At 47.4% G+C, this 143,203-nt stretch overlaps 8 protein-coding genes across 11 annotated transcripts in view; 2 read left to right on the top strand and 6 right to left on the bottom strand.

The window, feature by feature from the left end:
* Window positions 1-218: 218 nt before the first annotated feature.
* NGB (neuroglobin) lies at window positions 219-10,949 on the bottom strand. The gene is made up of 4 exons (XM_089660594.1): window positions 10,815-10,949; window positions 3,122-3,233; window positions 2,684-2,803; window positions 219-1,171 (listed from the first exon to the last, which is right to left on the bottom strand). The coding sequence occupies exons 1-4, from the start codon at window positions 10,916-10,918 to the stop codon at window positions 1,025-1,027; spliced, it is 483 nt and encodes a 160-aa protein (XP_089516720.1). The 5' UTR covers window positions 10,919-10,949; the 3' UTR covers window positions 219-1,024.
* A 20,449-nt stretch (window positions 10,950-31,398) lies between these two features.
* On the bottom strand, window positions 31,399-72,428 carry POMT2 (protein O-mannosyltransferase 2). The gene is made up of 21 exons (XM_089660587.1): window positions 72,239-72,428; window positions 66,186-66,270; window positions 66,007-66,111; window positions 62,594-62,702; window positions 62,242-62,350; window positions 58,024-58,183; window positions 56,460-56,566; window positions 56,253-56,335; window positions 53,433-53,542; window positions 53,289-53,355; window positions 53,148-53,208; window positions 42,238-42,316; window positions 41,996-42,141; window positions 39,102-39,193; window positions 37,058-37,134; window positions 36,486-36,557; window positions 36,311-36,370; window positions 34,782-34,887; window positions 34,322-34,462; window positions 31,763-31,874; window positions 31,399-31,529 (listed from the first exon to the last, which is right to left on the bottom strand). The coding sequence occupies exons 1-21, from the start codon at window positions 72,379-72,381 to the stop codon at window positions 31,424-31,426; spliced, it is 2,130 nt and encodes a 709-aa protein (XP_089516713.1). The 5' UTR covers window positions 72,382-72,428; the 3' UTR covers window positions 31,399-31,423.
* Window positions 72,429-72,482: 54 nt separating this feature from the next.
* On the top strand, window positions 72,483-82,770 carry GSTZ1 (glutathione S-transferase zeta 1). 4 transcript variants are annotated; one of them, XM_089660590.1, is made up of 9 exons: window positions 72,483-72,574; window positions 74,527-74,578; window positions 75,663-75,730; window positions 75,888-75,968; window positions 80,397-80,522; window positions 80,600-80,675; window positions 80,804-80,856; window positions 82,015-82,064; window positions 82,464-82,770. In XM_089660590.1, the coding sequence occupies exons 1-9, from the start codon at window positions 72,557-72,559 to the stop codon at window positions 82,588-82,590; spliced, it is 651 nt and encodes a 216-aa protein (XP_089516716.1). In that variant the 5' UTR covers window positions 72,483-72,556; the 3' UTR covers window positions 82,591-82,770. The 4 variants fall into 4 exon arrangements, with proteins under 4 accessions (XP_089516716.1, XP_089516718.1, XP_089516715.1 ...); XM_089660589.1 differs by lacking the exon at window positions 72,483-72,574 and adding an exon at window positions 73,429-73,520; XM_089660592.1 differs by lacking the exon at window positions 74,527-74,578 and having other exon boundaries at window positions 72,553-72,574.
* Window positions 82,549-93,953, bottom strand: LOC149437824 (uncharacterized). The gene is made up of 12 exons (XM_089660597.1): window positions 93,646-93,953; window positions 91,457-91,630; window positions 90,003-90,108; window positions 88,347-88,475; window positions 87,901-88,114; window positions 86,469-86,591; window positions 86,179-86,363; window positions 85,885-86,081; window positions 84,466-84,593; window positions 84,359-84,419; window positions 84,092-84,189; window positions 82,549-83,680 (listed from the first exon to the last, which is right to left on the bottom strand). Exons 1-12 carry the CDS (start codon window positions 93,705-93,707, stop codon window positions 83,463-83,465), a joined length of 1,695 nt encoding a protein of 564 aa, XP_089516723.1. The 5' UTR covers window positions 93,708-93,953; the 3' UTR covers window positions 82,549-83,462.
* A 6,390-nt stretch (window positions 93,954-100,343) lies between these two features.
* Window positions 100,344-114,061, bottom strand: TMED8 (transmembrane p24 trafficking protein family member 8). The gene is made up of 6 exons (XM_089660595.1): window positions 113,905-114,061; window positions 110,745-110,826; window positions 104,119-104,224; window positions 103,256-103,394; window positions 102,883-103,179; window positions 100,344-101,364 (listed from the first exon to the last, which is right to left on the bottom strand). Exons 1-6 carry the CDS (start codon window positions 114,020-114,022, stop codon window positions 101,147-101,149), a joined length of 960 nt encoding a protein of 319 aa, XP_089516721.1. The 5' UTR covers window positions 114,023-114,061; the 3' UTR covers window positions 100,344-101,146.
* A 68-nt stretch (window positions 114,062-114,129) lies between these two features.
* Window positions 114,130-121,933, top strand: SAMD15 (sterile alpha motif domain containing 15). The gene is made up of 3 exons (XM_089660596.1): window positions 114,130-114,369; window positions 119,064-119,162; window positions 119,278-121,933. The coding sequence occupies exons 1-3, from the start codon at window positions 114,283-114,285 to the stop codon at window positions 119,449-119,451; spliced, it is 360 nt and encodes a 119-aa protein (XP_089516722.1). The 5' UTR covers window positions 114,130-114,282; the 3' UTR covers window positions 119,452-121,933.
* NOXRED1 (NADP dependent oxidoreductase domain containing 1) lies at window positions 121,920-132,654 on the bottom strand. Its single transcript, XM_089660588.1, has 7 exons — window positions 132,200-132,654; window positions 129,435-129,609; window positions 126,565-126,710; window positions 126,296-126,476; window positions 126,039-126,199; window positions 124,455-124,668; window positions 121,920-124,269 (listed from the first exon to the last, which is right to left on the bottom strand). The coding sequence occupies exons 2-7, from the start codon at window positions 129,587-129,589 to the stop codon at window positions 124,149-124,151; spliced, it is 978 nt and encodes a 325-aa protein (XP_089516714.1). The 5' UTR covers window positions 129,590-129,609; window positions 132,200-132,654; the 3' UTR covers window positions 121,920-124,148.
* Window positions 132,655-137,636: 4,982 nt separating this feature from the next.
* Window positions 137,637-143,203, bottom strand: part of VIPAS39 (VPS33B interacting protein, apical-basolateral polarity regulator, spe-39 homolog) — a 28,386-nt gene continuing 22,819 nt past the window's right edge. The window contains exons 17-20 of the mRNA XM_089660598.1: window positions 142,200-142,286; window positions 142,014-142,103; window positions 139,295-139,399; window positions 137,637-137,737 (exon numbers count right to left, since the gene is read on the bottom strand). Of these exons, the coding sequence (XP_089516724.1) occupies window positions 137,717-137,737; window positions 139,295-139,399; window positions 142,014-142,103; window positions 142,200-142,286 (303 nt within the window). The 3' untranslated portion in view covers window positions 137,637-137,716. The remainder of the gene's footprint in view (window positions 137,738-139,294; window positions 139,400-142,013; window positions 142,104-142,199; window positions 142,287-143,203) is intronic.

Genomic DNA, 143,203 nt, shown 5'->3' on the forward strand with positions numbered 1-143,203 from the left:
ACCTTTTCCGATATCCCCTATCAAGCCCTATACCCTCCGCCGCCATTTCAACACACTACGTGCCCCTTCAATGTTCCCTGACAAACCTCATTCCCCCACCAGCATTACGTTGTAGGCCTTGTGCCCCTTTACATGTTCCCCAACAACGCATGCCCCCTTCTGTGTTCCCCAACACACCCCCTCCCTCCTGTATCCCCCCCCAATAAACCACACAGCCATCACTTCTTCCAGTTTAATGATCAATAAACTGCATGTCAGCCACAGACAAACTTTAGGAGTCGACTGTCGGGGGGGCCCACATCAGCCAATCACATTTCAGACACTCCTCTCCTGCTGCTTGTACAAGGGGGGTGATTAATAAAGAGCCACAGTCTTTGCTGTCTGGTGCATTTCTGATCTCTCCACCAATACCCTTCCAGTTTATCACTTCCACCTTCTGCTGGTAAAACTAACAGACTGTGTCAGCATAAAATGTTAAAATTTCAAAATAATTAAAATGGCAAAAAATCTGTAAAAAAAAAAAAAAAAAAAAAAAAAAAAAAAAAGATTTTTGTTCCTGTACTGAAAATCTGGAAATTAGAAGAGAAAGTCTCAGAAAAGCAGCGGATATCTGATTGGATGCTGTAGGTGGCCCTGACTTGTGATTGGGCCCCCCGCACCCTCCTGAGTCCAGTGAACATGTGGTTTCTTCCTGGCAGATTCTGCACATTCGTCGGTGAATATGGAGCTGATCTCGTCCCCAGTGTTGGCACATAACGAGCACCCACCGTGTCAGACGTGTGGCAGCATTAAGTCCAGCTTACAGTGATGTAGTGTGAACAGACCGCTATATAGAAACTGTACAATGACACACAACACAGTACGGACACACAACGTGGCACAGACACATAACGAGGAGAACACATAGGCCGCAGCGCTGTACACACAGTGCTGCCTCCACTACAGGCTCCACAAACAATGAGAATCCCAGCCCAGCACCCACGGATCTCCACTGAGGTCTTGTCCTTCACCCCGTGCACACTTCTCATTCACCCTGCTGTTCTCTGTACCAGCCGCGGCTCATGGAACCCACCACTACAGCGTACAGCTGACTCCATGCTTCTCGGGTCTCTGGTGTGAACAATTCTCCCAAACCAGATTCCAGAGCGAAGAGCAGTGACTCGCCCACCGTCTGTAGAAAAAAAGACCTCTTAGAAGTTCTGCTATCAAACAGGCATTACACCAGTCGCTGTAGAGGATCTCAGCTGAAATCAACTGGACTGCGAGAAAAGTGTTACAGAGCTACTTCACCCGGAATTATTATTTCAGTGTTTGGTGGAAGGCACCTGTTGATCACTTCCACGTCTCAAGACACCTATGGTGAGATCTCTGTCTTTGGGAGATCCCATTCACAGAAGTTCTCCATTTGACATCTTTGCACTCACTTTACCACTCTGTCCACACCCCCTGGGGTGACCTCTTTGACCCCACCCTCCTAAGTTGACCCCCTCTGACTGGTCCTGCCTGGAGTAACCTTTCTGACCACCATCCTTGCCTGCAGTGACCTCTCAGACCACTGCCCCCACATGACCTGACCACCGACCCTACCTAGATAGACCTATACGACTACCAGCCCCAATCAGGGTGACCTCTCTGACCACCCTCCTTATCTGAGGTTACTCCTTTAACCAACAGCCATGCCTGGGGTGAACTCTGACCACTATTCCTGTCTGGGATTACTTCTCTAACCTCTGTATCTGGGGCAACCTTCTCTGACCACCGTCCCTTCTTGGGGTAACCCATTTGATCAACAACCCCATCTGGGGTGACTTCCCTGACCATGCCTCCCACAGAGTGACCTCGCTGACTATCTGTCCCATCCCTCTAATCACACCTCCGTAGGGCTCTTTACCAATAGTTTATTATATACTAAATTTAAAGTTTTTGGCATTTTAACATGAAGACATTTGCTGGAAACCAAATGGCAGTGTGCATTTTGGATTGTCAGCTCTTGAGAACAGGAAGACTTGGTACCTGATGGGACCACTAGGAAGCACCACCTGACCACTCTTCACACACCTGAGGGTGACCCTTTTGACCACTCTTTGGGGGGTGGCCCCTCTGACTGCCAGAAGTTAAGCTGACCCTTCTGACCACCACCCCCAAATGCAGTGACCTTTCTGACCAACACCCCCAAATGCAGTGACCTCTCTGACAACCGGGTCTGCCTAGAGTGACTCATCTGACTACCAGCCCTACCTGGAGTAGTGACCTCTCTGAGCACTATCCAACCCTAGGATGACCTCTCCGAGTACTGTCTCTCCCTGGGGTGACCCCTTTGACCAACAGCTCCACCTGGGTTGACCTATGACCACCAGTCCTGTCAGAGTTGACCTTTCTAAACACTGTCTTTCCCTGAATTGACCTCTGACGACTGCCCCTCTTTGGGATGACCACTTTGATCAACAGCCCCAGCTGCGGTGAACTCTGAGCACGATTCCCTCAGGATGCCCTCTCTGACTATCTGCCCCATCCATCTATTTCCACTTCTCTGGGAGGCCTTTAGAAATATCTCACTGTACATTTAAAATTTTCGGCATGTTATCATGAAAAGATATTTGCTGGAAAATAATGGTGGTATGCGTTGTGGATTGTCAGCTCTTGAGCAGAAAGTCTTGTTACCTGATGAGCAAACATTTCCCACCTTGAATGATTCTAGCTTAACGCCGGTAGCTCGATGTTTGCGTCCCAGGCCGGTCAGATATTCGTCCAGAGATGACAATGAGTCCAGGCTGGTGGCCGCAGCTTCGATAACAGTCATAACCTTAAAAAAGACAGCACGGCTGCAATAAAATATACCAGCACTAGCATGTATCTGGCATGGAAACATTAGGGGAAAGGGGTGACCTATTGAAACCAACCATCAATCTTACAATGATGAAGGGACAAACCTACTAGCTGCAGCAGGGGCTCCCAGGGGCACCCTCCAGTGGAGGGTGGTGGAGATGCTCAGTAACCTATGGTCCTTATTAGACTGACCAGAAGAAATCTGAACCTTTTTATGTGAATGGTGAGATATCAGTCTATGGTCACATCTCAGATATCTGCCTTGAAGAATTAGACCAAGGAGACAGTTACTCACTTTGCGGATGTGTTCACTGAACTCGCTGGAGCTTAGACATTCCTGGACGGTAGAGAAATGAGCAGAATTGTACTGGAAAAGGAAGACTAAGTCCGGCTCTAACTCGAACAACCTGCAAGAGAGCCAGAGATCATCAGATACAAGAACATTTCCAACACTTGAGAGAATATCGTAATATGGTGCAACAATCCCTGACCATTCCCTGGACGGAGAGAACTCTGCTGACACTTCATCCTGATCTGGAATCCTACCGCCCTTTTATATGGAGCATGGGCAGACAGAAATATCAGTGTCAGCTCCATATGTATTATCACTTCTACACAGAGAATTAATTCTTACTGAAATACAGAAACAGAGTGCAAGAAAAAAAAAAAAATAATAATCAAGAAATAAAAATCTATTACACGGACATATCACAATATCCCCAATAATGACGGAAAGGAACTATCACTCAGAACTGAACCTTTACTTGGGTTCACCCAAAGTGGCCACTCAATAGCACTAGTGGACATGACGTCTACAACAGTCTCTAAAGAGGGGGGGGCAATATCCACGGTATACAGTCCCCATCTCCTCCAGTGTAATCAACGTGGCTGAGTGGAGGCCACAACTATGACAGAGGATGAGATCAAAGAGAAGATTAATGGGCGTCTATGGAATTATGGAGAATGAATCCTCCAAGTAAACAAATAATGTTTACCCCAGAAAGGTTCTCATGCCTATATAAAAAAAAACTAAATAATTTGTGTGGTGTCTCAAAGGTCCGATTGCTTCCTTTTTCTATGAGGTCTGCATACCTTTCATATCCCTGGCCTTAGTGCTGGTAATGGGTGTTGAGTGACACCAGGATGGAGTCTTTTCTTCATCGGTTTCATCAGACAAAAAAAAAAAAAAAAAAAAAGAAGAGGACATCAGGATGAGAATTCCCAAAGTTTGATAGGAGCCATCAATGAGATCAGAATTCCCATTCCGAGTCTGACAGTTACCAGAGCCATCATCAGATTCAGAATTCCTGATGTTCATTGAACCCATTACCAGGATCAAAATTTGTCTCGAGTCTGGTCACCATTGGAGCCACCATCAGGATCAAAATTTCTGTCCCGAGTCTGGCCACCGTCAATATTATAACTTCTGTCCCGAGTCTGGCCACCATCAATATTATAACTTCTGTCCCGAGTCTGGCCACCATCAATATTATAACTTCTGTCCCGAGTCTGGTCACCATAGGAACCAATACCAAGATCAGAATTCTTGACCTGGATCTGGGCAACAATGGAGCCATTGCCAAGACCAGAATTCCTGTCCTGAGTCTGGTCACCATTGAAAACATTGCCAAGATCAAAATTCCTGGCCAGAGTCTGGCCACCATGGGAGCCATCGCAGGGATCAGAATTCCTCTCGAGTCTAGCGACCAGGCTGGATCAGAATACCTGAGCTGAGCCTGGCCACTACCAGAGTAATTCATAGGGATCAGAATTCCCAGCTTGAACCCCTCAATGTGAACAATGGATCTCCTCTGCCATATCCACCTCTTGGCAGCACACAAAGGACCCCAGCCAGGAGCAGACTGACCATTTGGAAACCCGGGCACTGCCCGAGGGCCCGGGGTCAGTAGGGGGCCCCATGAGATGCCCCTGGTACCTTTTTCATAGGCTTTTTTGAGTTTGGGCAAGAACACAGGGGCCCCATGATCCTCTATTGCCCGGGGGCTCCATGAGTTGTCAGTCCGCCCCTGACCCCAGCGTTTGCATGATGTTTTGAAGGTTTTCCAGTAAAGCTGTATTAAACCCTATAGAAAACCTCTTATATTGAAGTTTACCAATTCTTAGATGTGATGGCTGCATTCATTTCTTATTTTAGGCTTTCGTTCCTTTATTTTCAGCTGGTGATCTAGCCAGTAAGTCTGTTGTTTTTCAACAGAACAAGCTCTCCTGTAAATGTAGTAGTTAGAGTGTTTAGACAATCCATTTATAACTGACAGGAGTGCATACAACGATTAGCTTTTATTCATGCAAACCTTTATCCCACAACAAAAAAAACCTTGTTGTAATTGCTTGTTTAACTTCAGTATGAACTAGAGTTTGGCTTCAGTTTGTTAGAGTATTTTAGTGGCGGTGGTATGGGCATGCGGGGGGTGTGCACTGTTCCTGTGTGATACCCGGGGAGGCCTGGGCACACAGGGGCTTGGATAGCAGGGGGATCAGAGCGGCACGCCGGGAGGACAATTACCGAATGATGCCCTGTGTCTGTCTCTCCCTTCAGCTGCAGAAAGCTGGTTTCTTCCCTTCTCCCTCCCGCTGGCTTTCAGCTGCTGGAGGGAGACATAGACACAGTGTATTGTTCTGCAATAATCCCCCTCCCTGTGCTGCCCACATCTGACTGCCCCCAGTGTGCCCGGGCCCCTTGTCCCCCCGCAGCGCTGCCAGCTTTCCTCTCCTGCCGGCTGCTGTGGGTACACAGGCCGATGGAGAGTGGGGGAAGGGGCCTGTAAATATGTAATTTACCAGCCCCTTCCTTTTCTGAATTGGACACAGTGAGCGATCAGTACCAATCACTCCTGTGCCCATTGATAACTGAGCATAGTAAACTCTGTTTACTATGTTTCAGTTTATGAATGAACAGCAGCCTCTGTCTCCTGTTCATTCATCTTCAGTGCAGCTGAGGCTACAGAGAAAGGAACTGAAGAATCTGTGTCCTCAATTCCTTTCCCTACCTCATAGGTGACATGTCAGGGGTCTGTTTAGACCCCTATTTCATCCAAGCCCCCTCCCCCTCAACAGTATTGTTAATACATTGTTTTGTACAAAATCATTTTAAAAATGTAAAAAATAACTTTTAAACTTAGGAAAAAAATAGAAAAATAATTAATAATGATTTCTAATGGCAGCCTTCCTGTAGGAAGTGATATCCGACCATGATGGTGTCCCACCGTCTGTGACAGCACATGGATCAATAGGCTAGCACCAATCACATCATTTTACAGGGGCCAGTTTGGGAGGGGGGATTTAAATCTGTATTTCAATCTGTTAGTACATCTAAACATTCCTTCCCCCTGGACTGACAATCCTGCTGTCCAAAGGTGCCCCCTGTGCTCCTTTATACAGAGCAGGGGCGCTCTAATACAGGAGGTGTGTTATTGGCCAAAATCACCAGGTGAAAACAGAAGGGAATAAAAGCTTAAAGAAAACTAATGCAGCCATCACATTGAATAATTGTTACGCTGCAATATATTACATTTTTGGTTTTGGGTTTTATACTGCTCTAATGACTTTGGCTAATTTATATTCAGCATTTTAGCAATGAACATGCAAATCAAAATAATATTGAAACCCCTAGTAACCTCTGGAGGGACCCAAGAGTTCCATGGAACCCTGGTTGAGAATGTCCGATTTAGACATCTGCAGCTTTAAAACTTCCTACTCCTACAAAAACCATATTCTGGACACATCGCCCGACGTCAGCAAAAGAATCTGACAAAGCCTAGGTCAACAGAAGGACGGGCAGGACCCATGGGGCCCATGAACAGCACAGAGCCCACCATGTCTATAAAACCTGTCCTGTCCCCTAAACATGGCTGATTAGAGAAGGGGACACTTGGCCCCCAGGAACTCTGGGGGCCCCAGCATGTCCTCTTTCCAAAAATTGTACTTGAGGACTTCCAGTTCCCCCTCTGAAGGATAATGCACAGAACAGTGTTTAATTCATTGGAACGTTGAGGTGTAGACTTCATCAATATTAGGATTCCATATTCGTTTCCTTAGGCCCCTTTCACACGGGCGTTCCACTTTTTATTCAACAGTTCAGTCACGTTTTTTCCAAGAAAAAAACAAATCAGTTCACATCAGTTTTTTATCACTTTCATATTTATCGTCTGTTTACATCCATTTTTCTTCCGTTTACATTCATTTTTTTTTTTAACAGAAGAAAAATAGGGTTTTCTTCCGGTCAAAAAAAAACGGATGTAAACAGATGATCATTCACTTACATCCATTAGTCCATAGAAATACATGTGGGTCCGTTTTTCACCCATAAATGGACAGATGAAAAATGGACATATGGAACAGCCGTGTGAAAGGGGCCTTAGAAGTCAAGAGAACCCAGGGCCGTGGATAAGGGGGTACCACCAGTCCTCCTGTACGGGGGGCCCAGGCAGCTGGGTGAATTGGATGTGGGCAGTGAAGGTGATCAGCACAGCATGGGGGGAGCATTACTGGAACTGATCCCCTGTATGGCTCTTTCTGCAGCATCTGAAAGCTGACTTCTTCTCCTCTCTCTCCCGTTGATTTTCAACTGCTGCAGAGAAAGCGATAGAGGGGATCGGTTCCAGTAATTGCCGCCCACCCTCCCTGTGCACATCTGATTCACCCAGCTACCTGGGCCCCCACAGTGCCGGCTTCCCTCCTCTCCTTCCCACCGACAGCTGCAAGCACACAATAAGATCCTTCAGGAAGGAGGGGGAAGAGTCCGATAAATATGTCACATTAACCAGCCCCTTCCTTCCCTGAATGAACCCAATGAGTGATCGGTACCGATCACTCACTGTATTCATTCATGACTGAAGCATAGTAAAAAGTGTTTTTGTTTTTTTTAAGGGGGCCCTGTCAAGTTGGCTGTATGGAGCCCTATGGTTTCTAACAGCAGCCTTCAGAGAACCTCCAGAACAAATGTAAACATCAGACATCTTCCTGAAACTTTTACTTCCCCATTATTTATTTGTTGAATGTACAAAGTGTCCTGTGTGCCGGTGTGGGCTCTCTGTCGGTCGGTGTTCACTAGAAATCACAAACCTTTCCCGAAGCCAGCCCTCAGTCTGTCTGCATAGGGAATGTTCTCTCTTCTTCCTTGCTGGGCAGTTTTGGATCAGAAATATTCTAAGGTCATCTTCACAATATGCAGTTATCAGATGATCAGTTTCATAAAGTGGCCACGTTTGTCCGCTATACAGACTGGGGAAGATTTACTAAGACTGGAGCACACGGTATCTGGAGCAGCTGTGCATAGAAACCAATCAGCATCCAGGTTTCATTGCCAAAGCTTAATTGAACAAGTTGAAGTTAGAATCTGATTGGCTCCCATGTACAGCTGCACCGGATTCTGTGTGCACCGGTTTTAGTAAATCTCTCCCACAATGTTGACTTTTCACCAAGAAAATCAACAAAGGATCTGACCAAGAGAGGTCAAACATTTCCATACAACTGGGTATCAGGTGAAAGATAAAAAACACACGTGACTCTATACAGTGTCTGTACGCCCCCATGCTTGGCCTGGGCCTGCACCCCCCCATGCTTGGCCAGGGCCTGCACCCCCCCCATGCTCGGCCAGGGCCTGCACCCCCCCCATGCTCGGCCAGGGCCTGCACCCCCCCCATGCTCGGCCAGGGCCTGCACCCCCCCCATGCTCGGCCAGGGCCTGCACCCCCCCAAACCCATCACTACACCGTGGTATAGGTCACACTGCGCAGCTGCTCACGGCACACGAGTCCGGAGGGCCCTTTATGTTCCTATTACAGAGATAGGCATCCTGTTCCTAGCAGATACTGAACTGCAGGTTGTTCCACTTGTCTGCTGGGACTTGTAGTTCACATCACATGGAGCTGTTCTGGGAACCCCCTATGTATCCTTAATGCAATCACAGTACATCTCGAGTCTATAAATTCCCCATGACAAGACAGAGCTGATGTGTCTCTGTATCCCAGCATGCCCCACCAAAGTATCTTCCGTCCTTGTATTACTACAAATCCCAGCATGCCCCACCAAAGTATCTTCCGTCCTTGTATTACTACAAATCCCAGCATGCCCCACCAAAGTATCTTCCGTCCTTGTATTACTACAAATCCCAGCATGCCCCACCAAAGTATCTTCCGTCCTTGTATTACTACAAATCCCAGCATGCCCCACTGAAGCATCTTCCATCCTTGTATCACTACAAATCCCAGCATGCCCCACCAAAGTATCCTCCATCCTTGTATTACTACAAATTCCAGCATGCCCCACTGAAGCATCTTCCATCCTTGTATTACTACAAATACCAGCATGCCCCACCAAAGTATCTTCCGTCCTATCACTACAAATCCCAGCATGCCCCACCAAAGTATCCTCCGTCCTATCACTACAAATCCCAGCATGCCCCACCAAAGTATCTTCTGTCCTTGTATTACTACAAATCCCAGCATGCATCGTGTATCTTGTGTCTCAGTAATACTACAAGTCTCAGCATCCTCCAGTAGCATCTTAACCATATCTACATACCCACCATATCTCAGCAGCTGTCTCTCCAAACCCTGTAGAACTACAATGTCCAGCATTCCCTGCTACTCCCCCCACACTGTAGGAGTAAAACCTCCAGCACTCAGCAATCATCACATAACACTGCAAAAAATATACTTCTCCATGCGGTCTTCCCTGGTATCTGTAGATTTCTATGCCTCCCTCTGATTGGCCAGTGATATCTGGACCACACGCAGCACAGCTCAACTTCTCCCTTGCACCAGGTGACACCGTGCGAGCCTCCTGACACCGGTCATCCCTGGTGGCTCTTGCTGGTCCCACTTTGATGCACTAGGTGAAATGAAGGAGCTCTGCACCTCCTGAATTGTAAGTCATTTAAAGTGCCATCAGCAGCATGGTGGGAACTGTGCGGAGCCTCCGACCACACAAGGAGTACACGCAGATGAAGGATTCTGCCAACAGGAAATCCCTCGCTGTGTCCGTTCATTGAAGTGTGCAAACATCATTTGGATTATGAGGTGCAGAACTCCCGGATTCAGGTGCAGAGCCTCGTCACTGTCCTGGGATACAGGAGCTGTGGAGGTCAGGTCAAGGAATCCTCACATCTGGGGCGTGCCAATGCTATGCCCACAGACTATGAATCCTTAATAACCCCCCCCCACACCAGAAAAGTGTGTCAGTATATACCCTACAGCCACACTAAACTATAGCCCCTGGGTTCCTGCCCTCCCCCCCTCCTAAAATGCCCGATGTGAGCCTTACCCTACAATAAAGTGTTCAGCCTCACCTTACAGTCCAGTCCTATACCACAATACACAGGTTCAGCCTCCCTGTATAGTACATAGCCCGGGTCCAGCCCCCTCCTATGGTACAGTGCCCAGGTCCAGTCCAGCCCTATACCACAATACACAGGTTCAGCCCCCCCATATAGTACATAGCCTGGGTCCAGCCCCCTCCTATGGTACAGTGCCCAGGTCCAGTCCAGTCCTATACCACAATACACAGGTTCAGCCCCCGCCCCCCCCGTATAGTACATAGCCTGGGTCCAGCCCCCTCCTATGGTACAGTGCCCAGGTCCAGCCCTATACCACAATACAAAGGTTCAGCCCCCCCTGTATAGTACATAGCCCGGGTCCAGCCCCCTCCTATGGTACAGTGCCCAGGTCCAGTCCTATACCACAATACACAGGTTCAGCCCCCCCGTACAGTACATAGCCCAGGTCCAGCCCCCTCCTATGGTACAGTGCCCAGGTCCAGTCCTATACCACAATACACAGGTTCAGCCCCCCCGTACAGTACATAGCCCAGGTCCAGCCCCCTCCTATGGTACAGTGCCCAGGTCCAGTCCTATACCACAATACACAGGTTCAGCCCCCCCGTATAGTACATAGCCTGGGTCCAGCCCCCTTCTATGGTACAGTGCCCAGTGCTTGCCAACCTCCCTTTCAGCCCAATGCCAGGCTCACCTGGTGAACAGCACGGTGCCATGGTGTAACTGGTCCTGGCTAACTATCTGCCAGCTGTCCCGGATCAGCACTTTTTGGGGTTCTGTAAGCATCTCTTTCTCCATGTTCCTCGGCTCGATGCCTCCCCTCTCTACAGTCCGCTGGGGTGGTTGATTAGTGGGCAGAGCCCGGCTTTATTGATGCCACAGGACGGGCAGCATGGCACAGTAGGAGATCTCTCAGTTCTGTAGATCAGCTTCATTCACTCATCTCGGTTTGGTGTGAGGGACTCTCAGCTCTTCCAGCATTTAAAGCCTCTCTGACCCCTCCCCCCACATCCAGCGTTCTGCTTAAAGACACAGCATCTTCTATACACTCCGTGGATCTGTATTCCCAGATGTTACCGACTCCGCTGGAAGGAAAAACAACATCATCGACCCATCACATCTCCGTGTTACATTCCAGTACACAGTGTGGGCCACTCATATCTACAGTTATTACTATAATGCTGCTCCCCTACCTCCAACACAGCCCCCCCAACCCCTTCATTTCCCCGTCATACCTCCAACACAGCCCCCCCCCTTCCTTTCCCCATCATACCTCCAACACAGCCCCCCCAACGCCTTAATTTCCCCGTCATACCTCCAACACAGCCCCCCCCTTCTTACCTCCAACACAGCCCCCCCTTCCTTTCCCCATACCTCCAACACAGCCCCCCCAACCCCTTAATTTCCCCGTCATACCTCCAACACAGCCTCCCCCTTCCTTTCCCCATCATACCTCCAACACAGCCCCCCCAACCCCTTCATTTCCCCGTCATACCTCCAACACAGCCCCCCCCCTTCATACCTCCAACACAGCCCCCCAACCCCTTAATTTCCCCGTCATACCTCCAACACAGCCTCCCCCTTCCTTTCCCCATCATACCTCCAACACAGCCCCCCCAACCCCTTCATTTCCCCGTCATACCTCCAACACAGCCCCCCCCCTTCATGCCTCCAACACAGCCCCCCAACCCCTTAATTTCCCGGTCACACCTCCAACACAGCTCCCCCCTTCATACCTCCAACACAGCCCCCCCTTCCTTTCCCCATCATACCTCCAACACCCCCCCCCCCTTCATTTCCCCATACCTCCAACGTAGCCCCCCCCTTCCTTTCCCCATCATACCCCCCCTTTCCAGACCATACATCCAACACAGCCCCCCCCCCTTTCCCCACCATACCTTCAACACAGCCCCCCCCTTTCCTCATCATACCTCCAACACAGCCCCCCAACTTTCCCCACCATACCTCCAACACAGCCCCCCCTTCCTTTACCATGATATCTACAACACAGCTCCCCCAATTTGTCCCCACCATACCTCCCCTCCAACATAGCCCCCCCCTTTCACCATCAAAACTGCCCCCCCCCTTCCTTCCCCCATCATACCTCCAATACAGCCCCCTCCTTTCTCCATCATACATCCAACATAGCTTCCTGCCGCCCTTTCCCCACCATACCTCCAACACAGTTAACTTACCCACAGCCACCATACCTCCAACACATTAGCCCCCCCATCACATCTGCCACAAAGCAGCCCCCCACCCATTGTACCCTCAACACAGCTCCACCCTTAATTACTTCAACACAGCCTCCTCATCCCCCTTCACTGTACATACAAAATGCCCCCCCCCCTTCAACCATACCACCAACTCAGCTGCCCAGGGCTGCTGTTAGAAATCACAGTGCCACATACAGCCAACCTGGCAAGGCCCATCCCCCAAAAACACAGTTTACTATGCTTCAGTTATGAATGAACACAGTGAGTGATCAGTACTGATCACTCATTGTGTTCATTCAGGAAAGGAAGGGGCTTATATATGTGACATATTTACCGGACCCTTCTCCCACACACCATCCTGAAGGATCCTATTGTGTGCTTGCAGTTGTTGGAGAGAAGGAGAGGAGGGTAGCTGGCAACATAGTGAGGGCCACACTGGGGGTCCGGGGGAGCACGGAGAAGCATATCATGCACAGGGAGGGTGATGGGTGCCACAGAGATTGGTTCCAGTAATTGCTCTTCCACCCCCACCCCGCACGTGCACCGTGCCAATCACCCTCCCTGCCCACATTCTATTTACCCAATTGCCTGAGCCCCATACAGGAGGACTGGTGGTACCATCTTATCCATGGCCCTGCAGCTGCCCTCCATTCCCCACCTCACCTCCAATACAGCCACCAGCACAGCTCCCTCCCACACTGTTCCTCCAACACAGCCACCCACCTACAGCATAGCACAAACCCACTCCCCTCTCCCTGGCCACTGGTCACAGCCATCCATTCCCCACACCCCCAACTATGTGCCTCCACAAAAACCGCCTATAAAACCCCCTTCCCTACACCATACCCCCAACACAACCACCATACCTCAAACATAGTGACCTCTAATAGTGAAAACATGCAGATACCTATAACTGTCACTGCCCAACTGCCATACCTCCTACACAGCAGCTTCCTCAAATGCCATACCTCCAGTGCCATACCTCCTACACAGCAGCTTCGTCAACTGCCATACCTCCAGTGCCATACCTCCAACACAGCGGCTTCCTCAACTGCCATACCTCCAACACAGCAGCTTCCTCAACTGCCATACCTCCAATGCCATACCTCCTACACAGCAGCTTCCTCAACTGCAATACCTCCAGTGCCATACCTCCTACACAGCAGCTTCCTCAACTGCAATACCTCCAGTGCCATACCTCCTACACAGCAGCTTCCTGAACTGCAATACCTCCAGTGCCATACCTCCAACACAGCGGCTTCCTCAACTGCCATACCTCCAACATAGCAGCTTCCTCAACTGTCATACCTCCAATACCATACCTCCAACATAGCAGCTTCCTCGATTGTCATACCTCCAATACCATACCTCCAACACAGCAGCCCATCTCCCCCCATTATCATACCTGTACCACAGCCACACATCATGATACTCGACCCTACCACTGCCATATCTTCTATGCCCCCCAATACTGTAACTCATTACCAAACTCTTCAACAGCCTTTACACAGTTTTAAGTTCTTTCAGATGCTACAGAAGAGTAATTATATGGCCTTGTTTTCTGCTCTCTTCTGGATCGGAAATTCGAAATTTCAAGTGATATGGTCTTCAATGGATTTACAGACGTGTCAGAATCTGGGCTGCGGACGTCCATCACCCAGTACAACGTGCCTGGGAGCCTCAACCTGCATTATCTCTGGTGAAATCCAGAGTATGCAGAGGAATGCACAACAGTCATGAGACATATAGAGGAACATATGATAGCCATGTAACATACAAAGAAACATGCGACTCCTGTGTTACATGCAGAGGAACATGAGACAGCTGTGTAATCTACAGAGAAAAATGTGACTTCCATGTAACATGCAGAGGAACATGTGACCCGCGAGCCACATCTGTGATTATCCAATTATCTCTTGGGGGACCAGGAAGGACATTTTTTCCCCCACTGAAGTATATTGGATCATGCTTTACTGGGGTTTTGTTTCGCCTTCCTCTGGATCAACTGTGGGTATAGGGTTGTGTATATAAGATTGTATACATTTTTGTTTCCTTCTATTGGTTGAACTGGTTGGACTTGTCTTTGCAGCTCTCTTGTAACATGCAGAAGAATATGAGACAATTGTGTGACATGCAGAGAAACATGCCACTCCCGTGTAAGGAGAGACCATGTATGTTGTATCTATGCAGACATAGAGATTTCCCAGCAGCCCCTGTGCCCAGGGTATAAAAATAGCCGCACACATATTATAATAAGCAGATTGTCACTAAATAATTGGTGGCGTTTCCGCGCGTTGCGGCTGATGAAGGGACAATTTATACTAATTAGCGGAGAGCACTGGCGAGTAATTGTCGGTGACAGAGATTAATGGGCACTCCACAGACACTGATCCCCCATAACCTGGGCTGCAATTCACAGGGACAAGCTGCAATATGGTACACAAATCTGTCCAGTCACAATAGACATACCAGAAGATGGTACAGAATAGACATTCTGAGTGAAAACATGTACTGAATTACAGCCTAGGCAGGCCACACCTGCAAGACCTCTCCTGGTTGGTAATTCCTAAAAGGAACTCCACACGGGTCCCTCGTCTCTTTCTCCATCTTGCTTTACAGATTTAATTGATTACCCAACACTCGTCACCAAAAAAGCTATATGACACATTTCCATCACACAAGTTACACTTGAATAAAAGAAGAAAATTTCCACCTCATCTAGCTGATCTTCCAACTGGAAACTCCACCTGCTGGAAGAAACAAACAACACACAAGTTGAGGGCTTGGAGGGCGTCACACACAGTTAAAGCTTTCCTCCATCTTCGTCTAATTCACGGGTGTCAAACTGGCGGCCATCCAGCTGTTGCCAAACTACAGGTCCTATGAGGCAGTGCAAGATTGCCAGTTACAAGCATGACTCCCAAAGGCAGAGGCATGATGGGACTTGTAGTTTTTCAACAGCTGGAGGGCTGGCAGTTTGACATCCCTGCTCTAAGGTAAATACTAGAGCCTGGGATTCTCAGAACTGCTTAGAAGCACAATTCTAGAGCAACAACTGCTCTATACCTGTCCCGCTGCTTTCACCAGATGCCCCTCCATGTGATGCACATTATAAATACATGACTGAGCCCCACCTCCAGCAATCTTGCCTGTTCCATTGTTTTCATGGTGGTCCCCTATTATTGCAATGGGGAATTTGGCAAAGTCAAATCTATCAAAAACTTTTTGTCCTGTAGATTCCCCACCCCCCCGTCACCTATAATACTAAAGAACCTTATGCCCCAAGTTGACATCTGATAAGGTCTGCACATCCATCTGGTTATTAAAACATGTACAACGTGGGAACAGAAGATTAGGTGATGGCTTTACAGGTCTGGGAAACTAGTAGAGTGCAAGCTTGAATAGTGGTCTGCTTGAGCCACTGAGAAATGGTGGAAAGAAAAGCTGGTTCACCTTTACAGAGACCTGAGCTACATCTAGGCAATGGATAAAAATCTCAGATGAACTGGAGCCAGACAGAGGGATAGAGGAACGATGTCCTGGTTGAGGTGAAAGGCTGTAAACTACCTTACTTAGGCGGAAAGTTCTGGGTCTCAACAACACCTTGTCTTTGGGCATACCAAAAAGGGTTTCTTGCAATAAAATGCCACCTGCTCAGACAATTACCTTGCAGAGGTGATGGCTACCAGAAACACCACCTTCTGGGCAGGATTAAACAAGGGACTATACAGTATCTAATAAGCGTAAATGGTATTTTTTGAAGCACCTAGATAATCAGATTTAAATCCCATAGAGTCACAGGGAGACATACATGGGAGGCTCTTTAAACAGAGGTCTTAATTAGTGAATGAGAGGCTGTCTCTGAAACATGATAGCCAGAGCAGAAACCTGGCCCTTAATGGTGCTTTGAGCCAAATGCTGGTCCAAACCCAGGTGTTGAAAGAGCCAATGGAGTGTCCACCAGGAATCTCATCAGGCCCAAGTATCACATCTGTCTGAGCCAGTCCTGAACAAGGAGGACCACCCAAAGGCCTTCCATCTTGATACTGTGAAGCAGATGATACAGAAGTTACATAGGAGGAAAGGCATAGTGTTGATGAATGCCACTTCTGTGGTGTTTGAATGAATCCAGAGCAGATGACCATCCAAGAACTCCAAGATCCAGAACTCCTCCCCAGCTTGACAGGTTGGCAACTATTGTGAAGATCTTCCATAAGACAGAAAAAAGGACCTGACCAACTCCAGAGCCAGATTCCTGAGCTACCCAGCCAGGGACACCCTGGTCTTCAGTGACAGACGAAGGCCAAGCACTGGACTGTCCTGTGCCATTATGACTGAATTCTGTCTTGTAGGGGTCTGAAATGGAAATGGAAATATGGGACTGCCTTGAAGGAAGCTACCATCAACCCCAGAACTCTCATGTAGAAGCAATGAGTTAGGCGGCTCTGGGACTGAAGAGTTCAGGATCTGAGATTTGCAGTTTCTCCTGGGAAAGAAAAACTCTGACTTGAACTCTAAGATTAGACACTCCAAGCCATAAGTCAGTTCCAGTAATGATAGTTGAAGGTTTAGGATCAAGCCAAACACCTGCAAAGTCTGGAAAGTCGGGACTATGTTGTCTGCCAAAACCTGTGCTTACTGTTCTACTGGAGTTTTTATAGATAACCTATGATGGGGATTGCCCTGGAAGTTAGCACTGGAGCCAGGACCTTCTTGGTGAATACCAAGGTGCAAAAGAACGGCAAGGCCACAACTGCAACTGCAGTGTGTCCACAGCAAAGCAAAGTAAATGCAGAGCCACTGGAAAATGGGGACATGCAGGTACATGTTGTTGACATCCACAAAAGTCAGAAAGCCTCCCTTTTGACAAACCTGGTGGATGCCATGCAAAATTTCTAAAGGCCGAGTGAAGAAATGTAGGGTCTTGAGAGTGAATATGGGTCAAATGGCCCCTTTAGGTTTAGGAATGGAACAGATTGGTTAGAGCCCCTGGAATTGTTTCACCACAGGGACGTGGGGCAATTACACCCTGCTCCAGAAAACTCAGAGCAGCATGGAGATCTGCAAATCTATCTGGTGATGCAGACAGGTTAGAAGTAATAAACTGGGGATGGGATGGGGAGCAAAATTCTAGCTTGTAGCCCCTGGAACCCATCCCTAGCACCCAAGCATCCAAGATGCTGGTTGCCCAAGTGCCCACAAACACTAAGAGACATTCCCCCACTTTGACAGGTGAGGGCACCCCCTCATGCTGAAGATTTCTCTGAATATTTGAAAGTTTGGGTTTGTTGGCAATCCACGGTTTGCAAGCTAAGTGAGAGCTTGACCTTGATTTGACTTTGGAAGCTGAGGCCTGACAGTTAATAAAAAGGACACTACTTGGCCTTCAACAAAGAGTAAGTCTTCCCAGACTAAGACTTAGACTTCTTTGCTAGGAAAGATGGGTACTCTTACCCCTGGTAACATACTCGATGAGGGTTTTCCTTGGCAGCTCTAAAGAGACGTTATCCTTCAAATGCAATGTGAGCACTTTTTGCATGCAGGTTCCACATGCAAGCACTTCAGCCATAAAGGTCCTTTTTATGTTTACAGACAAGAGGCCCATGTGGGAGAGAATATGGGAGACCTCCAGCAAACCCATCTACATTGTAGTTAGTGCTGTGGACATGGGCTGTAGATGCTCTATCATCAAGGGATCAACTACCATAGTAATTAGATTCCTTATAATGTCACTGGCAAGACAGGTTACAGAGCAGGGCCCATCAGAAAGAACAGAACTCTGGAAAGGGCCTGCTGACATTTGTTGATGTAGTTCTCAAGACTGGTCCAGATCCATCCTTCACAGGGATGGTTAAAGCTTTCTTAAGACAGAATACAACCGTATCCACAGAGGGGGCAGTCCACTTTGTGCCAAAATCCACCCTAAATGGGCACTAGGCTGCTATACAATGGACAAACAACTTGTTGGGATTCTTCCAGTCTCCATAAAAGAATCCTGAAAAGAGTGGGTTCACTAGGAAGGTCTTAATGGTCCTGGAAGCCCTAAAGAAGCTAAGACTGGAGACAGTATCAGTAGAAGCTGCAGGCTAATCCACAGGTTTTAAAGGCCAAGTTCACCTATAGGAATATGTTACATGTTACACCCGTAGTTACTAGGGACCCACTTCCCAGCCCCAGAGCCACCACTCCCCTGTGACATTGTGCAGGAGTTCTCCTCTCCCGCAGCTGCTGTCACATTTAAAACCAGTGTCATTTATTCACAGATATCTGTGAATGAACTACAAGTCCCATCAATCACTGCAGCAAAGAGACTTGTAGTTCTAAATGGACTACAAGTGTGGTAATCAATGCATTTGTATTCCATTGACACTTCCTCCAGCTTTCTAACTGAAAGCCCATACAAAGGGCAGGGAAGTGTCTGCAAGAGACTGGCACTGTACCTATGATCCACTGATCACGAGTGCAATGCTCAGCAGGCTCCTGTATAAACAAAACCAAAAAAAATTAAAAATTGATGGAAGCCAGAATTTAAATGGTGTCCCACATTCCTAGTAATGCAGTAGCTCCTAGCACTCAGGACCCGCATGGCCTACTCACAGAAGGAGTCTTCAGAGACAAGGTCACACCTGGGTCTGTGGCACAGCTCTGGACCTGAAGAGCACTCCAAGGCCAACCTAGTCAATACACTCTGGTCTGGAAAGTGCCACAATGCAGAGCCCAGTGCCTGAAGGTCACTTTCCAATGCTAGCCCTGCAAAGTACAGTACAGAGGGGTCTGGGTAAGGTATACCCAAGTCAAGCTGAAGAAAGGCTGATCCAGATACCTGCATATAGAGACCAGCACAGCAGAAATGTAGCAGGGATCTTAATTGATGAAAAACTTAAAGAAAACAACTAGAAAAAATAATGTACTCAGCTGAAAAGGCATCCTTATAGGGCACTAGCGAATAAAAAGAAGCATGATGGGAGTAGGAGGGATTATACTGGGCTGGCCCATAATTTGGTGGCTTGCTAGAGTCCAATGCTTCTGTATACAAATGGAGAAACAGAAAAAGGACGCACCGACCTAGTGCATTATCGTTTAAAATAATTTATTGAAGAAACAAAATAGGTATCATACTCACAATGGACATAATAACACAGGCATGTCAAACTGAACAAGATGTATGAGGTTGGCTCTGAGAAAGAGTTTGTGTCCTCGAAACGCGTTAGAAGGTTGGTCATCCAGGGTTCCATCGTATGGACTCAGATGTTGTTTGGATCATACATCTTGTTCAGTTTGACATGCCTGTGTTATTATGTCCATTGTGAGTATGATACCTATTTTGTTTCTTCAATAAATTATTTTAAACGATAATGCACTAGGTCTGTGCGCCCTTTTTCTGTTTCTCCATTTGTATCCAGTGAATTTGGGCCATCCCGGTCTGTTGAGGGCAGCTAGCAGTGCATATTCCAGGAAATTCCAGAACATTCCTATTGGGTCTACTGAGTCCTTTCCTAGCGCAGGAGTAAAGTGTTTGTTGTGTTGGATTTTCCAATGCTTCTGTAGGCGGCAGTATAATCTGACAGCCTGAATTTCTGTATCCCTCAATGAACAAGAAAGAAATTGGCTGGGATAATAATGGGAGAACTGTACGTTTAATGCTAGAACGGGCTTGCAGGTGATGTGGGTATTTTGGCTCCATAGTTGGAATGAAGCACTCCCAACCACAAGAGGAATTGTTACCCTAATCATCTGTCCAGGTCAATTTTACAGGATATGTTGTTAAAATTGATGGGCTAGAGGGGACCCAGTGCTGGTGCCACTGTGCAGAATCTTCATTACTGTACAGGATGATCTCACATTGGTGTCATTATATAGGAAAATCTGTAGAGAACATACAGGTACATCTCAATAAATTAGAATATCATCAAAACGTTAATTTATTTCAGTAATTCAATTCAAAAAGTGAAACTCATATATAGATTCAGTATACACAGGGTGATATACACTGCTCAAAATAATCAAAGGAACACTTTTTAATCAGAGTCTAGCATCAAGTCAATGAAACTCCTGGGATATTGATCTGGTCAGGTAAGTAGCAGAGGGGGTTGTTAATCAGTTTCAGCTGCTTTGGTGTTAATGAAATTTACAACAGGTGCACTAGATGGGCAACAATGAGGCGACCCCTAAAACAGGAATGGTTTTGCAGGTGGGGGCCACTGACATTTTTTTCTCTACTCATCTTTTCTGACTGTTTTTCACTAGTGTTGCATTTGGCTAGGGTAAGTGTCACTACTGGTAGCATGAGGTGATACCTGGACCTTACAGACAGGCAGTCCAACTCCTCCAGGATGTCACATCAATACGTGCCATTGCCCAAAGGTTTGCTGTGTCTCCCAGCACAGTCTCAAGAGCATGGAGGAGATTCCAGGAGACAGGCAGTTACTCTAGGAGAGCTGGACAGGGCCAAAGAAGGTCCTTAACCCATCAGCAGGACCCGTATCTGCTCCTTTGTACAAGGAGGAACAGGATGAGCACTGTCAGAGCCCTACAAAATGACCTCCGGCAGGCCACTGGTGTGAATATGTCTCCAACCAAACAATCAGAAACAAACTTCATGAGGGTGGCCTGAGGGCCCAATGTCCTCTAGTGGGCCCTGTGCTCACTGTCTGGCACCATAGAACTCGATTGGTTTTGTCATTGAACACCAGAATTGGCAGGTCCACCACTGGCGCCCTGTGCTTTTCACAGATGAGAGCAGGTTCACCCTGAGCACATGTGACAGACATGAAAGGGTCTGGAGAAGCCGTGGAGAACATTATGCTGCTTTTAACATCGTTCAGCATAACCATTTTGGTGGTGGGTCAATGATGGTCTGGGGAGGCATATCCATGGAGGGACGCACAGACCTCTACAGGCTAGACAATGGCACCCTGACTGCCATTAGGTATCGGAATGAAATCCTTGGACCCATTGTCAGACCCTACGCTGGTGCAGTGGGTCCTGGGTTCCTCCTGGTGCACAACAATGCCCGGCCTCATATGGTGAGAGTATGCTGGCAATTCCCGGAGGATGAAGGAATTGATACAATTGAATGGCCCCCACACTCGCCTGACCTAAATCCAATAGAACATCTCTGGGATGTCATGTTTCAGTCAATCCGATGCCACCAGGTTGCACCTCAGACTGTCCAGGATCTCAGTGATGCCCTGGTCCAATGAGGAAATACCCCAGAATCCATCGTCTCATTAGGAGCATGCCCCGACATTGTCAGGCATTCATACAAGCATGTGGGGAGCCAGACAAACTATTAGATATCCAGCATATTTTTCCCCATTTAGATCTGATGTATTTTCAAAGTGTTCCTTTAATTATTTTGAGCAGTGTATTTGAAGCATATCTTTCTTTTAATTTTGATGATTATGGCTTACAGCTAGCGAAAACCCAAAATTCAGTATCTTAGTAAATTAGAATATTGTGAAAAAGTTCAATATTGTAGACTCATGGGGGTTTATTTACTAAAGCTGGAGAGTCCAAAATCAGACTCCCTTCTGCATAGAAACCAATCAGCTTCCAGGTTTCATTGCCAAAGCTTCATTGAACAAGCTGAGGTTAGAAGCTGATTGGTTTCTATGCAGAAGGGAGTCTGATTTTGGACTCTCCAGCTTTAGTAAATAAACCCCCATGGCGTCACACTCTAATCAGCTAAATAACTCAAAACACCTGTAAAGGTTCCTGAACCTTAAAATGGTCTCTCAGTCTGCTTCAGTAGGTTACACAACCATGATGGAGACAGCTGACTTGACAGTTGTCCAGAAGACAGTCATTGACACCCTCCACAAGGAGGGTAAGTCACAAAAGGTCATTGCTAAAGAAGCTGGCTGTTCAGAGTGCTGTATCCAAGCATATTAATGGAAAGTTGAGTGGAAGGAAAAAGTGTGGTAGAAAAAAAGTACACAAGCAACAGGGATAACCGCAGCCTTGAAAGGAGTGTGAAGCAAATACCATTCAAGAATTTGGGGGAGATTCACAAGAATTGGACTATGGCTGGTGCTTCAAGAACCACCACAGACATATCCAGGACATGGGCTACAACTGTCACATTCCTTAATCTCCTTGCATGAGGTCCGGTGTGAAGTTTCCACAGTCAGTGATGATTTGGGGAGCCATGTCATCTGCTGGTGTTGGTCCACTGTGTTTTATCAAGTCCACAGTCAGCGCAGCCCTCTACCAGGAAATTCTTGAGTACTTCATGCTTCCCTCTGCTGACCAGCTTTATGGAGATGTTGATTTCATTTTCCAGCAGGACTTGGCACCTGCCCACACTGCCAAAAGTACCAATACCTGGTATCACTGTGCTTGATTGGCCAGCAAACTCGCCTGACCTAAACCCCATAGAGAATCTGTGGGGTATTGTCAAGTGGAAGACGAGAGATGCCAGACCAACAATGTAGAAGAGCTGAAGGCCGCTATCAAAGCAACCTGGGGTCCATAACACCTCAGCAGTGCCACAGGCTGATCGCCTCCATGCTACGCCACATTGATACAGTAATTCATGCCAAAGGAGCCCCGAGCAAGTATTGAGTGCATGCTATACTGTACATGGACATACTTTTCAGTAAGCCAACAGTTCTATATTACAAATCCTATTTTTATTGGTCTTGTGTAATCTAAATTTCTGAGATACTGAATTTTGGGTTTTCACTAGCTGTAAGCCATAATCATCAAAAATAAAAAAATAATGCCTGAAATATATCACTCTGTGTGTAATGAATCTATATAATATATGAGTTTCACTTTTTGAATTGAATTACTGCAATAAATTAACTTTTTGATGATATTCTAATTTATTGAGATGATGCACCTGTACTGCGCCTTATTCTTCATGGAGAGAGAACTCAACAATTTACCCTGAAATGAGGAAACAACGTGGCTGGCAAACACTTTATATTTTATTAATTACCTTGCCTTGAGATGGTGTCACAGCTGTCTCCTGATGTGTGGTGTGGGAAAGTGATGGTGGCTCCCTCTGTGTAATGTGGCCCCTCCTGGAGCGAGTGTCACATCCAGCTCCCGATCTGCAATGGTAGGAGATGATGTCGACTCCCTCTAATGTGGCCCCTCCTGGAGCTGGTGTCACATCCAGCTCCCGATCTGCCACGGCAGAAGATGATGGCGGATCCCTCTGTCTAATGTGGCCCCTCTTGGAGCCAGTGTCACATCCAGCTCCCGATCTGCTAGGGTAGGAGATGATGACGAATCCCTCTGTGTAATGTGGCCCCTTCAAGAGCCAGTGTTACATCCAGCTCCCGATCTGCCAAGGTAGGTGGCGATGACAGATCCCTCTGTGTAATGCAGACATAGTATGTACCAAAGAACGCCGCAAAGAATACAACAGGACACTCTGCAGAAAACATTTTATTAGAAATCTCTGTGGAGTCGCCGTGTTACCAACAAATACAAAAACAACTTTGACATACCATTTAGTGGTTTTTTTTTTTAGAGAGTTGGGAATATTTCACTGGTCAGTAAGGCAGATTTGTTAAGTATCAATGACGGATCTTCAGCAATATCTGAAGTTTGTGGAGATCAGGAAGAAAGAACCAATGCCACATCACTGCCTTCCTCCCCATACCCATTCCCATGAGAACCAATCATCTCACTGGATAGTGATTGGTGGAAGGACAATAGCACCCATCAGGGATAGATGGAAATAGAAAGACTGCTCAGTAGTGATTGGAGGAAGGACAGGATTGCTCAGAGGTGACTGATGGAAGGCCAAGACTGCTCAATGCTGATTGGTGGAATGGCAAAATTGCTCAGAGGAGGCTGGTGGAAGCACAAGAGTGCTCAGTGGTGTCTGGTGGATGGAGAAGACCTCTCAGAGGCCATTGGTGTTCAGAATAAGACTGCTCAATAATGACTCGTGGAAGGTCAAGACTGCTCAGCAATGATTCGTGGAAGGTCAAGACTGCTCAGCAATGATTCGTGGAAGGTCAAGACTGCTCAGCAATGATTCGTGGAAGGACAAGACTGCTCAGCAATGATTCGTGGAAGGACAAGATCGCTCAGAGGTGACTGAGAGGACAACCTTGCTGAGAGTCAATTGGTGGGAGGACAAGACCACTCAGAGTTGATGGATGAAAGGACAAGACAGCTCAGAGATGGTAGGTGGAAGGAGAAATAGTCAACTTGATTCTAGCCGAGTACAGTCAGTGTTGAGGTGACAGCAGTATAAACATTGATTAAATTACAGAGACTGGTGGAAAAAAATGATGCAAATAAAACCCAGCCTGCTTCTCAGGAAAAAAAAAAAAAAACCTTTCTGCAATCCCATTTATTTGAATCCATCCAATCCATATCTGTGTACAGTTAGATTCCTCACCTCAGCCAAATTATGATCTGCCCATTATTTTTTATGGTAGATTTTATCCGTTTGTTTTTTTTTTTGTGTAAACACAACTACAAAAGGTACAAAGCATTAAATGTATCATGATCTGCCCCTCTAGACTGTAGTCAGAATTAATTTGTCATATATAATATTTACACTATAGTACAGGTAACGCGTGTGGCCAGTGTCCGCGAGAAATGCCTTTTCGTGGCATACCTGCATGCTTCCCGAATGTGGCTATCAAGGGGTTAAAGGCGTTAGGTACAATTACCGGCAGAGCATCCTGCCTGCTGTAATTAGCCCTCTTCAGCTAGCGGAAGGCAGGCGGCTCTGGTCCCTTCTAATCTATTTCTCTTTTCCCGTCCTGGGCTCATTCCCATGGCAACCCCATCTAGTGACCACGGGCGGCTGGGAGGAGGGGGGCCCCCAGGCTAGAGAAAAGCCCTGTGTGCATGTCGTTACATGAAAGGGTTAATGCACAGAGGCCAGCATGGAGCCTGAGAACATGGCAATGCTGGGAGAGACGGTGCATGATATGTTTGATCTATATTTATGGAGCCACAGAACCTACCATCAGCTGTGAATGCCATATCCACCGCACTCCATATCCATATCCACCGCACTCCATATCCACCGCACTCCATATCCACCGCACTCCATATCCACCGCACTCCATATCCACCGCACTCCATATCCACCGCACTCCATATCCACCGCACTCCATATCCACCGCACTCCATATCCACCGCACTCTGCTGCCCTATGCCCGCTATGGGCTAAAACCATTCAGTAAAGATACGTTAGCAGTAAAAGGCCTTACAATGCCATCTGACTGTACAAAACTGAAAATCAATAAAACTACATTTGTAAAAGAAAAATTGATCTCCAGTAAAGAGCAGGCCAATCACAGCGCACTTCCTAGATATCCGGGAAAACCGCCGCTCCCAAGTCCATGGTCTGCCCGTGTCTGTGGGCATAGGTGCCAGCTGAATGGACGCACTCAGGTGACATCAGCATAGATGATGCTTTATTGTTTCAGAAAATGAACAGAGACTGTCTGCCCAGACCCTTCTCACTCTAACTTGTTTCACCCAGGAGGGCTTAGTCTTAGACTTAGTCCACCCAGACCCATCTCACCCAGAAGGGCTTAAGAGTGAGAAGGTTTTAGGTGGACTAACTCTAGGACTAAGCCCTTGTGAATTAAATGCCTTAGTTACGGGGTTTTGGGTGGACTAACGCGTTTCACCCAGAGGGGTTTAGTCACAGACTCAGTCCTCCCAGACCCTCCTCACTCTAATATGTTTCACCCATAAGGGCTTAGTTGGTAGACTTAGCTAGTCCAGACCCTCCTTGCTAAAATTTTTCACCCATTAGGGCTTAGTCGCATAGTCTGCCTAGACCCATCTCACGCTGACACATTTCACCCATTTCACCCCCTTCTGGATGAAATGTGTCAGCGTGAGATGGGTCTAGGTGGACTAAGTCTACGACTAAGCCCTTATGGGTGAAATATATTGGTTAGGACGGTCTGGACTGGCTAAGTCTACAAACAAAGCCCTGATCGGTGAAACATTTTAGAGTGAGGAGGGTCTGGGTGGACCAAATCTGTGACTAAACCCTTCTGGGTGAAACGCGTTAGTTCACCCAAAACCCCTCAACTAAAGCAATTAATCCAGAAGGGCTTAGTCCTAGAGTTTGTTTACCCAAAACCTTCTCACTCCAAGTTTATGACTAAGCCCTTCTGGATGAAATGTGCCAGAGTGAGATGGGTCTCAGTGGACTAAGTCTACGACTAAGCCCTTCTGGATGAAACATATTAGTGAGGAAGGTTTGAGTGGTGTAAGTTTACAAACTAAGCCCTTCCGGGTGAAATATATTAGAGTGAGGATGGTCTACTTTGACTAAATTCTTTTGGGTGAAATGCGTTAATCCACCCAAACCCCCTCAACTAAGGCATTTAACCAAAAGGGTTAAGTCTGCCCATACCCTCCTCACTCGAACATCTTTCACCCAGAAGGGCTTAGATGTAGACTTACTCAGTCTAGACCCTCCTCTAGTTTCCACCAGAAGGGCTTAGTTGTAGACTTAGCCAGTCTAGGCCCCCCTCTAGTTTCAACCAGAAGGGCTTAGTTTTAGACTTAGCCAGTCTAGACCCTCCTCTAGTTTCCACCAGAAGGGCTTAGTTGTAGACTTAGCCAGTCTAGACCCCCCTCTAGTTTCAACCAGAAGGGTTTAGTTGTAGACTTAGCCAGTCTAGACCCCCCCTCTAGTTTCAACCAGAAGGGTTTAGTCAGTAGACTTAGTCAGCCCAGACTCTTCTCACTAACACAATTCACTCAGAATGGCTTAGTTGTAGATTTGGTATGCCCAGACACTCCTTGCTCTAACGTGTTTCGCCCAGAATGGCTTTGTCGCAGACTTCGTCCACCCAGACCCTCCTCATGCTAATGCATTTCAACCAGATGGGCTTAGTTCAGACTTAATCTAGGCAGCTATTTTGTGTTCATTGTCTGGAACAATAAAGCTTAATTTATGCTGCTATTATCAGAGCGCAGCCGGTCTCTTCATGGTGGCCCAGTGCACTCTCTTCATTGTGGACCCCAGTGTGGATGAGGCTGACCAATGAACAGTCGGCTGCTCATCACAAGGACTATATCCATCAGGCCACTGGACAGGATCTGCAATCAACGAACAATGCAAGAGCCAGTCACACAACGAACTATTTCTCCATATTGTCTGATCAGATCTGCAGAGAGATGACACATCGGGGTCTCAGTATATTGCCGAGATTGAACGGGAGAGGAAAATACACCAGCATGCTGGTCATTAATAAAATCTGTATTAACAATCCACCATAAGAACTTGAGCCGCAGATTCAATACCGCACCTGACGACGCCAAGAGCGTCGACAGAAATATTGGTTATCTACACCAATCAGCCCCTTTTATCCGAGGTGTTTTTTTTCCTGAGGAATTAAAAAAAAACATTATTTACCCGCAATGTATCAGCAGTACGGCTCCTAATATGGAGGCTGAGATTTTATTTGCCATTTATGGGGGTCTCGGGGGTGACATATAATTCTCTGATCAGAGTGCGGCGGAGCGCCGGAGGGGTTAATGTCATACCAGCAGTGGCGGAGATGGGGGGGAACGTGTCATGCAGGGCGGACGGAAGACAGCTGTGCTCTTCTGGCCAGATAAAAACTCAGGCATCATGACAGCTTCAACTTCCTAAAATGGCTAAAACTGCCGAGATACAGAGCGTGACCGACTGCTCCTCCGCTGTCTGCCTGACAAACGTGTCACACACCGTCACAGATCAGTGAGAGCGGGAAACAGGTGGGGGAGGGGGGCAGGACACAACTGACATGCAGATAGACATTTACAGGGCAGAAAAATAGAAATCCTGTTTATTGGCCCCTCTGGAAAATGTCATAGTAGTGATTCTGCTGGTGTTTGGTAGTGCCCAGTGTCAGCTGAACACAAACACATCACTGGATGCTTCCTTAATGGGTGCTGCAGCCCCGCGCTATAGGCGGTCAGACGGCGCACCCTGCGTATATCTGCAGCGATACATGACGAATGTACAGCGAATGTTGAACTGGATGGACATTTGTCTTTTTTCAGCCAGACTAACTATGTAACTATGTACAGCGTATCTCACAACCATTGTATTGGATGGTAATAATTGTACTCTCATTTGGAGTTTGCCAATAATGACCAAATCACCGCACATGTCCGCCAAGTAGCTCCTCCCACACGGCGGACAGCCTGCAGTGCTCCTGTAGTCACGCCACACCTACAATATGGTCTCAGGAATACTCCAACCTTCTGCACTGGTTGTGATGGTCTATAACAACCACGCCCCCTTATGAAATTAAATTTTTCTTTAAAATAAAGAGTCCAAAATATAAAACTGTACACAGTAATATATATCCCCCTCCCCTGTACTCCATTATAGTGATATGACGTGTATACAGTAATGTATATCCCCCTCCCCTGTACTCCATTATAGTGATATGACGTGTATACAGTAATGTATATCCCCCCTCCCCTGTACTCCATTATAGTGATATGACGTGTATACAGTAATGTATATCCCCCCTCCCCTGTACTCCATTATAGTGATATGACGTGTATACAGTAATGTATATCCCCCCTCCCCTGTACTCCATTATAGTGATATGACATGTATACAGTAATGTATATCCCCCCTCCCCTGTACTCCATTATAGTGATATGACATGTATACAGTAATGTATATCCCCCCCTCCCCTGTACTCCATTATAGTGATATGACGTGTATACAGTAATGTATATCCCCCCTCCCCTGTACTCCATTATAGTGATATGACGTGTATACAGTAATGTATATCCCCCCCTCCCCTGTACTCCATTATAGTGATATGACGTGTATACAGTAATGTATATCCCCCCCTCCCCTGTACTCCATTATAGTGATATGACATGTATACAGTAATGTATATCCCCCCTCCCCTGTACTCCATTATAGTGATATGACATGTATACAGTAATGTATATCCCCCTCCCCTGTACTCCATTATAGTGATATGACATGTATACAGTAATGTATATCCCCCCTCCCCTGTACTCCATTATACTGATATGACGTGTATACAGTAATGTATATCCCCCCTCCCCTGTACTCCATTATAGTGATATGACGTGTATACAGTATGTATATCCCCCCTCCCCTGTACTCCATTATAGTGATATGACGTGTATACAGTAATGTATATCCCCCCCTCCCCTGTACTCCATTATAGTGATAGGACATGTACACAGTAATGTATATCCCAGCTCCCCTGTACTCCATTATAGTGATATGACATGTATACAGTAATGTATATCCCCCTCCCCTGTACTCCATTATAGTGATATGACATGTATACAGTAATGTATATCCCCCTCCCCTGTACTCCATTATAGTGATATGACATGTATACAGTAATGTATATCCCCCCCTCCCCTGTACTCCATTATAGTGATATGACGTGTATACAGTAATGTATATCCCCCTCCCCTGTACTCCATTATAGTGATAGGACATGTACACAGTAATGTATATCCCAGCTCCCCTGTACTGCATTATAGTGATAGGACATGTATACAGTAATTACTGTCCCCCCGAGTCCCCCGCGGCGGTGGAGAGGGTGTCTCCTCTCAGCGGAGGAGAGCGGACCTCTCCTGCACCTGTCCCCTCGGCGGAGGTGCCGAAGAAGCTAGAAACCGGAAGTTGTAAACCGGAACTCGGCTTCACAATGAGGCTTGGAACACAGGTCCATGCTCGCCACAGAGGAATTTCTCCTCGCATTTGGCGAGCAGGCGAGCGGCTTTTTCAAGCCCTGGGCTAGACGTAGGGTTATTCGGGGTTGGGGTGTCCTTTCAGTGTCGGGCTAGGGGTGGGGGGCAGAGTTTAGTGTTCTCATCCATTAGTGTTTTCTATTAGTGTGTATGGGGGGGAGGGGTCATTGTATTCTATTAGTGTTTGAATGGGGATTTTTAGTAATATGAGACAGGAAGGGAAGGTGGGGTGCGTGGGTTAGTGTTCTCTATCAGTGTAGCCGGTGGGGGGGATTATTGTTCTTGATCTCCACGTGTGAGAGAGGGGAGGTTAGTGCTCTTTATCCATGGTGGGGGGGAATGTAGACTGTCAGAGACGGATCGAATCTCAGCAGTGACTGTCTGAGATTTGATCCATATATGAGCAGGCTGGTTGTATTGAAGTCAATCCATCGATCGACTTCAGTACAACTCAGATTTTTTTCATGCGATCACTGCTGGCGGCTAGAGCCACCAGCAGTGATCACTGTGTTCTGCTGGCAGGGAAGGCTCTGTGGTTGCAGGAAAGAAAATTGCTTAATGTTCATCCTCCCTTAGTGTTTTCTATTAGTTGAGAAGCGGTTAGTGTTTTGAATCAGTTTGGGGGATGACGAGTAGTGTTCTTTATCAGCGTGATGGGAATGTGAGCCATAGAAGGGAGGGTGGAATCAGTGCATCATACACAGTTCATTGGTGTGACATGACACAGTGCTCTCAGTGCTACACAGTAAGGGCTCCTTCGCAGAGTTGCCTGCCACCCACTTTACCCATGTTCGGACAGATTTGTCAGTGTTTGAGGATCGCTATATTTGCATTATCCTAAGAGCAACACAGCAAACTATCCCATTCTAGGTCTTTCTTGGCACACCTCTGCATCCTCCAGATGTGAGTGGGAGATCTGCCAAATACCCGTCAGGATAGAGGACAATGACCGCCCACCTACACTAATAAAGGACGCTAAAAGAGGACCCTGACTCCTGCGCCCCCTTCCCTCTTCCCCAACAGAGAAAAAGTCCTCTGCACTTTTATCTCTTCCCAATTCATACAGAAAATAAGATGAAAAGGAAACATGTGACCTGGCAGTGGTGTGAACATAGTGGGGGGGGGGCAGGAGTAGATAAATTTAATGGTGCCTTACCCCACATATGGAGGACAGATGCCTCCTGTTGGCAGTGACAAGTCTGAGTTCAGCAGCAACATAATGTGTATCCACATTGCGTCCATACAGCGTTCTGTGCGCTCAGCTGTTCCGGAATATGGCTGCTCGCACATTACAGTCTATGATGGCTCCACAAAGCACAGCATCTCCAGCACCAGGACTGAGCCAGAGACCCCCCAAAGCACAGAGGCCTGCAAGGAGCACTGTGGAGACCTAGAACTCCCAGGAGTCCATCCATCGCAGCCCTGACATAGGGCTGTGCTGCTCATCTGCCAGGGGCCCCTCCATTCCATACGAAAGGGGATGAAAGAGGTAGAAGCTGGAAGAGAAGAAAGGACAGGTATTAGGGGAAGAATCCCGCAGAGATTCAGAGGGTGGAATTCATATTTAAGGGCCCCAGAGAATTCTGGGAGTGTTTGTTAGGCTACTTGAGGAAATGTAAACACACACACTGTGATCTGTTAATGATATCGAAAATAACCAGAAACTCCCCAATCTTAACAGGAATCGACCATACCCCTATGACTGCTTGTTTCCCCTGAGAGGACTCACCTGTATATAAGGATGAGAATCAGCATAGTCATCCCTGTTGTATATGCAGAGCGCAGCTGACATGGACACAAGAGATGAGCAGACAACTTCAACAGGACAGAGAGTGTCAGTGCTGGAATAGGAGAGACAATATCAGCTCAGCTCAGACCAAATATTTCATATCAGTGTCCATACCATCACATCCATACCAGTGTCCATACCATCACATCCATACCAGTGTCCATACCATCACATCCATACCAGTGTCCATACCATCACATCCATACCAGTGTCCATACCATCACATCCATACCAGTGTCCATACCATCACATCCATACCAGTGTCCAAACCATCCCATCCATACCAGTGTCCATACCATCACATCCATACCAGTGTCCATACCATCACATCCATACCAGTGTCCATACCATCACATCCATATCAGTGTCCATACCATTACACCAATACCAGTGTCCATACCATTACACCAATACCAGTGTACATACCATCACATCCATACCAGTGTCCATACCATCACATCCATACCAGTGTCCATACCATCACATCCATACCAGTGTCCATACCATCACATCCATACCAGTGTCCATACCATCACATCCATACCAGTGTCCATACCATCACATCCATACCAGTGTCCATACCATCACATCCATACCAGTGTCCATGCCATCACATCCATACCAGTGTCCATACCATCACATCCATACCAGTGTCCATACCATCACATCCATACCAGTGTCCATACCATCACATCCATACCAGTGTCCATGCCATCACATCCATACCAGTGTCCATGCCATCACATCCATATCAGTGTCCATACCATCACATCCATACCAGTGTCCATACCATCACATCCATACCAGTGTCCATGCCATCACACCCATACCAGTGTCCATACCATCACACCCATACCAGTGTCCATACCATCACACCCATACAAGTGTCCATACCATCACACCCATATCAGTGTCCATACCATCACACCCATATCAGTGTCCATACCATCACACCCATATCAGTGTCCATACCATCACATCCATACCAGTGTCCATACCATCACATCCATACCAGTGTCCATACCATCACATCCATATCAGTGTCCATACCATCACATCCATACCAGTGTCCATACCATCACATCCATACCAGTGTCCATACCATCACATCCATATCAGTGTCCATGCCATCACACCCATACCAGTGTCCATACCATCACACCCATACCAGTGTCCATACCATCACACCCATACCAGTGTCCATACCATCACACCCATACCAGTGTCCATACCATCACACCCATACCAGTGTCCATACCATCACACCCATACCAGTGTCCATACCATCACACCCATACCAGTGTCCATACCATCATATACATAGAAGTGTTAGCACCGTCACAGCTATATCAGCGCCAGTACTGGCACAGCCATATCATTATCTGTACCATTACAGCAAAATGGGTTTCCATACCATCATAGCCATATCAGTGTCTGTACTGTTACAACCACTAACCCAGGACTGGCCAGTGCTACCTCCTCCCTATTCCATCATCCTTCCATATCCCTCACTCTCAGTCCCCAGAACCCTGTATTTGTCATCTCTGCTGTCTATGTTGCACTGACTTCACACACTCATTAAAGCGGTTGTAAAGGCTCAAGGTTTTTACAGTCTATTCATGAATACATACAGTCTATTCATGAAGGTAAAAAAATCTTCTCTGTGCAGGAGTCCCCCCTAATACTTATCTGAGCCCCATGTCGATCCAGCGCCGTGCACAAGATCCTTGGCCCTCCCAGAACTCTCCCTCCTCATTGGCTGAGACAGCAGCAGAAGCCATTGGCTCTTGCTACTGTCAATCACAGCCAGTGAGCCAATTAGGAGAGTAGCGGGAGTTGGAGCCAAGCCACATCTGTGTGTGAATGGACACACAGAGCAGCGGCTTTGGAGCGAGCCTGCTCGGGTACACCTATAGCAAGCTGCTTGCTATGAGGGCACTCTGCAGGAGGGAGGGGCCAGAAGCACTGACTGGGGGAGCCGAGAAGAGGACATGGGAATAGCCTTGTACCATGTGACCTCTGTGATCATTCACAGATTTCACACGTAGTAAGCAATGATGTCCGAAGTGACATCTTGCTTACTACTCTGCATGAAGGACACAGCAGGCACTGGATTGCGGTGCTGCGTGCTCCCAGGGAGCGCGCACAAGCATGGGGCGGGGAGGCCGCTTATAAACGGCCACCCGACCCTGCACTGCCACTGTCCAGCCATTTATATACAATGGCGGTTAAGCCATTTATAAAGCTGAGCATTGCTTTTCTGCTATTTTTATGGAAAAACTGGGTATAATATTTTCATCAGATCCCATATTTTGAAAAAATTCTACCAAAAAAGTCAACTTTATAGATTTTACTTATTTTCTGCTCATTTTCATCATGGAAATTTCACACACAACTTTATGCCAATGTTCAAGAAAGGGGGAGGAGGTATGATTTTATGCCAGTCCTGTAGTTTGAGAAGCCTGTTCATATCTAGCGTGCCAGTCTGCAGATACCCACCAGTCAACATGCAGGAGAAGAGCAGGGCCGGGAAGTAATGGTGGTAATACAGCACTCGACCCATGAAGTAGAATGGACAATAATGCAGCAGCCACCCCAGCAGCAGCGGTCCTCCACTCTCCAGGAGTAGGATGTAACTCTCTATAATACAAAGATGTCATTGTTAGAGGGGGACACACGGCCAGGGGAATCATAGAAGCAGCCACACAGGGGGGTACACAGCCAGGAGAATCACTGGCCCAGCTGCACAGGGGCCACACAGCCAGGACAATCACAGTACTAGTCACATGAAAGCCAAAGAGCCAGGGAAATCACAGAACCAGCCACATGGGGCTCACACAGCCAGCAGGAAAGTCACAGGACCAGCTGCAAGGGAACCACACATTCAGGAGAATTACAGAACCAGCCATACGGGGGCAACACAGCTAAGGAATTCACAGAACCAGCTGCACAGATTTACCTTTCACTGGTTCAGACAGGCATAGGCCACGCTGGAGGGAGACTGCTGCCCAGACCACCAGGAGTGCGTACACACCCAGACAGGCCAGATTGAGCCACCAGATGACCTGATGCAGAGAGGAGGAAACAAGATCATTTATATAGAATACACACATAATCAATGCCTTCCAGTAGGAACCAATATGAAAGGCGTCTGTGCTGGGTACAGGGCAACTACTTCCTAATACTGAGAGTCCTCTCCACTCCTCCCAAGACCTCCTGCTCTCAAAGCTCTCTTGTCCCCTCCACCCATGCTCATCTCCCCCACCTATGCTCTTGCTTCTGCCTTCATCCCCCAACATCTGCCCTCATCCATACCCCACTCTTCCCTTCATATTTCCCCCACTTGTGCCTTCACCCCTCCCCCACACATGCCTTCACTCCTACCTTCAACCCTTACTAGGATCTTTAAAATGTTATGTTATTTCTAGACCTGTTCAGAACGGAAAAATTAGTTTAGTTTCGATTCGTTATCTAAATCATTTAGTTTAATTTGTTTAATTCATTTTGTTTAATTTTGTAATTTGATTCAAATTCAATTCAGAAAATTTGAATCGGAATTCGAATTGGCATTCAAATTTATTCTATTCGAATTTCAGAAGACGGATATATTCTTTCTATTTTTCTTTTCTATTTCTCATCTCTTCAGGGAAGCCTACCCCACCCTCACCTAACAGCAGTTCTCCTTCATTCCTCCTACCACTCCATCCCCCACAGCCATTTCCTCCTGTACCACTACCCCCTCCCTTCTAGATTGTAAGCTCGAAAGAGTAGGGCCCTCTAACCCCTCGTGTGCTGTTTGTAGTTGCTGTACTGTTTCATGTATTGTCCCCCCCCCCCTTTATTGTACAGTGCTGAGCAAACCCTTTGACGCTATATAAACTCGATGTAATAATAATAATAATAATCTCCAGGACTTCTCCAGAGCCTCTCCCATTCTCTGGAACTTATCTTTCGGCTATCTCCTACTCTGGCCACCTTTGGGCAATCCCTAAAAACTCAGCACTTCAGGGAAGCCTGTCCACCACCACCTAACTACTGAACTTTTAACTTTTCCATCAGCTCATCTCTCCAAGCTATCACCTTTTGTACCACTTGCCCCACCCGGTTAGATTGTAAGCTCTTATGAGCAGGACCCTCTTAACCCCCTTGTATTTTACAGTATTGGAACAATACATTCTCCCTTTAGAGGGTAAAGCACTGCACAGACTGTTGGCGCTACATAAATCCTGTTTAATAATAATACTTGAAATTAGGAGAACGTGGCCTGTTCCTTATTATCACATATGTGCTGCTACTTGGAAACTGAAGAACGTGACCCAGGATTATCACAGCTGTGATAGCAGTCTCTGAGCACCAGAGTAGAACAACACAGACATAACACAGCCAGCTCCGTATGAAGGGAAGGAGGGGGGTGCCTGTGCTACTCATACCAAGCAATCAGCTCCCAATAGTCACTACATCACTCGGTGGACCAGCAGACACACTCACCGGATTTCCCAGGAGATAAACGCGGGTGTCTGTAGCATTAATGCCGGAGAAGCGGAGACCCTGCACAGACAGAATATTAATAAATAAATAAATGCAGTCTCTCCCGCTTGCCGTACAGCACAGTGAGGGGTTTCTGTGAGACGGTGGGATTACTGCCATTCACACCACGACTCACCTGAAAGTTGATTGGCCAGTGCCACGGTTTTGATGTCACCTCATGCTCTTTGGGTTTAAGGCCACTGTTTGCCTTCAGGAAAGAGGAAAGAGAAGGTTTCGACCTGACACCGAGCGAGAGACACCATAGCATACCATGGCAACATGTGATACTTACCTGCACCATGGCAACGTGTGACACTTACCCGCACCATGGCAACGTGTGACACCCACGCTATGGCAATGTGTGACACTTACCCGCACCATGGCAATGTGTGACACTTACCCGCACCATGGCAATGTGTGACACTTACCCGCACCATGGCAATGTGTGACACTTACCCGCACCATGGCAATGTGTGACACTTACCCGCACCATGGCAATGTGTGACACTTACCCGCACCATGGCAATGTGTGACACTTACCCGCAACATGGCAATGTGTGACACTTACCCGCAACATGGCAATGTGTGACACTTACCCGCAACATGGCAATGTGTGACACTTACCCGCACCATGGCAATGTGTGACACTTACCCGCACCATGGCAATGTGTGACACTTTCCCGCACCATGGCAATGTGTGACACTTACCCGCACCATGACAACATGCGACTCCAACAGGATCTCCAGGAACGACGGCTTCAAGATGGAGACACTGATGTTTGGCACTGCAGAGGAGACAACAAGTTCAGGGAGGCCATCAGGAAAGATGCTGTAACTATGGTATTCAAGGTGGCCATACACTTTACAATTTCCTTCCATCACATCGTAATGCAATCAAATCCCTCCTCCCTCCCCAATGTCTACACAAACACCGACTGCTTCCTTTCACATAGTATAGATCTCTAAAGAGGTAAAATTGCACATCTTTTTTAAACAATTGTGAAAACTTCAAAAAGCAGAGATGTATGTTCACTGAAATCTCAGACTGTAAGGTACTACAAATGGTCCAATCTGGTCCTCTGAAAGAAGTAATCCCATTGATCACTTCCTATCATATGATTACCTTCTGATCCCGTTCTTCTATCGTATGATTACCATCTGATCCTGTCCTTCTATTGTATGATCACCATCTGATCCGGTCCTTCTGTCATATGATTACCATCTGATCCTGTCCTATCGTATGATTACCATCTGATCCTGTCCTTCTATCGTGTGATCACCATTTGATCCCATCTTTCTATCATATGGTCACCATTTGATCCTGTCCTTCTATTGCATGATCATAGTATGGTCTCATCCTCTATTATTACCATCTGATCCTGTTCTTCTATTGTATGATCACCATCTGATCCCATGCTTTTATTGTATGATCACCATCTGATCCCGTACTTTTATTGTATGATCACCATTTGATCCTGTCCTATTGCATGATCATAGTAGGGTCTCATCCTTCTATGATTACCATCTGATCCTGTTCTTCTATCATATGATCACCATCTGGTCCCATCCTTCTATTGTATGATCACCAACTGACCCTGTCCTTCTATTGTATGATCACCAACTGACCCTGTCCTTCTATTGTATGATCACCAACTGACCCTGTCCTTCCATAGTATGATCACCAACTGACCCTGTCCTTCCATAGTATGATCACCAACTGATCCTGTCCTTCCATAGTATGATCACCAACTGACCCTGTCCTTCTATAGTATGATCACCAACTGACCCTGTCCTTCCATAGTATGATCACCAACTGATCCTGTCCTTCTATACTATGATCACCAACTGATCCTGTCCTTCTATTGTATGATCACCAACTGATCCTGTCCTTCTATTGTATGATCACCATCTGATCCTGTCCTTCTTTTGTATGATCACCATCTGATCCTGTCCTTCTTTTGTATGATCACCATCTGATCCTGTTCTTCTATCGCATGATCACTATCCGATCCTGTCCTATCATATGATCACCAACTGATCCTCTCCTTCTATTGTATGATCACCAACTGATCCTATCCTTCTATTGTATAATCACCATCTGATCCTGTCCTTCTATTGTATGATCACCAACTGATCCTATCCTTCTATTGTATGATCACCATCTGATCCTGTCCTTCTATTGTATGATCACCAACTGACCCTGTTGTTCTATTGTATGATCACCAACTGATCCTGTCCTTCTATTGTATGATCACCAACTGATCCTGTCCTTCTGTTGTATGATCACCATCTGATCCTGTTCTTCTATCACATGATCACTATCCGATCCTGTCCTATCATATGATCACCAACTGATCCTCTCCTTCTATTGTATGATCACCAACTGACCCTCTCCTTCTATTGTATGATCACCAACTGATCCTCTCCTTCTGTTGTATGATCACCATCTCATCATATGATTACCGTTTGATTGCATATTGATCACCGCAGGAGGGATTCCCCCATCAACACTGTGTTGATATGGAAAGTCAAGCAATTTTGCATTACATATCCTATGGCCTGCCTAATTTGTCAAGTCATGGCTAGCAGGAAATTGTATGACATAATTAGGACGGCATCCAAATAAATTATTATCACATAGGAAAATAGAAGAAGAGTCTATATGAGTGACAGGCAAATCGAAACCAATGATAACCGGGGTCTGCATAAACAGAACAGAATCTGACTACAGTAGCCGATCGCTGGCACTTACATCGCGGGTTCTCGTGGTCCTCCACATTCCACATGGTGCTGAGGCTCTCCCGTGAATACGGACTGCACGTGACCTCCCCCTGCTCCCATCCCCTGATATTAAACAAAAGAGGTCATCATTATATCATCATTCGCCAGTAATCCACCCTCACCATGAGATCTTAACCATGTACAGCACCACAGAATATGTCAGCGCTATATAAAGTGTATTATAATAATAGTGTGTGATATTAGAGTATACATTTTTGTTTATTAAAATAGGACCAGAGAGAAGAGGCCGAGGCCTTCCCACGTCTGCAGATGAGAGATAAAATACAAGTTCAATGAACAAGGAGAGGAAGGGACCGACACAGAGATAAGACTGATGTGACCGGCTCAGTGTTCTCTGTACAGAGCTATGCAATATGTCAGAGCTACAGTGGATATAAAAAGTCTACTCACCCCTGTTAAAATGTCAGGTTTCTGTGATGTAAAAAAAATGAGACAACGATAAATAATTTCAGAACATTTTCCACCTTTAATGTGAGATATAAACTGTACAACTCAATTGAAAAACAAACTGAAGTCTTTGAGAAGGGGGGAGTAAACATAAAAAACTAAAATAATGTGGTTGCATAAGTGTGCACACCCTCTTATAACTGGGGATGTAGCTATGTTCAGAATTAAGCAATCACATTCAAAATCATGTTAAATAGGAGTCAGTACACACCTGCCATCATTTAAAGTGCCTCTGATTAACCCCAAATAAAGTTCAGCTGTTCTAGTAGGTCTTTCCTGACATTTTCTTAGTCGCATCCTACAGAAAAAGCCATAGTCCGCAGAGAGCTTCCAAATCATCAGAGGGATCTCATTGTTAAAGATATCAGTCAGGAGAAGGGTACAAAAGAATTTCCAAGGCATTAGATATACCATGGAACACAGTGAAGACAGTCATCATCTAGTGGAGAAAATATGGCGCAACACTGACATTACCAAGAACTGGACGTCCTTCCAAAATGGATGAAAAGACGAGAAGAAAACTGGTCTGGGAGGCTGACAAGAGGCCTACAGCAACATGAAAGGAGTTGCAGGAACACCTGGCAAGTACTGGTGTGTGGTCCATGTGACAACAATCTCCCGTATTCTTCTTATGTCTGGGCTATGGGGTAGAGTGGCTGGACGGAATCCATTTCTTATGAAGAAGAACATCCAAGCCCGGGTAAATTTTGCAAAAACACATCTGAAGTCTCCAAAAAGCATGTGGGAAAATGTGTTATGGTCTGATGAAACCAAGGTTGAACTTTTTTGCCATAATTCCAAAATATATGTTTGGTACAAAAACACTGCACATCACCAAAAGAACACTATACCCACCGTGAAGCATGGTGGTGACAGCATCATGCTTTGGGGCTGTTTTTTTTTTCAGCTAGAACTGGGACTTTAGTCAAGGTAGAGGGAATTATGAACAGTTCCAAATACCAGTCAATATTGGCACAAAACCTTCAGGCTTCTGCTAGAAAGCTGAACATGAAGAGGAACTTCATCTTTCAGCATGACAACGACCCAAAGCATACATCCAAATCAACAAAGGAATGGCTTCAACAGAAGATGATTAAAGTTTTGGAATGGCCCAGCCAGAGCCCAGACCTGAATCCGATCGAAAATCTGTGGGGATATCTGAAGAGGGCCGTGCACAGGAGATGTCCTCGCAATCTGACAGATTTGGAGTGTTTTTGCAAGGAAGAGCGGGCAAATATTGCCAAGTCAAGATGTGCCATGCTGATAGACTCATACCCAAAAAGAGCGAGTGCTGGAATCACATCAAAAGGGGCTTCAACAATGGATTAGTGTAAGGGTGTGCACACTTATGCAACCATATTATTTTAGTTTTTTATTTTTTACTTCCCTCCACCTAAAAGATTTCAGTTTGTTGTTCAACTGAGTTGTACAGTTTATAGGTCACATTAAAGGTGGAAAAAGTTCTGAAATTATTTATCTTGGTCTTATTTTTTTTACATCACAGAAACCTGAAATTTTAACAGGGGTGTGTAGACTTTTCATATCCAATGTATATAAATGAATAATAATAATAGTCTGTGACTGTGGAAGACCATTAGAGTGTAAGCCCCTCTGGTGCAGAGACTGATGTGACTTGCTCAGTGTTCTCTGTACAGCACCAAAATGTCAGAGCTATATAATGTATTATAATAATAGTGTGTGACATTAGAGTGTAAGCTCTTCTGGTGCAGCTACTGATGTGACTGGCTCAGTGTTCTCTGTACAACACTGTGGAATAAGTCAGAGCTATGTACAGTGAAGGAAGCCACCAAACCTTAATGACTTGGAGAGGATCTGCCAAGAGGAGTGGGCCAAAATCCCTCCTGAGATGTGTGCAAACTTGGTGGCCAACTCCAGAAAACATCTGACCTCTGTGATTGCCAACAAGGGATTTGCCACCAAATACTAAGTCATGTTTTGTGAAGGGGATCAAATACTTATTTCCCTCATGAACATGCAAATCAGTCATCATTTGTTAGACATGCATTTCTGCTGAATTTTGTGTTGCTATTCTGTCTCTCAGAGTTACAATACACCGAACATTCGATTTTTAGACCGATCATTTCTTTGTGAGGGGCAAAGCTTCAAAATCAGCAAGGGATCAAATACTTATTTCCTTCACTGCATATATGTGTGATAATAATAATAATTCTGTGGTGGGGACGGTAGAGTGTAAGCTCCTCTGGCGCAGAGACAGACGTGAGTGACTCAGACTTCTCTGTATGGCACTGCAGATCATATCAGAGCTATATAAACATATTCACAAGCACACCAAATAAAAGAGGCCCCTCCCTCTGCAGGGCGGTTCGAAGTACACAAGTAATGAGGCTTGGAGAGGGAATGATGGGAGTGACATACCACTTGGGAAGGGTCTTCCCTGAGGAGCCAAGGACGCAGCCTGTGGATAGGTGCAAAAGTCGGATCTGACTGCGAAGAACCTTCACGGGGCTCCGCCCTCCAGAGACCTCAATTCTCCAGAAATCATTAGTGTCCCCGGTCCCGTTCTGAGCAGGAGAGGAGAGGAGGAGGGGGGTTATCAGGTGATGGTCAGGAGCATATTCATATATTTAAACAAAATGCAGTAGAGTCCCGCCACTCACCGTTCCATACGCTGTAACCTGCAGGTGTTTCTTAGTCAGTGGCGCCTCACGCTGGTGGCTGTGCAGGTTGCGGCCTGTCCTGGGAAGCAAAAACAAACATATACGATCCAAGAACACAGGAGGATGCGGAGTCCACCTATTGAGGACCAGTGGGGTCCCATTGTGCCCTGAAGACACCTACCTTTTCCCTCATCTCCTGCAAAACTCTGATCTTTTCTCATATACTGCAGCTCGCCCCTCATAATACACTGCTTCTCTAACTGCCAAGTGTACACACGCAGTGACAGTTCAGAGACAAGGAGTGCTGGAACAGCTGCAGCCGGATTTCAATGGAGGAAAACCTAACTATAGCTTTATCCAAGGAGAAATCAAATGAAAATGAGGATTTCCATATGGAACAGGGGTAAAAATAGGAAAAAATTATCATTCTGGCAGGAAACGTCCCACCATCATCACTAAAAAATGCTCCAAAGTGGAGTTACGTTTCATTAAATCTGTAACATGAATATCGGTCTAATTATTATTGAGATGCCAAGAAAGGAAGGAAGATTTTTTTCTATTACCAGTTGAGTGAATCTCACATGCATATATACACACATACACATACTAAGGACAATTGTGACCACCTTTCTACTGCAGGATTGTAAAGAAAAACATTGAGGAGGTAGAGTTCTTCTTCTGGAGTGCATTTATAAATGGCACGGTAGAAATAAAGCATGGGCATCCAGTTGTAATGGAACCGGACCCCGACTGCGCTTGGGTATTTCCGTTAGACTCCCGCTTCCCTGTCTGAACACAGATCCACGGACACCACCGATGGCCATACAGGAAAAAGGACAGGAAGTCAACTGCTTTATTTTAACACAGACACAAGATATATACATTCAGGGGAACAACCCACCTCCCTGCATATGGACACGGGGCGTGGCAAACCAAATCTAGCAACCAGAGACATCAGCAGACACCCCCCACCAAGCCAATACACAAACACATACAACCCATAATAGTTTGTCCCAAGCAAGACACCCAATAGAACAATGGGACAACCACAAGGCATTAAACAATGAACACCCCCACTCGCCACCAAACCAAGACACAATATTAGAACAGATCACCCTGCACCCCTAACAGGCACAGGGTGCCTACACATAAGAGGAACATGAGGAGCTGATACAGGGGCCCCCCCACCCCCAAAAGTCTCTCCCGTCACACCAGTATTAAATGTCTGTGATGGAGCTGGCATGTGACCACTGTGATGGCCAATCAGAGACATCACAAATATAAGCACAGCTTGTGTTTACATGTGAGATCCTACACCTTCCTCTGGCCACCAATGATAAGGGGGCATACTGATCAGCCAGGGGGCACAGGGACCCAAAAAAAGCAAAATGACCATCAATGTATTTGTGGTCAGTTGTGTCTTGCCATATGTTATGGAGCACTCGGCGCCAAACATTAAAGGAAGTATGAGTTTATGAAAAAAAAAAAAAAAACAACAAACATCCATACTCCTTTCTATGCTGCAGCATCGGTGTGAATCTGCAGCTGTCCCACATCAGCTCTGAGTGAGAGATGAGCGATCACATGACTACTGATTGCTCAGTTCTCGTCTGTTCGGATGCAGACAGCAGAGACAATCAGTCACCACTCTCTGCTCCTCCAGCACTCACTGGAGCACTGAGCTGGGAAGGGGGTGGCCACAGCTATCAATCAGGCAGCCAAATGAATCCCGACAATATTGTCAGGATCCTTCTAGAGCCTGGAGCCGCTCTGCTTCCTAAACTGATAGTTGGGCAATATCAGGTGACTCTGGGTCACAGGGAAACATAAATAATTGCAAGAGAGGTATGGCCAAAAAAGCTTTGGCCATACCTCTCTTTTAAAGTGGGTTCTCACCACTGACCAGCAACGTTTAAATAGGCCCTCACCACTGACCCTCACCATAAGGGGGCGCTAACTCGACCCCTGAAATTTGCAAAAATTCTTATAAAACAGTCCAGTGCTCAATCCAAGATGCTTCAAACAATATATCAGTATGTAATGCTTCCTCGGGTGCAGCCCTCCATGAATCAGGGAAATTCCAGAACACTGTAAAAAACACACACAAGAGGGAGCAAATTCCTCGTGCATTACCTTAATAAAATGTAGTAAATTCCAAGAGACAAAAATATATTTACAAAACACATTAAAACAGCAGGCATATAAGAAATACAGCCTTAGGAGGCTCGTCCTATCTCGGAAATGTCTGGTGGAAAACTAACGCGTTTCGGGAGTCAGGCTCCCGTCTTCAAAGCTGAACAAAAAGGGAGCTTGACTCCCGAAACGCGTTAGTTTTTCCACCAGACTTTTCCGCGAAAGGACAAGCCTCCTAAGGCTGTATTTCTTACATGCCTGCTGTTTCCATGTATTTGTATGTTTTTGTCTCTTGGAATTGTCTCTTGGAAGGGAGTCAGGCTCCCGTTTTCAGAGCCGAACAAGAAGAAGAAAGCTAGACTCCCGAAACGCGTTAGATTTCCACCAGACCTTTCCGAGATAAGACGAGCCTCCTATGGCTGTATTTCTTATATGCCTGCTGTTTCCATGTATTTGTATGTTTTTGTCTCTTGGAAGGGAGTCAGGCTCCAGTCTTCAGAGCTGAACAAGAAGAAGAGAGCTCGACTCCCGAAACGCGTTAGTTTTTCCACCAGACCTTTCCGAGAAAGGACGAGCCTCCTAAGGCAGTATTTCTTATATTCCTGCTGTTTCCATGTATTTGTATGTTTTTGTCTCTTGGAATTGTCTTTTGGAAGGGAGTCAGGCTCCCGTCTTCAGAGCTGAACAAGAAGGGAGCTTGACTCCCGAAACGCGTTAGTTTTCCACCAGACCTTTCCAAGATAGGAACGAGCCTCCTAAGGCTGTATTTCTTATATGCATGCCGTTTCCATGTATTTGTATGTTTTTGTCTCTTGGAAGGGAGTCAGGCTCCCGTTTGCAGAGCTGAACAAGAAGAAGAGCGCTCGACTCCCGAAACGCGTTAGTTTTTCCACCAGACCTTTCCGAGAAAGGACGAGCCCCCTAAGGCCGTATTTCTTATATTCCTGCTGTTTCCATGTGTTTGTGAGTATGTTTTTGTCTCTTGGAATTGTCTCTTGGAAGGGAGTCAGGCTCCCGTCTTCAGAGCTGAACAAGAAGGGAGCTCGACTCCCGAAACGCGTTAGCTTTTCCACCAGACCTTTCCAAGATAGGAACGAGCCTCCTATGGCTGTATTTCTTACATGCCTGCTGTTTCCATGTGTTTTCTGAGTATGTTTTTGTCTCTTGGAATTTATTAAAGTTTATTAAGGTAATGAATGAGGAGTTTGTGCCCTCATGTGTGTGTTTTTACACTGAAATTTGCAAACTGGTATGTGCATTATATAGTCCTGGCTCCTGAAATCTGATTACTGCACTGTACACACTACATTCTAAACCAAACTATTTGGGGGGTATTTTAGGACCTCAAGAAATGTGACAGATCAGTTTTTTTTTCACAATGTTGGTCTACAAAAAAAAAAAAAAAAAAAAAAAAAAAGAAGAGCACTATTTAATACCAGCATAAGAAAGCCCTATCTATCTCAAAAAAGGATATAAAATTTGTTTAAATCTCCTGTGAATAAAGAAAAATGTTATTGGGAGATAATTCTCAAGAATTTTCCCTGTCAGATTTCTGGCCTCCAACCCTCAGGTCAGAGAAGGGAACAAGGATGAAGGCTGCCAGACCTCCATCCCCTCGGCGGTGCAGGATCCCCAGTGACAGCGAGGACACAAAGGGCCTGTGCGCCTGCAGCGGATTATATACAATGGAATATTCTGACCTGAGCTGTAAACATGAGATGGAATTCGTAAATGGAGAAGATGAAGGTCGAGTAACGGTTTATGGGTTTTTCCATGTCTGAAGCCCCCTAGGAGACCTTCCTCTTCTCGGGGTGATCCCGCTCCCAGCTGTTTATACCATGAGCTGCAGCGGAGGTCCAACTTACACCCTTTATAAACATCTCATGTAAGCAAAGCATCATTTTAGAAATCGTTTTATCCCCTGAGCACAGACACCTGGCTCCGATCAGAGCGCGTACTCCACAGCTGTGCTCCACCAGTACACATAAAACACAGATCTACAGAGCTGCCCTCCCGCCGGCCGGTCAGAGCATCCGCTTTCCACGACCTTCAAATCTTCCCTTTTTAATGTCGTCCTGCACTTTCCCACACGCTCCCAAGTTCTGCAGGAAATCAATCGATTCTTCCGAAATATGTAATGCCTGTTAATGCAGAATGTCACATCCTTCCCAATAACACAGGAGTATATGAATCACGAGGACCCTCCGGTACTTAGACACCCAGGGGTGGGCACCAGATCCAGCTGCCACAGACCTGGACTCTGCTCACTTCTAAGGCAGACAAGAAGTGAGATCTTTTCTTCACAGCGCCCCTGACGCATGCAGCAAGCTTCTCGTTTCCTCCTGACACCATATGTATTGGTAGTCGTGGGGTGTTCACTGAATATTATATACCATAAGAGTTCAGGATATCACAAAAACCACTATAATCAGAGCCTACCTATCTACACTAGGGGGTCTCCAAACGTTCTAAAAAAGGGGCATTTTACTGCCCTATAGACTTTAGGGGAAATGGCCTGTGGTCATTGGGAATAGACATGGTATCAGTGGAAAGAATAGTGCCCCAAGGAATAGCCATTGGGAATAGAAATGGTATCAGTGGAAAGAATAGTGCCCCATCAATGGTGTCAGTAAGAAGAATTGGTGTCAGGGGAAGGAATAGTGGCCTATTGTTGATGTCATTGGGACATTCATCATCACTGGTGTCAATGGGAAGACTAGTACTGCATCTTTGGTGCCGGTGGATGGAATAGTGCCTCATCATTGGTGTCACTGAAAAGTATAGTGCTTCATCAATGGTGTCAGTGGAAGGTATCATGTCCCATTGTTGGTGTCAGTGGTAGGAATAGTTCCTCACCATTGGTGTCAATGGGAGGAATTGTACCACATCTTTGATGTCAATAGATGGAATAGCCATTGGGAATAGAAATGGTATCAGTGGAAAGAATAGTGCTCCATCAATGGTGTCAGTAAGAAGAATTGGTGTCAGGGGAAGGAAAAGTGGCCTATGGTTGAAGTCATTGGGAGGTTCATCATCACTGGTGTCAGTGGGAGGACTAGTACTGCATCTTTGGTGCCGGTGGATGGAATAGTGCCTCATCATTGGTGTCAATGAAAAGTATACTGCTTCATCAATGGTGTCAGTGGAAGGTATCATGTCCCATTGTTGGTGTCAGTGGTAGGAATAGTTCCTCACCATTTGTGTCAATGGGAGGAATTGTACCACATCTTCGGTGTCAATAGAAGGAATAGCCATTGGGAATAGAAATGGTCTCAGTGGAAAGAATAGTGCCCCAAGGAATAGTCACTGGGAATAGAAATGGTATCAGTGGAAAGAATAGTGCCCCAAGGAATAGCCATTGGGAATAGAAATGGTATCAATGGAAAGAATAGTGCCCCATCGATGGTGTCAGTAAGAAGAATTGGTGTCAGGGGAAGGAATAATGGCCTATTGTTGATGTCATTGGGAGGTTCCTCATCACTGGTGTTAGTGGGAGGACTAGTACTGCATCTTTGGTGCCAGTGGATGGAATAGTGCCTCATCACTGGTGTCAATGAAAAGTATAGTGCTTCATCAATGGTGTCAGTGGAAGGTATAGTGTCCCTTTGTTGGTGTCAGTGGTAGGAATAGTTCCTCACCATTGGTGTCAATGGGCGGAATTGTACCACAGCTTCGGTGTCAGTAGAAGGAATAGTGCCTCATCATTGGTGTCAGTGGGAGGTATAGTGCCTCATATCAGTGGGAGAAATAGTGTGCCAAGGGCCGGATAAAGGCAAGCAAAGGGCAACATCTGGTCTGTAGGCCGCAGTTTGGAGACCACTGATCTACACTGTAAGATTTAAAGTCGAGGTACTCCAAACCAACACACTTATCAGCGGGTAAAATAAGTATTGAACACGTCACCATTTTTCTCAGTAAACATATTTCTAAAGGTGCCATTGACATGATATTTTCACCACATGTCGGTAAGAACCCATGCAATCCATACATACAAAGAAACCAAAACAAATAAGTTCAGAAATTAAGTTATGTGTATATAAAATATATATATATATATATATATATATATATATATATATATATATATATATATATATATATATATATATATATAAAATGGAATGACACAGGGAAAAAGCATTGAACACGCTGACTGAAATGTATTTAATACTTTGTACAAAATCATTTGTTGGTAATGACAGCTTGAAGACGCCTCCTGTATGAAGAAACTAGTGGCATGCATTGCTCAGGTGTGATTTTGGCCCATTCTTCCACACACCATATTCAAATATTGAAGGTTCCGTGGGCCTTTTCTATGAACTCTGATCTTAAGTACTTCCCATAGATTTTCTATTGGATTCAAGTCAGGTGATTGGCTGGGCCATTCTAGAATCTTTATTTTATTTTCTTTCTTTGAAACCAATTGAGTTTCCTTGGCTTTGTGTTTGGGGATTATTGTCTTGCAAAAATGTCCACCCTCGTTTCATCTTCATCATCCTGGTAGATGGCATCAGATTTTTTATGAAGAATGTCTTGGTACATTTTTCCATTCATCCTTCCTTTAATGAGATTACGTTTGCCAGTACCGTATGCTGAAAAACAGCCTCACACCATGATGGTCCCACCTTCATGCTTCGCTGTTGGGATGGTGTTTTTGGGGTGATGTGCAGTGCCATTTGACCTCCACACATGGTGTGTATTATGGCATCCAAAGAGTTCCATTCTGGTCTCATCTGACCAGAATATATTCTCCCAGGATTTCACAGGCTTCTCTAAATATTGTGCAGCAAACTTAAAAAAAGAGCTTCAACATGCTTTTTCTTCAGCAATGGAGTCTTGTGTGGTGAGCGTACATACAGGCCATGGCGGTTGAGTACATTACTTATGGTTTTCTTTGAAACAAAAGTACCTATTTCCAGGTGTTTCTGAAGCTCTCCACAAGTGGTCCCTGGCTCCTGGACAACTCTTCTGATAATTCTTTTCACTTCTCTGTCAGAAATCTTGCGAAGAGCATCTAATCGTGGCCAGTTTATGGTGAAATGATGTTCTTTCCACTTCCCGATTATGGCCCCAACAGTGCTCACTGGAATATTCAGAAGTTTAGAAATCCTTCTGTAACTAATGCCAACAGCATGTTTTGTAACAATAAGGTTGCAAAGGTCTCGAGAGAGCTCTTTGCTTTTACCCACCATGAGATATTTCTTGTGTGACACCTTGGTAATGAGACACCTTTCTTAGGTCATCAGTTGAGACTGAACCAGCTGATATTAATGTGCAGCGAGAAGGGGCAGGATTGCTTTCTAATTACTGATAGAATTCAGCTGGTGTCTTGGCTTTCCATGCCTTTTTTTCCCTTTCTTCTTTATGTGTTCAATACTTTTTCCCTGTGTCATTCCATTTTATTACACATAACTTAATTTCTGAACTTATTTGTTTCGGTTTCTTTGTATGTATGGATTGCACGGGTTGTTACCTACATGTGAAAAATTTAATGTCAACAGCACCTTTAGAAATATATTTACTGAGAAAAATGGTGAAGTGTTCAATACTTATTTTACCCGCTGTACGTTTGTTGGACATCCCTTTCTAAACCATTGCTATCAATATGGAGGTGCCCCACTTAGTGGCCATAACAACCTCCACTCTTCTAGGAAGGCTTCCCATAACATTTTGGAGTATGTCTGTGGGAATTTGTGCCTATTTGTGAAGTCTGGTACTGATGTTGGATGAGAACACCTGGCTCACAATCGGCGTTCCAATTCATCCAAAAAGTTTAGAGGAGGGTTGAGATCAGAGCTCTGTGCAGGACCCTCAAGTTATATGTTCCACCTTGGCTGCCTGTCACGCACATCTAAACAATCTAGCACCTTAAGGCAGAACTATACTCACCTCCACACCATTGCTGCAGTGTTCCAGAGTTCCTTCGTTAGTAGCAGAAGCCCTCAGCCTGTCACCTTCCAGTACCATTCTATACCCGTATTCACTGGCTGGGCTGACGTGACATCACAACTACGCATGCATGAGAGCTAATTTATCTTGGCAGATGCCAAAATTGAACACTGAGCTTGCATGTGCAGCCCAGTGTACAGTGGCGACAAGCAGGTAAGAAAGTTTGCCTGTTCACAAGTTTGTTTTTTTTTTTATTACAATTCCACTTTAACCACTTGCCCTCCAGAAAATGTTACCCCCTTCATGACCAGGTAATTTTTTGCTATGCGGCACTGCGCTAATTTAACCATTTTCCAACGCGCTATAGCGTCAACAGTCTATGCAGCGCTTTACAGCAAAAGGGCAGACAGTACAATTACAGTACAATTTAATACAGTAGGCATCAGAGGGCCCCACTCATTACAGCTTACAATCTGAGGCTTATCTCTGGTATTTATATCTGTCAGGTTTATGGCTCTGCTGCAGGATACACTCCATACTGGAGTCTGTGAGAGAGAAGAGAAGCACAGAGAGCAGCTATGCCCGCCCCTTTCCTCTGCTGTTCCCCATTCACAGAAGCCTTTGTATTTTGTGAATTAGTTCACTCAATACAAAGGCTTCTGTGACAGGAGGAGGGGAGGGACGTGCATAGGAGCTGCACCAGCTGAAAGCAGCTGAGACAAGGCCAGGAGGTGGCAGATACCTTGTTGGACTTAACTCATAGAACGCCTTCATTTTTACAAAGTTGCTGAATTCCTGGAATAAATCACCCTTGTGTCTAAATGCATTGCCATATGGCCCACTTTTTAATTAATAGGAAGGACATCTCTTTTACTAAGTTTGCATCTCCTCACTCAAGAATCTGGGATTTCTCCCATGCTGTACCCCATCCCGGATTTTCTCGCATAACTTCTAAACCCATCAGCTTTCTCTGGAAACCTTCTTTGTCAGATTGAATTACTGTCATAGTTCATAGATCCTCTTTATCTGTGCACAACTCAGACCACTAACCAACTGTATCATCTACTTAAAGGGGAATTCGAATCATTTTCAATTTATATAGGTTTTGTATTTACCGTATTTTTCACTCCATAAGACACACCTGACCATAAGACGCACCTAAGTTTTAGAGGAGGAAAGCAAGAAAAAAAATATTCTGAACCAATGGACTGTAGACAGTACAGGAAATGACCAGAGACTGCGTAAATAGTACAGCATATGACCAGAGACTGCGGACATAGGACAGATGACCAGAGGCTGCGGACATAGTACAGGAGATGACCAGAGACTGCGTACATAGTACAGGAGATAACCAGAGACTGCGGACATAGTACAGGAGATGACCAGAGACTGCGGACATAGTACAGGAGATGACCAGAGACTGCGGACATAGTACAGGAGATGACCAGAGACTGCGGACATAGTACAGGAGATGACCAGAGACTGCGGACATAGTACAGGAGACGACCAGTGACTGCGGACATATTACAGGAGATGACCAGTGACTGCGGACACAGTACAGGAGATGACCAGAGACTGCAGACATGGTACAGGACATGACCAGAGACTGCAGACACAGTACAGGAGATGACCAGAGACTGCAGACACAGTACAGGAGATGACCAGAGACTGCGGACACAGTACAGGAGATGACCAGAGACTGTGGACACAGTACAGGAGATGACCAGAGACTGTGGACACAGTACAGGAGATGACCAGAGACTGTGGACACAGTGCAGGAGATGACCAGAGACTGTGGACACAGTACAGGAGATGACCAGAGACTGCAGATCTGACAGGTACCCGTTCCCACGGAGTTGTCCTCCCCGTAGTCTTGTGGGACATTTGACAGGTCCCAGAAGACTACAGGTGGCCATTCACAAAGCGCAGCGCTTCTCACGCATGTGCAGTGGGCAGCCGGCTGTGAAGCCGCAAGCTGTCACAGCCGGGTACGCACACTGAAGATGTTGGCGCCGGGGAGAGAAGACGGCCGGTGAAAGCAGGATACTGCTGGACCGAGGAACAGGTAGGACCGAGGAGCAGGTTATTCTGCACAGTAGAGCCGAGTGGCCTGCCCGGTATTCTAACACGGAGGCGGCAGGAATACCAGGTCGGCCACTCCATATTCGCTCCATATGACGCACAGACATTTTCCCCCATTTTTTGTGCGTCTTATGGAGCGAAAAATACGGTATGTGACTTTAACAGCTTAAATTGAATAATCGCCTTACAGCTGAAGTTTACTTATATTTTGTCTTCCTTGGTTTCTCCCTTCCCCTCATCAATGTGCTTATGACATTTTTTTTTTCACATAAAACGTGAATGACATTTTTGAATAACACCTTTGCGTTTTCATTGCATACCTTATTGTAGATGAAATTATATCATCACTAAGTGCGCTTTTCTATGCAATGCAGGCAGATGATGGCTGGTGGGAGGGGCCAGCAGAGGGCTGTACATAGCTTCTTGAAAACTACAGATCACCCTGCCTCAGTACTGCTCTTAAGAAGAGGCCTTGGTGCCTCTGAGCTGGCTTAGGAGGTGATATGAAAATATCAAAACGCCATGACGGATGGATGGATGTCATTGTGAATGAGTGGGCGTTCCTAGGCAAACTTCATTTGTATGCGGACTGTCCAATGGAATTTTCACACATGACTTTGAATCAGCATTATTGAAAAAAGCAACGTCCAATGAAGGAAAGGGGCCCACCAGTGCCAGTGAGGCTGGGGAGGAAAGACCTAGACGTCCTCCAGCCAAGAAATATTTTCATCAGATAATAATCCCAACTCTCTACCTGAAGGAAATACATTTTCAATGCGTCTTCCCTATTCTGGAGGGAAACTCACGTTTTGTGTTCAAAGCGGATGATGTCGCCATGACGTACAAACTCCAGCGGGCCTGTAGGGTCTGTAATAAAACAATGGCAAGAGTCAGCAGGAGATGACATTACTGCAGCCCTCGTGCCCCAATGGAATTGCTGCAATTACCATAATCAGAGTCTCGCTTCTTTATGACCCAAAAGTTGTTCTGGTCTTTGTGTGAGTATGTGGTGACCTGGAAGAAGGAAAGAGATCATTGTAACAGGCCAGGGAAAGAGAAGGGTCCTCTGGGTACTGTCCAGATGGGCTGACCTGCTGCTGCCGAGCTCCCACCCCTTCTGGGTACAGATGCCAGTGTGAGTGCAGATATCCAGTGGCAGTACGCATGTTCTTCAATGTAATAACCGATCCGTATGCCAAATCTAGATGAAGAGAGGATCACATAGAATCAAGACTGTCACATATACATCTACCCTGTATCAAACCACAGGACAGCAGCGATGTCATCATTTAAATCCAGGAAGCAGTGATGTCATCATTTAAATCCAGGAAGCAGTGATGTCATCATTTAAATCCAAGAAGCAGTGATGTCATCATTTAAATCCAAGGAGCAGTGATGTCATCATTTAAATCCAAGGAGCAGTGATGTCATCATTTAAATCCAGGAAGCAGTGATGTCATCATTTATATCCAGGAAGCAGTGATGTCATCATTTAAATCCAAGAAGCAGTGATGTCATCATTTAAATCCAAGAAGCAGTGATGTCATCATTTAAATCCAAGGAGCAGTGATGTCATCATTTAAATCCAGGAAGCAGTGATGTCATCATTTATATCCAGGAAGCAGTGATGTCATCATTTAAATCCAAGAAGCAGTGATGTCATCATTTAAATCCAGGAAGCAGTGATGTCATCATTTATATCCAGGAAGCAGTGATGTCATCATTTAAATCCAAGGAGCAGTGATGTCATCATTTAAATCCAAGGAGCAGTGATGTCATCATTTAAATCCAGGAAGCAGTGATGTCATCATTTAAATCCAAGGAGCAGTGATGTCATTACTTGAATCCAGGGGGAACTCATGTCATCTTATAAGGGGAGTATGATGTCATCAGAAGCGATGTTACATGAGTCCATGTAATGGATAATAGAGGTGTCAGTGAAAGTAAAAATGATAACTGGCTTTCCTGAGCTTCAATGTGATCGTAGGCCTGCCCCTTGTCCAATAAAATATTATTACAGAAGGAGCACTTTATAGCCGGGGTCTCCAAACTGCGGCCTGGGGACCGGATGTGCATGTTTGCTTGCCTTCATCTGGCCCTTGGGGCACTTGTCCTTCTACTGATACGAGGTGCTATTCCTCCCACTTACACCAATTATGGCGCACTATACCTCCCAATGACACCTATGATGGGGCACTATACCTCCCAATGACACCTATGATGGGGCACTATACCTCCCAATGACACCTATGATGGGGCACTATACCTCCCAATGACACCTATGATGGGGCACTATACCTCCCAATGACACCTATGATGGGGCACTATACCTCCCAATGACACCTATGATGGGGCACTATGCCGCCCAATGACACCTATGATGGGGCACTATACCTCCCAATGACACCTATGATGGGGCACTACACCTCCCAATGACACCTATGATGGGGCACTATTCCTCCCAATGACACCTATGATGGGGCACTATGCCGCCCAATGACACCTATAATGGGGCACTATACCTCCCAATGACACCTATGATGGGGCACTACACCTCCCAATGACACCTATGATGGGGCAGTACACCTCCCAATGACACCTATGATGGGGCACTATTCCTCCCACTGACACCTATGATGGGGCACTATTCCTCCCACTGACACCTATGATGGGGTACTATTTCTCCCACTGACACGTATGATGGGGCACTATACCTCCCACTGAAACCTATGATGGGGCACTATTCCTCCCATGGAAACCTATGATGGGGCACTATTCCTCCCACTGATACCAATGATGGGGCATTATTCCTCCCACTGATACCAATGATGGGGCACTATTCCTCCCACTGATACCAATGATGGGGCACTATTCCTCCCACTGATACCAATGATGGGGCACTATTCCTCCCACTGATACCAATGATGAGGCACTATTCCTCCCACTGATACCAATGATGGGGCACTATTCCTCCCACTGATACCAATGATGGGGCACTATTCCTCCCACTGACACCACTGATGGGGCACTATTCCTCCCACGGAAACCTATGATGGGGCACTATTCCTCCCACTGACACCTATGTTGGGGCACTATTCCTCCCACTGACACCTATGATGGGGCACTATTCCTCCCACTGATACCAATGATGGGGCACTATTCCTCCCACTGACACCAATGATGGGGCACTATTCCTCCCACTAACACCAATGATGGGGCACTATTCCTCCCACTGATACCAATGATGTGGCACTATTCCTCCCACTGACACCTATGATGGGGCACTATTCCTCCCACTGACACCTATGATGGGGCACTATTCCTCCCACTGATACCAATGATGGGGCACTATTCCTCCCACTGACACCAATGATGGGGCACTATTCCTCCCACTAACACCAATGATGGGGCACTATTCCTCCCACTAACACCAATGATGGGGCACTATTCCTCCCACTGATACCAATGATGTGGCACTATTCCTCCCACTGACACCTATGATGGGGCACTATTCCTCCCACTGACACCTATGATGGGGCACTATTCCTCCCACTGACACCTATGATGGGGCACTATACCTCCCACTGACATTAACTCCCACTAATCACCAAGCCTATAGCATTGTTTACTCCCACTGATTCCAGAGCATTTTCTACCCCCACTGGCCACAGTCCGGACCCCACAAAGTTTGAGGGGAAGTAAACTGGCTCTTTGTTTTGAAAGTTTAAAGACCCCTGCATTATAGTATAGGATGGGGACTCAAACGGGAGATTCCTCCACTTAAATTGGGGTTCTGTATGATGATGGCACTCTGCGTGACCCTACAGTCAGTATAGCGCCCCTTCTGTACTACATGACACCTGTTTCACTCAGCACAGAAATACCCCCCACCATCCCCATCTGATACGTACGCTCCGGCATAGAGGCATTGTGCAGATTGTTTCCATCTAGACGGGACTGGAAGGCGGAGCTGAAGAAACCATCGCCAGGACCACTGAAATTCAGGAAGAGGATATGAGGATTTCCAGGGACCCCCCAACACTGATTAGTACATCACACTGTACATGCATTGGCAGAACACATCAGAGCAGAGCAGGAAATAGGATCACACAGCTTACCTCTTATTAAGGACGGTGAAATGCACAGCAAAGATGAGAGCGTACAGGGCAAGCGGTAGAGCAATAAGACAGACAACACGAGCGGCCAAATGGCGCAGGAAAACGTCCTGCAAAATGGAGAATGTGAGGAACACGTCAAACATTCAGCGATACAATGACATTGTCAGGTTCTTTAACCCCTTTATGCCAGCGACACACAAATATGCAGCCTCACAGGACTGGGTTTTTTTCCGTGGGGCCGCATATTTGCATACCTGTCTTTCTGCTGGGAGCGTGCCGCACAGCGCCCTACCAGAACAAAGACTGGGGTGTCACTGAAAGACCCGGGTCCCATTCTAACGATTGGGACCCGGGACTCTCGATTCTGGGTCACATGATCGCTGTGATAGCCTCTGATTTGCTGTCACAGTGATCACTGTATAGCCCGCCCCCTTGTTTGTTTTATTTTTCCCTCTATGAATGGAGGAGAGAGATACATTGTTTCTCTCTAACTCCTTGCATAGAGAGAAAAAAAAAATGTTTAAGAAAGAAAGAAAAGAAAGAAAAGAAAAGAAAGGAAAGAAAAGAAAGAAAGGAAAGAAAAGAAAGAAAGGAAAGAAAAGAAAGAAAGGACAAATAAATATTAAAAAATTAAATAAAAAAATAAATAAAAAATACCTAGATCAATGATTGATCTAGTTTAGTGTCAGGGTTAGTGTTTGGGTCAGGGACGGACTGACAACTCATGGGCCCCCGGGCAATAGGGGATCATGGGGCCCCTGTGTCCTTGCCCAAACTCAAAAAAGCCTATGAAAAAGGTACCAGGGGCATCTCATGGGGCCCCCTACTGGCCCCGGGCCCTCGGGCAGTGCCCGAGTTTCCAAATGGTCAGTCCGCCCCTGGTTACGGTCAAAGGTCAGGATTATTTTTTTTTAAATTGGTATCAGTGTCAGTGTGTTTTAGGTAAAAAAAAAAAAAAACCCCAAAGAACAAAAATGCGCACTATTGTTTCTGGGCTGTACTACGGGTACAAACAACAAATAACATACACATATATGGTATCGCTGCGATCGTCAAGAGCTGGAAAATTTATTTGGGTTGTTCTTTGGTGGTCGGTTATGGTAGTAACAAGAAACACACAGCTGAATTTAAAAAAAAATATTTTTTTTTTACTATTTTGGGCCAGTTTTCCTTTGATAATAATAATAATAATAAAAAAAAAAACCAGGAGATATTCATTACCATTCACCACCAAATGAAAGCCCAATTTGTCCTGAGAAAAATGCGGTATAATTCACCTGGATGTACAAAGTAGTTGTGATGATATGTACGGTTTTACTAACACAGGTCAACGTTGCAAAATTGTGCTTAGGCATTTCGATTTTTTTTTACCCCTAGGCGTGAAGGGGTTAAATAAACGCTAGGCTGATTTTGTAAAGCAGAAAATTTCCACATCAGCCCGGATTCACTGCAAACATCATAAATTAGGGAGGCAAATTTGCCCTTAACTAGAACAGACACGGTCAAGGATGGTAAATAAGTAAACGCACACAAATATCTGAGATGTGAAATTTACAGAACCCACCAGCGTCAGGCTGAGATCTCCCAGCAGCCTCCACAAGTCCCTCGCTGTGTTCAGGCCAACGAAGATGACCACAAACAGACCGACGAACTTCACCCCCAACGCTCCGGCCAGACTCACACCAGTCAGTATCAGCCACCACCACCAGAGGGTGCTGAATGGCCTGAGGAGAGAGAAGGGGCAATGGGTTAGGTTCCAGTTAAGGGCTTTCCTGGAGCTCCATCCACCTCCTGGAACGCATTGTGATTAGTGGGTGGGTTCCTCCATGTACTATATATAGACGTCGCCACGTCTGATTAGCTACGCCCGTCAATTGGATGACAAAGCGCGTCGGATGGAGCTTCGGCGTGTGACGTCATAATGGGTTTTGGAGGGACTGTGGCCATTTTCCTGGTTGGAAACTTGATTCAAATGCTGGTAACCATCCAAAACAATGTACGACTAACTTGTAATTGAACAGGGTGATTTTATTACTTAAATACTACATTTTGAGTGGCCTTTTTCTTTAATTCCTTATCTAAATATTGGATTGGAGTCTTCTTTTAGGACCAGTTTCAGATCTGTGAAAGGAGGATTGATATCTATCTGGATGATGATTGCTGGTGCCATGATCTACACATATTCATCTCCCATTTGAGTTGCTTATATCAGGCAGCACAGTGGCTAAATGGTTAGCACTCCCGCCTGGCAGTACTCGAGTTGTTGGTTTGAATCCCAGCCACGGCACCGCCTGCATGGAGTTTGCATGTTCTCCCTGTGCCTGCGTGGGTTTCCTCCAGGAACTCCGGTTTCCTCCCACACTCCAAAGACATGCTGGTAGGTTGTCTCCTGTCTAAATTGGCCCTAGTATGTGTATTTATGAATGTGAGTTAGGGACCTTAGATTGTACGCCCCTTGAGGGTTAGGGACCTTAGATTGTACACCCCTTGAGGGTTAGGGACCTTAGATTGTACACTCCTTGAGGGTTAGGGACCTTAGATTGTACACCCCTTGAGGGTTAGGGACCTTAGATTGTACACCCCTTGAAGGTTAGGGACCTTAGATTGTACGCCCCTTGAGGGTTAGGGACTGATGTGAATGTACAATATATATGTAAAGTGCTGTGTAAATCGATGGTGCTAAATAAGTACCTGAAATAAATAAATAGGAGACTTTCCTAGATCTGATGTATGTAGCATTTAAGTTGGGGAGTGGCTGCTTCCATCAGAGTCTCCTCACACAGGGGTATGTGCAATAGCCTTATGCCAAGTTAAGGTTTTTTTTTTTTTTTGTTTTTTTTCCATTTAACAAAGTGGGCTGAATGGAAAAAAAAAAAAAAAAAACCTGAGAAGGTCGCTGTTCTTTGATGTTGGTACCGAGATTTCCCTGCCTAGCTATTGTGTTCTGACAGGGGAACTGCCCCCACCCCCACAAAAATGTTCCTCACTGGCCAGGCCAGCTACACAAACTGCGCGATTGGCCTATTACATGTCTGCCATTCAGTAAAGTAGATTTGCCACGTTGGGTTGGGCCAGTTAGTGAAATCTGTGGCTGTTATTCATGCAGAGACCACATATTAAACAGTGACCACTGTATGATATGTTATGTTTGACAATGTTTGCTGTGACTACGGGTTGCCTTTAACAGCCTCTATAATCAAATTATTATATGTGAGTTAGGGACCTTAGATTGTACACCCCTTGAGGGTTAGGGACTGATGTGAATGTACAATATATTTATAAAGTGCTGCGTAAATTGATGGCGCTATAGAAGTACCTGAAATAAATAATAAATATATTGACCGGTGTGTTTCGTACAGAAATTCTGGTAAGAGGCTAACCATTCAGGTGTCCTGGTGATGGTGGATCGTAGGAATACATTTGGGACCTTTTTTTACTGGAACTTTTTCTGATTTACTGGACTCTGTTTTTTGATTAGCGCTGAAATTTTTATTTATTTACGATGGTCTGTTGCCTGATGTGCGTGCTGCTTTTCTGTCATTTTGTATTGTCACATGATTAGTTTATCTACCCAAGCACATGTTATTTCCATTAGGTTCCAGTACGTGTTTACTCTATACTTCCCATTTTCTGCAGCATTTCATTTGCATGGAGTTAAATCCCTGACACATGATTCCTGATGGAGGTGATCACCTCTCATACCCAGAGAGAAAGAGCTGTAAGGTACATGCCCAAATCACAATTATTAATATTATACAGTATTTATATAGCGCCAACAGTTTGCTCAGTGCTGTACATTATAATGGGAGACAGTACATGAGACAGCACAGTAACAATACAATACACGAGGGGTTCGAGGGCCCTGCTCCTTGGAGCTTACAATCTAGGAGGGGAGGGGAAGAGGTACAGGAGGAAATAGCTGTGGGGGATGGAGAGGTAGGAAGAGTGGAGGAGATCGGCAATTAGGTGAGGGCGGGGTAGGCTTCCCTGAAGAGATGGGTTTTCAGGGTGCGCCTAAATGTGAGGAGGGAAGGTGACAGTCTGATGGATAAGGGTAGTGAGTTCCAGAGAATGGAGGAAGCCCTGGAGAAGTCCTGGAGACGGGCATGGGAGGAGGAGACCAGGGAACTAGAGAGTAGGAGGTCTTGTGAGGAACGTAGAGTGCGTTTTGGGTGGTAGATGGATATCAGGTCGGTGATGTAGTTTGGGGCAGTGTTATGCACAATGCACACTGACAGGTACACATCGCTGAGTTTGCTGCACTTTACCGTAATCAACTGCAATGCTGTAACATGATGAGAAGTGGAGAATAAGCAGAACCAAAACCGGTGAGGATGTTTTGAGACCACTCAGGATACCGGTTATTTATTTGCTATTCTGGGTAGTAGTAGTTTACACGATTGTCAGAAGATCACTGATACATATTGTATTGTACAGTGTATGCTATTCTTTTTATTGCCTTGATATGTGAGAAGTACAAATTTCAAAAATCAAAAGCCTCCTGGAGGAACATTCCTTCCACTGATGTCTCCTCATTGTCCAGCAGAAAGCTGACTGAAAGCTTCATGGGATTCCTAGCGATAAGCGTTCCTGTGCAATTCAGTGCGATTTCAGCCCATTTATTTTGCATGGGCTGGAATTGCACCATACATCACCCAATGTAGTGCATACACTACTTTTGGAAGCACGCTGCACAGGATAGCATGGTACTTTTATAGCATGCGATCCAGTGCAAGCAAACACACTTCATTTACAACTTGCATTTGGGGTTTCCTTAACATTACATTGCAGATCGCAGTCGTAGTGTGATTTGAATGTGGTGTGGAAAACCGGCATGGAACCTGAGTTTTCTATTGTGAATAGGCCTTTAAAGAATAGATGTGCTTGATCATGAAAGACATGAACTGGTACCAATGGACTGGGGCAATAGGGTATCAGCCTGATCGTTTTGGAGACAAGAAGGTTAAGGGTGCTTATGGAAAAATGAGACTCAGGGATCAAGAGTAATGGTTGGCATTAGGATGGCCATACAAGGCAGAAATCTGAGTAGTGGGTAGCCTTGTTGGAAACACACCCTCCCCCAAAAAAATTGAAGGAGCTGGGTGGAGAATGCTTGGCTGAACAGCACTTACATCGATCAGATGCAATCATTATTCGAGTATTCTGACAGCCGCAGGTGCCAGCTGTCAAGAGTACAACAGTCGGCAGGGGAGATTCCTCCATCCATGCTAAATGGGAGAAATCTTATAGAGCACGGCCAACCTTAGAGGGAAGGATGGATGTAACAAGTATGTCTGGGTAAAGTGAGAAAAAACAATATGCAGTACCTTTCCGCAGTAAACGTACTTACCCCTTTACTCCTTACTACATTGAAATCCCAAGCAGTGTTGTACCCCCTGCCCAGCTCTTCCCTCTTGGGCTACATAACCCCTCTAGACTCTTCCATAATACAGTAGGAAGGTGTTCTGTAGTCCTGCAGAGTACAGGGCAGGGCTGACAACTTTTCCATGCAGCCAGAGGAAGAGTTGTCAGCTCACTAGAGGAAGTTAGGAGCTTACTGAATTTCTGCAGGATTAATAAGTGTTTGTCTGCATTGTAAAAAGGCAACATGAATGTCAAACATGAACTGCATGAGCATTTTGTTAAATTTTACCCAGACATAAACACAAAGCAGTAGAGATAAGTAAGGTTAGTGTTCAGGAAGGTCAGGGGGATGGACAAGGTAAGTTGTAGGGACAGGGACATTTAGTGCGTCTCTTGTCACTACGTCCCGTCTACTCACCTGCCAGAACAAGCGTTAAATTTGACCATACTGAGAACGGCGGCCATGATGAAGAACATGAGGATGGGATCCAGTAAGATGTACTGGGACAGTGTGATGCAGCCAGTGTCTGGGGAGAAGAATTGCAGTAATAATATTAGAATTGTTAAAGTCAATGGGCCCTGTCAGCAATCAAATGCCCCAAACCTTCTTTAGGACTGCAATCACAAACTACTGCTCCTGCACAAGCAGCATTGTGAGCTTTGATTGGATGAATGCCATGACACTCAGCAACAATGGTGCCCATCTAGGAAAGGGGTGACATCCTACATTGAGGCATGGGAACAATAACTGATAATCAAGATTTTCTTACCGAGCAGGATGAGAAGAGCAGCCAGCAGGGCAGCTGATAACGATCCAGAGAGCTGCAGGATGACGAAGAAGCCAAATGGAGGGAGCCAGGAACCTAGGAAGGCACAGAACTGCCAAAAGGACACAGCATGTTGATCAATATATTTACTGTGATATTCCATTACACCCTGTTTTAAAGCACCTGGTGGGGAAACCACCATTCATCATCACCACATCCACAGATAATTAAAAAATTATTTAAAAAATATTCCAGCCTCCTACCACATGCTATGGGTGTACACCCATAGCAAGTGGTAGGAGGCTGGAATATTCGTTGTTTTTGTGAGTGGAAATCTACTTTATATACCTATTACCAATAAAATTACTGGTTGCACTATGGAGGGTCTCTGCTTGTGTCTTACTATGACCCTGGGAGGAGCTGGCTGCTAAACTGGTGGACGCTGGAGGAGGAAGACATTATCTAGAGAGTGATCCATACTGATAGGATCGTGTGATCCTGAAAGCGTGCTGGCCCCTTGGGGTCTAAGGAAGGAGGTGAGGGGGCATTTTGGCCGTTAAGGATTGTCACGTGTGAATCACGTACACTGCACATAATTTTGCATGAAGAGTGGAGTGTGAAGCTCATCATTAAGCACAGCATCATCATTAATATTATTATTAATTTTGGACTTTTCTTGTATTTGAATTTTGTTCAACCTTTTGTGCACTCTTAGTGTGGTACCACCTATTATTATTATATATGATTTTATATAATACATAATTTTTCACTTTTTGCACGAGATATTCCCCATGAGGGAACACATGCATGACACTGTATATGTATTGAGGATCTTGGATTTATTGTGGGGGTGCATTGAGTTTATATTGTATTACGTTTATTAGATATTAATTAGCGCTGCACTTTTATATTTTTTGCACATCCACAGAGCAACTGCCTCCAACCACTGGGGGAGCCACCAATTATCCTTGCCACATACACAGAGCACCCATTGCCAATCACTGGGGGAGCCACCGATCATCTCCACATCCACAAGAGGATTCACCAATCATCTCCACCACATCCATATACCGCCCGCCTCCAATCACAGGGTAAACCAGTCACCATCTTAACATTCACAGACCATCCGCCTCCAATCACTGGGGAAGCAACCAACCATCTTCACATCCAGAATACCTGCCTCCAAACACAGGAGGAACCACCAATCATCTCCACCACATCTACAAAGCACCCACCATCTTCAGATCCACAGATCACCCGCCTCCAATCACTAGGGGAAGCACCCACCATCTTCAGATTCACAGAGCACCCACCTCCAATCACTGGGGGAACCACCCACCATCTTCAGATTCACAGAGCACCCGCCTCCAATCACTGGGGTAACCACCCACCATGTTCAGATTCACAGAGCACCCACCTCCAATCACTGGGGTAACCACCCACCATGTTCAGATTCACAGAGCACCCACCTCCAATCACTGGGGTAACCACCCACCATTTTCAGATCCACAGAGCACCCACCTTCAATCACTGGGGTAACCACCCACCATCTTCAGATCCACAGAGCACCCACCTCCAATCACTGGGGGAACCACCCACCATCTTCAGATCCACAGAGCACCCACCTTCAATCACTGGGGGAACCACCCACCATCTTCAGATCCACAGAGCACCCACCTCCAATCACTGGGGGAACCACCCACCATCTTCAGATTCACAGAGCACCCACCTCCAATCACTGGGGGAACCACCCATCATCTTCAGATCCACAGAGCACCCACCTCCAATCACTGGGGGAACCACCCACCATCTCCAGATTCACAGAGCACCCACCTTCAATCACTGGGGGAAGCACCCACCATCTTCAGATCCACAGAGCACCCACTTCCAATCACTGGGGGAACCACCCACCATCTTCAGATCCACAGAGCACCCACCTCCAATCACTGGGGGAACCACCCACCATCTTCAGATTCACAGAGTACCCGCCTCCAATCACTGGGGTAACCACCCACCATGTTCAGATTCACAGAGCACCCACCTCCAATCACTGGGGTAACCACCCACCATCTTCAGATCCACAGAGCACCCACCTCCAATCACTGGGGGAACCACCCACCATCTTCAGATTCACAGAGCACCCACCTCCAATCACTGGGGGAACCACCCACCATCTTCAGATTCAAAGAGCACCCACCTCCAATCACTGGGGGAACCACCCGCCATCTTCAGATTCACAGAGCACCCTCCTCCAATCACTGGGGGAACCACCCACCATCTTCAGATTCACAGAGCACCCTCCTCCAATCACTGGTGGAACCACCCACCATCTTCAGATTCACAGAGCACCCACCTCCAATCACTGGTGGAACCACCCACCATCTTTAGAGCCACAGAGCACCCACCTCCAATCCCTGGTGGAACCACCCACCATCTTCAGAGCCACAGAGCACCCACCTCCAATCACTGGGGTAACCAGCCACCATCTTCAGATCCACAGAGCACCCACCTCCAATCACTGGGGGAACCACCCACCATCTTCAGATTCACAGATCACCCACCTCCAATCACTGGGGGAACCACCCACCATCTCCAGATTCACAGAACACCCACCTCCAATCACTGGGGGAACCACCCACCATCTTCAGATCCACAGAGCACCCGCCTCCAATCACTGGGGTAACCACCCACCATCTTCAGATTCACAGAGCACCCACCTCCAATCACTGGGGGAACCACCCACCATCTTCAGATTCACAGAGCACCCGCCTCCAATCAATGGGGGAACCACCCACCATCTTCAGATCCACAGAGCACCCGCCTCTAATCACTGGTGGAACCACCCACCATCTTCAGAGCCACAGAGCACCCACCTCCAATCCCTGGTGGAACCACCCACCATCTTCAGAGCCACAGAGCACCCACCTCCAATCACTGGGGTAACCACCCACCATCTTCAGAGCCACAGAGCACCCACCTCCAATCCCTGGGGTAACCACCCACCATCTTCAGAGCCACAGAGCACCTGCCTCCAATCACTAGAGGAGCCATCGGTCATCTTCAACACATACACAGATCTTCAATCCCTTGCAAGCCACTGATCATCTTCACATCCATAGACAGCCACACCTACAATCACTGGCAGAGCCACCATTCATATCTACCCCAGACCTCCAATCACTGGATAAACTACCAATCATCTCCACTACACGCCTCCAATCACTGGGGGAACCTGCATCACCGGCGCACATTTATCTGCGAGCAACAGAATGAAAACCTCCAGCAAGCTGAGGAACTGATTCTCATGTCCCGATATCCCCTATCATGATTCCTATCATGTCTGTTTTCCAATCATGGAGGTTTGCACAGATCACAATTTCAGACATGTGCCCCCCTGCAGTGATGCTGCCTCTCACCCCTCTCATGCCCAGGTAGCTGTGGTCTCCATAGCTCTGCCCAGGCTTCAGGAAGGAGAAGGAACCGTTGTATCCGGTCAAATGTCCAGCCAATCCAATTAGCATCTGAAGAGGAAGGGACAAACATTGCTGAGTCTCTTAGCTTCCCCAGGGGTGGGGTGGGTTGTGGAATTTATTACCTTCCCCAGAGGGGGGTGCACATCGAAGAAAAACGTCCTGTTGATGTAATAACTTCCCATCTTTCCAAAATGTGTCTCATCCCAGCTGAAAGAGAAGATACAAGGTGTTCACTTTACAACTGTCCAACTGCACTGATCTGTCTCAGTGGGTGGGAATTGTTAGAGGTTAGAAATATTAATGGTTAGGGATGGTCAGAGGTTACGGATGATTGGTGGGTAGGGATGGTTGGTGGGTAGGGATGATTGGTGGGTAGTGATGGTTGGTGGGTAGGGATGATTGGTGGGTAGTGATGGTTGGTGGGTAGGGATGATTGGTGGGTAGGGATGGTTGGTGGGTAGGGATGGTTGGTGGGTAGGGATGATTGGTGGGTAGGGATGGTTGGTGGGTAGGGATGGTTGGTGGGTAGGGATGGTTGGTAGGTAGGGATGATTGGTGGGAAGGAATGATTAGAAGTTAGAAATGTTGATTAGGGAGTGAAAGCAGTTAGGGATGGTCAATATTAAGTGATGGTCAGTGGTTAGGGACGGTCAAAGGATAAGGATGGCCAGTGGGTAGGAATTTTCATAGGTTGGAAATGTTAAAGTGGTTTCTAAAGGCAGAAGGTTTTCTATGAATTAAAGTAGAAAACCTTCTGCGTTCAGCTCACCCTCCCCTCCCTCAACCCCCCATATACTTACCTGAGCCTGACCTCGGTCCAGCGACATGCATGATCAACGACCCTCTCCACTCTCTCCATCGCCATTGGACATGGAGGCAGTAGTGGGAGACATTGGCTGCTGCTCCTGCTGTCAATCACAGCCTGTGAGGAAGGAGTGGGGTCAATGCATACACAGAGCCCAGCTCAGTATTGAGCCCACAGGGGTTAAGAGGAGGATCGGGGCTGCTCTGTGCAAAATCACTGCACAGAGCAGGTAAGTATAACATGATTATTATTTTTTAAATATTTTCTTTTCCTTTACAATCACTTTAATGGTTAGGGATGGTCAGAGGTTAGGGCAGGTCAGTGATCAAAAGCTAAGGACAGTTGGCGGTTGAATGGGGACGGTCGGAGGTTGGGGACGGTCAGAGGTTAGGAACGGTCGGTGGTTGGGGACCATCAGAGGTTGGGGGTGGTCGTTGGTTAGGGACAGTCTGAGGTTGGGAACATTCGGAGGTTGGGGGATGGTCGATGGTGGGAGACGGTCTGAAGTTGGGGGACGGTTGGTGGTTGGGGACGGTCAAAAGTTGGGGACAGTCATAGGTTGGGGATGGGAGGTGGTCGGTGGTTGGGGACGTTCGATGGTTGGGGATGGTCAAAGGTTAGGAATGGTTGGAGCTTGGGGATGCTCAGAAGTTGGGGACAGTCGGAGATTAGGAATGGTTGGAGATGGTCAAAGTTTGTGGACGGTCATTGGTTAGGGATGTTTGGAGGTTAATGACTGTCAGTGGTTAGGAATGGTCGGAGGTTGGGGACGATCAGCGGTTGGGGATGGTTGGTGGTTGAGGACGGTCAGAGGTTGGGGACAGTCGGAGGTTGGGGACAGTCGAAGGTTGGGGACAGTCAGTAGTGGGGGACAGTCGGTGGTTGAGGACGGTCGGAGGTTGGGGACAGTCCGTAGTGGGGGATGGTCAGAGGTTGGGGGCGGTCGGAGATTAGGGTTGGTCAATATTATAATCAGAATTTAGGAAAGGTTAGTGGTTAGTAACGGTCTGTGGTTGGATTGTTAGGGGTGGTCGGTGGTCAGTAACGGTCTGTGGTCGGATTGTTAGGGGTAGTCGGTGGTCAGTAACGGTCAGTGGTCGGATTGTTAGGGGTAGTCGGTGGTCAGTAACGGTCTGTGGTCGGATTGTTAGGGGTAGTCGGTGGTCAGTAACGGTCTGTGGTCGGATTGTTAGGGGTAGTCGGTGGTTAGCAACGGTCTGTGGTCGGATTGTTAGGGGTGGTCGGCGGTCAGTAACGGTCTGTGGTCGGATTGTTAGGGGTGGTCGGTGGTTAGTAACGGTCTGTGGGCGGATTGTTAGGGGTAGTCGGCGGTCAGTAACGGTCTGTGGTCGGATTGTTAGGGGTGGTCGGTGGTTAGTAACGGTCAGTGGTCGGATTGTTAGGGGTAGTCGGTGGTCAGTAACGGTCAGTGGTCAGATTGTTAGGGGTAGTCGGCGGTCAGTAACGGTCTGTGGGCGGATTGTTAGGGGTAGTCGGCGGTCAGTAACGGTCTGTGGTCGGATTGTTAGGGGTAGTCGGCGGTCAGTAACGGTCTGTGGTCAGATTGTTAGGGGTAGTCGGCGGTCAGTAACGGTCTGTGGTCGGATTGTTAGGGTTAGTCGGTGGTTAGTAACGGTCTGTGGTCGGATTGTTAGGGGTAGTCGGTGGTCAGTAACGGTCAGTGGTCGGATTGTTAGGGGTAGTCGGTGGTCAGTAACGGTCTGTGGGCGGATTGTTAGGGGTAGTCGGCGGTCAGTAACGGTCTGTGGTCGGATTGTTAGGGGTAGTCGGCGGTCAGTAACGGTCTGTGGTCGGATTGTTAGGGGTAGTCGGCGGTCAGTAACGGTCTGTGGTCGGATTGTTAGGGTTAGTCGGTGGTTAGTAACGGTCTGTGGTCGGATTGTTAGGGGTAGTCGGTGGTCAGTAACGGTCTGTGGTCGGATTGTTAGGGGTGGTCGGTGGTTAGTAACGGTCTGTGGTCGGATTGTTAGGGGTGGTCGGTGGTTAGTAACGGTCTGTGGGCGGATTGTTAGGGGTAGTCGGCGGTCAGTAACGGTCTGTGGTCGGATTGTTAGGGGTGGTCGGTGGTTAGTAACGGTCAGTGGTCGGATTGTTAGGGGTAGTCGGTGGTCAGTAACGGTCTGTGGGCGGATTGTTAGGGGTGGTCGGCGGTCAGTAACGGTCTGTGGTCGGATTGTTAGGGGTGGTCGGCGGTCAGTAAGGGTCTGTGGGCGGATTGTTAGGGGTAGTCGGCGGTCAGTAACGGTTTGTGGTCGGATTGTTAGGGGTAGTCGGTGGTCAGTAACGGTCTGTGGTCGGATTGTTAGGGGTGGTCGGCGGTCAGTAACGGTCTGTGGTCGGATTGTTAGGGGTGGTCGGTGGTTAGTAACGGTCTGTGGGCGGATTGTTAGGGGTAGTCGGCGGTCAGTAACGGTCTGTGGTCGGATTGTTAGGGGTGGTCGGTGGTTAGTAACGGTCAGTGGTCGGATTGTTAGGGGTAGTCGGTGGTCAGTAACGGTCAGTGGTCGGATTGTTAGGGGTAGTCGGCGGTCAGTAACGGTCTGTGGGCGGATTGTTAGGGGTAGTCGGCGGTCAGTAACGGTCTGTGGTCGGATTGTTAGGGGTGGTCAGTGGTTAGTAACGGTCTGTGGTCGGATTGTTAGGGGTAGTCGGCGGTCAGTAACGGTCTGTGGTCAGATTGTTAGGGGTAGTCGGCGGTCAGTAACGGTCTGTGGTCGGATTGTTAGGGTTAGTCGGTGGTTAGTAACGGTCTGTGGTCGGATTGTTAGGGGTAGTCGGTGGTCAGTAACGGTCTGTGGTCGGATTGTTAGGGGTGGTCGGTGGTTAGTAACGGTCTGTGGTCGGATTGTTAGGGGTGGTCGGTGGTTAGTAACGGTCTGTGGGCGGATTGTTAGGGGTAGTCGGCGGTCAGTAACGGTCTGTGGTCGGATTGTTAGGGGTGGTCGGTGGTTAGTAACGGTCAGTGGTCGGATTGTTAGGGGTAGTCGGTGGTCAGTAACGGTCTGTGGGCGGATTGTTAGGGGTGGTCGGCGGTCAGTAACGGTCTGTGGTCGGATTGTTAGGGGTGGTCGGCGGTCAGTAAGGGTCTGTGGTCGGATTGTTAGGGGTAGTCGGCGGTCAGTAACGGTTTGTGGTCGGATTGTTAGGGGTGGTCGGCGGTCAGTAACAGTCTGTGGTCGGATTGTTAGGGGTAGTCGGCGGTCAGTAACGGTCTGTGGTCGGATTGTTAGGGGTAGTCGGTGGTCAGTAACGGTCTGTGGTCGGATTGTTAGGGGTAGTCGGTGGTCAGTAACGGTCTGTGGTCGGATTGTTAGGGGTAGTCGGTGGTCAGTAACGGTCTGTGGTCGGATTGTTAGGGGTGGTCGGTGGTTAGTAACGGTCTGTGGTCGGATTGTTAGGGGTGGTCGGTGGTTAGTAACGGTTTGTGGTCAGATTGTTAGGGGTAGTCGGTGGTCTGTAACGGTCTGTGGTCGGATTGTTAGGGGTAGTCGGCGGTTAGTAACGGTCTGTGGTCGGATTGTTAGGGATGGTCGGTGGTTAGTAACGGTCTGTGGTCGGATTGTTAGGGGTAGTCGGTGGTCAGTAACGGTCTGTGGTCGGATTGTTAGGGGTAGTCGGTGGTTAGTAACGGTCTGTGGTCGGATTGTTAGGGGTGGTCGGTGGTTAGTAACGGTCTGTGGTCGGATTGTTAGGGGTAGTCGGTGGTCAGTAACGGTCTGTGGTCGGATTGTTAGGGGTAGTCGGCGGTTAGTAACGGTCTGTGGTCGGATTGTTAGGGGTGGTCGGTGGTTAGTAACGGTCTGTGGTCGGATTGTTAGGGGTAGTCGGCGGTTAGTAACGGTCTGTGGTCGAATTGTTAGGGATGGTCGGTGGTTAGTAACGGTCTGTGGTCGGATTGTTAGGGGTAGTCGGTGGTCAGTAACGGTCTGTGGCTGGATTGTTAGGGGTAGTCGGTGGTTAGTAACGGTCTGTGGTCGGATTGTTAGGGGTGGTCGGTGGTTAGTAACGGTCTGTGGTCGGATTGTTAGGGGTGGTCGGTGGTTAGTAACGGTCTGTGGGCGGATTGTTAGGGGTAGTCGGCGGTCAGTAACGGTCTGTGGTCGGATTGTTAGGGGTGGTCGGTGGTTAGTAACGGTCAGTGGTCGGATTGTTAGGGGTAGTCGGTGGTCAGTAACGGTCTGTGGGCGGATTGTTAGGGGTGGTCGGCGGTCAGTAACGGTCTGTGGTCGGATTGTTAGGGGTGGTCGGCGGTCAGTAACAGTCTGTGGGCGGATTGTTAGGGGTAGTCGGCGGTCAGTAACGGTCTGTGGTCGGATTGTTAGGGGTAGTCGGTGGTCAGTAACGGTCTGTGGTCGGATTGTTAGGGGTAGTCGGTGGTCAGTAACGGTCTGTGGTCGGATTGTTAGGGGTAGTCGGTGGTCAGTAACGGTCTGTGGTCGGATTGTTAGGGGTGGTCGGTGGTTAGTAACGGTCTGTGGTCGGATTGTTAGGGGTGGTCGGTGGTTAGTAACGGTTTGTGGTCAGATTGTTAGGGGTAGTCGGTGGTCTGTAACGGTCTGTGGTCGGATTGTTAGGGGTAGTCGGCGGTTAGTAACGGTCTGTGGTCGGATTGTTAGGGATGGTCGGTGGTTAGTAACGGTCTGTGGTCGGATTGTTAGGGGTAGTCGGTGGTCAGTAACGGTCTGTGGTCGGATTGTTAGGGGTAGTCGGTGGTTAGTAACGGTCTGTGGTCGGATTGTTAGGGGTAGTCGGTGGTTAGTAACGGTCTGTGGTCGGATTGTTAGGGGTGGTCGGTGGTTAGTAACGGTCTGTGGTCGGATTGTTAGGGGTGGTCGGTGGTCAGTAACGGTCTGTGGTCGGATTGTTAGGGGTAGTCGGCGGTTAGTAACGGTCTGTGGTCGGATTGTTAGGGGTGGTCGGTGGTTAGTAACGGTCTGTGGTCGGATTGTTAGGGGTGGTCGGCGGTTAGTAACGGTCTGTGGTCGAATTGTTAGGGATGGTCGGTGGTTAGTAACGGTCTGTGGTCGGATTGTTAGGGGTAGTCGGTGGTCAGTAACGGTCTGTGGCCGGATTGTTAGGGGTAGTCGGTGGTTAGTAACGGTCTGTGGTCGGATTGTTAGGGATGGTCGGTGGTTAGTAACGGTCTGTGGCCGGATTGTTAGGGGTAGTCGGTGGTTAGTAACGGTCTGTGGTCGGATTGTTAGGGGTGGTCAGTGGTTAGTAATGGTGATTGGTTAGTAATGAGTTTGATATTAGTGGTTAGAGATGCCCTGCACTCAGTAATAGTGTTGGCTCCCCCAGGCGGCGATGGCCGGTGGTTAGCAGTGCTCAGTGGTTAGTAACGCTCACCAGACGTGTGGCGGCTCCCCCAGGCGGTGGAATCGGGTAATGGTAGACAGGGCGATAACGGCGGACAAGACCGGCCATACCCTGGGGCCCCCCAACTCCACCTCCCCTCTGGGGCCCCTCTCCGGCCTGCGGGCCTCATCCATCCCGGCCTGAGAGCTTTCAGTCGGTTACTATGGAGATGTGACCTCTTCGCCGCCACTAGAGGCCGCGCGCTACGCTTCAAGAAAATGGCCGCCCAGACCCCGCCCCTTCCAGAAGGCCCTGCTTAAATCTCGTCTCCAGAATCTGTCCCGGCTCCGCCCCTCTGAGCGCAACAGCATGGCTGCAGTTGGGAAGGTATGTACTGAGAACTGATTGGTGGGTACGGCAGGCGGGGAGTCACGTGTCGTGCTGGGATCGGTAACCATTAGCAACTAGATGGAAGGCGACTTGTGCCTGGATATGGCTCCGAATTATCATCTCTGTCCTTTCCGCTCCAACCAGAGACACTGCCCTCCAGTTATGGAGCTTTCTGTCATACATGGTTCTATGGCAGCAAACCTGCCGCAAATATAAAGTAGCAATAATAATGGGAAACCACAGGAAGGTCCGCGGGGGCGGGGCTAGGGTCTGCAAGGGACATGTATTTTGAATAAATGCAGTAAGGTGCCGTTTGTACTACCTCAGCAGGTTGGGAGCCCTGCCTATTGGGGAGAACCCCCACTACTCAGGGGCCCAACTACACCCCCTGTTCCAGGAGCCCCTCACATCCTAGTGATAGGCAGAGTGCCATTTTCAGGGACAGACCCCCTTTTCACAAATTTGGTTGGTACCACGACCGGGAAGTACAGACTGGTTGGTACGGGCAGCACCGACACACACAGTGCGGACACGACTTCGGCATTATTTGCCCCTCGGAGGCGGTACGTAGGACATCATTGGATCAGCATTTCCAGCTCACTGACCTCTGTCCTTCATTATAAAGACTGGACATGGACCAGTAACCCATAGCAACAAGGCCACACCTACTGAGACCAGATCACCGAAATATACTGATTGGTTGCTGCCCCTTTAAATACTACTTATGTATGTAGAGCAGGGCAGAAGAATCTAATTGGTTGCTGTGAGCCACATACAGTTCAGCTTTTATTTCTGGATGGAACTCGTGTGTTTGTGGAGGAGGAGGGGGAGGGGCTGCACTTTGTACTTTATAATCAGAGCCACATGGAGGGCGGATCTGAGGACTCTGCTGATTGGCCAGAGCTCAGAGTCTTCTTCTAGAAACATGGCAGCCACAGACAAGGTGAGTGCTGGCGTATGTGCAGAGGCTGTGGTTGGTGCTGTATAGGCAGTGCTGACCTGTGTGCAGAGGCTGTGTTTGGTGCTGTATAGGCAGTGCTGACCTGTGTGCAGAGGCTGTGGTTGGCACTGTATAGGCAGTGCTGACCTGTGTGCACAGGCTGTGGTTGGTGCTGTATAGGCAGTGCTGACCTGTGTGCAGAGGCTGTGGTTGGTGCTGTACAGGGAGTGCTGACCTGCGTGGTAGGGATCTGTGTGCAAAGGCTGCGGTTGGTGCTGCGTGGTAGGGACCTGCGTGCAAAGGCTGCGGTTGGTGCTGCGTGGTAGCGACCTGCGCGCAAAGGCTGCGGTTGGTGCTGCGTGGTAGGGACCTGCGCGCAAAAGGTGCGGTTGGTGCTGCGTGGTAGGGACCTGCGCGCAAAGGCTGCGGTTGGTGCTGCGTGGTAGGGACCTGCGCGCAAAGGCTGCGGTTGGTGCTGCGTGGTAGGGACCTGCGCGCAAAGGCTGCGGTTGGTGCTGCGTGGTAGGGACCTGCGCGCAAAGGCTGCGGTTGGTGCTGCGTGGTAGGGACCTGCGCGCAAAGGCTGCGGTTGGTGCTGCGTGGTAGGGACCTGCGCGCAAAGGCTGCGGTTGGTGCAGCGTGGTAGGGACCTGCGCGCAAAGGCTGCGGTTGGTGCTGCGTGGTAGGGACCTGCGCGCAAAAGGTGCGGTTGGTGCTGCGTGGTAGGGACCTGCGCGCAAAAGGTGCGGTTGGTGCTGCGTGGTAGGGACCTGCGCGCAAAAGGTGCGGTTGGTGCTGCGTGGTAGGGACCTGCGTGCAAAAGGTGCGGTTGGTGCTGCGTGGTAGGGACCTGCGTGCAGATGTTGCGGTTGGAGCTTTACAGGATAGGGGCAGAGGTGCTGGCCTGTGTGCATAGCCTGCGGTTGGAGCTTTACGGGAAAGGGGCGGAGGTGCTCTCCTGTGCACAGAGGCTGGGTTCACCTAGCTGACACTACTCTTCTCTTTCCAGCCTCTTCTGTTCGGATATTTCCGCAGCTCCTGCACATGGAGAGTTCGTATCGGTGAGTTCCGTCGGTGGGAAGTCATGGTGGTCACAGATGTACATGAGGACCCTCCTAGATGGCCCAGGTGAGGCTCCACGGGGGCGGCCATTGCTGCGCCGGTGGAAGTGAATGACAGGAGCCTCAGCTGGGCCAGGTAACCAGAACCTGACAGGTTCTCTTTCTCAGATGTCTGTCACATATCTCCCCCCCCCCCCCCCCCCCCCCCCCGCGGGGTGACACTTTATCACATAAAGACTGGAATTTGAGCAGAAGATCCTCCAGATGATCCAATCCCTGTACTGCTCCCTCCAGCTGTCCAAGTGCAGAACTCACTGGTGTCATCTGATGACACAATCCAGCTGGGATTGTATGTAGAAAATTATAGAGCTGGGATCATCCAATCCCGTAAAGAGGAACATGATACAGAGCTGGGATCGTCCGATCCCGTAAAGAGGAACATGATACAGAGCTGGGATCGTCCAATCCCGTAAAGAGGAACATGATACAGAGCTGGGACCATCCAATCCCGTAAAGAGGAACATTATATAGAGCTGGGATCGTCCAATCCAGTAAAGAGGAACATTATATAGAGCTGGGAACGTCCAATCCCATAAAGAGGAACATGATACAGAGCTGGGACCGTCCAATCCCGTAAAAGGAAACATTATTTAGAGCTGGGATCATCCAATCCCGTAAAGAGGAACATTATATAGACCTGGGACTGTCCAATCCCATAAATTGGAACATTTTATAGAGCTGAGATCATCCAATCCCGTAAAGAGGAACATTATATAGAGTTAGGACCATCCAATCCCGTAAAGAGGAACATTATATAGAGCTGGGATCGTCCAATCCCGTAAAAAGGAACATTATCTAGCTTTAGGACCATCCAATCAGAACAGGGTGAAGCTTATAGATAGCTGGAATTATCCAACCAGTACAGGGGTAACATGATATAGAGCTGGGATTGTACAAACAGATCACCTGACCTACAGATTGTACCCCATGATTGCAGTAAGGAACGATAGTTTAGTTGTCCCGCCCCCAGGGACCCATCCAGGCCCCGCACACACCTTCTACCAATCTGTCTCTGTGTTTACAGCTCTGGCCCTGAAAGGCATTGAGTACGATCAGCATCCTGTCAACCTTATCAAAGATGGCGGCCAACAGGTAGGTCTCCTGTATGTGTAGAATGAAGGGGAGGGAGGCACCATTCAGCATTTCCACGTGGAGAAAAGACAGACGTTTTCTTTGATTATTGGAGAATGCTGGGAATTGTAGTTCAACAGATTTAATGATCATTCTCTCCCCCTTCTCTCTCCACGAGCTGGCTGATGAATACAAACGGGTGAACCCCATGCTGCAAGTTCCAGCGCTGAGGATCGATGGCGTCACCTTGAGCCAATCGGTGAGTAGGAGATCCCCAGACTGCCAAAGGATTCCTGGCTGACAGGCAGAGGATCCAACCAGTGATAGAGTGGAGTAAAGGATCTATGGCAGAGAATGCAAGCTGTCTGGTGAGGCAGATCTGATACATAGAAGGGCTACTGAGAGAAACCTCAGAATGAATAAATCCAACCCGGCTCAGCGGTTCTAGACTTTTTCCTGCATCAGGACTGACAACTCATGGAGAGTTCCTCTCCCCTGCAATCACTGTCACTTGTGAAACCTATGAATGGGTGAACTATATGCACATATAAAATAATATGGAATCCCAGAGAAACCGACAAATCAGTTACATGCCAGATCACGACAACCATGCCAGCGATTGGACTTGCGATCGGACTGATGCGCTGGTGTCGGAAATCATACCCCTGACACAGGCGCTAGAACCAGCTGATCCAAGTTATCTCTGGCCACTTCAAAACGCAGAACCTCTCCTCCCCTCCCAGCAGGATAGAGCAGGGGTAGGCGACCTCTAAGAGGTGCAGATCCACCTGGACAACATGGAAGAGATGAAAGATCCCCGGGGGGGGGGAGCGCCCTTAACTATCAAGCCCCCTATAAAGCAAAGGCTTGAAGACCACAGCGTATCACGGTGATGTCCTTTGCCCCCTTTCACATCACCCCCCCCCCCCAATAATGTCCTTTGCCCGCCACAGTAGTGTTCTCTTCGCCCTACATTCACATCACCCCTCATGGTAGTGTCCTCTGCCTCCCTTCTCATCAACCCCCCCCCCATCTCAGTGTCCTCTCCCCCCCCATCTCACCTCCCCCCCACAGTAGTAACCTCAGTCACATCATCCCCCCCAATAGTGTCCTTTGCCCTCCACAGTAGTGTTCTCTTCTCCCTACTTTCACATCACCCCTCACGGTAGTGTCTTCTGCCTCCCTTCTCATCAACACCCCCCCCCCCCCCCATAGTAGTGTCCTCTGCCCCCCCATCTCACCTCCCCCCCCACAGTAGTGTGCTCTGTGCCCCCCCCATCCCACCACAGTATTGACCTGCCACACCCCCCCCCCCCCCCAATAATGTCCTTTGCCCTCCACAGTAATGTTCTCTTCTCCCTACTTTTCACATCACCCCTCATGGTAGTGTCCTCTGCCCCCCCTCTATATCACCTCCTGCCCACAGTAGTGACCTCAGTCACCCCCCCCCCGTCCCCGTCCCACCACAGTAGTGACCTCAGTCACGTCAAACCCCCCCCATAGTAGTGTCCTCTGCCCCCCCCACAGTAGTGTGCTCTGTGCCCCCCCCCCATCCCACCACAGTATTGACCTGTATTGACCCCCAATAATGTCCATCCCACCACAGTAGTGACCTCAGTCACGTCAAACCCCCCCCGCACGCACACACACCCCCTTCACTGTTCCTACCTATTCAGGTGTGCAGCATAGCTCAGGACAGAGGACAGGAGCTACCAGGGTTAACTTTTCACATTAACAAGCTGGTGATGGGTTGCTAGGTCTGCCCTGTGTCCTAGCAACCAACCACTTAACTAGGGCAGCTCCCGGTCCTCTCCCCCGTCCTGAGCTGTGCTGCCTCCAACTCTCTGCCGTGAAAGTGGTGGAGTTGGGAAGGGAGGAGAAGCGGCACCTAGCACAGGTCGGCAAAGCAGGGACATGGTCACCCTCCACCCCTCACCTGCGGTTGAAAGGAAGATCACGATCAAGAGGTTTCTGACCCCCAGGTTAGAGGATGCCCCCAGAAATTATTAGCTGAAGGGTTAGCGCCTAGACCAGCCTCTCAGCCAAGGTTCTTCCAGAGATTATTAGGGGTGCCTTGAGCAATTTCTATCTTCTAAATAAGTACCCATTAGCAGCCACGATCTTTTCTGCTGCCGGGGGAACTCTTCCCAATGTCCACAAATGTACAGGGCGTTCTCCATAGGTGGTCATCATGCTGATGTATAGTGAGCTGCAGATATCGGGTATTATTATTACTAGAAGATATTTCAAGGGTTCCTCCCTGTTATTTAGGCTGAGAGGCTGGTCTAGACCACAATCATACCCCAATAAAGTAGGCAGCATGACAAGAGAATTTTAGTATTCGGCTGGAAACGTGCTCTGAACACGGATGTTAAAGAACTTTCCGAGTTCGCTTCCCACCAACCGGATAAACCAACCCGCCCAACCGGTAACGTTTATTTCTGTCATTTCTCCTTTCCAGCTAGATTTGGGTTGAGTCCCTCTACTGGTGGAGAGAGGTATTGCAATCTATGATACCCGGTTTCCCCAAAAATAAGACCTACCCCAAAAATAAGACCTAGCACTATTTTTGGGAATTGATAAAGTATAAGACCTAGTTGTGATTTGTTTTTTTGACCCGGATGCTGTTCCGCCACCTCCGGCACTGGCCCCATGCACACCAATATCTACTGTCTCTTATAAACACAGAAGAGCGGTTTTTGTATTTGCAAGCGACAGTCCCTCTTGTAAGTAACAGCACCATCCGCTCCCACAGAACCCCCCTACCTCTGTACTTACTGTGGGACAGGGAAGGAACAGATATCTGCGGGCACAGTATGCAGTGTGTTTAGGGGCGGGGCATCTCGTCCTGCAGCCTAAGGCATGGAAGCCAATGCCCCAGGGGTGATCGGCAGCCAGTGGGGAAGAGGCGGAGCGGTGAACGCGCTTGGGGCACTGTGTGGGAAGATAGGACCCAAAACGGGAGTTACTATAGAGAGGGGCGTTTTGCTAAGCTAGCTAACCAGGGCAGTGGAGGGGGGATGTGCAAAAGTGAGCTGCAGTCAGGTGTTTCAGAGGTAAATCGACAGGTGAGTTGCAGACAGGGTGGATAGGTGAGTTGCAGACTGGGTGCATAGGTGAGCTTGGGGGGCGGGGGTTGTGGAGGTGCAGAGGTGAGCTAAGTTGCAAGCCGCCTCTGCACCCCCTCAGTCATACACAGCTTGCCTCTGCACCCCCCAGCCATGGCTCATCTCTGCACCCTGTCTGACACTCACCTGTCAATTCACCTCTGCAACACCTGACTGCAACCAGCTCTCTCTATAGTAACCCTCATCCACTACTGCCTGCAGCTCATCTCTGCACCTCCTGTCCACACCAAAAAAAATAAGACCTACCCCAAAAATAAGACCTAGTGTTGTGGGTTTTTTTTTTTTTTTTTTTGAGCACAACAAAATAAGACCGCGTCTTATTTTCAGGGAAACACTGAAGCTATCTCAACTGTTTTTATCTGCTCAAAATAAGCTCTTCCCTCATTTATCCTCCACCAAACAAGGTCCTCACCCTGGCTAGCTACTCACTGCAGACCTGTGGAATATCAGTGTGTGTGTGCTATTCTACAGGTGTTACCTGTCTCCAGACCTGGGGACTTGGGGTTCTTCTGACAATCAGCCAGCATGCCCGGTTGACTTCTGATTACACACAGTAGACAGCAATACCCCCATTATCAACTGGCCTCCCTTGTCCCTGGACCCCTGTGTATGACACTCAAACAAAAAGTCCAAAGGGTACTTGGAGGTCCTTGCAGACATGGGGGAGGCCTCAGCCCTGCTCGACAGAGCTGCAGAAGGCTCCAGTAAAGGATGACCCTAAAATATAGGGGTCCAGGTTCTAGATCACAATCAAAGCTTCCTTCTGAGTAGAAATGCCCCTAATACCACAAAAGGAGTATGGGCTGAGGCCACCTGTGGTAGATGGAATGTCCACTGAGCCTCTTTGGGAAGACATGTTGTGCCACACTGCGGAGAAAAAAAAAAATAGGCCCGATGTGAGGCAAGTACTTGGTAGATGGTGCTGATGAGGGTTTGGGGTGGCCAGGGATGACCAGGTCACTGTTATCGGGCAGTGAAAATGGACTGGAGGCCTTGTGGTGTTGCAGGAGCAGCAGTGGGATGGAAAGGCACCCAACAGTGCAAATGGCGAGCTAGTTCCCAATCCTTCATCTAGACCAGTCTTACTAAGTGAGTCTTTAGAGACTTTGCCATGGCTGTGGACCAGGAAATCACCCTGCAGCTAACTTAACACAATGCATTCAGATCTGGAATATACCACATCACTACAGCCCTGCAATGTCTAGCCCTGTGGGATCAGGGTATAGCCTCCAAAGCCAGTGCTGAGCATATGTCAGTCCACAATGGTTACTATGTAGAGGTCAAATAACTATGTTGGATTCTTGACTGAAGTCACAGAGAAAAAAAAAAAACCACAAAGATAGAAGGCTAGCAAAACATTTTTCATCAGAGCTAAAGAAAAGGCATCCACCCATCTTCCTAGGACACTAGCAGAAAACATGGGCATGCTGGGTTGAGGAGGAGTTTGATGGGGACTAGCCGCCAGTATCCAAACCCCCTGTAGACAGCAGTATAACGCACCGCTTTCTCAATTCCTCTGTGACAATGGCAAAAATAAAAATTATTATTCACCCCACTAGCTTGCAATCATCGAATACCTGGAGGAGACCCGACCCAGTCCAGCCCTGCTTCCACGAGACCCCGTTCAGAGAGCGCGGTGCCGGATAATCAGTGACCATATAACATCTGGGATCCAGCCGCTGCAGGTACAGTAGGTACCAGATGTGAGAACTGCATCAGAGCCCTCCAAAGCAGGACGACTCAGTCTTTTTTGTTCCCTCAGAACCTGGCTGTCCTGAAGAGAGTGGGAGAAGGGAGCCAAGAATGGGCGCAGCATTTCATCAGACGCGGCTTCCAAGGTGAGAAACTGTGGACGCCGTACTGTAGATTAGACCACACCTCAGGACATATGGAGGGTCTGTAAAATAGGGGGGCGCTTTAGTCCCATGGAGGGGACACTCACTCAATGCCACTTGTCTACTTACAGCTCTGGAGCAGCTCCTGCAGGAAACAGCCGGACGGTACTGCGTGGGAGATGAGGTACAGGGGCGGGGCAGAGGGACGGACAGTTATCAGTTTAACTACTTCCCATCCGGCCCTCCGGACAGTGGAACACCAATCGTTGTACGGGACGACCTCTGTGTGATCACATGAAGAGTAGTAAGCAATGATGTCACTTCTGACATCATTGCTTACTACTTGTGAAATCTGTGAATTATCATAGAGGTCACATGGTACAAGGCTATTCACAACAGCTTTGTACCATGTGACAAGCTGTGACCAATCACAGCTCACACAGTATTTCCCAATGGCTGCAAGAATGCAGCCAGAGAGAAGGAGAAAGGATTGCTTTTATAGCCTTTATGGGTGTAAAAGCAATCAGTGTTGAAAAAAAAAATCTTCATCACCCTCACAAGTAGTACAGTGTCACTATGGTGACACTGTACTGCTAGGGTGACAGTATGTAAAAAACAAAATCTAAAAATTTAAAAATGTTTTTAAAAAATTATCATTTTTAGTTACACACTAATTTGGGTTATATATATATATTTTTTTTTACTAAAAAGATAACTGAATACATTTTGGACAAGATTTATAAAGATAGATTATTTATTTGCAAAATTTATAAGAAAAACACTTTTCAAAATTTTTGGACTTTCATTTATATAGCAAAAAAAATAAAAATCCCAGTGGTGAATAAATACCACCAAAATAAAATTTTATCTGTCTCAAAATAAATGCTAAAATAATATGGGTACAGTGTTGCATGACTGCGCAATTGTCAAAATGTGACAGCGCTGAAAGCTGAAAATTGGCCTGGACAGGAAGGGGGTAAAAGTGTCCGGGCTTGAAGTGGTTAAGGCCTTGTTGAGACATCAGTTTTTCTGCAGGCGGTCTGTAAGGGCACAACAAAATCAATTGTTCTCTATGGGCCCTGTTTACACCACAACACTAGTATCACGTGCAGATTTTTTTACTGCGCAGGAATCTGCAAGATATATAAAACTCATTGAATGATGTATGAAAACTGGTGTCTCTGCAAGTGAAATCTGCGTATCAGTTTTCATGCAAATATGGTGTGAACAAGTTCCTTTCAGTACTAGTTCTTGTTTTCCCAATTGTTAAATCCCTAATTCAAGACAAACTGAAGGCTGTTCATCTGGAGCCCAGCCCTAACAAGCTGTCATCTTCCTGCAGGTGACAATGGCTGATCTATGTCTGGTCCCGCAGGTGGCCAATGCAGACAGGTGAGCACCACATACACCTGGCAATACCGACCATATACACACCTAGCTGTACCAATCACATACATGCTATCCATCTGACTGTACTGATTATATACGGTATACACCTGGCTGGCTGTACCAACCACAATCAACATAGAATGGTCTCTGTGAAACAAAACCCTTCCACATCAATTCCTTCCCCCACACCTTGGGTCTTCTAGTGCCAGTCACTCTGTACAATCCCCCTCATCCAGGGAGAGCTGAGAACCTGCACCCCCAACTCTGTACATCTGGGTAGCACCCAGAAATTTACAATAGACTAATGCCCAGCTGTTTCTGGGTTCTCTCTCTCTCTCTCTCTCTCTCTGTGGCAGGACAATAACTAACGTATATGCTTACACAATTTCTTTTTTGCTACAGGTTTAAGGTGGATATGTCACCATATCCTACAATTTCCAGAATTAACCAATCGCTGATGGAGCTGGAGACCTTTCAGGTCAGCCACCCATCCCGGCAGCCCGATACCCCTCCAGAGCTCAAAGCCTAACAGTTCTAGGAGGAGAGGACCCCTTCTTGACAATCCTCCAGAGCTCCCACCCTTCTCAGCACCCAACTGCAATTAAGGGGCCTCAGAATATCTTAAAGGAGACTTAATGTGACCAAAAGATACCACTTCAGCCTTACACTGTGACCTCTGTACTATATTCAATAAACAGAATGGACAACAGCATGGTTTCATGTGTATATGTATATATACCAGGTTATGTAGGACACTATACTACAGAGAGAACAATGCCACAACATCACTGCATTCTTTTTATATATGGACTGGGCAGCACACAACAGGACAATAATTACCCTTACCCCATGACAGGACAACATTTACCCCTTACCTGGGACAGGACAACAGAATAAATACCCTCTATCCCGGGACAGGGCGACACAATACCCTCTATCCCAGGGCGACACAATACCCTCTATCCCGGGGCGACAGGGCGACACAATACCCTCTATCCCGGGGCGACACAATACCCTCTATCCCGGGGCGACAGGGCGACACAATACCCTCTATCCCGGGGCTACAGGGCGACACAATACCCTCTATCCCAGGGCGACACAATACCCTCTATCCCGGGGCGACAGGGCGACACAATACCCTCTATCCCAGGGCGACACAATACCCTCTATCCCGGGGCGACAGGGCGACACAATACCCTCTTATCCCAGGATGACAGGACAACACAATAAATACCCCCTCTCTAGCACAAAACATTACAACAAATACCTCCTAAGCCGGGAAAGGACAACACATACTGACAGTTTCTGCACAGGGATTCTGTGCAGAATCCCTGATCAATAAAGACACAGTACCCCATGACAGCAGGCAGTTACAGCATTATAATAAATACACAAAAGTCTTCAGGCACTAAGATCCAGCTGAAACTTGGGGGTGTCACTGTAAAAGTTGCCGCAGCCGTCAGATCCACCTATAATGAGAACCCTGCACAGGCTCCGTCCTCCACGCTTTTCTTTGTCAGAGTCTGTCAGGTGGGAGGAAGTTAGGTTCAGTATGGAGTGGCCTGCACGGGGAAGCTGGGTGCTCATCCCAAACTTGATGGAGCTCCAAGACATATTATCTGAAAGAACAGCAATGGTGTTACCCCAAAATAGAACAACTTGCAAACTAAATATGTCCCTCTGAGTCCAGATCCTGCTCCTCCACATCTACCCACCATCCAGGGAGAGCTTAGACCCCCACAACTTCCTCCCTTTTCACCTCTATCCACCATCGGGGGGGGGGGGGGTGGGTAGACAGAGCCTGCTCCCACCTTCAGGTTTGACATTAGATTTCATCCTTCCACCCCTGCTTCACTCCCTGTTCTGGTGACATTTCATATAGTGGGGACAGGAACTCTCCCCATACATGGATACTGCTATGAAAAATTACTTTAAAATTTTTTTATTTAAAAAAAAAACCTTATTTACAATTAAAAGCCATGAGACCTTCCCTGACCCATCAGAGGTGACATTACATTGAATGAACTCACCCAGGTTAAAGATAAAGGCATCTTTCAGGGCTCCAGATGCAGAGCAGCCTCCGTGGACCAAGAGCTTGTAATCCATCACCTGCATTGCAGCATGGAAACTGTAGAGAAGATGTAGGGGTGACACTAACCAAATACAGCACACAGAAGCAGGGACAGAGAAGGAAAACATCCCAGACCATTCTAACAGACATCGTTCATTATGTGCTCTGTGAAGTCTACAGTTATTAGTGGATAGAGTGCACACAACACTGGGGGTTGCCATCTCACCAGCGTGGAGGTGGCCTCTCCGCCGAGGATGGAAAGAACACAGTTGTAAACTCCATGTAACCTACAGAACAATGCATTGTGGGTAGAGTGCAACCTGCAGGGCCAACAGATAAAGTGTGCGCAGGATGTGGACTCACCCAGATCCAAGATGTACAAATCGTTCAGGTAGATAGGAGTCGGAGCGCGTCTGCCACCAAATATCATCAGACGATTCCCGAGGAGTGTTGCACTGTGACTGCCATAGAGAGACAAGAAGTGAGAACAGAGAACTGGCTAAAGAACTAAAAGTCTCAGCAGGGCCACAACCTGGAAAATATGTAGACAGAATGTGGATTATATATACAATATTCTGCAAAAAGACTTATGCAGGTGTAAAAAATGCTGTAAATTAAAAATGATTTCAGAAATAGAAGTGTTCTTAGTTTATCTTTATCAATTAACAAAATGGAAAATTAATGAACAGAAGAGAAATCCAAATCAAATCAGTATTTGGGGTGACCACCCTTTGCCTTCAAAACAGCATCAATTCTAGGAAGACTTGCAAATGGTTTTTGAAGGAACCTGGCTGGTAGGTTGTTCCAAACATCTAGAGATGGAGAACTAACCACAGATCTCCTGTGGATGTAGGCTGCCTCACATCCTTCTGTCTCTTCATGTAATCCCAGAAAGACTCCATGATGTCGAGATCAGGGCTCTGTGGGGGCCAAACTATCACTTCCAGGACTCCTTGTTATTCTTTACATTGAAGATAGTTCTTAATGACATTGGCTGTATGATTGGGGGTCATTGTCCTGTTGCAGAATAAATTTGGGGCCAATCATCCTCCTCCCTGATGGTATGGCATGATGGATAAGTACCTGCCTGTATTTCTCAGCATTGAGGACACCATTGATCCTGACCAAATCTCCAACTCCATTTGTAGAAATGCAGGTAGCCCGTGGATTTTAAACAATGCTCAATTCTCACTAAGGAGCTCCAAGTGTGCCAAGAAAATATCCCCCACACCATAACACCAACCTGAACCGTTGATACAAGGCAGGATGGATCCATGCTTTCATGTTGTTTATGCCAAATTCTGACCCTACCATCTGAATGTCGCAGCTGAAATCCAGACTCATCAGACCAGTAACGTTTTGTCCAATCTTGGTGAGCCTGTGCGAATTGTAGCCTCCGTTTCTTCCCCATGTGATTCGCTTATTAGCAATTTGTGTTACCAAGCAATTGAACACGTGGTACCTAATAAAGAAGCTGGTGGGTGAAGGTCCCTCTCCCTATATCTATATATTAAATATATAAAATATATAAAAAATATACATACATACATATATAAAAAATATACATATATATATATATATATACATATATATATATATATATATATATACATATATATATATATATATATATATATATATATATATATATATATATATATATATATATATATATATATATATATATAAATAAAATATACAAAATATACATACATACACACACACACCACATTACATACACACACACCTCACCCGTATCTTGGTACCGGGCGTGACCCCTCCACAATGGGCTGGTACCAGATCTTGTATTCTGGGTTGAAGATATAAAGTGCATTGGTGCAGCTCCCAGAATCGGATCCTGCCTGGGGACACAGACCTCCGAAAACATACAACTCCCGCTGGTAGATGGTGGCACTGTGATAGCTGAGTGTTGGCACCTTCCCCACTGCCTGGGAAAGACAAAAGACACAAACCCAAAACAAGGACAATAAATATGGACTTTGGACAATGGATTTCATATAGTTTGCGCTCAATCACGATACTTACAATAAGCAGTGTCCATTTCCACTCCACGGTATCCAGCACATAGACATTGCTGAACCAGCGACCCTCCCACATGCCGCCGTACACATACATCTTCTTGGTCTCGGGGTCAAAGGTGGCAGAATGGCCCCGGGAGCACTGAGGGGAAGTGCCAAGGCAGTTATCCATCTGGAACCAGAAGTCGTTGTCTGAAAGGCAAAGACAGAATCGGAAAAACGGTTCTTCACCAGTCCATGCTCTTCATTGGCCCACAGAAATATGAAAAATCATAAAAATACATTCTATGCTTTTACCGATTTCCAGTTTCCACAGCGAGTCCTGGCACAGCTTCTCATTGGCTCCTTCCCCACCAATCAGAATGGCTGTTTCTGGGTCACATAGGCAGATGCTATGACACCACCTTGCTGAGGGGCACACTGAGGGCACAAAACATTCATTATACAGGATTCACCAGAAATCACAATCATTCAAAATGTTGAAAGATGGGCAGAAAGTGGTAGGTGAGGTGGGTTATGATCACAGAGATAAGTAGGATGTGGTAAGTGCTAATTGCAGAGATAAGCAAAAAGTGGTAAGCTGGTGATGATCACAGACGGGCAGAATGTGGTAGTTGGGCAATGATTACTGAGGTCAACAGGAGATGGTGGGTGCGCAATGATCGCAAAGATGGATAGAAGATGGGTGATGATCACAGAGATAAGCAGAATGTGGTAGGTGGATGATGATCACGGCAATGGGCAGTATATAGTAGGTGGGTGACTGTAGAGAAGGACAGGATGTGGTAGGTGGGTGATGATTTCAGTGATGGACAGGGCGTGACAGGTGCATGATAATCGCAGCGATTGGTAGTACATGGTAGGTGGGTGATGATCGCAGAGATTGGTAGTACATGGTAGGCAGGTGATGATTGCAGTGATTGGTAGTAAATGTTAGGTGGGTGATGATCGCAGTGATTGGTAGTACATAGCAGGTGGGTGATGATCGCAGTGATTGGTAGTACATGGCAGGGGAGTGATGATCGCAGTGATTGGTAGTGCATGGTAGGTGGGTGATGATCGCAGTGATTGGTATTACATGGTAGGTGGGTGATGATCGCAGAGATGGATAGTGCATGGTAGGTGGGTGATGATCGCAGAGATGGATAGTGCATGGTAAGTGGGTGATGATCACAGTGATTGGTAGTAAATGTTAGGTGGGTGATGATCGCAGTGATTGGTAGTACATAGCAGGTGGGTGATGATCGTAGTGATTGGTAGTACATGGCAGGGGAGTGATGATCGCAGTGATTGGTAGTACATGGTAGGTGGGTGATGATCGCAGAGATGGATAGTGCATGGTAAGTGGGTGATGATCACAGTGATTGGTAGTACATAGTAGGTGGGTGATGATCACAGTGATTGGTAGTACATGGTAGGTGGGTGATGATCGCAGCGATTGGTAGTACATAGTAGGTGAGTGATGATCGCAGTGAATGGTAGTACATGACAGGGGAGCGATGATCGCAGAGATGGATAGTGCATGGTAGGTGGGTGATGATCACAGTGATTGGTAGTACATGGTAAGTGGGTGATGATCGCAGAGATGGGTAGTGCATGGTAGGTGGGTGATGATTACAGAGATAAGCAGGACTTTGCATTTGGGTGATGATCACACAGATGGGCAGAATGTGGCGGGTAGGTGAGGTATGGGACACCATCTCCATCTAGAGCTGTGACGATCACTTACCTGTCCCGGTGGCTCCATCCTCACAACCTTTACTCCCAAATCGCAGTCTTCTGGGGTTCCTGGGCCGAGCAACCATTCTTCTAGATGGTTCCTGCCCACTCATCACTCCCTCCTGAATGGTGGGAGGTAGGATGAGGGCCTTCTTTAAAGGTGGAGAATCTTTCAGTATAGCACTGGAGACTGGCAGGGTGACCTCAGACACATGAACTTTCTCCTGCAAGAAAAATGTAAAAATCCTGAGGGGTCAGTGGATTCCTAGCTCATTCTGTAAAGCATAGAGCAGCCTGTAGCAACTTGAACCAACCAATCAGAATTTACTTCTTACAGGTTAGACCCCTCGAAAAAATTCAGTCTAACTAGTTGCTATGGGCTCCAGCAAGGCGCATGTGATTGGTGCTCTTTATGAAGACGACATGGTGCCGCCACACAGGAACAGTTGCTTATACCTCAGTGTTTGCTTCCAGGTGCCTTACAGGGGCAATCGTGCTCTCCGACAACAAGGGGCTGGTGGGGGGTCCGGTGCTGAGTCTCCTCCTGGCCGGAGTGCTGCTACTGAAGCCTGAACCTTTCATCGTCTGCACCGGAAATGAAGACAAGTGAGGAGGCTGAAGGGGACAGGGGAGAAGGACAGGAGGCGGGTGCAGATAATAGGTGAGGATAGGAGACAGGAACAGAGGATAGGTGAGGAGGGCAGGAGCAGAGGAGAGGTGAGGAGGGCAAGAGACAGGAGCAGAGGAGAGGCGAGGAAGATAGGAGACAGGAGCAGAGGAGAGGCGAGGAGGAAGGTAGCAAAGGAGAGGCAAAGAGGACAGGAGCAGAGGAGAGGCGAGGAGACAGGAGCAGAGGAGAGGAGAGGCGAAGAGGAGGACAAGAGGAGAGGAGGACAAGAGCAGAGCAGAGGAAGAGAGGAGGACAAGAGGAGAGGACAGGAGCAGAGGAGAGGTGAGGTGGACAGGAGCAGAAGAGAGGTGAGGTGGACAGGAGCAGAAGAGAGGTGAGGTGGACAGGAGCAGAAGAGAGGTGAGGTGGACAGGAGCAGAAGAGAGGTGAGGTGGACAGGAGCAGAAGAGAGGTGAGGTGGACAGGAGCAGAAGAGAGGTGAGGTGGACAGGAGCAGAAGAGAGGTGAGGTGGACAGGAGCAGAAGAGAGGTGAGGTGGACAGGAGCAGAAGAGAGGTGAGGTGGACAGGAGCAGAAGAGAGGTGAGGTGGACAGGAGCAGAAGAGAGGTGAGGTGGACAGGAGCAGAAGAGAGGTGAGGTGGACAGGAGCAGAAGAGAGGTGAGGTGGACAGGAGCAAAAGAGAGGTGAGGTGGACAGGAGCAGAAGAGAGGTGAGGTGGACAGGAGCAGAAGAGAGGTGAGGTGGACAGGAGCAGAAGAGAGGTGAGGTGGACAGGAGCAGAAGAGAGGTGAGGTGGACAGGAGCAGAAGAGAGGTGAGGTGGACAGGAGCAGAAGAGAGGTGAGGTGGACAGGAGCAGAAGAGAGGTGAGGTGGACAGAAGCAGAAGAGAGGTGAGGAGGACAGGAGCAGAAGAGAGGTGAGGAGGACAGGAGCAGAAGAGAGGTGAGGAGGACAGGAGCAGAAGAGAGGTGAGGAGGACAGGAGCAGAAGAGAGGTGAGGAGGACAGGAGCAGAAGAGAGGTGAGGAGGACAGGAGCAGAAGAGAGGTGAGGAGGACAGGAGCAGAAGAGAGGTGAGGAGGACAGGAGCAGAAGAGAGGTGAGGTGGACAGGAGCAGAAGAGAGGTGAGGTGGACAGGAGCAGAAGAAAGGTGAGGAAGACAGGAGACGAGGAAAGGTGAGGAGGAGAGAAGGCAAGCACAAAGGACAAGTGAGCAGAGAAGGGGGCAGGAGGAGACAGGCGCAGGGGTAAGATGAGGGAGAAGACCGGCACAGCGAACAAGTGATGAGGATAGTAGATAATACAGGTGAGGAGACAAGCGATGGAGACATGGAGGGGAGGAGACAGGCGCAGGGGACAAGCAAGGAGGGGAGGACACAGGCAAAGCAAACAGATGAGAACAGGTGGATATAGGGGTACAGAGAACAGGTATGGAGGGCAGGTGATGGGCACAGAGGATTTTAGCCAACATTCCATACCTTTCCAGTTACGGTCAGGGTCAGTTTGGCCGGGATTCCCTGAGCCGCCAATTTCACGCAGTCCATGACAATCTCCAGGTTCCAGTCTCCCTCCCACACCAGAGACCTGCAAGAAGAGTCATTGGATTACATCACCAGAGACGGCAGATTGCAGAACAGACAGTTCATGTTGCACCGAGGGTGGTCCAAGGAGATGCCAGGGATATGCCTGATCTGGGCACTTCTAGAGACGTGAAGGGGGGGGGGGGGATAAGGTCAGCCATAATTGTTTCTGATTTTTGCCACATACAGAAGAGAAATCTTTGCAACCATTAGCATTTTTTTCTTTGCTGCTAAAAGCCCCGCCCATCTATGGGCACCTATGGCCAGTATCCCAGGGCATACAGATCACATGACGCATAAAATGGTGCAATGGGCCCTGTGCAGTGCCAGACATTTCTGCTTGGGGTTCTCAGAAATCTGGTAGCATCCTCAGATTCCTATCTGCCACCAACACAGTGCCAGCTCTCCTCCCATTCCTAGACTGTCTACCTCCAGAATGCCCCCATACCCAATCATCTCACTGCCAATCCCCACCCTTCTCAGAAGATCCGCCAATCCCCACCCTTCCCAAAAGATCTGCCAATCCCCACCCTTCTCAAAAGATCTGCCAATCCCCACCCTTCTCAAAAGATCCGCCAATCCCCACCCTTCCCAAAAGATCCGCCAATCCCCACCCTTCCCAGATGATGCGCCAATCTCCACCCGTCTCAGAAGATCCGCCAATCCCCACCCTTCCCAGAAGACCCGCCAATCCCCACCCTTCCCAGAAGACCCGCCAATCTCCTCCCGTCTCAGAAGATCTGCCAATCCCCACCCTTCCCAGATGACGCGCCAATCCCCACCCTTCCCAGACGACGCGCCAATCCCCACCCTTCCCAGACGACGCGCCAATCCCCACCCTTCCCAGACGACGCGCCAATCCCCACCCTTCCCAGACGACGCGCCAATCCCCACCCTTCCCAGACGACGCGCCAATCCCCACCCTTCCCAGACGACGCGCCAATCCCCACCCTTCCCAGACGACGCGCCAATCCCCACCTTTCCCAGACGACGCGCCAATCCCCACCCTTCCCAGAAGATCCGCCAATTCCCACCCTTCCCAGAAGATCCGCCAATTCCCACCCTTCCCAGACGATCTGCCAATCTCCACCCTTCCCAGAGGATTCGCCAATCCCCACTCTTCCGAGAAGATCCGCCAATCCCCACCCTTCCCAGAAGATCCGCCAATCCCCACCCTTCCCAGAAGATCCGCCAATCCCCACCCTTCCCAGAAGATCCGCCAATCTCCACCCGTCTCAGAAGATCTGCCAATCCCCACCCTCCGCTCAGCACCAAGAATATCAGCCAGAACACCCACTTTTCAAAGGATCAGACATCCCCTCCTCCCCAGAGGATCATCTGCCCCCCCTTACCTGCATTGTGCAGAGAGCGTCCCGATGTGCTGTGGTTGGGCAGAACCGGCACACAGCTGGGCGCACACGCGGGTGTCACTGGTATAGGAGCTCCAGTCCCCGAGGCTGAAGATGACCAGCTGTTTAGGGAGGGGGAGGGGCAGCGGCAGCCGGAACGTCATCCGCCCCCCTTTACTGTGGGGACAAAAAGAGGGGGTGCTTTCTCAGTACACAGCAGTGGACTCCTAAACATGACCTAAAGGGGCTTCTCCCCCATTTATCTCCCCCTTCTACAGCTTTATGACCCCCTGAGCCTCTTCTGTATGTCTGTATTATCTGAGGGGGCAGCGTTACAGCTTGGTGTAAAGAGGCACCGCCCTAGAGGTGCCATTCCGATGGCTGAGGAATATAGAGGACTGGCAGGATAAACATGAAGGGTAAGGAGCCCTACAGAAAACTACCCCCCCCCCCCATCTCCACCTCTAGGGACTCCATTCCCTCCCCTCAAGGGCATGCAAAGAACTACCCCCCTTCCCAGGGGCCCCAGAGAAAACTATCCTCCATCCCAGAGGTTCTAAAGGGAACTATCCCCCCCCACCTCCCAAGGTTCTACCAGATTCCTACACAAAATAGAGAAAACTACCTCCTCCTATCCAGAGGCCCCACAGAGAACGACCCCACCCCAGGAGTCTCACAAGAATTGACCCCAGGAGGCCCTACATGGAACACCCCCCCCCCCCCCCCCAGGGCCCTACAGAGGATTATCACCCCCAGGGACATACACTGAATTACCCATCCCAGCCGCCCCACAGAACCAGTCCAACCTCCTCCCCAGGGGTCCTAGAGGAAACAATCCTGTACTACCGTATTACAGAGAATTAACCATCCCCCAGTTTTTACTCCCTTCCCTCAGGGTCCTACAGAGAATCCCCATCCCTATGGAGAAGTACCCCCCCCTCCCCTGAGAGGCATAGAGTAAACTACCTCCTCCCATCCCAAGGACCCCACAGAGAACTACCCCCACTCCAGGGGTCCTCTAAAAAACTACCCCATGGGACCCTATAGGATACTATCAGGAACCTCCCCCCAGGGGCCTACAGGGAACTATCGTCCCGAGGGGCATACAGAGAACTACCCCCATCGCAGGGCCCCATAGAAAACGCTCTTTCACCCCTGAGTTCCTAAAGGTTCTATTCCTTCCCCTCAGGGAACTACCAGGGTCCCACAAAAAAAAACTACCACCCCCAAGAGCATACAGAGAACTGCCCCCCATCCCAGGGACAGAAATCCAACCTCCACCCTAGGGGTCCTAGAGGGCACTGTCCCCTCCTAGGGTCTTTGAGAGAATTATCACCCCTCCCCCTGAGTTTATATTCCCTCCCCTCAGAGAATCCCCCCTCCCCTGGGTCCTATGGAGGACTACTACCCCCATAGAGAAAACTACCTCCTCCCACCATCCCAAGGACCCCAGAAAGAATTACCCCAACGTCAGGGGTCCCATAAAAAAACTACCTCGGGACCTTACAGAGAACTATCACCTCAGGGTCACACAGAGAACTACCCCCCATCACAATCTAATCTCCCAACACATGGGTTTCTCATGGAACTACCCTCTGGGGTCCTACAGAGAACAATCACCCCAGGGGCCCATAGAAAACACTCCTGCACTCCAGAGATTCTATAGGGAACCAACACCCCCAGGGTCCTTCAGAGAATCACCCCCTTCCCCCTGGGTCCAATGAACAACTACAGCCCCCCTTAATGGGATGGAGGCATAGAGGAAACTTTCCTCCTCCCATCCCAGGGGCCCCACAGAGAACTACCCCCACCCTAGGGGACCCACAAACTACCCTAGAAGGCCCTACAGGGAACTATCAGGAACCCCCCACCCCCGGGGCCCTACAGAGAACAATCACCCCCAGGGGCATACATAGAATTACCCCCCATCCAAGGGGCCCCACAGAAAAGTAACTTCTACCCCAGGAGTCCCAGAGGGAATTATCCAACCCCCCACCCCAAGGGTTTCCTTAGGGAACTACCCCCTACAGAGAACAACTTCCCACCCCAGGGGCCCCATAAAAAAGTACCCCCAGGGGCCCTACCGGGAACTATTAGGGTCTACCCCCCTAGGGTCCTATAGAGAACTATCCCCCTTCCCAGGGGACCTACAAAAACAACTATCCCAAGGGAACCAGCCACCAGGGCCCCACCTGACCAGCTGCCGCGGAGCCTCCTGTAGAGCCCAGACAGCATAGAACTCCACCCGACCCATCCTCCACCCGCCTAGGGGCGCCAGAGACACGAGAGCAGGGCCCGAGCCTCCCTGCAGCCTATAATGGCACCGGCCGTCGGGAACTGACGTCACGAAGAAGCCAGGCTTCCGGCCATTGAATTCATTTCATAAAATTACTTCCGGTGTGCGGGGAATGTCCTCCCCTCGGGGTCATCTCCCATCAGACGGCCCCCGAGGAGACTGTGAGCCGCAGTAAAGTGAAAAGCTGCAAAGAGGAGATTACTATGGGAGGTGTCACTGCTTGGTGAGGTCATTGGCCGGGATGAGGGTGGAAGGTGACCCTTTCCAGGCTTCTCTGGTTGCATACTGGAGTAAGGAAAGATGACAGGAGAGGGGGAGTGGTCATGGACGGCTCCACCTACAATGGGAATATTATGGGTCACGCTTTTTTTGTATCCGAGGGTCAGAGGTCACAATGTGGGCTGACTCCCAGCTCCTGAGTGCGCCTAGCAGAATGAGCTCATAGAGTGCCACCACTGGCTGTACAGTCACATGATCACTCCCAGTCATCTCTCCGCCCTCAGCGCGCTCCATGCTTTCTGCGCTCATTTTCCTCTCGGTGAGCTCTCTGCGCTCTCGCTGGGATATTATTTTCCTCTCGGTGAGCTCTCTGCTCTCTCGCTGGGATATTATTTTCCTCTCGGTGATCTCTCTGCACTCTCGCTGGGATATTATTTTCCTCTCGGTGATCTCTCTGCGCTCTCGCTGGGATATTATTTTCCTCTCAGTGAGCTCTCTGCGCTCTCGCCGGGATATTATTTTCCTCTCGGTGATCTCTCTGCACTCTCGCTGGGATATTATTTTCCTCTCAGTGAGCTCTCTGCTCTCTCGCTGGGATATTATTTTCCTCTCGGTGATCTCTCTGCGCTCTCGCTGGGATATTATTTTCCTCTCGGTGAGCTCTCTGCTCTCTCGCTGGGATATTATTTTCCTCTCGGTGATCTCTCTGCACTCTCGCTGGGATATTATTTTCCTCTCGGTGATCTCTCTGCGCTCTCGCTGGGATATTATTTTCCTCTCAGTGAGCTCTCTCTGCTCTCGCCGGGATATTATTTTCCTCTCGGTGATCTCTCTGCACTCTTGCTGGGATATTATTTTCCTCTCAGTGAGCTCTCTGCGCTCTCGCTGGGATATTATTTTCCTTTCGGTGATCTCTCTGCTCTCCGCGCTCTCGCTGGGATATTATTTTCCTCTCGGTGATCTACCTGCTCTCAGCGCTCTCGCTGGGATATTATTTTCCTTTCGGTGATCTCTCTGCTCTCTCGCTGGGATATTATTTTCCTCTCGGTGATCTCTCTGCTCTCTCGCTGGGATATTATTTTCCTCTCGGTGATCTCTCTGCTCTCTCGCTGGGATATTATTTTCCTCTCGGTGATCTCTCTGCGCTCTCGCTGGGATATTATTTTCCTTTCGGTGATCTCTCTGCTCTCGCCGGGATATTATTTTCCTCTCAGTGAGCTCTCTGCGCTCTCGCTGGGATATTATTTTCCTTTCGGTGATCTCTCTGCTCTCCGCGCTCTCGCTGGGATATTATTTTCCTCTCGGTGATCTACCTGCTCTCAGCGCTCTCGCTGGGATATTATTTTCCTTTCGGTGATCTCTCTGCTCTCGCTGGGATATTATTTTCCTTTCGGTGATCTCTCTGCTCTCGCTGGGATATTATTTTCCTCTCGGTGATCTCTCTGCGCTCTCGCCGGGATATTATTTTCCTCTCAGTGAGCTCTCTGTGCTCTCGCTGGGATATTATTTTCCTCCCGGTGATCTCTCTGCTCTCTCACTGGGATATTATTTTCCTCCCGGTGATCTCTCTGCTCTCTCGCTGGGATATTATTTTCCTCTCGGTGAGCTCTCTGCTCTCTCGCTGGGATTTTATTTTCCTCTCGGTGATCTCTCCGCGCTCTCACTGGGATATTATTTTCCTCTCAGCGCTCTCTATGCTATTTGTGTCCTCTCTGTGAATGTTTTGTTCTCGGTGATCTCTCTGCACTCGGTGCTTTCTGTGCTCGCAATGATCTCTCTGCACTCTGTATGGCCCTTAGAGCCCTCTGATGTGGCCCTTGACCTCAAACCAGGGAAGCGCATGCCTGGGGCCCGTATTTGGGCTTGTTGACCCGCCATCTCAGAACATCAGGGTGCATCGAGCCGGTGTCGGCAGTGGAGGAAGTAAGACGGCTGTGAAGAGAGCAGGAGCCACATAAGCCGAAGCTTCCTGTGTAGCGCCCAGGCAGAGTGATACCAAGTGCACGTCGTCTGGGACCTTTCTAGCAACCTTTTAGAGCAATGCCAGCAGAAGCTGGAAGAGGTAAAAAAAAAAGCTCAGTGTATTCACCACTTCCCTTCCAGGCTCATGCACATAAAGGGCCAGATAGGAGCAGCGCTGATGCGGGTGGACATTTCTAAACACCCCCCGCATCTTCCGCCTGTGTGTGTATCCACCAGCCAGGGCTGCTGTTAGAAACCACAGGGCCCCATACTGCCAACATGACAGGGCCCTCCTCCCCAAACAAAAGCAGTTTACTATGCTTTAGTTATGAAAGAAAACCGAGTGATTAGTACCGATTACTCATTGTGTTCATTCAGGAAAGGAAGGGGCTGGTAAATGTGACATATTTACCAGAACCTTACCCCACTTTCCATCCTGAAGGATCCTATAGTGTGCTTGCAGCTGCTGGTGGGAAGGGGAGGAGAGAAGCCGGAAGCACTGCAGGGGTGGGGCCACACAGGGGGGCCAGGGCAGCAGGGGGAAAACTTATTGTACACAGGGAGGGTGATGGGTGGAGGGTCAATTACTGGAACCGATCCCCTGTATAGCTCTCTCTGCAGCAGCTGAAAGCCAGCAGGAGGGAGAGGAGAAGAAGCCAGCTTTCAGCTGCTGCAGAGAGAACCACACAGGGGGATCGGTTCCAGTAATGAACTCCTCACCCTCCACCACTATGCCGATTACCCTCCCTGTTCGCATCCGATTAACCCAGCTCCCTGGGCCCCCCTGCTGGCCTGGTCCCTGTACAGGAGGACTGCTGCTACCCCCTTATTCCCTGGCCTTGGACACAGCTGAACATAGAACGTTGTACCAGGCTGCTGTGGTAGTCCCGAGTACCATGTGGTCGCTGATTGGCCAATCAGCGATCACATGCACAGTAGTAAACAAGATGTAATTTCCCGGCCTCATTGTTTACTACATTGAGCTCTGTGATCAATCACAGAGATCACATGGTACAAGGCCATTAACGGCAGCCTTGTGCCATGTGATAAGCTGTGACCAATCACAGCTCTCACAGTATTTCTCAATGACTGCAGGAATGTAGCCAGAGAGAGTGAGAAATGATTGCTTTACAGCCAGCATGGTTGTAAAAGGAATCACTGTAAAAAAAAAAAAATTCTGATCACCCCTCCACAAGTAGTACGGTGTCACATTGGTGACACTGTACTGCTAGGGTAACAGTATGTGAAAAAATAAATATAAAATGTAAAAGAAGATTTTGTAAAAATAAATTTTTTTTTCTATATACTGTATTTTTCTCTCCATAAGACGCACCTAAGTTTTAGAGGAGAAAAACAAGAAAAAAAATATTCTGAGCCAATGGTCTGCAGACACAGTACAGGAGATGACCTGAGACTGCAGACAGTACAGGGGATGACCGGAGACTGCGGACACAGTACAGGGGATGACCGGAGACTGCGGACACAGCACAGGGGATGACCGGAGACTGCGGACACAGCACAGGGGATGACAGGAGACTGCGGACACAGCACAGGGGATGACAGGAGACTGCGGACACAGCACAGGGGATGACCGGAGACTGCGGACACAGCACAGGGGATGACCGGAGACTGCGGACACAGCACAGGGGATGACCGGAGACTGCGGACACAGCACAGGGGATGACCGGAGACTGCGGACACAGCACAGGGGATGACCGGAGACTGCGGACACAGCACAGGGGATGACCGGAGACTGCGGACACAGCACAGGGAATGACCAGAGACTGCGGACACAGCACAGGGGATGACCAGAGACTGCGGACACAGCACAGGGGATGACCAGAGACTGCGGACACAGCACAGGGGATGACCAGAGACTGCGGACACAGCACAGGGGATGACCAGAGACTGCGGACACAGTACAGGAGATGACCAGAGATTGCAGATACAGTACAGATGACCAGAGACTGCAGACAGTACAGAGGATGATCAAGAGACTGCGGACCTTTGGGGAGGGAGGGGTAGCAGGTACCTGAATTTGACAGCTACCCGCTCCCACTTCCACAGAGTTGTCCTCTCTTTAGTGCGTGCACCCGGCTGTGCTGGGTGCCCACTGAGCGTGCGCAAGAAGCGCTGCGCTTTGTGAATGGCCCGGTGTCTTCTGGGAACCATCATGTGTCCCAGAAGACACCGGACCATTCACAAAGCACAGCACTTCTCGCACATGCGCAGTGGGCACCCGGTTGTCACAGCCTGGTGCCCACACTAACGTTGCCGGCGCTGGAAGACTGCACAGCACTGGACCGAGGAACAGGTAAGGTCCTGCTGCAGAGGAGAGCTGAGCGGCCGGCCCGGTATTCTGACACGGTGGCGGCGGCAGAAATACCGAACCGGCCGCTCCATAAGATGCACTGACATTTTCCCCCCTTTTTTTGGGGGGAAAAAAGTGCTTCTTATGGAGCGAAAAATACGGTACTGATTTGGGTTATTTTTTTTTTTTACCAAAAAAGGTAGGAGAATACATTTTGGCCTAGATTGATGAAGAAAGATTATTTATTTGCAATATTTTAGAAAAGTGGAAGAGAGTGAAAGTGTCCTGACTTGAAGTGGTTAATAAAAGTGCAATGGGCATATTATCACCTGTAAAGGGGTGACAACTATTAGGCTGCTTTCACACTGATTCATGGGGGCAGCGCAGTGCACCTGAGGGTTTCTTGTGGGTTCGCTGCACTGAGCCATACAGTAGACTTCTATAATATCCTGCAAGTTTGGTGCGCTTTCAGAAAGTGCAGCACAGCCGCAAGATATAATAGAAGTCTATGGCAAAGTGCAGCTAACCCGTAGGAAAGCCGCAGGTGCACTGCGCTGAACCCTGGGTGCGGGTAAACCGCAGGGTATCAGTGTAAAAGAAGCCTTGTTAGAATACCGGGCCGGCCACTACTGTGCAGAAGAACCTGCTGCTCGGTCCTACTTCCTCGGTGCAGCAGTGTCCTGCTTTCACCGGCCGCCTTCTCTCTCTGGCGCCGGCATCTTCAGTGTGCGCACCCGGCTGTGACAGCTTGTGGCTTCACAGCCGGGGGCCCACTGCACATGCGCGAGAAGCGCTGCGCTTTGTGAATGGCCCGTAGTCTTGTGGGATCTGTCACGTGTCTCACAAGACTACGGGGAGGGAGGACAACTCCGCGGAGGTGGGAGCGGGTACCTGTCAAATTTGGGTACCCACCCCTCTCCAAAGGTCCGCAGTCTCTGGTCATCCCCTGTACCGTGTCGGCAGTCTCTGGTCATCCCCTGCACCGTGTCCGCAGTCTCTGGTCATCTCCTGCACCGTGTCCGCAGTCTCTGGTCATCTCCTGCACCGTGTCCGCAGTCTCTGGTCATCTCCTGCACCGTGTCCGCAGTCTCTGGTCATCTCCTGCACCGTGTCCGCAGTCTCTGGTCATCTCCTGCACCGTGTCCGCAGTCTCTGGTCATCTCCTGCACCGTGTCCGCAGTCTCTGGTCATCTCCTGTACTGTGTCCGCAGTCTCTGGTCACCTCCTGTACTGTGTCCGCAGTCTCTGGTCACCTCCTGTACTGTGTCTGCAGTCTCTGGTCATCCCCCCTCAGCCAATGGTTGTGAGCTCTGATCGGCGTGTTCTGGTGGGGGGGGCAGTCCCCCTGTCAGAACACAATAGCTAGGCCGGGAAATCTTGGTACCAACATCAAAGAACAGCGACCTCCTCAGGTTTTTTTGCCGTTCAGCCCACTTTGTTAAATAAACATTTTTTTAAAAAAAACCCTTAACTTGGCATAAGGCTATTGCACATACCCCTGTGTGAGAAGGCTTTGATGGAAGCAGCCACTCCCCAACTTAAATGCTACATACATCAGATCTAGGAAAGCCTCCTATTTATTTATTTCAGGTACTTATAAAAAGCACCATTGATTTAGGCAGCACTTTACATATATATTGTACATTCACATCATTCCCCGGTCCTCAAGGAGCGTACAATCTAAGGTCCCTAACTCACATTCATACATACACATACTAGGGACAATTTAGACAGAAGCCAATTTACCTACCAGCATGTCTTTTGGAGTGTGGGAGGAAATCGGAGTAACCGGAGGAAACCCACACAGGGAGAACATGCAAACTCCAGGCAGGTGGTGCTGTGGCTGGGATTTGAACCAATGACCCGAGTACTGCCAGGCGGAATTGCTAACCACTCAGCCACTGTGCTGCCCAATTCACTAGGACTCTGCCCAGGTCTCACATATAGCACAAGTTGGGTGCTTCCACCGCAGCCTTCTCACAGAGGCGTATCCAGTAAGCAAAGCAGAAGTGTATACAGTGCAATGACCACATAGCAGACACTCCGTCTTTCACTTCCTTCATTATCTCCCCTGCACCCATGACAGACAGTAGAAGCAGCCGGACAGATATGACAAACTTTTATTAAGCCATGAAATCGGATGGAGACAGAACATAGCTGACCCTCCAGATCATTTGACTACCTGGACATAGCACGACAACCCACAATGCACCTGGGTCTCTACCCCAACACAAGGCCCCACCCCCTGCACACCCCATTATTATAAATAGACTCTGAGCTCTAAAATATTTACACTGTAAAAGGAACAATGTACAAATAAATAATCATAAAATCTGACGGTGAAAAAGGCACCTCGTCGCCCTCCCACCATTGATGACGCGTTCCGTTATCAGAGTGCACACAGGAAGTTGGCTGTGCACTGGATGGAAATGTCCCCCCTGGCCATCACACCATATGTAAGATCACATCATCAACCTGTGTAAATACCCCCCAGCAGTAAATACCCCCCAGCAGCCATCTGTGTCCTGAAATCAGAGCATGCCATTGGATGGTGTAAAGTGGCCAGTTAACCCTTCTCATGCTGCTCGGTGAAGATTCTCAGTCAGTGCGGCCTGTACAGCAGATGTGGCTGGCGTGATTTAGTGATCCTTCCATGGGTGTGGTCCAGCTCCCCTCCTGAGGTATGTGGGTAGAAGCAAAGGATTGTGGGCACTGCAAAGTCTTCAAAGACCACAGAAGCCAAGGTGTGTGACCTTCAGAGAAAGGATTTCAGCGTGACCACTTTGGAAAGATCTGAATTATTGGTAGAGTCACGTACGGAGAGACACCCTAGCTGTGCAAACAGGCACCATCTGTGCACCCTGTTCGGTTGTAGGGGGTCCCGCCTTCCCGGCCCCCCACAGTCTCAGCTGCTGTAGTAGACGTGGAAGTAGAGCATCTTGTTGCGCAGCAGGGAGTAGGAATTGTCCAGTTTGAGCAGATAAACGCCTTCTCCAGGATAGTCGTGGCTTCCAGCTTGCACCTCGCGGTGACTGTCCCTGCGAAACACCTGCATGATCTCCCCATAGCGGCTACGCAGGCGGTACACAGATCCTCGCTCTACGTCTCCCTCCCGGCTGTGCCCTGGAACACAGAAACATCGAGCAATCAGAATGAAAACCCAGCACAACAACATAAGGAGATTAACCCCTTCATGGTGGCCGCACACAAACGTGCGACCTCCCGGCGTTGGGCCTAGACGCCGGGCGGCCGCACATTTGCGTTCATGTAACACAAAACATGTGCTGAGAGCGCATGTCCTGCGCGCTTCCAGCAGACGTGCGGTACACACGGAAAGGTCCCGGTCCGCTCTTTCGATCGGGACCTTTCCTGATCATGTGACAACACGTCACGGCGGTCACATGATCCCTAAACCACACCCCGTCTCCCGGCGTCTGAATCTCCTAAAGGGCCAGGAGGCACCGGCGGGAAGGGGTTAACCTCCATAGCAGTGTGATTATGTCAATATTTCTGTAATCAAAGCGGTACTTTTTTTGCATGGAAATATGTAGGCCTGTATTTTTTAGGAATAACTCCCTGAAATCTGTCCGAACAAGAGTCTAGTAAACATCCCGGGTATGATAAAATTTGAAACACGAAATCATAAATTATAATTTAATAAATAATCATAAAAAATAATATTCTGAGCAAAGTCGCAGAATCGTTTTCAGTGTCTGATGAGGAATTTCCCCCATGAATCATTATCACTCAATTCTGCAAGTGGTTCTGATTTACTATCACTGTTCTCTAGCCGGTCTAAAATCGCTTTTGACCTAAAGGGACGCTTTTTGGTTGCCATGGACGTTTCTCACTTTCCAGGCAGAAAGAACGGTAAAAATGCAGGCAGGACGCAGGACAAAGCACTCGGGACAAAATGTATGTGAAATGGTTTGATACAGGAATGTAATACTATGTGATTTTAGTGTCACTTTTTGACATTTTTAAAATTTCCCGCCAGTTCCCTCCTCTGTACGTCCCGACGTTGCAGGGAACAGAACCCGGAAAATAGAATCCAGCATCAGCTGGGGGACATTGCTGGGGACACTGCAGGGGGGACAACGCGGGAGTGAAGGACAAGGTAAGTGCAGAAGGGATCCCGGAGCAACGCTGCAGCATATTCCCGAGTGTAGCTCGGGGGGGTTACCGCTGGTGGTGCTGAAACTTTACCCCGAGCTACACTCGGGAATACCACCGGGGGGGGGGGGGGGGGGTTAATGAAACCGGATATAGAGTTCCTGCCCCCAAGGACCCTGGCTCTAGAGACCCCCTGCTCCTAGAAACCCTGCTTGTAGAGTCCCCACCACCAGAGATCCTGCTTTTAGGGGCCCCACCCCCCAGAGGGCCTGCCATGGGAGTCTCCACCCCCCCAGAGGGCCTTCCATGGGAGTCCCCCCCCCAGAGGGCCTGCTGCCATGGGAGCCCCCCCCCCAGAGGGCATGCTGCCATGGGAGTCGTCCCCCCAGAGGGCCAGCCATGGGAGTCTGTCCCCCCCCCCCAGAGGGCCTGCCATGGGAGTCTGTCCCCCCCCCCAGAGGGCCTGCCATGGGAGTCGTCGTCCCAGAGGGCCTGCCTGCAGCAACCCCCATTCCCAGCCTGACTTACAGGGGCTCTCAGTCTCCTCCTCTTCCTCATCATCACTGGAGTCGCTGACTTGTATGGTCACCGCTGTGCTGGTCACTGGTGTCCAATCAAAATAGATTCCAAAGCCAATGTCATAATCGTCAGTGGCAAACTCCCAGCAGAGCCGCTTCCCGTCGGGGTGCGTGGGAACCCGAACGGTCATCACTTCCCCTCTCCGCAGTGTCAGCATTCCATGCTTCTCACTGGCCATTCGGTGCTTGAATTCTCGTATGTTGGCACTGGTCCAGGTGGTGGGTGGTCTCAGTGGTGGGGGAGGAGCTACAGGGGATAAAGGAAAGATTTAATTTTCTATATACTGCCCCTTCTCTACCAGTGTCCCCATCTCGATTCTCACCTTTCTTATCTGTCACAACGGGTTCATCTGTATTCTCTTCTACCTTCACCAAGTCCACCATGCCGGCGTGCTCTGACTGGATCATGAGGACATCCAGAGGAGGAGGGTCAGTGCAGCCAGACAGGAGGGCTTCCAATTCCTGGAGGACAGAAAAGAATGGAGAGGGAATGGGGGGAGTACAACCTAGAATGAGAGACTGGGGGGGTCAAATCTGAGGAAAGGGATGAGGAAGTATGACCTGATACAAGGGATGAGGGGTAAAATCAAGGACAAGGAATTGGGTAGGAGGTATAACCTTGGTTGAGGGACTGGGTAGGGGGTATAACCTGGGGAGAGATTAGGAAGGGGGGGGCGTATAGCCAGGGAAAAGGGTGGGGACAACCTAGAATGAGTGATTGGGGGGGGGGGGGACCTGGGTGAAGGGATTTGATAGGAGGGGAGTATTACCTGAGATGGGGGATTTGAAAAAGGACAACCTAGGGCAAGGAATGGGGGTAAACATGGGATGAGGAGTTGGGGAGGATACAACCTGGAACAAGTGGGAAGGAAGGGTGGGTGGAGGGGTAGAGCGTGGTATGACACGGGTAAAGGTATCTGGGGAGGTAAAAACTGGGATGAAAGGAGGGGGGCAAATGAGATGAGGGATTTGGGAAGTGGTGTATAGCATGATTCAGGGATTTTGGAAGGAGGGCACAACCTAAGATGAGGGATTTGAGAAAGAATAACCAGGGCCTGGGGATGGAATTATGACCTAGTATGAGGGATTAGGATAGGGGGGGAGGGGGGGGTGAACATTACTATGTCCGTAGTGCCCCAAGGCGTCATAAATGGCCCATCGGGAGAGAGGCGATCTGACTGCTCACCTTGTCCAGGGAACTCTTGGCTGGTTCTGATGGTTTTTCGTTCTTTCCTGCATCAGGACCCGTTTTGGCAGGATCCAGGCTGGTGACCTCCATGTCTGAATTCGCCCTGCAAGAACATAGAAACTTAGAAAGGTGATGGCAGAAAAAGGCAGAGTGGTCCATCGAGTCTGCATGTTTGACGCTATTTACTGTTGACTGGCTCACTACCTCTGCTGGAAGTTCATTCCAAGCATCAACTACTCTTTCAGTAAAATAGTACTTTCTGAGATTAGTTTTGAACTTTCCTCCAGTTTAAAGTCAAGTCCCCGGGTTCTGGATTTTGGTTTCATATTGAAAATACTGCCCACCTGAAACTTATTCACCCCCTTGATGTATTTACAGCTTTCAATCAGATCTCCTCTTTCCCTTCTTTCCTCCAGACTATACATGATAGGTTCCTGAAGTCTCTCCCGAGGACCTCCTTCCTGCTGCTGGTAACCCCTGTAGTGATATAAAGATCTATATAGAGGAATCAGGACCTCCTTCCTCCTGCTGGTGACCCCTCTAGTGTGATAAAGATCTATATACAGGAATCAGGACCTCCTTCCTCCTGCCGGAGACCCCTCTAGTGATATAAAGATCTATATAGGGGAATTTAGTGATATAAAGATCTATATAGGGGAATCAGAACCTCCTGCCCGAGACCCCTCTGGTGATATAAAGATCTATATAGAGGAATCAGAACCTCCTTCCTCCTGCTGGTGACCTCTCTAATAATATAAAGATCTATATAGAGGAATCAGAACCTCCTTCCTGCTAGTGATACCTCTAGTGATAAATCCTAAAATTCTATTCACTGGCCACACTGGTTGCTCATTTTGCAATCATCTGAAATTTAAGTCCCCTCAAGTCTTTTTCCTCTGAATTTCTGGCCAACACTGTATCCCCAATGTTGTACTCTCTCAAGGGATTCCTTTTCTCTAGGCACATTGTTTTATATTTAGAAACCTTGAACTGCAATCTCCACTTTTTTGGTGAAAGGATTGGTGCAAAGCTGAAGGTTTTGGTTATGTTAGTCGTGATGTTATCAGAAGGTCGGACATTGAGCTGTACAAAAGAGATGGTCTGCATCCCTCACACAAGGGCGCTGAGCTTCTTAGTATGGAATTTAGGAGTTTTTTGCACATGTATTTAAACTGAGAAATAGGGGCAGAAATGTAATTGTTGAGGAACGGGTCTGTCCCCAGCGGGCTGAAACAAATGTGAGGGTTTGTGTTGCCAAGGACTGGGCTGATGGGGTCACTTTAATTAATGTTTCTGGTGGTAAAAATAAAGTAGTAGGTCGCAGTGTTTGTCATGTCATTGCACTAATGCTCAGAGTTTAGGCAACAAGCTCTGTGAACTGACAGCTCTTATGTCTAGGGACAACTTGGACCTTGTTCCAGTTACAAATTATTTTATTATTATTATACAGGACTTATGTAGCGCCAACAGTTTGCTCAGCACTTCCAGCAGGAAGGAGGTCCTGATTCTTCTATATAGATCTTTATATCACTAGAGGGGTCACCGGCAAGAGGAAGGAGGTCCTGATTCCTCTATATAGATCTTTATATCACTAGAGGGGGTCACCGGCAAGAGGAAGGAGGTCCTGATTCCTCTATATAGATCTTTATATTACTAGAGGGGTCACCAGAGAAGGAAGGAGGTCCTGATTCCTCTATACAGATCTTTATATCACTAGAGGGGATCACCAGCAGGAGGAAGGAGGTCCTGATTCCTCTATATAGATCTTTATATCACTAGAGGGGGTCACCGGCAAGAGGAAGGAGGTCCTGATTCCTCTATATAGATCTTTATATCACTAGAGGGGTCACCAGAGGAGGAAGGAGGTCCTGATTCCTCTATATAGATCTTTAGATCACTAGAGGGGGTCACCGGCAAGAGGAAGGAGGTCCTGATTCCTCTATATGGATCTTTATATTACTAGAGGGGTCACCAGAGAAGGAAGGAGGTCCTGATTCCTCTATATGGATCTTTATATCACTAGAGTGGTCACCGGCGGGAGGGAAGAGGTCCTGATTCCTCTATGTAGATCTTTATAATCACTAGAGGGGTCACCAGAGGAGGAAGGAGGTCCTGATTCCTCTATGTAGATCTTTATATCACTAGAGGGGTCACCGGCAGGAGGAAGGAGGTCCTGATTCCTCTATATAGATATTTATATCACTACAGGGGTCACCAGCAGGAGGAAGGAGGTTCTGATTTCCCTATATAGATCATTATATCACTAGAGGGGTCACCAGAGGGGGAAGGAGGTCCCGATTCCTCTATATAGATATTTATATCACTACAGGGGTCACTAGCAGGAGGAAGGAGGTCCTGATTCCTCTATATAGATCTTTATATCACTAGAGGGGTCACCGGCAGGAGGAAGGAGGTCCTGATTCCCCTATATAGAGCTTTATATCACTAGAGGGGTCTCCGGCAGGAGGAAGGAGGTCCTGATTCCTCTATATAGATATTTATATCACTACAGGGGTCACCAGCGGGAGGAAGGAGGTCCTCAGGAGAGACTTCAGGAACTTAACATGTACAGTCTGGAGGAAAGAAGGGAAAGAGGAGACCTGATTGAAACCTGCAAATACATCAAGGGGGGAACATCAAGGTTCAGGTGGGCAGTATTTTCAACATGAAACCAAACTCCAGAACCCGGAGACATTATTATTATTATACAGGATTTATATAGCGCCAACAGTTTGCTCAGCGCTTTACAATATAACGGGAAACAATACAACAACAATACAGTTCAATACAAGAGGGATAGGAGGGCCCTGCTCCTCGGAGCTTACAATCTAGGAGGGAGGGGCTAATGGTTCAAAGGGTAATAACTATGGGGGATGGACTGGTAGGAGGAGTAGAAGATTTCATTATTAGCTGAGGGCAGGATAGGCTTCCCTGAAGAGATAGGTTTTCAGAGATCGCCTAAAAGTGGGCAGAGTAGGCAATAGTCTGATAAATTGGGGTAGAGAGTTCCAGATGATGGGTGAAGCTCTGGAGAAGTCCTGGAGACAAGCATGGGAGGAGACGTGGTTCAAGGATTCAGATGACTGGGAAGTAACTATACAGGAAAGACAGTAGGGAAAAGGGGAAGTGGAGTTGCCATACATGTCAAAAATAGCATAAAGCTTTCATTCAAAAAAACAAAATGAAATATTGGAAACCCTCTGGGTCTACCTTCCAACCAGAGAGGGATCTTCCCTTAAAATTGCTGTAATATACAGACCCCCAGGAATGACTGACAAGATAACTCAAAGGGCAATGAAGGGGGAGGTTTTGATTATAGGTGACATCAACATGCCTGACATTAACTGGAATTCTCAAACTGCTATTACAAGCAGGAGCAGGGATGTAATGGAAGCACTGAATGGGCTCTCTCTAAAACAGTAAGAAGTCCAACCCGAGGTGATCATATTCAAGACCCAGTACTGACAAGAGGGGATCGACCCATGGCCATGGAGCAGATCCTCTGCTTCCTGCAACCTGATTGTTTACTCTCAATGTTTAATATCCTTGCACCAGGCCTTGGCTGATTTCTGTACTGTGACATTTGTATGTTGCATCCTCTTGTTTCGTTTGTCTTACAGTGAACCTTCTGTTTGCTTACCCTGCTTTGTTGAAAATCTTACATAAAGAATAACAAAAAAAAGAAAAAAAAAGGCGGGGGGGGGGGGGGGGGAGGGTATCGACTGTCTAATGTTGAGGTGGGAGAAACTTTGGGTTCTGGTGATCACCAATGTCTTCGGTTTGACATTAAATTAAGAACTGAAAAACCATATACAAAAACAAAATGTTTTAGATTTCAAAAGGACAAATTTTGCTAAAATGGGTAATTTCTAAAAAAATGAATTGAAAGTTTGGAGTAAAAAGGACAGGCGTAAGTAATCAGTGGGCACTGGTAAAGTCTACCATCCTGGAGGCAACTAGATTATATTTCAGGCAAGTTAGTAAGAATAAACTTAAGAAAATAACAATACGGTTCACTAAAGAGATAATTAGGTTAGTAAAGGGGACAAAAAAAAAAAAAAAAGAAAAGAAAGTCAGCATATAGGAGATTCAAGGAAACAGGAGGTGTAGCTGACAGAGAAGAGTATAAAAACAGACAAAAGGAGGCCAAACACATTATCAGCGCTGCCAAAGCACAAAAAGAGGAGGAAATTGCGAAATCTATTACCACTTCCAGTCCGGACACTTTCACCCCCTTCCTGCCCCCAGGCCAATTTTCAGCTTTCAGCGCTGTCACATTTTGAATGACAATTGCTCGGTCATGCAACACTGTACCCATATGAATTTTTCAGCTTTTTTTTTTTATACAGATACAGGTTTATTTTGGTGGTATTTATTCACCACTGGGATTTTTATTTTTTTTGCTATATAAATGAAATGTCCAAAAATTTTGAAGAAAAAAAAAAAAAGTGTTTTTCTTATAAAATTTTGCAAATAAATAATCTTTCTTCATAAATCTTTGCCAAAATGTATTCAGAAATCTTTTTAGAATTAAGAAAAAAAAAAAAAGATAACCCAAATTAGTTTAGAACCAAAAATTTTAATTTTTCAAAATGTTTATTACATTTTTATATTATTTATGCTTTAAAAAAAACAAAAAAAAAAACAAATACTGTCACACTAGCAGTACAGTGTCACCATAGTGACACTGTACTACTTGTGGGGGGTGATGATTTTTTTTTCTTTTTTTTACACTTATTGCTTTTACACCCATAAAGGCTTTAAAAGCAATCATTTCTCCTTCTTTCTGGCTGCATTCTTCTTTTTCTTATAAAATGTTGCAAATAAATCTTTCTTCAGAAATCTTTGCCAAAATGTATTCAGCTATCTGTTCTCCTTCTCTCTGGCTACATTCTTGCAGACATTGAGAAAAACTGTGCGAGCTGTGATTGGTCACAGCTTGTCACATGGTACCAGGCTGTTGTGAATAGCCTTGTACCATGTGATCTCTGTGATCATTCACAGATTTCACACGTAGTAAGCAATGATGTCAGGAAGTGACATCTTGTTTACTACTATTCATGTGATCACTGATTGGTCAATCAGTGATCACATGAATCTGGACCTCACACAGAGGTCCCGTACAGCGATTGGGACACGGCGGGCACTGATCGTGGTGCCGTGCGCTTCCAGGTAGCGTGCACAGGCAATGGATGCGGGGGGATATTTAGAAATGTCCACCCGCTCCGGAAGCGCTCCAGTCCGGTCGTTTATGTACATGGGCCGGAAGGGTAGAGGCAGGGGCGAACTGACCATTTGGGAACTCGGGCACTGCCCAAGGGCCCGGAGTCAGAAGGGGGCCCCATGAGATATAGGCTTTTTTGGGTGTGGTTTGAGTTTGGGCAAGGACACAGGGGCCCCATGGTCTCCTATTGCCCGGGGGTCCCATGAGTTGTCAGTCCACCCCTGGGAAGAGGTTAAAGGAGATAAACCTTTTTTGAGGTAAATTAGTGATAGAAAGAAAAAAATACGACGGGATCACTAAAATGACAACTGGGCACAACACTTAGGTTGTGGGAGACCTGGATGTAGCAAACCACTTAAACAATGACTTTTGTTCAGTCTTCTCAGAAATAAATTATACTAACAATAATAAGTCGGGAAATCGTATTGGTTCTAGTAATGATGGTTCATTTTTAAGATTTCTGGAGACAGATGTAGCAGAGGAACTAACTCAGTTAAGCTGGCCATACACGTGTAGATTTCCAGACAAGAATATTCATAAGAAAAGTTGTATGAAAATGTTTTGAACATTCAATGAATGGACGAACGTGGTTTGAAAGTTGTCTTTTACTTTTCACATTCAACTTTAAAATGAATGTCATTTTTGAACGATAACCACATACACTGGCCAAAAACTAGTTTGATCGAGAAAAGTTTTCCTTCCTGCCCCTTCGAATTTTCCCGTCACTGCTGTCAAAAATGAACATCGATTTGACCCCACTAACGATTAGAAAATCAAACTAATATTCTTGAAACGTAAATCCTTGAATGAAAATCTATACGACTATGACAAGCTTGAAAGATTTAAGGGCTTGCAAAGGCTCAAGGTTTTTTTTACGTTCATACATTTTATACATGAAGGTAAACAAAATCTTCTGTGTGCAGCAGTGCCCCCAGACCCCTCAATACTTACCTGAGCCTCATCGTGATCCAGTGAAGTGCACAGCAGCCTCAGCTGTCCTGGGTTTATCTTCTCATTGGCTGAGACAGCAAGCGGGAGCCATTGGCTTCCATTGCTGTCAATCACAGCCAGTCAGCCAATGAGGAGAGAGGGTGGAACCAAGCTGCAGCTCCATGTGTGAATGGACACACGGAGCAGTGGGTACCTCCATAGCAAGCTGCTTGGTGTGGGGGCACCCGACAGACAGGAGGAGCCAGGAGCGCCTACGGGGGATCCGAGAAGAGGAGGATCCAGGCTGCTCTGTGCAAAACCACCACAGCAGGTAAGTATAGACATGTTTATTATTTTACAAAATGAAAAAAAAAGTAGAAGGTTTAACAGCTTCACTGCCATGCTGCCTGAAGAATGAGGTGGGAGGTTGGGTGGGGAATGGGCTGGGCATTATACAACGGTCACATACCCATCATTATCCTGACATTCTCCATTCTTCTTCTCCTCTGCAGAGGATAACGCCATCACCGCCTCTTCAAGGATCCCACCATCTACAGAAAGGCAGACAACAGATATTATCAATACCAATCCGTTGGATTAATGGAAACAGCTGTTGTACCTCCAACCCGCCTCTCCCACCAGTCATGTGATTTGGTATAGTCTGGGAATGCAGGCCTGGGAGGATCTCCTGATTGGATGATGAGGCTGACCAATCGGGCTGACATTACACTGCTCCTCCACACATAACGGATCCTTCTGATGTTCCCATTGCCACATTACTAGTGCTGCCTGCCCCTCCTTCTTGTAGACTGTAAGCTCCTCTGTCAATGGCGGTCTACCCCAAAGCTGCCATTTATGGTACGATGCCTTACAGCCAATTCACACCAGTGCACAGCTGTAAAACGCAGATCCACAGACGGACATCTGAAGAACAATTTCCAAATGAATGAGGGAACAGGGATGTAGGCCCCTGCTGCGTATAGAGTGTAAGCTCTTGTGGTGTCAGTGCATGCACCTTACAGTCTGTCACCTTCCTGGCTGGCTGTGCCACGGAGCACATTGCCTGGTAATGACATGCTTCTCGATGTTCCACAACCACACATGTGATTATCTGCACAGCAGAGTGTCTCCCCAGGGGGGTGGGGGCATTACCTGACTGTATCCCCGGGGCCCCTGGGTGACCCCTCCCAAATCTCTTATTATAGGCACCAGGTGCAGTGCGCAAGACTTACATCAGGTTCAATGTGGGCCCCCTGGGGCCCCATACTCTGTTAACTCTCCTCTCGCCAATCATTTAGTTGGACTGTAATTTAATATCCCAAGGTTATAATGAATCTATTTGCATGTTTTCTCCTAGTTGCTGCAGATACTTCCAGAGTCTGTGCCAAACAAAGGTCAAAGGCTGTTCATGCTGCTGGCTCTCACTGTCATTCAATAGAAATCCAGACATCTGATTGGATGCGCTACTAAATTGTATTGGTGTATGCAGTGATATGGGGGGGGGGGGGGACATCTGGGCAGGTGCACACGGGGGTATACGGTCTATCTAGGATCTCTATGGTGTGCCCAGAGGGATCTCCCACATCGGAGTTGGAGCGAAAGGCTGTCCGGGTTCATTTGAATAACTTTGAATTGGAGATCTGAGATTTTCCAGCAGTCAAATCAGCCTGATGGATGAGATGGTGTGATACTGACTGTGCTCCCCCCCCATCATAAATCTGCCCATACACAGGTGTGTGCACCCCCCTTCACATAGGACAGGCTGTGGAGACCGTTCTGTATATAGGGGACTTACCTGTATATACAGCATAGGGGCTCACAGCCTCATATGTGACATAACTGGGGTGGCAGCTCTGTATATAGCCCCCCCCAGACAGAGGTGCATTATGAGAAACTCGCAATAAGGGGAGCAGCACGGTGCATACAGGTACCCCCCAGACAGAGGTGCATTATGGTATAATCGTAGGGGGTGACAGCTTTGTATATAACCCCCCCCCCCCAAACAGAAGTGCATTATAGGAAGGTCCTATGCATAACACTATAGGGCATGGCCGGATCTAGGGGGGTGCTGGGGGTGGACTATACCCCCCCCCCCCCCAGATTTTAGTTTTGCCCCCCCAAAGCCACTATGCTGCCCTAATCTGATACTTTCCGGCCCCAGTTTGACACGACACTGATCTCAGTGATGGGTTGTGTGGGGAGTTCTGCTGCCTGTGCCCAGGCTGTGTGCAGTGCAGGGATGGTAGGAGGAGCTGTGCCCCCGTCCTCTGCCCTGCCAGCAGTGTCCCCTGCCCCCCTGACATTTTTTACTGCACCCCCAAATTGAACAGGCTAGATCCGGCCCTGCTATAGGGTGGGAGCAGCTCTTCATATAGCCCCCCCAGGCAGAAGTGCATTATGGGAAGACCCTATATATAAAACTGTAGGGTGGGGGCAGCTCTTCATATAGCCCCGCCCCCAGGCAGGAGTGCATTATGGGAAGATCCTATATATAACACTATAGGGTGGGGGCAGCTCTTCATATAGCCCCACCCCCCAAGCAGGAGTGCATTATGGGAAGATCCTATATATAACACTATAGGGTGGGGGCAGCTCTTCATATAGCCCCGCCCCCAGGCAGGAGTGCATTATGGGAAGATCCTATATATAACACTATAGGGTGGGGGCAGCTCTTCATATAGCCCCGCCCCCAGGCAGGAGTGCATTATGGGAAGATCCTATATATAACACTATAGGGTGGGGGCAGCTCTTCATTTGCCCCCCCCCCCCCAGGCAGAAGTGCATTATGGGAAGGTCCCATTTATACTCACCATGGGGGGGAGCAATTCTGCATATAGAGGGCCTTTCCTGAAGGGCGAGGTGTATTACGGGAAGGACCCATATATAACACTGTGGAGCTGATAGCTGTATATATAGGGGTTACCCCTCCCCCCCAGAGATATTTATTATGGGAAGGTCCCATATATAACTCTATGGGGGGGGTGACAGCTCTGTATATGGGAGGTGTTTCCTATAGGAAGAGGTGCATTATGAGAATGTCCCATATATCACACTATGGAGGAGGGGACAACTCTGTATTAAGGCTCCCCCCAGCAGAGGTGCATTAAGGGGAGGTCCTATATATAAATCTATAAGGGGTGACAGTTCTGTATACAGGGTCCCCCCCAGGCAGAGGTGCATTATGGGAAGGTCCAATATATAACTTCATAGGGGGTGACAGCTCTGTATACAGGTCCCCCCCAGGCAGAGGTACAGTATGGGAAGGCCCCGGATATAACTTCATAGGGGGTGACAGCTCTGTATACAGCCCCCCCCCCCCCCCCCCAGGTAGAGGTGTATTATGGGATGGTCCCATATATATATATATATATATATATATATATAAAAATAACTTCATGGGGGGGTGACAGCTGTATACAGGTGTCCCCCCCCCCCCCCAGGCAGAGGTGCAGTATGGGAAGGTCCCATATATATATAACTTCATAGGGGTGACAGCTGTATACAGGTCCCCCCCAGGCAGAGGTGCATTATGGTATAATCCTATGTACTCCCAGGAAGAGATGCATTATAGGAAGATCCCATATAGAACTCTGTAGAAGACCGGTCTGTACAGGGTTGGGGTATCTCACCCGCGGGCGGCTCTCCGGCCTCCTCCTCCCCGGACCTCCCGGTCTCTCGCTCCTCCTCGGCTCCGCTCCCCCCGGTCCGCTCTCCGGACTCCGCTGCAGCATCCTGCGCCACATCCATCAGCCGCTGCCTCCAGCTCGGGAATGTTCGGCAATCTCCGGAGAGGAACCGCTACCAGCCTATCACGGAGCCCGGCGTGTACGGGGCGGGGACTAAGCGGCCCGGAGAGGCTCTGACGGAAATTGCCGAGTAGAGCCGATAGCAGCCGAGGGAGTGTACCTCGGAGGGGCCGGATGTAGCAGCGGTTGTCATGGAGACAGAAGAACCGATCGATAGCGGTTGATAGGGACGCGAACCGTTACCAGGAGCCGCTGGTAGAGATGGAGGCGCCGGCCCCGGACTGTCTGCGCTGGACCTGCCGGGATGTTGGAGGCTGGATACGGCGGAAGGGCTTCCCGCAGTACGAGGTGAGGGGAAGACAAGCAGGGTCTGCTCTGCAGAAAAGGGGGGGGCGGATTAATAAAAAGGCAATTGAAGCGGCAGCTCCAGGCCCCGACCCTAACATAGGCCCGGTGTAACGGCAAGATGAGTATCCCCATGAAGTTGTCTCCCTGACGCATCTCTGCAACAACGGTTTCAGAGACGGTCAAGCGATCACAGAGCTTCTGCATCCGAACTTTCACCGGCCGCACAAAAAGAACAGGCTGCGGCGGGGCTCATAGGAAGGCATGCTATCTCCCTGTCTACTGGTGTAAATACTCCTCTCACCGCTACACCCGGCTCTATGGGGGAGCGTTTCATAGTCACGTGACCCATCTCCCTTTCCCCTTACTTGCACTATATGGTCACGCCCATCAGCACCTAACTTGTACCCGCCCAGCGCTCCAGTGACGAATCAGGAAATGCGAATGCTCGCCCATAGTCTGTCCTGGGGGCGGTGCTCTACAGGTGAGAGGCTGCACCGGGCTGAGAGGGTCCTAGCCGGAAAACCGTGACATGCGCAGATGCGTTAGGGAGACATCTTCATGGGGGGACTCATCTTGCCGCTGCAGGGCTTCTAGAGGAGTTTTTAAGCTGTAAAAATGCTCTGAGGCTCCATGTACACGGGACACTTCTGAATGATGGAAACTGCTGGAAAACGGAGGTTCAAAAACGTCTGTTTTGCTGCGTTTGCATTTAAAAGCATTTTTTAACCCCTCGCCTACAGGGCACTTCTACCCCTTCCTGCCCCCAGGCCAATTTCCAGCTTTCAGCGCTGTTGCACTTTGAATGACAATTGCGCAGTCATGCAACACTGTACCCATACAAAATTTTTATCTTTTTTTTGTGACAGATAGAGCTTTATTTTGGTGGTATTTAATCACCTCGGGGTTTTTTATTGTTTGTTAAACCAAAAACCACTGAAAAATTTTTTTAAAAAAAGTTTTTTCTTAGTATTTGTTATAAAATGTTGTAAATAAGTGATTTTTCTCTTTCACTGATGTGCGCTAATGAGGCTGCAGTGATGGGCACTGATAGGCTGCACTGATGAGGAGGTACTTATAGGCTGCACTGATGGGCATTGACAGGCAGCACTGATAGGTGGCACTGAAAGGCAGCTCATATGGGCACTGATATGTGGCATTGATGTGCACTGGTAGGCACTGATATGTGGCACTGTTGGACACTGACAGGTGGCACTGCTGGGGCTACACTGATCATCAGGGCACACTGATCATCAGGACACTGATGATCAGTGTACATGTCCCCTCCGCAGAATGCCGATTACCGGCTCTCCTCTCGAGCTGTCAGCATGACAGCTCGAGAGGAGAGAAATGCCGATAGGCGGCATTTCCGTTTACATATGATCAGCTGTGATTGGACACAGCTGATCACATGACCAAGCCAACATCTTCGGCTCTTTCAGTGGATCGGTGATCCGATGTGGCCGAGGGACACAGCGCAGTGCCGATCGCTGAGCGCTTAGAATGGGAGGACGTCATCCCAGAATGAAAGAACCGCCTTATGTCCGTCATATTACTATATGGCGGGCGGGAGGTGGTTAAAGATAAGCACAGGAGAACCTCCCAAATGCCCAGAATGCACTGAAAAGTTGTAAAATATTAACTATTTCAAACTGTTAAAGAGAAATACAGAGAGTAGAAGCAAAGACAGCAGTATGTGTTGAGATTAGCTTAGGTGTGAGTTGCTCATTAACATTTCTTTTGTTTCCAAGGATGGGAAAGGTGTCTGGTGGAGGGAGTCATTAAGGCCACCTGGCAGGGTGTCTTCATGAGGAATTTGAGGTGTGAATGGTCATTAACATATCTTTTGTTTCCAAGGGTGGGAGAGGTCTGAGGTGTGAATTGGTCAGTACAATGTGTGACAAGCTTGGTAGGAACATCCTGTGTTCAGTGTTTTGTCCATTTGAGTACCTTGAAAACACTTTGCATGAATTTTTCATGATGAAAAACGGACAGCATCAGTAACTGGCAGAGTTAAAAAAAAAATTCAAATGCAAACGCTTATAAACGCGTTTAGACGCGTGTAGCCGTGTTTACAAGCGTTTTGCGTTTGAAACGCTGATAAAATCAACATCTGAACGCAAGTTGTTGCATTAAAAAAATGACGATGTGTATATGGACACATAGGAAAACATTAGGGAGAGATCAGGAGATGCTGAAAAAACGCTGAACGGCTCCTAAACGTGAGTTTATCAGCTGCGGTGTACATGGACCCTAAGGCTCCATGTACATGGGACACTTTTGAATGATGGAAACTGCTGGAAACGGAGGTTAAAAAAAGTCTGTTTTGCCACATTTGCGTTTAGAAGCGTTTTTTAAAGATAACCTCAGACTGCACTGAAAAACAGTAAATAATTAACTATTTCAGACATTTTGAGAGAAATAGAGAGAGCAGAAGCAGAGAGAGCAGTATGTGTTGAGATTACCTGTATTTTTTTTTCCTGTGGTGTTTGGATGTGTTCCGGCTCATTTCTGTACAGAAATTATTGCAGCAGTGTCTAACATATTTTCTTTCATGCGAAACCTCAAAGTATGGTGTACCGGGTCCATTTGAGTACCAGGAAAACGCTTTCCATGCATTTTTCATGATGAAAAAAGGCTCTGGAAATCGAAGAGTTAAAATAAATTTTCAAACGCTTATAAACGCGGTTAGCTGTGTTTACAAGGGTTTGGCGTTGGAAACAGTGATAAAATCTACTCCTGAACGCAAGTTTTCTGCGTTAAAAAAAAAAAAACGACTGTAAACTCAACTGCCTGTAAATGACGATGTGTACATGGACACATAGGAAAACATTAGGGAGCTGAAAAAAATCCTGAACAGCTCCTGAACGTCAGTTTATCAGCTGCAGTGTACATGAGCTGTAAAGTGTGGCTGCACCAGGCTGAGAGGGTCCTAGCCAGCGCCGCCTGAACGTCTGAGCCCTCACGCACACGGGGCGTTTTGATAACGCTGGTAACATTAGCTGTGTAAAGTCACATTAAAAACTAGAGGTTTTTTTTTAGCCGTTTTGCATTAGCGTTGAGCGGCATTTTACCGCGATTAGCAGCGTTTTTCCACGTTTGCAATTGTTTTTTTTTTTACCAAAAAATATCTTTTTTGGTAAAAAAAACCCGCCGGTTTCCAGCCAAAAAACGTTGATTCCAGTCTATGTGTGTATGGACACATAGGATAACATGCTGGGGGGGTTTACTGGCTGTAGAAAAAAACATCAAAAGCCAAAAACAGCCGCTGTAAAAACGTCCGTGTGCATAGGACTAACACTGAAAAGCTCGGTAAACTGCGGCAAACCAGCGTTTTTGGACTTTTTTTTTTACCAGAGAAAAAAATTTTTTTTTGCTTAAAAAAATACGAAAAACAACGGCAAAACGCTAAAAAAACTTAAGTTTTTAACGTAACTTTACACAGCTAACGTTACCAACGTTATTAAAACACCCCGTGTGCATGGAGCCTTAGCTGTCACTTTCCCTGGAGCTAAAGGAAACATTGTTTCTTTAATCTCAGAAAACACACTAAAAGGAAACATTGTTTCTTTTGGAAATAAACTAAAAGGAAACTTTCTTTCTTTTAGCTGGGGGAAGTGCCTCTAGTGCCCCGCTGACAAACCCCACCCACCACCTCTACACCCTGAGCACCGCTCAGGCGCAGAATGGGCAGAAGTTAGGCACAAAACTGAACCCAGGATGCTCAATCAGGCCATGCTTGTCCCACCAACGCCCCGCTCTGCCTCCCCCAATTTCATCATAGCTATCAAATCCCGCCCACCACACTTAGTAGTAAGCACTGCACCTTGAGAGAATATGGGCGGGGATTCTACTTTGTAGCATCCTGATAAGCCATCTCTGGCTAGCAAGGATGAAGAGACCGGACGGAGTGTCAAGCTCCACCCCCCTCCACCACTAGATGTGCTGAGTAGCGAGGTGATGGGTGCACCAATAGAAGGGAGACCACCTACTCACCCCCCCAACAGAAGCTCATAATACAAGACATCCTGAGCCCCTCACCCCCTCTGTCTCTAACCTCCCCTCTCTTACCCCTCTCTAAATAGAAACTCGCAATAGAAGACATCCTGACCACCCCTCCCCATTGTTCTCACCCCCTCACTTTACCTCTCATCCCCTCTCCCTCCCCCTCTTACTCCTCTCCCCTCTCTCTCTTTCCCTCTCACCTCCCCATTGTTCTCACCCCCTCACTTTACCTCTCATCCCCTCTCCCTCCCCCTCTTACTCCCCTCCCCTCTCTTTCTTTCCCTCTCACCTCCCCATTGCTCTCACCCCTTCACTTCCCCTCTTTCTCACCTTCACCCACTTCTCTCACTCCCTCCTTCTTGCGGTCACCCCCCCCATCCAGCTCTCACCCCCCTTTCTCTCTCTCTCCCCCTCCCCCTTTCTCTCTCTCCCCCCTCCCCCTTTCTCTCTCTCCCCCCTCCCCCTTTCTCTCTCTCCCCCCTCCCCCTTTCTCTCTCTCCCCCCTCCCCCTTTCTCTCTCTCCCCCCTCCCCCTTTCTTTCTCTCCCCCCTCCCCCCCTTCTCTCTCTCACCCCTCCTCTATTTAATTTAAATTGTTTTAGCAAAAAAAAGTGTTTTCATTTTATTCATTTCCATAAAAAGGCTCACCAAAATCCTCGGCACCTGTGTGTAACTCTCAATCTGTCATTCCAGGTGTGCTTCACTGACAATGGAATCAATGGCCGCAAACTCATCCATGTCACATGTTCCACCCTACCACAGATTGGAGTCACCGACTTCCAGGACATGAAGGTGAGTCTGGAACCATCATACATACAGACCATAAAGCGGCTTCATCCGTGTGGTTGTTGCTTTTTCTGTTTCATAAATCTGTGATTGTAAAAGTCATTTTCTGTTCTTTCCACAGACCATCGCCAAACTGGTGAGAGATCTGTTGGGTGTCAGCGAGCCGGCCTTTAGCCGCAGCATATCTCTGCCCCGGAGGGATAACATGGGGCTCTTCCTGGAGCAAAAATCGCAGACTGGAGTTAACCATGATCTGCTCACCTACAACCAATTTGTTCTGGAGCAGGGCCTGTGACCAGAGAGCATTCTTCTACCTCCATCACTAACATCCAATTCATCCTGGAGCATGGCTTGTGATCAGAGACCATTCCCCTACCTCCATCACCAACATCCAATTGATCCTGGAGCAGGGCCTGTGACCAGAGAGCATTCTTCTACCTCCATCACCAACATCCAATTCATCCTGGAGCAGGGCTTGTGATCAGAGACCATTTCCTTACCTCCATCACCAACATCCAATTTATCCTGGAGCATGGCCTGTGATCAGAGACCATTCCCCTACCTCCATCACCAACATCCAATTCATCCTGGAGCAGGGCCTGTGACCAGAGAGCATTCTTCTGTCTCCATCACCAATATCCAATTCATCTTGGAGCAGGGCCTGTGATCAGAGGCCATTCCCTTACCTCCATCACCAACATCCAATTCATCCTGGAGCACGGCTTGTGATCAGAGGCCATTCCCCTACCTCCATCACCAACATCCAATTCATCTTGGAGCAGAGCCTGTGATCAGAGGCCATTCCCCTACCTCCATCACCAACATCCAATTCATCTTGGAGCAGGGCCTGTGATCAGAGACCATTCCCCTACCTCCATCACCAACATCCAATTCATCCTGGAGCAGAGCCTGTCATCAAAGACCATTTCCCTACCTCCATTACCAACATCCAATTCATTCTGGAGCAGGGCTTGTGATCAAAGACCATTTCCCTACCTCCATCACCAACATCCAATTCATCCTGGAGCAGGGCCTGTGATCAGAGACCATTCCCCTACCTCCATCACCAACATCCAATTCATCCTGGAGCATGGCCTGTGATCACAAACCATTCCCCTACCTCCATCACCAACATCCAATTCATCCTGGAGCAGGGCCTGTGATCAAAGACCATTTCCCTACCTCCATCACCAACATCCAATTCATCCTGGAGCAGAGCCTGTGATCAAAGACTATTCCCTCACCTACATCACCAACATCCAATTGATCTTGGAGCAAGTCCTGTAACCAGAGACAATTTTCCCACCTCCATTACCAATGATCACGCTCCCACTCCAGCCAATTGCTACCTAAATTTTTCGAATACACTCAGACCAACGAAAATAGGAAATGAATGCTGAAGATACAAAATTAATTCTAAAAACAAATCAGTTCAACATTACAAATATGAGAAATTGAAATTCCTCAATGAACAAATGCTTCCGATATGAAACAAAAGTTTCCAACGTGCACATGGCTACTATGGAATACGTGTAATATGTGTAGCGCTACCCCCTCAGGGGCCACTTGAAAATGCTTGTCCCCAGTGGCTGCCCTGACCTTGCAAGCCTCCTGACACCTCTGACACGGACACAATTTGAAATAATAATGCAAGAGACGCAATTCTATAGTAACATCTCCATATTAGGCTCGTTCAAAGAGAGTAGACCACAGAATGAAGGTTTAGGAGGTACATCCCTAGTCAATGGATAAAAGCAAAATACTGATAAAATGGAAATATCAAAATGGGTAACAGATTATACGGTCACAAATGTATGTTGTAACTATGTAACTGCAACACCAGCATCAAGAGGAGGAAGAAAAGACTTGTTAACTTAGCAGCTCCCTCTGGTCCACTGACATCACAATAGGGAATGCAAAGAATTAAGTAAATATATACAGTATACTCTGGTATAAATGGGTATAGACACCCCAACTTGAATAATAATAGCTTAGATGCAAAGAGGTCCCTTTACTAGAAATAGCAACTTGAGTCCTGAGATGTTTAAAGTTCCTGATGTTATACTAGCCATTGTCTGCTGCTAGCAATGGTGGGGCCCATATACAGTAATGAGTAATGGTAATTCAATGAAGATAACAGGCTGTGGTAAATGCTCAAAGCAAAGGTCTCTTGGTAACTGAGGTGTAAAGGTGTCTGTATGCAGTGTCTCCAGTGTTGTCAGAAAGAGGTTGGGTATCTGCCCGCACACCAATCCCATGGATAGCGTGGTCTCCTAGAAGAAGGGTTCTTGCACTGGCTCTTTGCTGTTTACAGAGAAGTGCAGAGTTACCACCTGTCAGCGCAGCAATCACAGATGACTGACTAAAGACTGAACAGTGATAATCCCAATGCAGAGAAACTGATGCGATGGTGATCAGCGTCACTGCAGCGCTAAACTGGTATGCAGTGTCCCACAGTAGTAGCCAGCAATCTCTCTGGAGGAGAACGGCAACCTCCATGTTCAGCTCTGAATCCTGCACCAAGCGAGCGAGCCAGTTCCTTGCTGTAGAATATATCTGCTGTCCAGCCTCTCTCTGGTTCCTCAGCTCTCTGCTTCTTATAGTTCAATCAGCATTCAGAAATACAGTTTGTATTGGCTATACGACTACAGGTCCAAGATCCTCTGTGGGATGTACCTGTGAGATGTGTATGGAGTACCTGTAGTATGTATTGTATGTGTAATTCAGCAGAGACTTTCTTACAATAACCCAGACACAATAAAATGTTGTTAAAAGTTTACTGTGTTACATCTGTAACAGTTAAAAAAAATTATCAGGATCACACAGAACTGGGACAGATTTCTGGGTTTGTTAGTTGGTGGTACTGTAATAAATGTCCATGGCTTGGTACATATGTGTCCTGATTCAGACGTGTACTGCCGAATGCTGGCAGACAGAAGGTGGCACAGTGTGCCCAGATTATACAGTACTGTAATAAATGTCCATGGCATGGTATATATGTGTCCTGATCCAGATATGTACTGCTGGATGCTGGCAGACAGAAGGTGGCACAGTGTGCCCAGTTTGTACAGTACTGTATATATGTCCATGGCTTGGTACATACAGTTGTGTTCAAAATAATAGCCGTGTGTTGAAAAAAGTGAATAAAGCTGAAAATCCTTCTATTAGCTTTTATTTCCATCCACACAAATACATTGGGAACACGACACATTCTATTCCAAATCAAAACATGAAGAAAAATACATCAAATTTGTGTTGTTCCTCTAAAAAAATTGAAGAAAAGTGAATATTAGACGGTTTAAAAAAAATCGCAGTGTTTGTATTCTTCTTTACAAACTCAAACATTCACTATATAAACTGAAAAATGTTTGAAGATTTTGCTTTCCTTTGAATCACTTAATGAATATTTGGTTGTAGTCGCACTGTTTCTGAGAACTGCTGTACATCTGTGTTGCATGGAGTCACCCAACTTCTGGCCCCTGTGATCAGGTATTCCAGCCCAGGATGATTGGACGACATTCCACAGTTCTTCTCTATTTCTTGGTTTTGCCTCAGAAACTGCATTTTTGATGTCACCCCACAAGTTTTCTATTGGATTAAGATCCGGGGATTGGGCTGGCCACTCCATAACGTCAATCTTGTTGGTCTGGAACCAAGATGTTGCACAATTACTGGTGTGTTTGGGGTCGTTGTCTTGTTGGAACACCCATTTCAAGGGCATTTCCTCTTCAGCATAAGGCAGCATGACCTCTTCAAGTATTCTGATGTATTCAAACTGATCCATGATCCCTGGTATGTGATAAATAGGCCCAACACCGTAGTATGAGAAACATCCCCATATCATGATGCTTGCACCACCATGCTTCACTGTCTTCACAGTGTACTGTGGCTTGAATTCAGTGTTTGGGGGTCGTCTGACAAACTGTCTCCGGCCACCAGACCCAAAAAGAACAATCTTACTTTCATCAGTCCACAAAATGTTGCGCCATTTCTCTTTAGGCCAGTCAATGTGCGCTTTGGCAGATTGTAACCTCTTCAGCACAAGTCTTTTTTCCAACAGTGGGACTTTGTGGGGGCTTCTTGCAGATAGCTTGGCTTCACATAGGCGTCTTCTAATTGTAACAGTCCTCACAGGGAACGTCACACCTTCATTCATCTTCCTGGAGCTGATTGTTGGCTGAGTCCGCGCCATTTTAGCTATTCTTCTATCCATTCCAATGGTAGTTTTTCACTTTCTTCCACGTCTTTCAGGTTTTGGTTGCCATTTTAAAGCATTTGTGATCATTTTAGCTGAGCAGCTGATCATTTTCTGCACTTCTTTATATGTTTTCCCCTCTCCAATCAACTTTTTAATCAAGGTACGCTGTTCTTCTGAACAATGTCTGGAACGACCCATTTTCCTCAGAATGTCAGAGAGAAATGCACTGTAACCAGCATGTACAACATTTGCTGCCTTCCTTCCTTAAATAAGGGCAATAATTGCCACCTCTTTTTTCAAAGAATGAATGACCTCACTAATAGAACTCCACACTGCTATTATTTTGAACATGCCCCTTTCAATGAGTGATTCAATGACACAGAATCAGCAGCATGCATGTCATGACTGTTGGGTCTGTTGGATTTCTATTACTCTACTACACCTGCTAGTAAATTATTTGCCATGTAGAAATATCATTTCTACCAAAAACAATGATTGATCCGGTTAGTGATGTCTGACTGCTATTATTTTGAACACAACTGTATGTGTCCTGATTCAGACATGTACTGCCGTATGCTGGCAGCCAGAAGGTGGCACAGTGTGCCCAGATTGTACAGTACTGTAATAAATGTCCATGGCGTGGTACATATGTGTCCTGATTCAGACGTGTACTGCTGGATGCTGGCAGACAAAAGGTGGCACAGTGTGCCCAGATTGTACAGTACTGTATATATGTCCATGGCGTGGTACATATGTGCCCTCAGTCAGTAGAGGCGTGCCCGCTGGGTGTCAGCTCAGAAGATGGTGCAATATAGAGAGGACAGCTGTGTTCGGAGTTTTGCGGCGCCTGCAAGGTGCTGACTCAGTGGAGTCTCCTTCATCTGGACATTGCTGAGATCAAACCTAGGAAACAGACTGCACAGGACACAGAGAGAAGTCACTGTAATGCATGTCATAGCTATGAATAGCATAGAGGGAGAATCTGATTGGTTATTATGGGCAACACAGAGAGTTCTTCAGTCACACCCCCAAACTGAAGATGCCCAAAGCTTCTTTATGTAAATGACAATCGTGACCCCGTCACACCGGCTCACACTCACCTGTCTACAGAAAGTGATGCTGCAAACGCTTGGCTCACAAAGTTGTCAGTTGTAAAGCCGTCTCGAAGGGAAGATTCCCCCGATATCGCCTGATGCTGGATGAGGCCATTCAGGATGCTCACGGCCTGGTCATGTGACAGATCATGTGACGTGCACAGATTGAGGACGGCGTATAGTGCAGGCTCTATGAAGCAGCTGACTATGCAAACTCCTCCTGGGGGGAACACACAGTTATCACATTATCTTACAGGACCACTAAATAAGTAGATGAATAAATCATCCCACATATGTAGAATCCCACTCGTCATCAGCCATATCAGGCACTGCGCCGTGTGAATGGTGAAGGCATACTGCCGTCTTAGGCCAAACAATGCAACAAAACGATAATGGGTGTAAGTTCTGTAGCTTTGGGGGTTATTTAATAAAACAGTAGTGTGCAAAACCTGGTGCAGCTCTGCATAGTAACCAATCAGCTTCCAGGTTTCACTGTCAAAGCTTAATCCATCAAGCTGAAGTTAGAAGCTGATTGGTTACTCGGCACAGCTGCACAGATTCTCCAGTTTTAGTAAATCTCCCCCCTTTGTGTTCAAGAATCCTGCTCCTCCAATATAAAATCAAGATCCTGATATTTAAAGCCCAACTCTGGGCAGAAAAAGATGCATCCCGTGCAGTGGGGCTGCATCCGCACTGTAAGGGGTAATAGTTTGTTTTGTCCAGGAGAGAGGAGAAACAGTTTTACTTACTTGATCCTCCTCTCCCCTAGCAGATGGTGCTCCCCCATGATCGGGCAGTGGACTGTCCCACAGCCTACTCATGTACACAGCAGGGCTAGGGACTCCTCTCTGGTCTTGATGATGTCAGAACCCTAGACCCTAGGCATATTTAAGTGATGTCATGTGCAGATCGAAGTTCACACCTCCGATCTACACATGAATGAAATAGTAAATACAATGTACAGTAATAATACATTGTTACATTGTATTTTCTCAATGACACCCCCTGCATTTGCATTTTGATAGCTGCTCCTGTTGTGTATGACGAGGCTATTCCCGGCTGTCATTTTGACAGCTGTTAATTGCTGGTAATAGCGGCAGGGGGAAAGGAGCTGGATGAAAGAGATGGGTCCTAAGAACTTTGTTGATGTTTTTTTTTTATAACACATCCCTTATGCTCAAAATCCTCAAGGGGATAAAGAGACTTTGCAATGAACAGACAAGGTGACAGGGTCTCTTTAAATCACAACAGCAAAAAGTATATCTGCAATGGCAGGACAGCTTCTGCATATACTGTATGAGTGGCTGTTTTGTGTGTGATGAACTCCTCCATCCACACCCCCAGAACCGTGATTGAGCTGTCACCAACAGTTCACAGTCAGCTGTCCGTGATCAGCGATCAGTGGAATGGGCTCCTGATGATGTCATTTCTGTGCAGCCAATTACAGTGCAACATGACGGGGAGCCCCTCTCCCTGATCTTCGGGCATCATGGTCCATTTAAAGCACCAGCAGGTGGGATTAATGCTTTTTCAGGATTATAAAGCTGAGTCCTCCAATGGTGAGTCTGGGTATTGTAAGGAATCTCTTACCTCCATCCTGGGGCTCCACAGGAATTGTGGTCCTCACAAGGGACTCATCCCTCAGTGTCTCAGTCAGGCTGACAAATTGGTGACACTGTGGCCCGTCTTCTGTGGGATCACATTGGTACTCCGGCCTGATGACATTGCTGTGAGCAAGGAGCCCCGTCACCCTACCGGAGACACAGACACAAGATGGTGATGTACATGGTGGGTCATATACAATGTCAGAGATTTGGCCTCTATACAAAGTCCCCCTGTGGTCCTACCTGGGCAGCGGCATGGCAGACACCAGGCTGTAGACCACACACCACTCTGGCAGGTGACCCCGAATCTCTGCACACACGACAGACAGTTGTGATGGCAGACAACACAGGAAGACCATGTGAGCCCCTCTGACCAGCTTCACGTTGTCATAGAAACACTGAACACCTCGATCCTGGAGATCTCCTGTGAGGACAAGTGACACATCGGCTCCAAACTGCTCCGACACAACATGGAACCTCAATATTGCCACAGGAAAACTGGATCAACTTACGGAGGGTTTCCGGCCGGCGGGTGGACACACTGATGTCATCAGCATGAATGTCTGTCAGGTCAAGGAGACAACGGACCAGCTGCTTCCCCAGATGACCTCCACCAATGATGCCGACATGGAATCCCTGGGATATCTGCAAAGCCTGCCTGTGAGGGGACACAGAACCATTTTCAGTATTTAAGGCAGAAGCGGTTAATGTACCTGATATAGGTGCCTCGAGTGTGGCCCCTGACATCAGCAAAGGGCCACAAATAATAGCCAGTGAATGTTATGCTACAAAAAGCAGACATATTACGGTAAACAGTCAATGGGAATTTCACAAGAGATGGTCAGAGACAACAAGAATGCTACAAGAGATGACCAGAGACAACAAGAATGCTACAAGAGATGGTCAGAGACAACAACAATGCTTCCAGAGATGGTCAGAGACAACAAGAATGCTTCCTGAGATGGTCAGAGACAACAAGAATGCTACCAGAGATGGCCAGAGACAACAAGAATTCTATAAGAGATGGTCAGCGACAGCAAGAATGCTATAAGAGATGGTCAGAGACAACGAGAACTCTACAAGAAATGGTCAGAGGCAATGAGAATGCTGCAAGAGAAGGTCAGAGACAAAGGAAATGCTACAAGAGATGGTCAGAAACAAGAAGAATGCTACAAGAGATGGTCTGAGACAATGGGAATGCTACAAGAGATGGCCTGAGACAAGAATGCTAAAAGTGATGGTCAAAGACAATGAGAACTCTACAAGAGATGGTCTGAGACAACAAGAATTGTACAAGAAATGGTCAGCAATAACACGAATGCTACAAGAAATGGAAGAGATGGCCAGAGACAACATGAATGCTAAAACAGATGGTCATAAACAATGAGAACTCTACAAGAGATGGTCTGAGACAACAAGAATTCTACAAGAGAAGGTCAGAGATAACAAGAATGCTACAATAGATGGTCAGAGACTACAGGCATACTATAGGAGATGACCAGAGACAACAAGAATGCTGCAAGAGAAGGTCAGAGACAAAGGAAATGCTACAAGAGATGGTCAGAAACAAGAAGAATGCTACAAGAGATGGTCAGAGACAATGAGAACTCTACAAGAGATGGTCTGAGACAACAAGAATTGTACAAGAAATGGTCAGTGATAACGGGAATGCTAGAAGAAATGGAAGAGATGGCCAGAGACAACATGAATGCTAAAACAGAAGGTCATAAACAATGAGAACTCTACAAGAGATGGTCAGAGACAACAAGAATGCTACAGGAGATGGCCAGAGACAACAAGAATGCTACAAGAGATGGTCAGAGACAACAAGAATGCTACAAGAGATGGTCAGAGACAACAAGAATGCTACAAGAGATGGTCAGAGACAACAAGAATGCTACAAGAGATGGTCAGAGACAACAAGAATGCTACCAGAGATGGCCAGAGACAACAAGAATGCTACCAGAGATGGCCAGAGACAACAGGAATGTTACAAGAGATGGCCAGAGACAACAAGAATGCTACCAGAGATGGCCAGAGACAACAAGAATGTTACAAGAGATGGTCAGGGACAATGAGAACTCTACAAGAAAAGGTCATAGACAATGAGACTGCTGCAAGAGAAGGTCAGAGTCAAGGGAAATGCTACAAGAGATGGTCTGAGACAAGAAGAATGCTACAAGAGATGGTCCGAGACAAAGGGAATGCTACAAGAGATGGCCAGAGACAACAAGAATGCTAAAAGAGATGGTCAGAGACAATGAGAAATCTACAAGAGATGGTCTGAGACAACAAGAATTCTACAAGAAATGGTCAGATAATGGGGATGCTACAGGAAATGGAAGAGATGGTACGAGAAAATGAGAACTCTACAAGAGATGGTCAGAGACAACAAGAATGCTACAAGAGATGGTCAGAAACAATGAGAACTCTACAACAGATGGTCAAAGACAAAGAGAATTCTACAAGGGAAGGTCAGAGACAACAAGAATGCTACAAGAGATGGTCAGAGACTACAGGCGATGACCAGGGGCTGCAGACATGATATAGAAGTTGGAGAATGTGGACATACTTCAGGAGGCTGTCATAGACTGGAGACATATTACATAAACCTGCTGGAGATTAAAGCCCCCTTAAAAATAACCTGAGCCATATTTAATATTTCTCTTGGCAAGATCCATTATAAAGAGATAACAGGGCCACACAATTAGTGCCAAACAGCAACTGTGGCAGGTTGGACACCAAGAATTTAGGTGTTGTCTGGAAACCAAATACAAAATACGTTTTCCAGTAATTGTCACTCTGGGAATCTTCCATGATGACATTATAAATTTGAGAGATGATCCCCACCTACATAATGGGACAGGAAGTAGTGCGTTCTAATATCCTTCCTCCACCACAGTGTCTCCTACATATCGATGTGTTCTAGGGAAGTGAGACTCCAGGGTGCTGTCATGGTGGATTCCTGGAAATGTGATTATCAAGACTTCAGATTTCCATTCACTTTCACAGCAGATAAAAAAGCCCAATTGTTGCCTTTTATATATTTATCTATTTTTAAAACAGCTAATGTACCTAAATCTGTCCTCATATCAGCCACACGTAATCCCACGTATAGCAGGCTTTTAGAGGGAAGGGCAGAATTCTCAGCCAATCAGCCTCCGTCGCATTACTCACGTGTTAGCGGGGAACATTCTGACAGAAGGACAGAACAGAGCGATGACTCCCCAGTGTGCTGCGACTCCCCTGCCAGGCCAAAATGCTTTTCTTAGTTTTGGGTGGAGTGAGGATTAGAACCCCTGTCAAGTCTTTACTGCTAACTGGGGCCCCCGACTGATTTCCCCCCTAGAAGTCTGATGGACGGTGTCTATGAAGATCTCACCAGGTACGAAGAAGCAGCTGGCAGAAGAAAACGGAATGAGCGCAGGTGTGTGTCATGAGATCCTGTCTCCGGGTCTTTAGCTTCACTAAACTCTGGTGCTGCACTGAGACTCCGGCCTCAAACTGGAGCGAGCCAAGCCCAACGATGATCTCCATGGGTGCTGGCACGGAGCTCTCTGGAAGGAAGAGGACAGGTTAGGAGAGGAACCTGCCTGTGTACAGATCTGCCCACACCTATGAGGGGAACATCGTGGGTGCTTCACACGTTATTGCTGATCTCTGTTTGACTTATGTAATTCCTGTGTGATCTCTGTGTGACTCTTATCTAATTGCTGTATGACTTTTCAACAACCTTTGTGTGATCTTGGATGAGAACCTTCTTCCCTCAGCCAGAACACTGAAGATGGCACCAGGGGCGGACTGACAACTCATGGGGCCCCCGGGCAATAGGGGATCATGGGGCCCCTGTGTCCTTGCCCAAACTCAAAAAAGCCTATGAAAAAGGTACCAGGGGCATCTCATGGGGCCCCCTACTGACCCCGGCCCTCGGGCAGTGCCCGAGTTTCCAAATGGTCAGTCCGCCCCTGGATGGCACTATGGTGCTGCACTGAGACTCCAGCTTCAAACTGGAGCGAGCCGAGCCCAACGATGATCTCCATTTACAAAGAAATGAAGAGTCTAAAATTTGTATCATAGGCGTATTTTAAATGATAAAGACATGGGGTAAGGATGATCATGAAAAAAGTGAGGGATGAGCCCAGAACTACACGGGAGGAGCCTGTGAATTATCTCAAGGCAGTTGGGTTCACAGTCACCAAACCAACCATTGGTAACTTAATATGCTGCCATGGATTGAAATCTTGCAATGCCCACAAGGTCCCACTCCTCAAGAAGGCACATGTACAGGCCCGTCTATAGATGGCCAATGAACATCTGAATGATGCAGAGAAGGATTGGGAGAAAGTTCTGTGGTCACATGAGACCAAAATTGAGCTCTTTGGCATCAACTCGACTCGCCACATTTGGAGGAAGAGAGATGCTGACTATGACCCTAAGAACTCCATCCCTTTAGTCAAGCATGGAGGTGGAAACATGCTTTGGGGAAGTTTCTTTGCTAAAGGTACAGCCTGATTTTGCCGCATTGAGGGTCCAATGGACGGGGCCATGTATTGTAAGATCTTGGATGAGAACCTTCTTCCCTCAGCCAGAACACTGAAGATGGGTTGTGGATGGGTCTTCCAGCATGACACTGACCCAAAAATACCACCAAGGCAACAAAAGAGTAGCTCAAAAAGAAGCACATTAAGGTCATGGAGTGGCCTAGCCAGTCTCCAGACCTAAATCCTATAGAGAATTTATGGATGCAGCTGAACCTTTGAGTTGCCAAGCAACAGCCAAGAAACCATAAAGTAGTTCTAAAGGTTCAAGGATTTTTTACCTTCGTGTATTCTATGCATGAAGGTAAAAAACCTTCTGTGTGCAGCAGCTCCCCCCGCCCCCTCAATACTCACCTGAGCCTCACCGCGATCCAGCGATGTGAATGACACCCACATGGAAGAAAAATATATTTTAAAAATATTCTTCCCAAATATATTGACATATATTTGAAATACTACAATTTTGGCCGTATTCAACATATATATACACACACTGTAAGTTGAAATGCGTTTTTATTACAAAATATATGAAAAATATTTTTAACAATACATTTTCAAATATACTGTATATCTTTAAAAATACATTTAATCTAATTTACATTTTTGGAACGCATTTACAAATATATGTAAAAATGTCTTTTTTATAGATTAAAAAAAATCTGAAGAATATATTAAAAAAAAAATGTTTTAAATATTTTTCATATATTTTGTAATATATAAAAAATGCATTTCAACATGTAGTGTATATATATATTTAGTACGGCCAAAATTGTAGTAGTTCAAATATATGTCAATATATTTGGGAAGAGTATTAAAAAAAAAAAATATATATATATATATATATATATATATATATATATATATATATATATATATATGTGGGCAGCTATATGTGGGCAGCCTCGGATGTTCCGGGTCTCTGCCTCCTTATTGGCTGAGACAGCAAGTGGGAGTCATTGGCTGTGACCCCCCTATATGATCTCTATGTGATAGGTGATTGGCTGTGACTCCTCCTATATGATCTCTATGCCATAGGTGATTGGCTGTGACCCCCCCCCCCTCCTATATGATCTCTATGCCATAGGTGATTGGCTGTGACCCCCCCTCCTATATGATCTCTATGCCATAGGTGATTGGCTGTGACCCCCCCCATATGATCTCTATGTCATAGGTGATTGGCTGTGACCCCCCCCCCCCTATATGATCTCTATGCCATAGGTGATTGGCTGTGATCCTCCCCCCAATTCAGGAATTGGGACCCCAAATATGTTCCAATAGCAGGCTCAGGGGCCCCTGAATGCCCTTTACTCCAGCAGTTTGGGTTGGGTTGTCACCTCATCCCTTTAAGCCCGAACACACACATGGATGACCCGGGTTCTGCGGCTCATTAAATGCAGATAAGGAACTAATTGGGTTTAATCAGCACCTTAACCAGCCCCAGACCCATTAATGTCATCCATGTGTTCGGGTTTAAAGGGATGAGGTGACAACCTAAGTTTGGGGCCCCATAGGGTTCCCCTATGGAAGGATCTGTCCTGGGGCCCCTGAATGTCCACTTCCCCTGGTGTTGGGGCCCCTAGATCTCCCCCCGGCGGACAGCCCCCGGTACCTGCTGTGGCTCTGCTGGGATTTGTAGTTCCTCACGGCTGAAGATTTGTAGTTTCACACGCGGCTTTCATAGCAACGACCCCTGACAACACACCGCCTGAAACACCCGCCCCCGAGAGGAAGAGCCATCTCCTACAGCCAATCCAAACAGAGCACTGGCAACGTGCCTTCCCCACTGTATCGCAGCTTCTCCCCGCCCCTTCCCATGTGGACATCACGTGTAGGAGAGATGATTGGCCGCCTGTCACAGCAGCTGGGCGCTGGAAGCAATGCCGGGAGGAGGCCAGGACGGCGGTTCCTTCATTCTCCTGATTGAACCGTCATTGTCCAACCGTCACTATTGTATCCTGCAATACGGGAAATCTACAGGCTCCTCCCACCCATCCCCTGACCTGACAGGCTCCTCCCACCTGTATCCAGCGCCTGACCCAACAGGCTCCTCCCATCCATCGCCAGACCCTACAGGCTCCTCCCACCCATCCCCTGACCCGACAGGCTCCTCCCACCTGTATCCAGCGCCTGACCCAACAGGCTCCTCCCATCCATCGCCAGACCCTACAGGCTCCTCCCACCCATCTCCATCACCTGACTCTATAGGCTCCTCCCACCCATCTCCATCACCTGACCCTACCGACTCCAACCTCCCATCGCCTGACTCTACTGGCTTCTCTCCCCTATCTCCATCACCTGACCCTACAGTCTCCTCCCACCTATCTCCATCGCCAGACCCTACCAACTCCTCCCTCCATCACCTGACACTTCTGACTCCTCCCACCCATCACCTGATCCTACAGGCTCCTCCCACCCATCTCCATCGCCTGACGCTACCGGCTCCTCCCTATTGCTATTGTCTGATCCTACAGGCTCCTCCCATCCAACGCCTGACCCTACCTGCTCCTCCTACCCATCTCCAGCACCTGACCCTACCGGCTCCTCCTACCCATCTCCAGCACCTGACCCTACCGGCTACTCCTACCCATCTCCAGTACCTGACCCGACAGACTCCCTGACCCGACAGACACGGAGGACACAGCGGAACACCAATCGCTGTACGGGACCTCTGTGCGAGGTTCCGATCATGTGCTCACGGATTGGCCAATCAGTGATCACATGAATAGTAGTAAACAAGATGTCACTTGCTGACATTGCTTACTATGCGTGAAATCTGTGAATGATCACAGAGATCATATAGTACAGGGCTATTCACAACAGCCTTGTACCAATAGACAAGCTGTGACCAATCACAGCTCTCACTGTATTTCTCAATGGCTGGAAGAATGCAGCCAGAGAGAAGGAGAAATGATTGCTTTTACAGCCTTTATGGGTGAAAAAAAAAAAATCTTCATCACCCCCTTCCCCCCCCCCCCCCCAAGTAGTACAGTGTCGCTATGGTGACACTGTACTGCTAGGGTGACAGTATGTAAAAAAAAAAAAAACACAAGTAAGAATGGTAAAAAAAAAAAATTTTGAACAATTATAATTTGTGGTTATAAACTAATTTAAGTTATCTTTTTTTTTTTTTTTACTAAAAAGATAAATGAATATGAATAGATTTTGGCCAATATTTATGAAGAAAGATTTATTTGAAAAACTTTATAAGAAAAACATTTTTTTTTTCAAAATGTTTGGACTTTTTCATTTATATAGCAAAAAAAAATAAAAATCCCAGTGGTGAATAAATACCACCAAAATAAAGCTTTATCTGTCTAAAAAAAGCTGAAAAATTCATATGGGTACAGTGTTGCATGACCGCGCAATTGTCAAAGTGTGATATCGCTGAAAGCTGAAAATTGGCCTGGACAGGAAGAGGGTGAAAGTGTCCAGACTGGAAGTGGTTAACCAACATAACGTTTCTGGTTGGTGAACCAGTGTGGGGTCTGGGGGTCCAATAGATAAAAGCTATCGAGTCACCACCAAACGGGCGGACTGACCATTTGGAAACTCGGGTACTGCCCGACAGCCCGGGGTCAGTAGGGGGCTCCATGAGATGCCCTCGGTACCTTTCATAGGCTTTTTTGAGCTTGGGCAAGGACACAGGGGCCCCATGATCCCCTATTGCCCGGGGGCCCCATGAGTTGTCAGTCCGCCCCTGCCCCTGTGTCCTTGCCCAAACTCAAAAAAGCCTATGAAAAAGGTACCAGGGGCATCTCATGGGGCCCCCTACTGACCCGAGTTTCCAAATGGTCAGTCCGCCCCTGGTATGACCTGTAGGGGTGGGAAGTGCCCGAGTTTCCAAATGGTCAGTCCACCCCTGCACAGGGGCCCCATGATCCCCTATTGCCCGAGGGCCTCATGAGTTGTCAGTCCGCCCCTGCCACCAAATATTTTTTTTTATCTAAAGGTCACCCAGACTTTTTGTGTTAAGCGGCAAATAGTCAAGTATCTTCTGCCAACGACTTGCAGTATGAGGAACAAAGTTGGGTGCACCTACCACCCCTGTATTATTAGGAAATATGTGAAGGGATTGTTTAATGTGTGGTTTAGTGATGTGTCATATGCATTTGTTAAGAAGGACATGAAGAGTTCTGGAGAAGAAGGAAGGAATCCCTGCGGGAATCATTTGCATGGTATTCAAGAACCTAGGGAGTATGTTTGTTCTAATGACTGCCATGTGGCCAAACCAAGAGAAGTTGTGGATGGTCCACATTTGTTGAGGTCCTCCTGGATGTAAAGCCAAAACCTATTTACAGGCGTACCTTGGTGTACGAACGCCTCGGTTAAGGTCATTTTCGGTTTATGAATGAAAATCCATTGAAAATAATGCCTCAGTTTATGAGTTTTTTTTCGCAATACGAAGTGTATGTCAGTGCCGATTTTTAAATGCAATTGCCAGCTTTTTTTTTTTCTACACTATAACTCACAGAATTAGTCCTCATGCACACGGGACATTTTTACAGCGGCTGTTTTTGGCTTTTGACGATTTTTTTCTACAGCCAGTAAACCCCCCAGCATGTTATCCTATGTGTCCATACACACAGACTGGAATCAGCGGTTTTTGGCTGGAAAAAAACCCAGGACTAGTGGGATTCTAGAGTTTTTTTAGCTATAAAAACGCTCTAACGCTGGCAAACCGGCCTTTTTGAATGTTTTTTTTGAGCAAAAAAGAAAAAAAAACCCACGGCAAAACGCCGCTAAACCCTAATGCAAAAACGCTAAAAAACCTCACATTTTTAACATGACTTTACACAGCTAACGTTACCAGCGTTATTAAAACGCTCCCTGTGCATGGAGCCTTAGCTGTCACTTTCCCCGGAGCTAAAGGAAACATTGTTTCTTTTATCTCGGAAACAAACTAAAAGGAAACATTGTTTCTTTTATTTTCGGAAACAAAGTAAAAGGAAACATTGTTTCTTTTGTAAAATTAACTAAAAGGAAACTTTCTTTTAGCTGGGGGAAGTGACAGCTGAATTTCTGAGCTATAGTGAAGAAAAAAAAAAGGCAGTAATTACATTTAAAAACCAGCACTGACCTATAGTGACAGCGACTTTTTTTTTTTTTTACTTTTTTCTGACCTCCGGAACGGATTAATTGTTTTTCAGTGCATTCCTATGGGAAACCGCGTTTCGGTTTACGAATTTTTCGCAATACGAAACATCCCGGAGAACTCATTAAATTCGTAAATGCCTGTGTATAGTTTTAGATGGTACAGGGAAGGGTTGGACCCCTGTGTGTCCCCCTGGTGAGATTTCTCTTCAGTTCCTGTCTTGGTGGTAAGAGGCAACAAAATCTATTGACACGGGCAGGGGCGGACTGACAACTCATGGGGCCCCCTGGCAATAGGGGATCATGGGCCCCTGTGTCCTTGCCCAAACTCAAAAAAGCCTATGAAAAAGGTACCAGGGGCATCTCATGGGGCCCCCTACTGACCCCAGGCCCTCGGGCAGTGCCCGAGTTTCCAAATGGTCAGTTCGCCCCTGGACACGGGTGACGGAATTGTACATCCTTATGTGACCATTAGGCAGGCCATAGACGGGGTGAAAACCGTCTGTTTTTTTTTTTTTTTAAATGAAAAATCGGCCTTTCAATCGGCTGACGTTACCATTGGTAACAAAAAAAAAAAAAAAAAAAAATTTGCTGATTTTCGTCCCGTCTATGGCCGGCAAATATAATAGCAGTGTCCCTGCAGAGAGCTCCGCTATTATATTTGGCATTGAAAAGTATAGCAAAGTTGCAACATTATATCTATTTGTATCCAAATAGAAATATCTGTATCCGAAATGGATACAAATAGATACAATGTTGCAACTTTGCTATACTTTTCAATGCCAAATATAATAGCGGAGCTCTCTGCAGGGACACAGCTATTATTTTTGACATTTAAAAGTATTGCGGTTGCAACATTGTATCTATTTGTATCCGGATAGAAACATCTGTATCCGAAATGGATACAAATAGATACAGCTGTTCTTTTTCCTTGTCTTCATCTTCTTCTTTTCCTTCTTCTTGCAGGTCACAGCTCATGCGCATTTTTTTTAAATCGGTAAAAAGATCGGCTGATTTGCCCATCATTGCCGTGAAAATCAGCCGATCGGCAAAATCGGACGTTTTTTTCCCAACATAACCAATTAAAAGAAGTGTGTCAAAATCACGAAAAACGACCGACAAATTCACCCACTAACGATCCGAAAATCAGCCGATTATCCTTTCGGACTAATTTTCGCCCGATTTTCGACCCATCTATGGCCTGCTTTACCCCTACTCATGGCTGCTATCCTTTCTCGTTAGGAAGTTTTTAAGACATTAATAAAACCAGACGAAACTGGAAAGATCTGTTTACATGTTGGTGCCCAGTGCTCCAGAATGAAATGAAAACGAGAAGCGCACCAACCTTGCGCATTACCTCAGTAACCAAAATTTATTAATTGTAAAAAATATACTCACAAACAGCGAATAAAATATAGCTCTGAGGAAGAAGGGACCCCCTTCGAAATGCGTCAGCTGTACTGAACACCCACTCCCCTGATGGGACTCATGTTAGCTTCAAGTCCCTGTGAGGACTTACATGCCTGATTTTATTCACTGTTTGTGAGTATATTTTTTACAATTAATAAATTTTGGTTACTGAGGTAATGCGCAAGGTTGGTGCGCTTCTCGTTTTCATTTCATTCTGCAGTGTTGATTGGGCTTCCCCAGCCTTGTTTTGGAGCCGCACAGCCCTTTATGCATTGGTGGATGATCCCTCCAGGCCTGGTTCCATCTGTTCGCCACCTGTCTGAGCCCTAGAGCGCAGGAGAATTTGTTTTTGATCTACTGTGGTGCCCAGTGCTCGCCATGCTGCCGAAGTAATCACCCCATGACAGCATACACAAGCAGACCACCACTCTTCCCAATCAGGGGATTCACAGTCCAATACCAGGTAGATCATCTGAGATTACAGTCTTCGTGCCACAGCCAAGATCTGATATAAACCAACTAGATAAGAGATCAGCAAACACATATTATAAATAATAAAGATAAGTTTATTAATAGGTTTATTATTGGTCCATCGGGTGGGGGAGGAGCTCCTGGACGGCTGCGCTCAATTCTTCCAGCGGATTTGCTGTAATCACACAAAGGACAATTGCGTCAATGAAAAAGATTCCAGTCATATATACCAGTGTTTCCCAATATTTTTTCAGTCAAGGCACCTTTTAAAATTATGGACAGTCCCTGAGGCACCCCATTCTAAAATGTAAAAAACTATTCTAACAGTTGTATATAATGCAGCAACATCCACACATGTAGGACACCCAACATTAGAGGTGATTTATTCTTCCAAAGCAAATGCACTTTTGCACACTGGTACTGACTAGTATGCCAATGTTTCTCTTCTCCCTCAATTTTTCTCCATCACTGAGCTAATGTGACCCCAGAACTGATGGAGAGGGGCAGGGGAAGGTCAAACTAGGATGCTGTGCAGGCAGCTGACATCCTCCTTATCAACTGATGATGTCATTGGTTGTAAGGATGCCGGAGGCTAGAAGGTGGTAATGGTGCACAATGAAAACCTGTGGCTTTGTGTAACTAAAAGGCAGGCTTGTTCCACCCGCTGGTTTGTATACAAGTTTTGGGCAATTTTTAGACATTTTGCCAAGGCACCCCTGAAGAAACCTCAAGGCACCCCAGTTGAGAAAGGCTGATTATATACTAATCCAAAGACATACACTATAAGGCCAAAAGTCTGTGTAACTATGATCATCACACCTATATGTGTTTGTTGGACAGCTAGTTCCAAAACCATGGCCATTAATATGACATTGGACTCTTTGTGACTTCAGCATCCTCCACACAAAATTTTAGAGCATCTGTGGGAACCTGTGCCCATTTGAGGTGGGGTACTGATGTTGGATGGGAAGATCTGGCTCACGATGAAATAGTAAATACAATGTAATAATACATTGTTACATTGCAATTTTCCAGTGACACCTTTAGACTATCTGCATTTCATTTTACAAAGGAGAGCCTGCATTTTGATAGCTGCTCCTGTTGTGTACTACAAGGCAATTCCCGGCTGTCATCTTGACAGCCGTTAATTGCTGGGCATCCATGCAAAGATAGTTAGAACAGTGTTTCTCAACCTTTTTTCAGTCCCGAGCCACCCTTTAAAATTATGGACAGTCCCGAGCCACCCTTTAAAATTATGGACAGTCCCGAGCCACCCTTTAAAATTATGGACAGTCCCGAGGCACCCTTTAAAATTATGGACAGTCCCGAGCCACCCTTTAAAATTATAGACAGTCCCGAGGCATTGATGGAAAGGGACAGGCAAGGGTCAAACTAGGATGCTGTGCAGGCAGTTGACATCCTCCTTATCAACTGATGATGTCATTGGTTGTCAGGATGTCGGCGGCTAGAAGGTCGTAATGGTGCACAATGAAAACCTGTGGCTTTGTGTAACTAAAAGGCCGGCTTGTTCCACCCGCTGGCTTGTAAACAAGTTTTGGGCACTTTTTAGTAATTTTGCCAAGGCACCCCTGAAGAACCTCAAGGCACCACTGAACAACCTCAAGGCACCCCAGGGTCCTGGGCACCCTGGTTGAGAAAGGCTGAGTTAGACCATCCTGCATGCTTACAGCAAACATGTCATCAGCTCAGTTCTGTGTGTAGCTCTACTCACTGTGTTGTTGAGAATCATGTCGATTTTGTCCTCCTCTGGAGATCCGCGATCCACCTTGCAGCGATAAACCATCAATTGTTGGCGGTCCTTCAAGTCTTTGTATGTCTGCCAGGAAGAACCAAAAGGGTCACCACATATTTCTGTTTACTTCTTGCAGATCATCAATGCACCCAGAAATAGGGGAGCCTATACTGCATTACAGAGCACTGTGTCCTCCCACTGACCTCCATCCCGGCACAGAGAAAGAACTCCTCGCAGGGCAGGCATGGTGGTGACACTGAACAAGTACCCCAGAATTCAGTGAAGGCCATAATGGAGTAATGAGCGGGGGGGACAGATCTAGGCGATATCATACACACAGGCAGTGTAGTGTCTTATATACTGTATATTCTCCATTGAGTAGAGGCTACTAAAGGTGGATAGGATTGTAACAGAACCGGACCCAGACCGCACTTGGGTATCTCCGATAGACTCCAGCTTCCCTGTCCGAACACAAATCCCCGGACACCACCGCTGATCATACAGGAAATAGACATCACCAGACTCTTCTTAAGACAGGAAGCCAACTGCTTTATTTTTACACAAACACAAGACATATACACAGGGCGGGGAAATACAACCAGGAACAGGAAACACCTCATCGGGCCCTCCCAGCAAGGGGAAGGGCTGCAGGAAACACCCCCCACCAAACCAAGACACAGAACAATGGGATGCAGCACATGGCAGTGAACAATGGAACAACCACATGGCAGTGAACAAGGGACCAACCACATGGCAGTGAACAATGGACAACCCCCACAACCATATTAGAACATTTTACCTGTACCCCCTAACAGGCACAGGTTTCCTTAGACATAAGAGGGATTTGGGAAGATGATACAGGGGTCCCCCCACCCCCAAATGTCACTCCCGTCACAAGGATCACTCTGTATAAAAATATAAATGGTATATATAGAAAACCTGGTGCAAAATTGTTCACATTAAGGTCAGTGGGATTGACAAGGGGGCACTCTGTGCCTAAAGGAAAAGAGGCTTAACCTCAATATATGGAAAGGCTTCTTTACAGTAAGAGCTGTGAAAAGGTGTAATAGACTGTCTCTTAGAAGCTAGCTGTAAGCTTAAAGGATACGTTCACCTTTGGGAACATGTTACATATTCTACCCATTTTTAGGGTGGAACATATTACCACATCTGCTGCCCTCTTTCCCTTTGTCAGCAGTACCGGGAGAAGTTCCCCGTACTGGCTGTCACTTTCTGAAAACAGCACGGCCATGCGGGGCTCTGCCCACACGGCTGCATCATTCATTCACATGAGTTCTGTGAATGAATAAACTACAAATCCTGACATCCTTTGCGGATGTCAGCTTGTAGTTCTCAATGAACTACCATGGCGCTGTTGGGTGCTGTGGTAGTTCAAGTCTTCCTGTCAGTGTAAAACGGTCTGCTCCTACAAGCACACAGATTACACTGACAGTCTGCAGGAGATCTGCATGGCACCAGCGATCTGCTGATCGCTGGTGAAATGCTTTACAGCACAGGTGTCAAACTGGCGGCCCTCCAGCTGTTGCCAAACTACAAGTCCCATGAGACATTGCAAGACTGACAGTTACAAGCATGACTCCCAAAGGTAGAGGCATGATGGGATTTGTACTTTCGCAACAGCTGAAGGGCCGCCAGTTTGACACCCCTGCTTTACAGGCTCAAAAAATGCACACTTTTTTTATTTTTACCTGCAAAAAAATGGGCATTTATTATTTATTTTTAAAAAGTGAACTTTTCCTATAAAGACTGGATATGTTTCTAAATACACAAAACCAGGGGCGGACTGACAACTCATGGGGCTCCCGGGCAATAAGGGATCATGGGGCCCCTGTGTCCTTGCCCAAACTCAAAAAAAGTCTATGAAAAAGGTACCAGGGGCATCTCATGGGGCCCCCTACTGACCCCGGGCCCTCGGGCATTGCCCGAGTTTTCAAATGGTCAGTCCGCCCCTGCACAAAACATAACTATTAATATAAAATACAGCATATAGAATTGTTGGTACAAATATTATCCAATTGCTTTAGGTCAGGGGTGTCAAACTGTGGCCCTCCAGCTGCTGCAGAACTACAAATCCCATGAGGCATTGCAGGACTGACAGTTGAAAGCATCACTTCCAAAGGCAGAGGCATGATGGGATTTGTAGTCTCTCAACAGCTGTAGGGCCGAAGTTTGACACTTGTGCTTTAGGTGATCACAAATGACGTTTTCCCTATTGGACCATGCTTTGTAAGGATTTTTGCTTTCCTCTGGATCAACAGAAGGGTTTAAGGGGGTTTTCTAAGGAAGCAAGTGCCTAATAGGCCATCTCTGTGTGCAGCACTCAGGTCCACACCAGGGGCGGACTGACCATTTGGAAACTCAGGCACTGCCCAAGGGCCCGGGGTCAGTAGGGGGCCCCATGAGATGCCCCGGGTACCTTTTTCATAGGCTTTTTTGAGTTTGGGCAAGGACACAGGGGCCCCATGATCCCCTATTGCCCGGGGGCCCCATGAGTTGTCAGTCCGCCCCTGGTCCACACACACTCTTCAGCTTCCACCTGTTGGCAAACTGGACACTGAGCAGGATGCATTGGGAGAATGACATATTCCCATCCCTCAGCTGGAGAAGTGTCAGTCCCTCTACCGGTTCATCTATAAAATGACAAGTCCTGGTACTCCTGCTTGCACTATTTACTCACATCGATCACAACGTCATGGCACTTGTACTTTGTCCCTAGTGATATTTTGGTTTCCACATCCTCCACCAGCCGGATGTATTCCTGCAGGATCTGCACAGCAAGAGAAGACAATAACAGAAATGTGACCTCTATAATGGAGGCATAATGCTCCAGCTGCTGGGAGTATTTCCACTCTCTGGTACTCACCTGTACAGGGGCCCCATTCTTGTGTAAAATCTCCACCACCCGATGAAAGCCAACCGGCGCTCTCTTCTTGGTGTAACCCAGCCAGGTCTGTGGAAAGAAGAGGGGACACCATTAGAGTTCAACATGTGGTTAAAAGAATGAGCTGTACAAAAAGACATGGGAAGCATCCATCGCACAAGGGTACTGCCAGCAAGAAACCAAACCTGGATGTCACATTTGGAGAGATTTACTAAAAGTGGTGCACATAGAATCTGGTGCAGCTGTGCATAGTAACCAATCGGCTTCTAACTTGATCTTGTTCAATTAGACTTTGACAACAAAATCTAGAAGCTGAATGGTTACTATGCACAGCTGCACCAGCTTCCCTTGTGACGTCATCGTGTCAGAATTGCCGTTTATGCCGTTTGCGGATTTTAATGATTGCTTGAAAGTTTATGATGTTTATAAGTGCGTTTCTCTTTTTTCCATAAATGGTATACAAACTATCTTCACTATGAGAGGCACTTTTTTTATATTTATATGAATATATGCCAACTTCATGAGAACGGGATGGTCTGAAGAGCTTTTGATGATCCATGTGGTCTGGCTTGAGATACACGAGTCTGTATTGGAAGTGTTGTAATAAGGCGTATGTTGACCCCCTATAGTCAAGGGGTCAAAGGATGTGGTAAGCCTCCAATTTGTCATCACGGTGGTGCAGTGTTCACATTGGTGCTTATAGAAGTTGGAACGAAGAGCCGGGACTATTCATCACAAAAGGGGACTGTTCTATATACCCACATAGGGACTGTCACATACAGGTGAAACTTGAAAAATTAGAATATCGTGCAAAAGTTCATTTATTTCAGTAATGCAACTTAAAAGGTGAAACTAATATATGAGATAGACTCATTACATGCAAAGCAAGATAGTTCAAGCCGTGATTTGTCTTCATTGTGATGATTATGGCTTACAGCTCATGAAAACCCCAAATCCACAATCTCAGAAAATTAGAATATTGTGAA

Source organism: Staurois parvus, unplaced genomic scaffold, assembly GCF_062004578.1.
Source record: "Staurois parvus isolate SC_StPar_1 unplaced genomic scaffold, SC_StPar_1.0 ptg001253l, whole genome shotgun sequence".
NCBI classification, from domain to species: Eukaryota; Metazoa; Chordata; class Amphibia; order Anura; family Ranidae; genus Staurois; species Staurois parvus.

Coding starts and splice junctions, on each gene's coding strand:
- NGB (XM_089660594.1), bottom strand. CDS start 10,918: ATGGAGAAAGAGATGCTTACAGAACCCCAAAAAGTGCTGATCCGGGAC. Junction 3,234..10,814: donor GGCACCGTGCTGTTCACCAG/GTGAGCCTGGCA, acceptor GCTCTCTTGCAG/GTTGTTCGAGTTAGAGCCGG. Junction 1,172..2,683: donor TTAAGCTAGAATCATTCAAG/GTGGGAAATGTT, acceptor TTTTTTCTACAG/ACGGTGGGCGAGTCACTGCT.
- POMT2 (XM_089660587.1), bottom strand. CDS start 72,381: ATGGATGAGGCCCGCAGGCCGGAGAGGGGCCCCAGAGGGGAGGTGGAG. Junction 66,112..66,185: donor TGCACCCCCCTCTGGGGAAG/GTAATAAATTCC, acceptor CTTCCTCTTCAG/ATGCTAATTGGATTGGCTGG. Junction 37,135..39,101: donor GGACCACGAGAACCCGCGAT/GTAAGTGCCAGC, acceptor TCTCCTCTGCAG/TGCCAAACATCAGTGTCTCC.
- GSTZ1 (XM_089660590.1), top strand. Junction 75,969..80,396: donor GCGTCACCTTGAGCCAATCG/GTGAGTAGGAGA, acceptor TCACCCCACTAG/CTTGCAATCATCGAATACCT. Junction 80,676..80,803: donor CATCAGACGCGGCTTCCAAG/GTGAGAAACTGT, acceptor GTCTACTTACAG/CTCTGGAGCAGCTCCTGCAG.
- LOC149437824 (XM_089660597.1), bottom strand. CDS start 93,707: ATGGGTCGGGTGGAGTTCTATGCTGTCTGGGCTCTACAGGAGGCTCCG. Junction 86,082..86,178: donor GGAAATGGACACTGCTTATT/GTAAGTATCGTG, acceptor TGTCTTTCCCAG/GCAGTGGGGAAGGTGCCAAC. Junction 84,420..84,465: donor ATCCTGCGCACACTTTATCT/GTTGGCCCTGCA, acceptor ATTGTTCTGTAG/GTTACATGGAGTTTACAACT.
- TMED8 (XM_089660595.1), bottom strand. CDS start 114,022: ATGGATGTGGCGCAGGATGCTGCAGCGGAGTCCGGAGAGCGGACCGGG. Junction 104,225..110,744: donor GAATGTCAGGATAATGATGG/GTATGTGACCGT, acceptor ATGTTCTTGCAG/GGCGAATTCAGACATGGAGG. Junction 103,180..103,255: donor CGTTGTGACAGATAAGAAAG/GTGAGAATCGAG, acceptor TATCCCCTGTAG/CTCCTCCCCCACCACTGAGA.
- SAMD15 (XM_089660596.1), top strand. CDS start 114,283: ATGGAGGCGCCGGCCCCGGACTGTCTGCGCTGGACCTGCCGGGATGTT. Junction 114,370..119,063: donor AGGGCTTCCCGCAGTACGAG/GTGAGGGGAAGA, acceptor CTGTCATTCCAG/GTGTGCTTCACTGACAATGG. Junction 119,163..119,277: donor CCGACTTCCAGGACATGAAG/GTGAGTCTGGAA, acceptor TTCTTTCCACAG/ACCATCGCCAAACTGGTGAG.
- NOXRED1 (XM_089660588.1), bottom strand. CDS start 129,589: ATGGAGATCATCGTTGGGCTTGGCTCGCTCCAGTTTGAGGCCGGAGTC. Junction 126,200..126,295: donor TCTGCCATGCCGCTGCCCAG/GTAGGACCACAG, acceptor TGTCTCCGGTAG/GGTGACGGGGCTCCTTGCTC. Junction 124,669..126,038: donor TGTGGAGCCCCAGGATGGAG/GTAAGAGATTCC, acceptor TGTTCCCCCCAG/GAGGAGTTTGCATAGTCAGC.